Source organism: Dendropsophus ebraccatus, chromosome 1, assembly GCF_027789765.1.
Source record: "Dendropsophus ebraccatus isolate aDenEbr1 chromosome 1, aDenEbr1.pat, whole genome shotgun sequence".
NCBI classification, from domain to species: domain Eukaryota; kingdom Metazoa; phylum Chordata; class Amphibia; order Anura; family Hylidae; genus Dendropsophus; species Dendropsophus ebraccatus.
This window is the reverse complement of record NC_091454.1, coordinates 23,384,563-23,528,741: the sequence shown is the minus strand read 5'-3', so window position 1 is coordinate 23,528,741 and position 144,179 is coordinate 23,384,563.

Genomic DNA, 144,179 nt, shown 5'->3' with positions numbered 1-144,179 from the left:
GGTGGTCCTTCCGCTTTATCCACCCTCTCGATGGAGGTGGAAGACAGTGGGAATCATTGCCGAGAGTCAGGGTTCGTACAAACCCGAACATCGGCAGGTTCGGACCATCCCTAGTTTGGACCCATTACCCACCTACCAAACTCAGCAACTGAATCTATGTACCCTGTAGGATTTGACACTGGACTTAGCTGTTACAGAATAAGGTTATGTTCACACTACGTATATTTTCGTAAAACTATGGCTGTTGTTGCCGATTGCAACTATGGCCGTGATTTATATGAAAATATGCGCTACATTGCAGTCTATGGAATCCCGGTCGGAGTGTATACACATGATATACACTCCGGCCGGGATCCCTAGCGGTGCCGTGAAAAACTGACATATCAGCTTTCTGCAGACGCTATTCAATGAATAGAAGCCGCAGAAAACCCTGTCAGTTCACACAATGGAGTGTGCGGCTCCGTCCGCTCATTCCATTGTGTGCAGTGGGGAGTTCTGATGCGGGAGCACACGGATGTGCCCGCATCAGAACTCAGCAGCGCAAAATATTGGTACTGCAGTACCGGCCAGGATGATCTTTTCTGAGACCGGCCGTTCCGTGACCCGGTCGTGTCACGGAAAGGCTGGTCTCTTATGAGGTCTGAACATGGCCTAACCGGTCACTTCTCAGAGTGGCTCAATGTACCAATAACCATCAGAACGTGACTCTCAAGGCTCAGGCAGAGCAAGACAAGATCCAAGCAGCTATAACAGTGGCATAGTTAGGTACAGGCAAGAGAGTTAAGGCGGACAGAACAGGTAAAGGGTCTGCAATCTGGATATGATAAAGTGCACCAGTTCAGAGTCTCAGAACACCCTGTCTATGGTAAACTAACATGTTGTCCAGACATAATAGGTAGCACAAGACCAGGACAAGTGGAGAACAGAAAAGGAATGCATTTGCTGGCCCAAATTGCAAAGATACCATGCATATCCTATGGGCCAGACCAATAACCACAGCAGAAAGATAGGCAACATATCAGGGACCTGGGCAAAAGAGTGGGGCATGGAGTAAAATGTGGTAGTAATGACTATAGCCTCAGAATTACACCAATTGTGGTACCACTGTGGAAACAAGATAGTAGGAAATGCCAGCAAATAAAATAAAGTTTAATCTCGGTAAGAGCAGTGTTTATCTGAAACTCTAAGCCTTAAAGGGAAGCTGTCAGTATCTGAACCCTACCCCAAGTACTGACAGTGTGCTGTATACGGCAGTTCCCCAGTGAGTGTGTTACTTTTTGGTAATTTGTCTTTGGAATGATTTATGCCCAATCTCAGGTCTCGTATTGTAATAAAGAGTCAAAGAGGAGTAGTGGCTCATTGTTTGTGCCTCCTTCCTCCTGCCTCATCTTCATGAATTATCAATGATGCCTGGCTTCCTGCTTGTTAAACTGTCAGCCAGTGTCTCTAAATGCAGATCATTCTTCTTTAGGATACATTAACACAACGTCAAAAAAAGAGAAAAGGCGTTCGCTTTTTCTATTTAAAAAGATGTCCCTTATTGCAGTGATTTAACTGACTGCAATGCACTGAAATCAATGAGATGACGGACGTCCAACAGCCAATGGCCGTCGTTTTGAACTCAAAATGATGGACATAATTTTAAAAAATTATAAATGGACAAGAAAAAACATTGTGTGAACAAATAGTTTTATTTTGTTTTAGTTTTTTTTCTCATCATTGTATTAAAAGAACTAAACTAATTTGGACCTGATTGGTAATACTTTTCACTTTTAAAAATGATACAACAATGAAATAAATAAATATCAGGGGATTCAAACCAAAGAAAGACCTGCTGGTGGTCTCTAGACAGGTAATTTATCCCTTGACCACAGCTTCAACACAGGTTAGGATATTCGACTATATCTGATTGCAGATCAGTCCTCTGTTGGTAGATACTGACTGACAGCAAAGTGATCAGGAGGCCAGACAGCATTGATTGTTCTGAAGGAGACGGAGGAGGAAGAAATGGTGAGGCATGCCAGAGTGCAGCACAAACACTGAGGCGCAACTCCTTTTTGACTCTTCATTACAGTAGGAGACCTGAGATTGTGCATTATCCTCTTTACTGACAAATTACCAAAAGGTAACATGCTCACCAGGGGACTACCAACTAAAGCTCACTGTAGATTGCTGACAGATTCCCTTTAAATCTGATCCTGTTACATATTGGTTTTCATTTTTCCTTTGCTTTCTTGTAAAAGACTTTATTGTAATGGGAATTTTCATATTCAAAGGTAATCGACATTCAGTCGGCATCTTTTTCCTCTGTTTATATTAGTATAGACAATATGTATACAGTAAGTGGGTGTTGTGATATACTCCACCACTCTGTATTGTTAATGTAATTGTAAGATGTGCTTAATGTACATCAGGTTAGCTGAATAGCAGTGTTTCAGTCCATCATAACAATTTCAAAGAACTGAAAAATACTTCTTTCATCTGTATAGAGCTAATTGTACAAGAGGACACATTGACTGTGGAATCAAGTGGTGCCCTTGTAGTTGCATTAACATATTAATAGTTATATACATCTGTTTCTGGATCCACCAGGTTTCTTTTAATTAGTTATCTTGTGCCTATCCATTCCTACGTCTGACACCAAATGTTACAGAGAAGACAAATGTTATATTTCTTCCATATATTTAACATATATTGCCTTTGATGATCTTCTACTATACTAATACTAGGTACTAACTTTATCTGACGTTTCATTGTCAAAGGATTACATTTTAAGCTAAAAGTTTAAAGTGTAACTGTCATTTACATGTCATTTTTCTGAAATCAGTAAATATCAATTGTACAAGCGATTTTAAGAAACTCTGTAAGAGGTTTTATTAAGCAAAAGAGTTTCACTTCTGAAGAAGCAGGATTTCTGTGTCCATTATGCTCTATGGAGAGGGGAGGGGTCGAGGGGGGTGAGTGAGCACAGAGAGGAGAAAAGCAGGGCTGTACAAAACATCATCCTGCAATCTTCTCTCACCAAGCTTCCAGATAAGCACTGAACTATCAGACCTCTGAATCCATCGTTTTATGTGCCCAGACAGTTGCAAACTGTACAGCTGTTTGTCTCCTCTTCCTGCTCCCTCATTCCCCTCGACCCCTCCCCCCTCCATAGGTTATAATTGACTCAGCAAATCCGTCTTTACTTTATTCCTCTGTAATGAAGACAGCTCTGCCTGATAATTCACAGATAAGAAGTGAGCGGGGTAGGACTGGGAAAAAGCTTTTTGAGTACAGAAAGAGGAATTTTTTCCTAATAAAACCCTTTTAAAGAAGTTTCTTAAAATCGTTTGTTCTGTTGATTTCTGCAATAAAACTTTAAAAGACAGTTACACTTGAAGGTAAAGAAATCTTAGGGAAAAAATTCCCAAGTTAGGCATGTGTGTAGACTTTAATTTAATTAATTAATGCTGTGAGATTATAGCTCTGAAACAAGAATTGTGATTTCAGCTTTTGAGGATAGAAGCCTATAATGTACAGTATACAGTACGAAGACCAATATATCTTCATTGAAGTATCTCCACCATTTCAATGTAGATATCTCTATACTGTTATACTGTATATACTGTAACATGGTGAACCTACACTTTTTTTCTCTTTTCCTTTTTTTTTTTTTGTGCTTCTCCAATACTTTGAATTAAAGGGAAAAATAATTTACTGTAACTTTTGTTTTTCTTGTGTCAAAAAATGATCAACAGTCGGAAGCAATCTAACCTTGCTTCACAGTGAATTAATCCAACTGTCTCAGTGAATAGAGAATCAGTCGGGCACTTTCTAATTCCATGTGAAGACTCCAATCCTTCTCCAGAAAGCAGAACACCAATACTGATGAGTAAAATGGCACCCTACCGGAGAATCATTTTGCAAAACGATATGGTTTCCCATCCAATTTGCTGCAAGATCACAAAACATAATAAAAATACAAAGTAACGTCATATTTTTTATGGTACAGTTTGGAGCTTACAGGACATAAAGCAATCTGCTCTCCTAACCTTTTCCTGCATTTTTCTTATGTCTCAATCAACTACATAGAAGTCTGTTTTTTTTTTATGTGATTTGCCCCCGTGGTGGAAAATACCAATTTTTGCTGGCATACAGAACTGTGATACAATTTTCTAAGTATTACTGAAACTTTATCTGGACTGGGTTAAGGGGCAGGCAGATAAGTTTTCCACCAAGATTGCTACTAAAGGTGCAGTTCTCAGTAGATTTATTTGTGAATTGGATGCTCCGGTCAATACTGTTGATGCAGGGCATGATAAAAGCTGATCTACAAATAGTCCCTTCCACTGAGGTCTCATCTACAGGTGGTTCTTTCCATTGAGCTCTTACTGTATATACAGATGCTCCCTTCCAATGTGCTCTCAGCCACAGATGTTTCCTTTCATTTAGCTCTTCGAGCGACCGAGAGGCAGCAACCCAGGGTGGTTAGGTGTTACGTGTGTAGCAGGGGGCAGCTGGAGGAGTACCACTGAGGCATTTGTCATGGTGGCCAGGAAAGGGACCAGCTATAGCCACTGCTAGACACACTGGCTTGGTGCAACCAGACTACTAGGAGTTATATTTGTGAGGAGTTGTGTGAGTTGTATGCTATTGAAGACAGACTTCATACATTTAGACAGTTAAATGTTCTGCTGGAGAACTTTTGCAGAAACGATATGTTGATCCACAGTTTAGGGAATCCCAACAAACAATAGACTTTTATGCGTTCAACAGACACAGTTGATACACTGGAAACAGAAATGGATAAGTTGCGATACTCCACAAAGCTTAGCAGGTCGACACACAGTGTGGGAGGACTGGTACAGTCTCTGAAGACAATAAGCTTTTATAGTGTAGACCTTGGTAAGAGCAACTTGTAGTCGCCTTTATAGTGTGATTTTAAAAGTTTTGTAGCTACACTGAGTTTGGATGACTTAGGCCTGAACCCCAGGGAACTGTGGGGTGATATGTGGGATCCTATCCAGGCATCTATGGCGCTCAGTTGGGGTTGTTAGAGAGACGTTACCTACACCCACGGGTATGAACTACCACCTAATGCTGTCTATGGGCACAGAGTGCCACAGATCCAGTGATGTATTCACCATCAGGGGTACCCCCTTAGGAATCCTAGCGTGTTTGCAGAAGAGACTGGGCTCATGCATTTAGTTTAACTACTGACTCATACATTACCTCAGTTACTTTTGCTTTGCATTCAGAGGTAAAGAAGAAGGTAAAGAAGAAGACAGCCCAGCATGGATTGGATTTAGTCCCAGTGTTCCACAACCCCTTCCTTTTGGTACTCTAGCCAGACATAGCTAGGAAATCAGGAGATATAAAGAAACAGAGAATGGTACCATACATGGGCCCTGGCTACCTGTCCAGGCCCAGGAAGAGTCTCTCAGTAGGCTGTCTGTAGTATTGCTTCTCATACACGGACTCACTCCATTACTGACTAGAACTCACTTCAACCAGTCCCAACTATATATAAGGCCTTCAAGGGGGAATGTGATTGGGCATAAGACAAAATAACCCTCTGTGATAGGATTGTTTGTGACCTCAGGGTAGCTTGCTCAGGAATTAGTTAGACATAAATAAGAACACAGTGGAAGAGTCACTAAATCAATACAAGATACAGTTAACTCTTTTCAGAGTTCTCCTTCAGAACTGTGCCATATAAAGTGCAAGACACAGTGACACCTGGTGGTTCGAGTTAGATAGCTGTAGTATACATCTCATGCATATGTGCATAGACATATACAGGATACCGAGCTATTCCTGCTAGAAAAGGAGCAGTGGACACCTGCTCTGAGACACTGCAGTCTATTATACAGATATTTCCTTCCATTAAGTTCTCGTCTACAAATTTTCTCTTCCATTGAGCGGTCATCTACATACAGTATGTTCCCTTCCATTGAGCTATTTTCCACAGATATCTTCATCTACTGAGCTGGATGCTTCATGTTCTTTATTGTTGAAGGTATGTGTGTGTGTGTGGGGGGGGGGGGGGGGCTTTGCTGTCAGACACTGCTGGAAACGGCTCATTATCTTATAAAAATTATACAAGACTATTATTGGCCGTTATGACCGATAATCGTCCGGTGGAATAGAAGGCAACGATCAGCCGACATGAACGATGTTGGCTGATTGTTACTGTCGTTCGTCTTTCAACATGTTGACAGACAAACGGCTGTGATAGCAGCAATCTGTTGTAGGAGCTACGGCAGCAAACCACCGTTATCCTCTATGGGCTGCCCAGACAATCTAGTGACCCCTTCCCCCTGCTCTTACCCGCTCGCTACCGGCACATGTAATGGCGCCGGCAGCGAGCAGGGAATGAGGAGCAAACAAGCGCTGACAGCGTTCGCTCCTTTATGTAATAAGGGCTTTAGAGTTCAACTTCTGGCATCACTTGATGATCAGTTGTTTTGAAGGGGCTGTGGTGCTGCTACTAGTACAACTATTGTAGGTAAAAATTGAAGTGGCTGAGGTGTTCATGAGCAGTGAGCGGTGGGGTCTTCAAACAAACTGCTGATTCAATATGAATGTCCTATTTGGAGGATTGGTCATCAATTTTTTAAACTTTGGAGGGCACTATTATTAAAATAATAAAATAAAAAAGGGGGGGGGCTAAAACTTTTGACATGTCCCTTTTGGGACATTGAGGCCCCCACCAATCAGCATGCAGAAGCACATTTCACTCATTGGCTTGCACCAGTCTCTATTAAGGTGGTTTAATTTCAAATGTATTGGACCACTAGACAGAGATTACTGACCGCCGGGAGGTACATTATAGTGCATTTCCCTGCAAATTCTCCTGATCCATGGGGGTCCAAACCGATCAAAACTTTTGATTTATGCCTGCGACATCAAGCCAGATGCATCTGCTATAAAGTAAAAAATCCTTAAGAGTTTATTGTGCAAAACAAGTACATAAAGTTTCGACCCCATCAGGTCAAGTGAAAACCGTTTTGAATCCATCAAATATCACATTTTAAGTTAGGCAGCCCACAGAGCCCAAGGACATTCTGTTTCTAGATGTAAATCCTATCATTAGGTTCACCTCATGCAACCCGTTTTTACACTACTGTAGGTTTAAATGTGGCAGTGATGGGCATTGGATGGACGTGAATGTGAATAAAAGCAAAAAATCTAAAGAAATTGCTTCCAAGTCAGATAAAAATTACATTTTTCATTTTGCCTGAAAATCTCAATTAGGAACAATACAAAATACAAAAAAGACATCACAGTGGGATTCGTCATCAGCAAAATAGCAGCATGCCGGAGAGACTCCGCAGCAATTACAGGATACAAGAGGTCTTCTGTTAGTTTACTGTTTCTTGATTGCTTTCCATAAACAGTAAACTAACTTAGTTTCACATTTAACACTGTAAATTTATTGCTTCCACACTTTTTTACCTTAAGCTAGTGATACATATATTGGCTGAATGCACCAATTTCAGAATCTGCAATTGACCCTCTTTTGTATATGAGGCCGCCCAACTTGGGGCAGTTGTGTTTCAATGTTCTCAGTCTTCTTTTTTCAGAGTCTGGTTGACCGCTACAGTGGGGGGAAAAAAGTATTTAGTCAGTCACCAATAGTGCAAGTTCTCCCACTTAAAAAGATGAGGCGTCTGTACTTTACATCATAGGTAGACCTCAACTATGAGAGACAAAATGAGAAAACAAATCCCGAAAATCACATTGTCTGATTTTGTAAGAATTTATTTGCAAATTATGGTGGAAAATAAGTATTTGGTCACCTACAAACAATCAAGATGTCTGGCTCTCACAGACCTGTAACTTCTTTAAGAGTCCCCTCTTTCCTCCATTACCTGTAGTAATGGCACCTGTTTAAACTTGTTATCAGTATAAAAGACACCTGAGCGCACCCTCAAACAGTAAGACTCCAAACTCCACTATGGTGAAGACCAAAGAGCTGTCAAAGGACACCAGAAACAAAATTTTAGCCCTGCACCAGGCTGGGAAAACTGAATCTGCAATAGGCAACCAGCTTGGAGTGAGGAAATCAACTGTGGGAGCAATAATTAGAAAATGGAAGACATACAAGACCACTGATAATCTCCATCAATCTGGGGCTCCACGCAAAATCTCACCCCGTGGGGTCAAAATGATCACAAGAACGGTGAGCAAAAATCTCAGAACCACGCGGGGGGACCTAGTGAATGAACTGCAGAGAGCTGGGACCAATGTAACAAAGCCTACCATCAGTAACACACTACGCCGCCAGGGATTCAGATCCTGCAGTGCCAGACGTGTCCCATTGCTTAAGCCAGTACATGTCTGCTTTGCTAGAGAGCATTTGGATGATCCAGAAGAGTATTGGGAGAATGTCCTATGGTCTGATGAAACCAAAGTGGAACTGTTTGGTAGAAACACAACTTATCGTGTTTGGAGGAAAAAGAATGCTGAGTTGCATCCATCAAACACCATACCTACTGTAAAGCATGGGTGTGGAAACATCATGCTTTGGGGCTGTTTCTCTGCAAAGGGGCCAGGACGACTGATCCGGGTACATGAAAGAATGAATGGGACCATGTATCGTGAGATTTTGAGAGCAAACCTCCTTCCATCAGCAAGGGCATTGAAGATGAAACGTGGCTGGGTCTTTCAACATGACAATGATCCAAAGCACACCGCTAGGGCAACGAAGGAGTGTCTTCATAAGAAGCATTTCAAGGTCCTGGAGTGGCCTAGCCAGTCTCCAGATCTCTACCCTATAGAAAACCTTTGAAGGAAGTTGAAAGTCCGTGTTGCCAGGCGACAGCACCAAAACATCACTGCTCTAGAGGAGATCTGCATGCAGGAATGGGCCAACATACCAACAGTGTGTGCCAACCTTGTGAAAACTTACAGAAAACGTTTGACCTCTTGTCATTGCCAACAAAGGATATATAACAAAGTATTGAGATGAAATTTTATTACTAACCAACTACTTATTTTCCACCATAATTTGCAAATAAATTCTTACAAAATCAGACAATGTGATTTTCTGGATTTGTTTTCTCATTTTGTCTCCCATAGTTGAGGTCTACATATGGTGTCAATTACAGACCTCTCTCATCTTTTTAAGTGGTGGAACTTGCACTATTGGTGACTGACTAAATACTTTTTTCCCCACTGTATGTAATGTGTATGACTAGCCTAAAGCATAGCGTAATAGAGTAATAATTTTTTTTTTTTTTTAAGGCAGAGGCACGGGGGAAAGTAACAATGAGTATTTACTCACCTCTTCCCATGCCTCTTTTGACCCTCAAATGCAAATAAGTTGCTTATTGTTTATACTATAAACCCCCCTTGACACCCTTTCTTAAAGGGGTATTATGAGATAAAATATGTTCTCTTCTATCTACAGGATAGGGGATAAGTTTAAGATCGTGGGGAGTCTGACCGCTGGTACCCCCCAAGCTCTCCAGAATAGGGCCCTAGGGGTTTATTATATATGCAGGCTACCTATCTCTTCATTCTCTATGGAGCTTCTAAAGCTAACCAAGTGCTATAGCCACTGATCTGACCCTTATCCCTTACACTTAGAATATCTCTTTAATTAACAGTTTAAAAAAATCTTACGTTAAAAGCACAAGCTCCTTGGACAGATCCTGATATGCTCATTTCTGACCCATCTTTTTTCTCTCTGTGAAGCTCTCCCCCGGTTACTTTTTTAGCTCCATTCACTGATGACCTCTCTCCCACACTAATGGTATAAATGACGGGTCAGGGGAAAGAAGACTAATGACGGGCATTGGGCACAGCTGAAATCTATAAGACTCCTGTCACACTGGCTTCCTCTGCATTTTATGACTGATTTAACATGTGGACAGGTACTTAACCCCCATTTGTCAGGTCATTCTCCAGTTGTCAATATAATGGGGGAAACATGGCCATATATGAGTGTCACGTTTACAATGTATGTCATCCATTAAAGGATTCTTACTAAACGTAAAATATAATACTAATGTGTACATCTCATATACAGACTAAAGTGTTGTATTGTGTCATCGAAAGATCGCACATTCTATAACACAAAAACGAGATCAGAAGAATGGATAGAGTATGTGACATTCCAATTCCTGACTACTATAAATAAATAAATTAACAATAAAACATTTAATGGTTTAAAAAAATCTTCAAAAACCATGTAAATTTTGAGTTAATTAAGAGGAACAATGATGTGTTCAAAAAATGTTTTCTTTCTTGTTCTACAAGACCCGGCATACTCATGCTTTACCTATTTTTATTTCATTTTATTAAATATAACTTTATTTACAATCAGCTGTGAAATACAATCACATAATTAGAAATACATGGCTTAAAAAAAATATGGCTTATTGTCCCCAAGACTGTCCCTGCCACCTTGACAGCCCGACTATAAGCGGTCGGGGCCAACTGGATGACACTCCCTACGCTGGGTAAGTGAATGTCAGAATGAGACAAGACAGACAAACACAATAAAGAATCTTTAGGCAGATACAGGTTAAGGCTATGTTTACACGTCGTATTAGATCGGCCGTTCCGTGACCTAGCCGGGTCATGGAACGGCCGGTCTCTGCCTGGATCATCCTGGCCGGTACCTAAGTACTGGCCGGATGATCTTTCCGGCCGCAGTGTTCTGATGCGGGCGCATCAGCACGCGCCTGCATCAGAACCTTCCACAGCACACAATGAAGCAAGAGGCCAGAGCCGTTCGCTTCATTGTGTGAACTAACAGGGTTTCCACGCGGGATCCCGGCCGGAGCGTATACTATGTGTATACGCTCCAGCCAGGATCCCATAGAGGAATAGGCAATGTTCAACACTGCATAAAGTACGGCCGTTGTTGCCGATGGCCTAAATCAGAGATAGCAGAACAGTACAAAAAAAAGCAGCAAAAACAGGCAAAGAGGTCAGAACACCCAAGCAATGCAATACAATAAAAAATGCCAGCTCAAGCTACAAGAGACTATAACACAGCACAAGTGGACTTTTTGTGTGATGCCAGAGTCCTGGTCTAGGACATGATTGGACTGGCCCTCTGACATCAAGACCACACAGAACACAGACTGGCTGGGAAGGGAGATGAGCATAGGAGGCAACTTTCCAACACTACGCAGTCTAAGCCATCTGCAGCAGGGCTAAAGCTAACAGAAGAACCCAGACAGGTGTGGTGTAACCTGTCAATCACCACACAGGAAGTGCTGAAATAAGACAGCGTAGAAAATTGGTAGAAAACATGACTGGTAGATGGTAGCAAACATGCATGGAAGATGTGCGGCAGACTAACAATGATTTAAATGGCCCACAAAAGATCGGATCAGCTGACGAACTAAAGTTTTGTTGGCTGATTACTGGCTAAAGACAATCGGCCTGCGCAAAAAAAGATATTTACCCCAAGAAGAGAGATAATGGCCATCTGAATCTTTTCTCGCATTGGGCATTACTTGGCCTAAAACACTCCAAATGCCAGTTGGCCCCCTCCACAAGGGTACACATTACTCCTTCAGACCCACATCAAAGGCCCCTCATCCAGGAGGCCAGCACTCTATTCTGTACTGATGAGGAGTAAGGACTAGAGATGAGCAAAGTTCACTTCAGCAAGTTTGCCGAACTTTGAAGCAAAGTTCGGGTTTGTCTGAACCAAACCTTAGGCCCCGTTCCCACTGAGCAAAAGTAGCGGAATTCCGCGGCGGAATTGTCCGCCGGGGAAGGCCGTTAGCCTCCCGCTCATAATGGGAGTCTATGGGAGGCGCGCGCTCCTGCCCTGTCCGCGCTGAAGAATGAACATGTTCATTCTTCAGCGCGGACAGGGCAGGAGCGCGCGCCTCCCATAGACTCCCATTATGAGCGGGAGGCTAACTGCATTCCGCGCAGCGGAATTCCGCTACTTTTGCTCAGTGGGAACGGGGCCTTAAACGTACTGAACTAAAACAGTTAAACAATTGCAGGTTTAGCTTTTTTAGTGCAGTTCAGCAAGTTCTCTCATCACTACTTACCTGTGCACGTTCCCCCAGTCTCCTTCACTGATCACAACCACCTCCACTTCCGGACTGAGAAGAGAGACAACCAGATCAGCCAATCACTGACCCCCTGTCCCATCTTAGTCAGTCAGTGATTGGCTAAGCGGCTGTTGCTCTCGTCTCGTCAGAAAGTGGAGGCGGCTATGATCAGCAGTTACCCATAGGAGGACACCAGGGGGAGCAAGGACAGGAAAGCATAAGCATATGTAGCAAAATATATTAAATTTGCAAAAAGTTCAATTCTGCAATGAACTAAACTTTTTGCAAAGTTCGTAACATATCTCATTTTATGAGGTTCGGCTCTCTCTCCTCAAGCAAGAACCAAATAACTTTCTATAAACAGGTTCTCTCCCTTTTGGTACAAGTTATGATTGGCTAATAATCCTCTTATAGGGTCTTTTAAGACCTAGACATTGATGTAAAGGGCAGCTACCTATTATAGTTGATAATCCCTAGTCCTTTTTCAAGACCCTTTTAGGGGGTGCAAATTCATGTATAGGGCAGCTACCCAATAGGGTTCATAATCCCTACTCATGTTTCAAGATTCTTTTAAGGCATGGATATTGATTTATAGGTCAACTACCTCTAAGGTGAGCTATGTAACAAGCCTCCACCTACCATTTGACGTTTATAATGTTGATTCATTCTTATGCAACATAAAAATTTTAAGCCCTACTTCTTTTATCCGGGAGCGCCCACTCCAAACTGCCTGAAAAAAAAAAACAATTTTATGCAAATTACTGTATTTTTCAGGACAAACATACGGTATCTTACATTTACTTAATATGAATATTCACATCTGGTCCAGTAAGCAGCATTTGCCAGACAACAGCCCCTCAAGGAACAAGAGGATTTGATTATGGTACTTTTTCTTTACAGGCTATAGGCTCCATGTTCCGGAATTAATATGAATTCAAGATACGGTATGAAACATTAAGTATATTGCCATCAATGCATCATAGTGTCATTTACTTTTCCATTAATTGTAGTATACCAAGACAAGTGAGACTTTTCCCCACTGGGAAGCAGCATATAATCTGACAGCCAAGCATGCTAATCTTAATAGCTCATTTTCTTGATGCGTGCAGGCTCGTAACGGTCTGCCCAACAGCATTAACCACAAGCCTAAGCTGATGTGGCTGTGAATTATTTTTGATAATATTGCTAACTTACCCTCCATTCCCTCTCTCTCTCTTTTTCAGTCTGAAGGGATAAGACTTAGGCTGACAGATGCTAAAGCTGTTGGAGGGAATTAGAGGATGGAATGTAAAATTTCCATGGTCAGATTATGGCACTTTCCTGTTCTGCTGTGATACGATCTCCAAGTTCACCATTATTTTTTAACTGATATCATTCTGATGAGTTTATTTATGTTGCCAAAACAAGTTTATATAGATTAATCCATTTATCATCTGTACAATCAGTCATTAATCTAACCAATCAGTCATCTATCCAACCGATCACTTATCCATCCAACAAACCAATCAGTTATCCAACCAACCAATCCAGTGATCCATCCAACCAGTCATCAAGCCAACCAATCAGTCATCGATCCATCTAACCAACCTATCAATCAGTCATCCACCCAACCAATCAGTTATCCATCCAACCAACCAACCAACCAACCAACCAATGAGTCATCCATCCAACCAATTTACCATCCAACCAATCAGTCATCCAGTCATCCATCCAACCAACCAATCAGTCACCCAGTCAAATAATCAGTCATCCATCCAACCAGTCATCTACCCAACAAATCAGTTATCCATCAAGCCAACTAATCAGTAATCCATCCAACCAGTCATGCACCCAACCAGTTATCTATCCATTTAACCAATCAGTTATCCATCCATCCAACCAATTAGTTATCCATCCATCCATCTATCCATCCAACCAACCAACCAACCAACCAGTCATCCATCCAAACCAATCAGTTATCTATCCATCCAACCAATAAATCATCCAGTCAAACAATTAGTCAGCCATCCATCCATCCATCCGGCCAGCCAACCAATCAGGTGTGACCTTGATCAGTGGATTCTATGAGAATAAATAACTCCACACACGATAGCTAAGCAAATATTTGCTACTAAATACAAAACAAAAAGTGCAATAAGATACATAGAAGTAAACAGAAATAAGGCACCAAGGTTTACTGTACTTAGCTATAAAGACATAAGAGTCTTTTTTTTCTGACAGATTTTTGAAGTTAAAAGCCAGGAACAAACTATAAACAGAGAACAGGTCATACTGTGATACTGTTGAAACTACAGTATATAGTGGTATTATTTAAAGTATTTTAAGTTTAAATTATGTTTAAAGTATATTATTTGAGTACTCTATGGTGGTATTATGTGGGCAGTATATGGCAGGATTGTGTCTGCACTATACATTGCAGTATGGTAATATTATTAAGTGTCTAGAATAGTAAGCGTTGGCCCTTCATATTTCATGCCCAGGACCCCCTTTCCTATAAAAATTTACATTACAACTTGAAGTTTGATAGTTATCTGGAGGCAAGGTATTATGGGAGTGCTTGATATCTGCCTCTCTGACATGCAGACCAGCCAGGTAGGTATACGCTATATCTATAGCCCGGAGATTTGAGTGTTTCTTACTCATTTCAGATTTTTCATAAACTTACGAAATGTCAGCGGCTTTAAAAGAATGAATTACAGGCGCTAAGTTGGTGATTGTTGAGATGACAGAAAGATAATTGAGTCTGCTTTTATTTTTATGAACTTCAGAATGTCACAGCCAACAAATACACGTGATGTTTTTTTTTTATCATAAGCGAACAAGAAGAAAGAAAACGCGCTCGCTTTATTAACTTTGGTTAATAGATTAGTTTGTCACATTTGAATTTTATAAAAAGGATTTTCAGAATTAGAAAAAATATGTTGAAATAAAGAATGCTGAACTGTAATACCAGACACAGCCTTTGCGTAGGAACGGCACTGCTTCTAGGGAAAAAACATAACCTTTTTTTTTTTTTTTTTTTTTTAAGTATGAGCTATAGCTCCATACAATGGATGGGTGGAAATGGCACAATATGGGCAATAAGCCAAAGGGGAGTCTTTTATTCCCAGCATTAGGAGATCCAAGAGGTGGTTAACAAGGGGTTGTACATATGTGATAAGAGGGATTTCACTCTGAATGAAAGAGAGCAACTGACACTTGATGTGAAAATATAGAAGATGAACTGAGCACATTTTGCAATAAAGACTAGACTAGACTGGAGATAAGCCGGGTTTGGTTGAATCCATTGACAAATTGAAATTGGATTTGCTTGCTGAGGTGGATTTGTACAGGAGCAGGGACTTCTGTCAAAAGAGAGGAGTCCCTGCCCCTGTACACTGAGCGTTGAGGTATACGGTACATTAAATTCCTTGCCTTGTTCACATTCACTGAGTTGGATTCAGAGCATCCAACCAGATAACTCTGGCATTAGAGATGAGCGCTTGGATTTGTCTCATCCTTACGGTTGGCATTTGATTACCAGTGGCTGATGAAGTTGGATGCAGCCCTTTTATCTATGTTTTTCAGGACTCCCAGGTAGAGATGAATGCAAGTCGAGCATGGTCAAGTCCAATCATGTATCATTTGAATGCTGGTGGCTGAAGAAGTTGGATGCAGCTCTAGAGAAACACAAATATAGTCTCCAGCCAGACATGAGCATGCTCGACTTGTGCTCATCTCTACTTCCTAAGGCTAAATCCAAATTCTTCAGCCAACAGTGATCAAATACAGAGAGTTCATCCAGGATTATCCTGGGTTAAAAGAAAGCAAGTTATTTTCTTGCAAAAAGAGCGCCACCCCTCTCCTCAGGTTGTGTGTAATATTACAATTAACCTTCATTCACTCCAACGGAACCTCGGAAATAAACTTGTGTTTTATCAATAGCATTTCTATCGATCAAATAAAACTATTTAAACTTGTGTTTTATCGATAGCATTTCTCCCATCAATCACTATGCTTTTCTTTCTATCAAATAAAACAATTACTAGAATAAAGCAAAGGAAACATAGTCACAAGTAAGCTAGTTTGGGTCTTTTAATGCCTATGGTTTGCCATCGACACAGTGTATTGTACCTTTGAATACCTTTTTGATGGTATTCCAACATATCCCCGAAGCAGAGAGCCGTAGACGTGAGATGAATGGGCCGTACATGTTGCAGGTTTTGATTTCAAAAGAATGACTGTCAATAAATTAGCTTTTCATCACTGATAATGAAGATGGATTATATTGCTTTTTGTCAACCATATTTGGTCTGCTTCCCTGTTCAATCCCTCTAGTTAAGATCAATTTTGCCTTGTTCTAGCGAATTGGCTTTTCGAGATATTGTATAGACATCTGAGTAAGCTTAAGAAATATCAAACTATTTGTCTTCATTTTTTGTAATAACTTTTTAATAAAATATGACTATCTCTTTAACCTTTAGAGGACCCGGTCAATTTCAATTTTTGCGTTTTCGTTTTCCCCTCCTTTTGCTTAAAAGGCCATAGCACTTGCATTTTTTCACCTAGAAACACACATGAGCCCTTATTTTTTGCGCCACTAATTGTACTTTGCAATAACAGGCTGAATTTTTTCATAAAGTACACTGCGAAACCAGAAAAAAATGTAATGTGTGGTGAAATAAAAAAAAAACAAACAAACGCATTTCTTTTATTAGTTTTTTTTTTTTTCCAGTTTTTTACGCCATTCTCCCTGGGGTAAAACTGACTTGTTATGCATGTTCCTCAAGTTGTTACGATTACAATGATATGTAACATGTATAACTTCTATTGTATCTGATTGCCTGTAAAAAATTCAAACCATTTTTAACAAAAATATGTTCCTTAAAACCGCTCCATTCCGAGGCTTATAGCACTTTTATCCTTTGGTCTATGGGGCTGTGTGAGATGTCATTTCATGATGTGTTCTTCCTATCAGTACCTTGAATGCGCATATGCGACTTTTTGATCGCTTTTTATTACAATTTTTCTGGATTTGATGCGACCAAAAATGAGTTTAGATGCTAAGTTGTTGCACTGCTATGAATGCCACAGAAGTGAAGCCTGTTTATAGGAAATACTATTTATTCAATTGGTGTCTTATGTAGTACAGTGAATTTTTGATCCCTTCATACATGGTGCACCTAAAAACTTTCAAAAATAAGACCTACCTCAAAAATAAGACCTACCTCAAAAATAAGACCTAGCTTCATTTTGAAAGCTTTTAGGAGTAGGCTTGAAATATAAGCCCCACTCCATATATAAAGCCCTAGTTACAGTCAGCTGACCAGATCCCTGATACTGGTTGGATCGGAGAGGTAAGAAAATGCACAATTGGGGACACTGAATACGGGGTACAGAGGGTATGTGGGCAAACTATGCGGGGGGGGGGGGTTGGATAGGTATACAGTATGGGGATTATGTGTAGAGGGAGATGTACAGTATGGGGACTACCTGCAGAGGGGGATGTATATAGTATGGGGGGACGACTACAGAAGGGAGAGGGAGGTATACAGTATTAAGGCCCAACAAAAATGGGACACACAGTTTGGCAGTTTACTTCCGTATAGAGTGCGGCTACAGTGGCATACCATGTTTCTCCAAAAATAAAAAAAAACACCCCCTAAAATAAGCCCTAGACCTTTTTTCAGAAAATAAAAAATAAAGAAAATCCTGCCTAATTTTCTGAGAAATGTTTTAGTATCTTGTCCCTGGTGTTGATGCTTTTGGTGGTCAGTGCTTGGTAAGGTACTGTAGGGTCTTAAATCTCTATAAAAAAAAAATTACTAAAAAATTCTTGTTAAGTCACTACGTGGCAATGGGATTTGGTCGAACTTAATTCTGCACATCCAGCCGCCGATTTCCTTATACTGAATTAATTTATACATGTGCAAACATTGGTCATCCTCCACCTCTTATAACATGTCTTTTCAGAACTGTTTACCCATTCATTCATCCTTTTATATAATGTACCTTGACTAAACGTGAGATTTTGCTCTTGAAAAATTTCCAAGACACTACCAAGATTTCCTGTTATCTGCAACCTACTCCAGATTACAGGCTGTCAGGTCCCTGCCATCTGTGTAAAGTTAGCTTTGAAATGGAAAAGTTTATAATTTACAAATTTATCTTCATCATTAAAAATTAACATCACAGAACATTCATGTATACACCGGTCTAACACAAGCTTGTCTTGACACATTTGTGTTTTGGGCTTTGTTAGTATTGTTTATTAAAATATCTTCAAATTTGCCTATAATTTTATAGAATATTTATGTTCAAAGTTGGTTTCAAACCCAACTCTTTTACAATTCTAGTAGTCTGGTCCATGGTTCTCTTCAGTCCAGATGGTTTATACCCCAGTTACCTTTGGTTTGTTGGTCCTTTTATCCTGTGTTCATTTGTTTATTCTTCATGTTTAGTGTTTTAGTTGTCCAGTCATTGGTTTTTACCGAACACATTCTCCATTTTTCAAGGTTTTGTGATTTATTGCCTCAGTCCCAGTGATTTAACACCTTAGCCCCTGATGTTTAGTAGTTTGGTTACTTTCTGGTCTTATACCTCTTGATTAAAGGAACATTCAAGGTGGTCAAAACCCCAGGACGGCAAATGTGCCTATACATCCTAGACTAAAGTCTACGACCTTTGGCGACTTTCTAAGGTGTATGGCCACCTAACTCCCTAACAGATAATGTATAGTGGAGGAAAGAAGGGTCAGGTGTGTTGGATTTATATCATTGCAGCTTTGTCAAAAGTAAAGGTTTTTTTCAAATCTTAGGCTATGTTCACACATTGTATGAGACCGGCTGTTCCGTGACCACGGCCGGGTCACGGAACGGCCAGTCTCTGGCCGGAAAATCTCAGCCGGTATTTAAGTACCGGCCGGGTGATCTTTCCGGCCTCTGAGCTCTGATGCTTCACATAGCGCACATGCTTCCCATAGCGCACAGTGAAGCCAGCAGCCGGAGCCGCTTGCTTTACTGACAGGGCTTTCTGCAGCCGGAATTCACTGAATTCCGGCCGCAGAAAACTGACCTGTCAGTTTTGTTCCGACGACGTATAGGCTCCGGGCCGGACCGTGTACGATGTGTGTACGCTCCGTCAGGGATCCCATTGCACATAAGGAATTGCTCCACAATGCAAAACTATGGCCATAGTTCTGCGGCGAGAACTACGGCCGTAGTTTCACGTTGTGTGAACATAGCCTTAAAGAGTATATCTAGTGATGAAGGAAAAAAAAAATGTGGCTGGCGTGGGCTAAAAATTTTACATTAACCCAAACATACTGTACCTACCTCGATCTCCTGAGCACCAGATCACTGGTCCTTTGATCTACTGTACATCTGGGTTGTCGATGGTGGTCCTTTGATCTATATCCTGATTGCCGATGGTGTCCCATCCTCAAAGGAATTGCCTCACTGCAAACCTCAAACTGAGCAGATCACTAGCTGGATATAACTAGGATATAACTGAAAGGATCAGGGACCTGGGTTGTTGTGGGGCATCAGGGCAGGTGAGTATAGTTTTTCTTTTTTTGTCTTTTTGTTATTTCTACCCAACTTTCAAAAACATTTACATGTTTTAAATCCTTGGGAAACCTTTTTTAATTTATTTTGATCCTTGGGACAGGCCATTGATGTAGGATAATTGGAAGTCTGATTTCCAGCACCCCCTCCCCCAGTCATCTAGACTGACTGATTGCTTTTATTATTTGTGAGGTGCAGCTCAACATATTTGGTAGTGGCTTTGCCAGGTACCCTCAGTATGTAAGTAATGAAAGAACTAGGAGTTTGCTAGAGCTTCAGTCACCTGATGTACAGCTGTCAGACCCTATAGACTAGACCATCCATATTGTAGTCCTGGAAAAGTTCCTTGATGCAGAAGAAACTTTTAAGACTCCCCCCCCCCCCCCCGACTTCCCTGACTTATTGCCTGACTTCCATCTAGTACATATTTACCGCTCTCTAAGTATCTGTTGTGATTTTTGTGATAGCTACAATTATACCCTTCGGTGTCATTCTCAATCCTCTTGTTGCTGTCCCTGGCGTAGAAGCTTTTATATTTACCTGGATGTGTCATCAGCTCATCTTTTTTTATCTGCGCTAGACACCAAAATCCTTTTGCTTTTGATAGAGCCTGTTATTAAATTTACATTTTTCCTCTATTGTAAAAACAGGTGTGAGTCATAAGAGCGCGGAATCCTTATGGCAGCGTATAATTAATCAGCCCCAGTAATAAAAGGCAGGTCAGCTCCTCGCACCTGATTGCCACAATTACGTGTAAACAAACATACACTTAAGTGAGGAAGAAGATTTATCTTTATAAACAGTGCTGTCTGTATTTCCAATATCATTACTGATGTAGCGAAATCTCAACATAGACACAATAATGGTGATAGTGACGGTTGTAGTGCAGAAGGTGTGGGAGGAGTGTGCCTGATGCCCATCTGAAAGTGTACCTGTTACGTTAAAAAAAAAAAACTGCTATGTCATAGAACCCAGTCTCCTGAACCCAGATTTGTTCCGAACCTTGCAAAAAGTTAAGAACCAAACTTTTTGCTTAGTTCAGAACAAGTTCGGGAAGATGGCAGCCTCTGTAACGCCTGGAGTAGTGGATTCACTGGACCGTCACTAGCGATGACACTAACCTCACCAGGGAGCGGAGTCTAAGGGGCTGCTGGTTTTCACCAGAGCCCGCCGCAAGGCGGGATGGACTTGCTGCGGCAGGCGACCCCCAGGTCGCTACCCCTGGCTTGGTTGCTAGTGACGGCAGGCGAGGCGTGGCAGGAGCAGTAGGCAGCAGATGGTGCTGGCAGAGGTCTGTAGGCGTAACCGCAGGTGACATGCTGAAGACAGGAGCGATAGTGTAACAGAGGAGCAGGAACAAGGACTAGGGACCAGGTAGCGGACAGGAATCAGGAACAAGGACTAGGGACCAGGTAGCGGACAGGAATCAGGAACAACAGGGAGCTGGGCCAAACGCTATGGGAAGCATGTAGAGGCTCCAACACCTGTAGTGGGGCAGGGTTGGAATTTATAGGAAGTGATTAGTGCAACTTCCAATTAGGGGCGGACTGGCCCTTTAAATCTGAGACAGCCGGTGCGTGCCCTAGGAGGCGGGGACGCGCGCGCCGGCCGGCACAGCCGGTGACAGGAGCGGGGCGAGGTAAGGCGCACCTGGACCCCGGCAGCTGCATGGAGAGGTCGCGGCGGCCCGGAGCACTGGATGCCGCCGCAGCCATGACAGTACCCCCCCCTTTGGCCTCCCCCTCTTTCTTGCCTGCAGATGGAGGCAAATCAGTGATTAAGTCCATCCCTATGTGGCGAGGGGATGTGGATTTGCGGATGAAACCTTTCGGTAAGTTCTCCCGGATGTAAGAGGACATGGCCTCGGTCTCGGGTACGGAGAGAGGGTACACCCGACCTTGTGGAGGAGAAGTTCCAGGAGGAAAGTCTATGGGACAATTGTACGCCCGATGAGGTGGTAGAGAGTCCGCCTCCGTGGCAGAGAAGGCATCAGGCAAGTCTTGGTATTCCGCCAATAGGCCGGATAGAGGCTTGGCGGGGTCGGGTGACAACATAGAGTACTTGGGCTGTGTTGACCTCAGACACTGGTTGGAACAGTCCTGACCCCAACTAAGAATCTTCCCGGTTCTCCAGTCAGGCTTAGGGGCATGTAATCGCAGCCAAGGGAGTCCCAGGAGGATGGTGGAAGAAGAATGGGGCAGGACGTAGAAGGAGATCTTTTCCTGATGTGAAGTGCCCACCTGGAGGACTAGAGGTGCGGTCTGGTAGTGCACATGGTTGGTAAGAATCTCGCCCGTGACCGAGGAGATAGTCAGGGGTCTGGCTAGTTGGGTCACGGGTAGCCGCCATCTTTGGACCAATGTAGCTGTATTAAAACTGCCTGCTGACCCAGAATCGAGAAAGGCAGAAGTCTGGTGAGTTTGTCCTGAGGGCGTCTGGATGGAGACTAGCACAGACAACCTTGGAGAGGTGGCATTCACACTTAGGGAGACCTCTCCCACCGGACCTAGGTGCTGGCGTTTCCCGGACGCTTGAGGACGTTGGGGACATGTCAGCCGAAAGTGATCTGAACCACCGCAGTAGAGGCAGAGATTAAGCTCCAAACGACGAATTCTTTCATCAGGCGTCAGGTGAGCCCGTTCCACCTGCATAGGAATCTCAGGAGTCGACTGGGACACCAGAACATCAGAATTCTGGAAGACCGGCACCAGCTGGTGATGGCGACGGGACAGGACAGGCTTAGTCGCCGTTCATGCCAGACCTCCTCTCTCTCAGAAAAACGAGTATCGACCCTGGTGGCCAGTAGGATGAGTTCGTTCAGGGAGGTAGGTAGGTCTTGGGCGGAAAGCACGTCTCTCACCAGACTGGACAGGGCCTTCTTGAAGGTGGCTATTAGAGCGGCCTCATTCCAGTCTAATTCTGCTACCAGGGTGCGGAACTGGATGGCGTAGTCACCAACAGAGGAGCTCCCTTGAGAGAGGTTGAGGAGAGCAGTCTCAGCTGAAGAGGCACCGGCAGGTTCCTCAAAGACGGAGCGAAACTCGGCCAGGAAGGTTCGGAGATTGGCAGCAGCAAGGTCATCTCGGTCCCACAGCGGTGTGGCCCAGGCCAGAGCTCTACCCTCCAATAGGCTGATGATGAAAGCCACTTTAGAGCGCTCGGTGGAAAACTAACTACTTAAGAGTTCAATATGCATGGTGCATTTAGTCAGGAATCCTCTGCACAACTTGGAGTCACCAGTGTATTTGCTTGGGAGAGCCAGTCGAAGTGTTGAAAAAGCAGCAGGAGGTGGTGTGCGCTGGGCTGTAGTATGCTGCTGTAAGGCGGCAGTGAGTTGCTGGATCTGCTGCGACTGTTGCTGGATTTGTTGAGCCTTTTGGGCGACCACTCGGGCTATGTCGCGGATATTAGGCACCTCGCCGGGATCCATGGTTGGAGCCTACTGTAACGCCTGGAGTAGTGAATCCACTGGACCGTCACTAGCGATGACACTAACCTCACCAGGAAGCGGAGTCTAAGGGGCCGCTGGTTTTCACCAGAGCCCGCCGCAAGGCGGGATCGACTTGCTGCGGCAGGCGACCCCCAGGTCGCTACCCCTGGCTTGGTTGCTAGTGATGGCAGGCGAGGCGTGGCAGGAGCAGTAGGCAGGAGATGGTGCTGGCAGAGGTCTGTAGGCGTAACCGCAGGTGACAGGCTGAACACAGGAGCGATAGTGTAACAGAGGAGCAGGAACCAGGAACAAGGACTAGGGACCAGGTAGCGGACAGGAATCAGGAACAACAGGGAGCTGGGCCAAACGCTATGGGAAGCATGTAGAGGCTCCAACACCTGTAGTGGGGCAGGGCTGGAATTTATAGGAAGTGATTAGTCCAACTTCCAATTAGGGGCGGACTGGCCCTTTAAATTTGAGACAGCCGGCGCGCGCGCCCTAGGAGGCGGGGACGCGCGCGCCGGCCGGCACAGCGGGTGACAGGAGCGGGGCGAGGTGAGGCGCCCTTGGGGCCGAACTCGTAGCAGCGCCGGGTCCCTGCACCTGGACCCCGGCAGCTGCATGGAGAGGTCGCGGCGGCGGCCCGGAGCACAGGACGCCGCCGCGGCCGTGACAGCCTCACATCTAGAAAGCGAAACAAAAATATATTCTTACCTGTCCATGCTCCCCCGTTGTCCTCTGGTGGCTCTCCGGAGTCTTAAACCACCTGTAGAGTGATGGCCCGCTCAGTCAATCACTGGCCATGGTTCTGTCTCGTCCCAGTCAGCTTGTGATGAATGGCTGAGTGGGCTGTCACCGGAGAAGATGGGACGGGACAAGGAAAGAAGGGCACCGGGGAAGCACAGACAGGTAAGTATGATTAGCAACCTTTTGGAAATGCAGCAAAACATTTAAATGCCTGCAATAGTTTAGCTGTTTTAGTGCGGCATGTTAAAGCAATCTATGAGGAATGGAAAGTGGGATCTGATTGGTTGCAAGGGCAACTAAGCCAGTTCTTCTTTACACCAGTTTGATAAAATTTCCCCTATAGTGTTTCTGTCAGTCTTTTTTCAACCAAAACCAGGAGTGGAGCTGACAGGACAAAATTATAATAGATAGATTTGCATAATTCCTGTGTTTTTAACCTACTCCTGATTTTGGTTGAAAAAACACTGACTAAAAGACTGACAGAAATACTATGTGTGAACATAACCTCAAAGAAGAAAAAGCAGATACCTAAAGTGGATAAAGGCACATTCTTACAGACAACAATCAGATGAAACTACTGGACACTGTAAATTACTTTCTATGTAGATGACCTGATTATTTTCAGGGTCTTGTACAGATCACATGGGGTCCCAGAAAAATAAAATAAAGCCGTCCTCACCTGGTGCTTAAGGAGCAGCTCATCCTGGCACAGGTAAAGAGCAGCACAGAACATGTAGTATCGTACTGTACTATAGAGAGGAGATACTTGACAGCCAATCACTGCATGCACTTCACTAAGGCTATGTTCACACTATGTAAAAGTACAGCCGTTGTTGCCGACCGGCCGGGGTCATGGAACGTAGTGTGAACATAGCCTAATAGTGGTGTTTTACCAGTAAAATGGCCACCTTTTATTGTTCGATCATTAAGCTATTTGTAGTGTCCTACTATGTGTTTTTCTTTCTTCTCTTACACCTTGGTAAAAGTGTCTCACTCTAGTGTCACAAATTAGGACAGGTGGCCGCTGTACCTTACTCCAACCATTAGGTGTCATTTTTCTTCCTAGTGCAGCTAACACTAGGTTCAGCTACACACCTCTCCCTCTCTAGTAACAACTTCCTTAGTTAGTTACAGGCCAGACAGGATGTGTACATAGTTGTTCCAGACCAGTTAGTTAGCCAAGCATCATGGGTTGCTAGACCAGACCTACAGAGAAGCTGGAGACAAGGGAGTTTCACCCATTGCCTACCCAGTGGATTCAACTAGAAACACAGGATTATCAAGACTGGACCTGCAGTAGAGCACAGTGCCAGAAAGCCGCTCTCTACTGACTGATGCTCAGCTTAGTAGGAAGGACACTACAAGCCAGCTCCACCCAGAGCAGAGACCTGGGACTCATACTACTCATACTAGTTTGGATGGAAACCAGACACTGTGTGGCAGATGGCGGTTAGGTGAGATAACTGAGACTCATCCATAAGTAAGTGCGAGGATTTCTTCAAACACTATAGACACTTCTCCACATCCCTGTAGAGTACTTACTAAATTAGGCAAGGGACCCTCCTATCCGGTCCCTTACACCTGCTACTGTATTTCTACTATCAATTCACCTATTTGTCTGTATGATTACTGCTGTTATTTTTTATTTGAGCACTGTTTAAAGTTTGGACATTTCCTAAAGTGGGACTCTGTCATCTCTGTCGCCGCACCTGCACTTACACCCTGCACCTCACCTTAGTCCTTACCAAGGTCCAGTTGTCGTGTGTCCAGGGGTGGGTGTTACCAGTCCTGTCCATTGTGACAGATTCTAACTGTCTATAGCATTGTATGTTAAGTCTGGTTTCAAGCTCAAGTTACAATGGGTCAGAAAGGACCATTGTATGTGGAAAATATTGCAACCTAAGACCATTATTAGTTGAGGGACCACTGTATTCCTCAGCCACACAACAACATTATATATTGATGGAATGGAGAGACAACAGGCAACCTCAATTGCAAACCCATGATACTCAGGACCCTTGTTTTTATCATGGGTGGGGGTCCTATTCATAAACAATATTTATCACCTATTCTTTGGATAGGGGATGAATATAATTCACTGGCCAACCCCTTAAACCTTACTGAAAACATTTCTATCACTGTACTTCGGTAACGTGCTAGAATGACACATAATTAAAATGCGCTTGTTGTTCTGTTCTATTTGCTTCTTTTACAAATGTATTCAAGATGTGTTATCATTTTTGACTCTCCCGGGTCCCCAAGAGAAACCAATGTAAATTCTATTAAGAAATTATTTGCCTGTGGAGAATTTCCACCGGATTACACTTTTAAACTTTAATGTTGGTTAAAAAAATATCAATCAATGATGAATCCAACTGTACAATGAGTCGAAAAAAATAAAAATTCTGAATGTATAATAAAGATGAGAATTGGAATGATTGGGGAAATTGTATTCCAGAGGCGCAGCCCAGAGAGTCAGTAAAATTAGATTATCGTTTCCAGGCTCCAAATGAAATACTGTCTGCCACCTGTGTGAGAGTCAGCATGCGGATAATATATTTGTTGCATGACTGGGTAGCTTGCTATGCATCTGTGTCAATGTCTGAAACAATGGGAGGCCCGCAAACCTGTGATCTGGCATAGGGAACAGAATTACATATGAATCTTCCCACCGCTGATGGTGTTTTGGTTTACCTGGGCGTTTGAAAATGTCTCCCTGCGTCATCATTGAATAACATGAGAAAGGAAAGCAATGCAGAATATTCTCCAGAGATATAGCGCCCGTGCAGGAACGCTATTGACAGGCAGTATGTTGTATTCACTGCCTGATAGGCTTGGAAGAAGATAAGCTACAGATTTCTTGCTTCTATAACAGAAAATTATCCAATGTAAAGTCCTAAAAAGGTGTCATGAGCGTGAATACGAGCGTGAACATATACAAGCACACAAAAAAAAAAATCACTGAGCTCAGGGAGATCAGTGAAAAAAAGTCCAATGAAGTACTCACTCAAGAGTCTCCACTGATACATTGGCAAATATAAATTTAAATATGCAAAAAAGAGGTCTATGGAGCCTCAGTCACGAGTATCAAAACACGGAAATAGACAGATTTTCCTCCAGAAAAGGAAAGCCTGTTGCCAAGGGGTCCCTTCAGATGGGGAGTTCACCAAACCACCCTGATACGTAGCCCCTAAAGTCCCTCTTGGTTGTGAGTATTGGAACATAAATAGGAAATTACCTGGGTGGCCCCTCTTGTGTCAAAGTGTAACACTGGAGGGATATTTGGCTATTCCAATGTTTTGAGACTTGCAAAGAACATTTGTATTACCTTACATTTTTCAATACATACATATACACACTGTAACACACACATACACACAATGACACATGACAGTCACACACACACACACACACACAAACAGAGTGTGATACATGCATACAGTCAGACACATATATACACTGTGACACTCACATTTGTTCTCTCTTACACCAATTTGTTCCTTCCACCAATAGGGAACTAGCCCAATCTCTAGTTATAAAAGTTGCTGGAGTCAGTTATGGCTAGTCTAGTCTAGTTTGAAATTGTTGTTCCTGATTAGTTACAATACCAAGAGAACCCCTACAAGAGGCAAGTCTTCCAAGGGACAGGTGCCTGTGCTCTTGAAAGACTGTATCGTGACTCTACAAGTTCATGTTAACTAAACTATGGCCTGCTAAGCACCAACAGGGGCAACTATCATTAGAGAGGACACTCAACCTGTCTAGCTCTGAGGGAATTGTTCTAAAGTCTACAAAAGTCCTTTCAGCTAACCAAGAACTATCCTACAGCGGATGGAGAAGTTGCTGCCGATTTGCCCTGCTGTCCAATCTACCTGGGTAATCTCAAGGAATTAGCTCCTCCCGGACATACAATCCCTAGGCCTGTATTGCTGAACCTGGCACACATGATCTCTTCCAGCATTAAGTGGTTTCTTATTGTCACGAGCATGGATGATGATCTTCTTTTTACAAGCAACTTATCCAAAGTTTACAGAGTCACCCTGACGGAGTTCTGTACTACTAAATAGGCCCTCTTCTTGTAGCTCCTAGCCTTACTTTACAAGTATTAGTATAGACTTTTCCAGACATTACCTCCCAAGAGACAAAACTGCTAAAAGCACCAATGCAATCTTGTCCACCATGTGCCATACTGTACTTCTACTACTACTACTACTATTACCCCTACACAGCAGCACATCTCCTTCCTTGTCCTGCCATCATGTGCCATACTGTACTACTACTGGGAACCCTACTCTGCACACGATAAATATAAAATACCTGAAATCTAGAAGATCTCAGACCAACTTAATACTGGCAACCAATCCTAACTAATCAAGCCCAAGGTGAATTTTAGGAAATTTGCTCATCTCTAAGAATATATATACTCCTTTGACTACAGGGACCAGTAGAGAAAGTAATCCTTAAAGAAGCACTATCAGCAGGTTCAGCCCAATACCCGGCTCATACGCCACAGAAGATATTTACCTGATGAAAGCAGAGCTGGCACTGCATCTTTTTTTCTCCCCCGAATTTTTAGGATAGCCCCTAATTGCCCCTTTGCTACCCTAAGCGCTGAGCACCAGCTTGGCCCACCCAGTCTGCCCCCTCCCGTTACGCTCATTATGCATATATGAATATGCATAGTTGGAGGCCCGGAGCAACCTCTTGACCCACCCTGAGCAACCCCCCCCCCCCCCCCCCCCCCGTGCTGACTAGCCCACCCCCTTTTGTGCCATTCACTAAGTGGCACAGGAGATGGTGGGCCAAGGAGTTTCTCGGGGCCGCCCACTATGCATATTCATATATGAATAGTGAGCGGCACGGGAGGGGGCAGACTGGGCGGGCCAAGCTGGTGCTCAGCGCTTAGGGTGATGCCTCAAATGCTCCTAAGCCCCTCATTAGCATAGGGGCAATGAGGGGCTATTCTACGAATGCAGGGAAGAAGAGAAGATTCAGTACCAGCCCTACTCTCATCAGGTAAAGATCTTCTGAGGCATATCAGCAGGTTCGTTGGGCTTAACCTGCTGATAGGGCCACTTTAAGAACTTAATAAGCAGATAATTTATCTGTCATAACCCAATCATGGAGTGCTAAAGCATAACGTGATCAAATAAGGTGTAATATATATATATATATATATATATATATATATATATATATATATATATATATAATGTTAAAGTTTTGCTGCTGTAAGGAAAGTACCTGTAAAAAAATATTTCTATATAATTGCTCAATGGGAAAGTGACAAGGCGACTATCACTCCTCTCCAATGTTATGCTTCCCAGCTATAAGAGTAGCACATTCATTTATTCTCATTCTTTCTGTATCACTAACAATGTCCCACAGAGTGACAGACATGACGGGCTATATATTACTTCCCTCCTTCGTCTTCTGAGAATGTCACTGTGTCATATTGTAATGTCAGGATTGATCGGTTCTGTTTTGCTTTGGTTCACATTGTTTTATAGGAATGTTTAAGTTTTTGTTTTCCGCTCCCATCTCTTTTGTTAGACAAGTTGACCAGATAACCCATTAGTCTAGAAAGACAGAGGACCCATGGACGTAGACTCATTCTTCATATCAAGTGTAGATGCTTGGAAGCTAATACGTTACGTGACAACATCCTTTTGTGTCGAGGAAGACGGATTTTATGTAAAGGTCCTCTTCTTCTGTTGAGGTCCCTTTTCAAAGATAAACACAAGTGATACATGAAGGGGCTTCATATTTCACTGTATTACTGGGTCGAAAGTGGACAAGAAAATTGACTACATATTTTTTCGGCTTCATGTGTTTTCTGCGTCACTAGGAAAGGGGCATGGGGGTGCAGAAACGATACAGTATATACAATTATACAGATGTATATACAACTATACAGAGAAGAATAGCTGTGATCTACAAAGCAAGACATAATGGCCTTCAACTTCATATTTTCGGATGAACATCAAATGCTTTGTGGGTGTGTTATATATATATGTGTGTGTGTGTGTGTGTGTGTTATCTATATAGATGAGTAAACTGAACATCACAAACCAAGATTAGTTATAAACTTTATGAACTGTATGGAAATGTAATACACATAACAAATAAGAAAAGTCCATACTTATTTTCTGTACTACCCGGTGTCCTCCTAAGTGTCTATGGGGTCCCCACCAGTTTGTTTTGTGTACATTTACTTATCACACAAGTTTTTGTTCTAATGTTGGAAAAAAAGTCAACAACATTGGAATGAAAACCTGTTGTGATAAGTAAATATACATGAAAAAAGCTGGCGGGGTAGAAAGCAATAGACACAATCCCTGTGTATGTTGACTGCTTTTATCCATGCCAGCTTGTTTTGCGTATATATTTACTTACAACAGTATGTTTTCGTTCCAGTTTTGTTGTTTTTCATCACCCATAGCAACATTGGAAGGAAAACATGATGTCATAAGTAAATATACACAAAACAAGCTGGCAGGGTAACAAGCAATACACAGGGATCGTGTCTATGCAAAGCTGAAATATATAAACTAACAACTAACTGTATGCAATTGCTTAATCCATAGAAAAAATATGAATGATATTATTTAGGGAATTAAGAACAGTTTGGGGTTCCTCCGAGCTAAACTCAAACTTCGCTTCAAAGTTCGCTGAACTTTTAAAAAGTTTGCTCATCTCTAGTTATCTACATTAAAAGCTGAACAATATTAAAAATTGATATTGTACTGGTGCTGATCTTGTTGTTGTGTGCTATTTTTATTAGGGCAATAGAGAAATCTTTCTGCCCCATACATACCTCCACAGCCACACTTGGCACAGGTTACTCAGGTTACGAGAAGCTGAAGGGCTCTGAGGCTTTTTAACCTTTGTACAGGGATCGGGTCTTTGGCAGCATTAGCAACAGCCTGCGGACATGGGGACGTTAGTAGGCTGCACATATAAGTAGGCTGCAGAAACAAAATCTTCTTGCATTCCCTACTGGTACAGTGTCTACAAATAGATTTCTCTATACTTTCAGGACACTTTTAGAAACAGGATATATTAGTTGAAACTCCATTTTTATAGAACAGTGATGTCTAACTACCGTAGATGAATTCCATTGGGGAATGTTGCTGGTAAATACATATAATAATAGCAAACTTCATACTTTTTTTTTCTCTCTGACCAAGAATGGTTTAGATCAGGGGTGGGGAACCTCCGGCCCGTGGGCCGCATCCGGCCCCTGACACCTCCGGATGCGGCCCGCGGCACCCCTGTGACATGCGCTGCTCTGGAGGAGAAGGAGCTGGCATTCACAGCTTCCTCCTGTGTCTGTGACAGTTACCAGACACAGGAGGACGCTGTGTATGCCGGCTCCTTCTCCTCCAGAGCGGCACACGTCTTCTGCAGTTTGCGGCTCTCCTGTCATGTGCGCCGCGGTGGTGAGGCAGGAGCCGGCATACACAGCATCTTCCTGTGTCTGTGCCGGCTCCTTCCCCAGCAGAGCGGCGCACGTCTTGTGACTCCTGCGGGCCGCGCGCGATGACGTCATTTCACCGCGCGCCGCCTGCAGGAGAAGACCGGCACAGAAGAGAGGAGGGAGAAGAGGACCTGGATAGCGTGGGAGCGGAGGAAAGGTGAGTGGGATGTTTATTTTTTTTTTTTATTTGGGGCAGGCACTGGGGATCAACTAGGCCACCAGGGACATGACTGGAGGGGATGGGGGGTTAAGAAGGCCACCAGGGACCTGACTGGGGGGTTAAAAAGGCCACCGGGGACCTGAGTGGGGGGTTAAGAAGGCCATCAGGGACCTGACTGGGAGGTTAAGAAGGCCACCAGGGACCTGATTGGGGGGTTAACTAGGCCACCAGGGACATGACTGAGGGGGTTAAGAAGGCCACCAGGGACATGACTGAGGGGGTTAAGAAGGCCACCAGGGACATGACTGGGGGGTTAACTAGGCCACCAGGGACATGACTGAGGGGTTAACTAGGCCACCAGGGACATGACTGAGGGGGTTAAGAAGGCCACCAGGGACATGACTGAGGGGCTTAACTAGGCTACCAGGAACATGACTGGGGGGTTATCTAGGCTACCAGGGACATGACTGGGGGGTTAACTATGCTACCAGGGACATGACTGGGGGGTTATCTAGGCTACCAGGGACATGACTGAGGGGCTTAACTAGGCTACCAGGAACATGACTGGGGGGTTATCTAGGCTACCAGGGACATGACTGGGGGGTTAACTATGCTACCAGGGACATGACTGGGGGGTTATCTAGGCTACCAGGGACATGACTGAGGGGCTAAACTAGGCTACCACGGACATCACAGAGGGGCTTAACTAGGCTACCAGGGACATGACTGGGGGTATTAACTAGGCTAGCAGGGACATAACTGGGGGGATTAACTAGGCTAGCAGGGACATGACTGGGGGGATTAACTAGGCCTACCAGAGGCATCATTGGGTGTGTGTGTGGGGGGGTTAATTAGGCTACCAGGGACATGACTGGGGGGTTAACTCAGGCTACAGGGTATCACTAAGGATTCACATCAGGTACAAGGGGCATCACAGAGGGTTAACTACAATAGCAGGGGCATTAGGGAAACAATACTTTGCCTTGCCCCGGGTGCTGCAAACCCACGCTACCCTGATGCGCACGGTATGCGGCCCTCGAATGATTTTATAAATGCCCGACCGGCCCTCGACATGGAAAAGGTTCCCCACCCCTGGTTTAGATGGTCAAAGTTGTATTGGCAGATGTTCAGGACTAGAGATGAGGAAAGCTAATATGGTGAATCAAGATTCACTGCGAATCCCACTGTAAATTTGTTTAATTCTGCAAAGCAAAATTCCTGCCGATTAGTTAAGGAAATTCTCCAAATAACAAAATGGCGGCCGCACATGCTGTCTGGAGCATCACTGGGTGGGAGAAGAGGATTAACCATAATCCCGAGTGGCCGTCCAATCAGCTGCAGGCCCCTCTGTGATGTCAGCATCTCCGCCTCTATATAAGGCGGAGGCGGCCAGTCGGCTGTGTGTGGAGGAGAGGGCAGGATGGCAGCAGGCAGTTAGAGCAGAGCAGGAAGAGACTAACAGTTGATATAGAGACAGAGAGGAGAGGAATGGCGGAAATTGGATGATTGATTGGCTGATTTACCTTTTTTTAAAGTCTGATTTTCCGATTTTCAGTTTTTTTGACATTTTACAACAAAATGCTTTAACAAATTTGCCCTTCTGTTATAGTCCCAGTACTGTAGCTACTATAGTTTTGGCTGTTTTAATGAAATCCCTAAAGTTTTGTTTTGCGAATCTTAACGAGTTTGACCAAATATTCACGAAGCTCGCAAAACTTTCCTGCTGCTTCGCTCATCTCTATTCCAGACTACTAAAAAAAATTTCATTTTTGTATATAGATTTGATGCTTCATTTTGGAGTCCCACCTCTGCACCATGTAACTATGATTACACGTTAATAACAATACAGATAAATACCCACATATGTTCCCCTTTTTTTGTATTTTTCAAGACCAGTACTAAATAAACAAGTGATAAAACGCTCAATCACGTGTATAATACATATGCACCACATCTATGCGACTGAATTGAAGGAGCTCAGTTTGAATTTTAGTTATGTGTTTATTTAATTTCATGTTTTTAATGCAGAGAATGGTACTGTATACATGTACATATAATATGCAGTAATCAGTACAACACACATTAATATACATTATGCACAAGTAACATCCGTCGAAAAGAAGAAAAAAAGCAGGGAGGAATTGGCATGCCACCCAAATCCATTTTTTATACATTCATCAAAATGATCTAACCACAGTATAATGCCAACATAGCTCATACAATTCCTAACAAGGTAAGGCTGGCATGAATCTCCATCCAACATTGCCATTTTTGCTTACAGCAATGCTATGTAATGTAACAAGCTCATTTCATACTGAGATTGCACTAAGACTGTAGCTACTAATTCTGATCAATTCAACGTAGATTTACAATTCTTTGCCGAACACTGTCTAACTGCAATAAGAATAGGCAACACAAGAACCTCATAGGAATTAAACAAGCTTCAAAATCTAATAATGCTCTGGGTCTGAAGGTAAAAGGTTATCCCAAAACTCAAAGATATCCCTTCTTTACAGGGTAGGGGATAGTCAGATGATTGCTGGGGGTTCAAACACTTGGATCACTTGATTTTGAGAAAATATAATATGTCTCCTATACCCTAAACACACATAAGAAGGAATCCACCTTTCCTATATCTTTATAGAGTCTCCCCACAAACAGTAGCAAAATAAAAGCCATTATAGAGCAGTACTGAGCAGTGTAAACAGTGTATCAAGTTCTAGGATGAGATTTAATACTGTACATTTCCGTGCAGCCTCTTTTTATGCCTCTGGCTCTTTCCAGCCACTTACCCCCCCCCCCCCCACACACACACACACATACAAAAAACATGTGCACTCTTGTCTCTCCAAAGACTGCAATGAGCAGCATTTAACTTGATCGCTCAGTAATCTGTTTTTTTCCCCCCTCCAAAATGTTTTTTTTTTTTTCAGCGTGAATGATGAATTTAGGATGGGTAATGTTTCTGGAAGAAAGATACCATGTTATCCTAAGCCCCAACCCTTTCAACTAAATTATCCTTGCTTTACAGCACAAATTATCTTATTATGCTTTATGGCACAGAATAAAATAAGAGCGGTCACTCCTACCCTGTGAATGTGACTTAACTGTCCAGATCTTTGGAAAAGTAAGGGAGGATATATGTGTATCTATATATTAAGATGTTACATAAAGTCTTCTGAGTAGGAGACATATTTAGCCGCACTAGTGGCCTAGAGTGTAAGTGCCCTATTCCACGGGGCAATTATTGTTCAAAAAATTGTTCGATTGTACGGATTTGAACGATCATTTCGTGTAATAGCAGGCAACGATTAAACAAACAATGAGAACCGCAAGAACGATCATAAATAACGATCATCGTTCAATGTAATAGGGTGAACGATTTCGGGTCGTTTGCCATAGCGGTCGTTCAAGATCGCTTATCGTTAATTGATAGTCGTCAAAAAATTGCTTGGTATAATAATACGCTAAGCGTTTATAGACTTTCATCCCCGTTTTAGGACACGACAATCGTCCAGACAATAAATCCCATCAAGTCAATAAGAAAGTTTCGGGGTTCAGTGCAACTTTTCAACATTTCTCCTTATATACAGTAGCTATAAGATTAAGGATCTTGGGTTATTATTCCCTCTCGTTCCGGTTTTATCTAACTCTTCGCAGCTATATTGAAGCTTTACAGCACGTTGCATTTGTCTCCTTCTTTTCATATTAATATTACGAATTAAACATAGCAATTTGTCTTGTAAAGGAAGCCGCCAGCAGACACAGCTGCTCTAATTATTCCTATTGTGTTGTGCGGCTCACGGCTCGATGTCACCGCGCTGCGAGGGAAAAATAAAGCTGGAATTCTGCGCTTCAGCTTATACGGACTATGTTCTGAATGTTTTTCTTTTTATTTATTTTTTTCCTGTCAGGACAATGGGTAGGCAGAATAATGCATTCAATACCTGCTATTAGAACGTATGACAGTAATATTATTATCAGTGCTTGCGGTAGAGATGAATTAATAATTTGTTTAATCTATCTTTTTTTTTTTTTGTGGGTATAATATAGTTTCAGGTAAACAGTGCACCAGACAGAATTGTAAGATTTGTTTTCTAGAAGTGAATAACCACAGTAATATACAGTAGCTAGTCTGTTAACTAAACTCAATGTTGTAGGGACTTACTCCATATGTTTCCTCATAGAAAGAAAAGAAAATGTAAGGCTAGGTGCACATCAGGATCATACCTTTGATGGCATGGATACATTGGCATTATGTCAAAATGGGTTACTCTGACAGGCATAAGCCTTATGTCAGGAACATGCAGTAGCCTGGTGTGAACTGGGCCTCTTTTTACTCTTGTGTGACACACTGCTTGCTTCTCAGCTTTCAGCAATGCAGGAGTTACACTGAGCTCTGCTAGCCTTGATTGCTGCAGCTGAGCAAGTCTTTAGATTGACATATTCCACTGCCTGTCCGGAACCTTGAAGATCAGAGCACTGGTCCAATGGGGATGCAGACCAGGCTCTTGATCCTCATAAAAGAAAGCTGAGCCAGTCCTTCTCTGCTGGCTCTTAAGGTTCATACCCTAATCCCAGCTTCCCCTGTCAATTCCTGTCATTTCTGCTACTAATTCCTCTGCTTGCTTGACTTGTTATCTGACCTTCCACCTGACCTTTGACTATCCGATTGTTTCCTGATTTTGTACTGTGTTGCCCGTTTGGTTCGGACTTGGCTTGTTGACTTCCCTTTACTGTGTTTGTCCATCTGTCTTGTTCTGTGTTACACTTATACAGTATAGGGAACGTCTTTGTGGTTGTCCGCAGCTGCCTAGGGTCGATTGAGGCAAGTAGGTACAGTGGGTGGTTTTAGACTAAGGGCCCACTGTATCGTCTTGTCCCTACTTCCCCTTTCCTGACACCTTATTAATCGATACATGAGGCACATGGTATCCTGGCTGATAATGTTTTGTAGTTCCTTCAATATTAGTCAGCTATAGTTTAGGTCAAAACACCAAGACTAGGTAACTTTACTGAACAAAGTAACTTTATCCACAAAATAGAGGTACAAAGGAGCTTAGGTTGCTGGCAGTGAAGAGTTAAGCTGAGTAGAGTCTAATGCTACCCTCCAGTCCTATTCTACTCTAAAGGATGATCACTCATCACAGTTGTAGCTGCAGTTTCCTATGGTAGGATGCAGGTCTGAATGGAGACATGATGTGATAGAAACAAAGCTCTGTTCGCCCCCCTTGGGTAACTTTACTGAACAAAGTAATTTCATTCACAAAATGGGGTTACAAACCTTACTGCTGGTTGCTGGCGGTGAAGACATAAGATGTGCAATTTGTAGAGTCTAATGCTACCCTCCAGTCCTATTCTGCTCTGAATGGTAATCACTCTTAACAGTTGTAGCTGCAGTTTCCTATGGTAGGATGCAGGTCTGAATGGAGAGTGGTGATCGCCACAAAGCTCTAGTCCCCCCGCACACTGATATAATTGTAGTTGTGAAGTAGATTCAGATAGGGGGAAGGTGGTTGCTAGGACTTTTCTTTGCAGTTCATAGAACAGCTTGTGAACTTGTAGCCAATAGCAGTCCTCTTTAGTTATAGATCTGGATGACACTAATGTCAAGCAGCAGCCTCAAAAGTAGGATTTCAAGATTTATCTATAGCTCTATATATGAGATAAATCAAGTTTAACAAATATACTTATACATACCTTCACTACTTGCACAGATGCAGTTATCTACTCACTCAGCACTTGCAGAAATGGACTTATTTACTCACTCACCACTTACACAGATGCACTAATAAACACATCATGCCCCCCTGGTGTGTGCCACAAAAAAGGGACAGATTCCGCCTTGTTTTTTTAGGTGTATGCCAGCCGTATACCTTGTTTGCTGGATGGGAGGGCAGGGGGCGTCACAAGGTGGGAAGGAGGCGTGGCCTTCTCCTATGCCTGATTTATTAAGGTTTACGCCTGGAGAGCAGGCGTAAACAGGCAAAAATCTACACCTGCTTCAGAGCATGTTTAGATTTTTTGCACAATGCCTGCATTGGCGCAGGGCCAGCTGGCTGTACTAAAAGGCGTGCGCCTGACTTTTGGAGCAAGATAGGATGCATAGCATCATAGTTACATTGTTAATAAGGTAGACAAAGGACAAGCGTCCATCAATCCAGAGGAAATAATACAAAAAAACTTATAAGAAAGATGCCAACTGCGTCATATATAGGGGAATATTCATTTCCGACTCCAAATCCCTGGATCAACATTCAGTCACCTGAAATCTATCAACCATTGAGTGCTTCCTTGGTTTAAGAACAAGTCTAGAGATGAGCAAACTTTTGAAAAGTCTGGTTCTGCAGGTTTGCCGAACCCAGAAGGAGATTTGGGTGTGTCCGAACAGCGTTTGGCTATGTTCACACGTTTTTTTTTTAATATATTTAAAGATTTTTATTTGCCAAAAATATATAAAACAATACGAAAGGTTTTCGACAAATCCGGAATAGAATAAGTATCCCGTCATGTACATATACAATACTCATTTCATTTCAATACATTATTCCAATATCTCCTACCCCCTCCCACCCCTGGACCGAAGAGAGAGACAAAAAAAAAAAAAAAAAAAGAGTTATGGGCGATAAGAATGAATGAGATGGACCCCTATGTTAATAGCATGCTATTTAGGGGTTTAGGGGTGTGTATATAATATATATATATATGTGTGTTATTAATTTACACAGCGTTCTTTTTAAGTAAAGAACGGGCGCTGATTGCAATTGCCTTAGCGGCCGTTCTGTACTGCAGGGGTGGCATTGCATTGAAGTCAATGCAATTCCGCCCGCTGTGTTCTCACATCGTTATTCTAACGCCCGATCTTGTCAATTACTTCCAGGCACTGTTGACTATCACTCACAAAATGAGATAGGCAGCCTGCTCAGCCAATCACTGACTGTGGCGCTGTTCTGTCTCAGTCACTCAGTGATTGGCTGAGGGGGGCTGTCAATCTCATCTCTGGAGTGACAGCACGCTTAGCCAATCGCTGATTGAGACAGCACCACAACCAGTGGTTGGCTGTGCAGGCTGTCTCAGGAGTGACAAGCCCACTCAGCCAATCACTGGCCACAGTGCTATCATGTCTCAGTCAGTAATTGGCAGAGTGGGCTTGAGACCAGGGCTGTGGAGTCAGAGTCGTGGAGTTTGAGTCTGAGCTAGCTTTGGCTGGAGTCTGAGTCGGAGTTGGAGTCGGGAAAAAAATGTACCGACTACGACTCCAGCTTTAAAAAAAATCTTTAAAAAAATGTAGAATTGAATTTTGATATGAATTTTACAAGTTTTGCTCATGAATATATATTATGAGCAACATTCTAATAGGACACTGACCCTATTACATAAGGGTGGTCGGGGAATATATCAGTAATAGGACACTGGCCCTATTACATAAGGGTGGTCATGGAAAAGTTGTCAGTCACTATTTGGCAGTTTGTTTCAGAGCTGGAAGAGTCCATTGTGTGGGGGGAGATCTGTGCTGTTCTCTTCCTGGATGCTGGATGACTGTATATGAGCAGCAGTGTAATATGAAGATATCCTGTGTAATATAGAGGAGGAGGAGGAGAAGAAGAAGACATATGTAGTGTAGCAGTAACCTCTGTCCTCAGTGTGGTGTTTTCTCTCTGGGAGAAGATTGTGAGTTTTTCTTCAGTGTTCTATGGCTGCAGCTGTGTGTGTGTGTGTGTGTGTGTGTGTGCGCGCGCGCGCGCTATGGCTGCAGTAGGCTGTGTGTGCTATGACTACAGCAGGCTGTGTGTATGTGTGCTATGGCTGCAGTAGGCTGTGTGTGTGTGTGTGTGTGTGCTATGGCTGCAGCAGGCTTTGTTTGTGTGTGTGTGTGTGTGCGTGCTATTGCGTGCCCCCACAGTGACCTTTTATATCACTGTGTGACCTCTTTATCACTATGTGGGACCCCCTGTATATCACATTGATCTGGCATTGTTAGCAGTGTTTCTTTAAGTATGATGAATATTTAGTTAGAAACATAGAAGACTGTCAGCAGGAAAAGACCACCTGCTCCATCTAGTCTAGTTCTGAGTTGTTCAGGACATGGAGGCTGGAGACTGGCTGCATCCACTGCACACACAGGAGAAGCTGCTTTATATGTTTCCTTATTCCCTTAGAAGTCGCCCCAGGATCATGTAGGACATTAGGGAGAAGCTGCTGAGCCAGTGTGATAAAAACCTCCCCTGGTATATGACTGGCCATTTATGAAAGAGCAGGAGTCGGAGTCAGTCCTGATTAAATTCAGGAGTCGGAGTTGGAGTCGGTCCAGGTAAAATTCAGGAGTCGGAGTTGGAGTCAGAGCTGCGGCTTACCGACTCCACAGCCCTGCTGGAGACACTGCAGATCCGTAGGAGGACACCGGGGTAGTGCGGACAGGTGAGCATACCCTTTTTTTTTTTTTTTTTTTTTTTGTATTAAATTCTTCTGTAGCCATCTTTACAACTCTTTACAAACTCTGCAAAAAGTTCAGTTCGGTGCCAAACCAAACTTTATTGCAAAGTTCAGAACAAATTTTATTTCATAAGATTTGTTTTGCTTATCTGTAAAGATATCCTTCAGTCTGAGGAAGTTGTTTAATGGACTACAATATAATTTGTTTTTTTCCCGATAAAAATTCACCCCATCTTTGCCTTTATGAGGTGGCTGTGGATGAGCAAATTTACAGAAGGAACAAAGTGAAGTGTTTCGTTCCTACCTGCATTCTGCTCATCAGTCTGCATGCCCCTCCTCCCCGGGTGCTGGGAAAAGATGGATCCTGTCCAGGGAGGAGCGGCAGGGAGCCCCGCAGACTGATGAGCAGAATACAGATAGGAATGAATTGATTTGTAAATTCGCTCATCCCTACTAATTATCTTTGATGCTAGACAGGCAGTGATAGTAGACGATAAAAAAAGTAGCATATAACCAAGGCCATAACTGACTTCTTTATCTGAACAATACTATTGTTGTCTCTCGGCCCTTATTATCAGAAATAACATATTGATTATTCACAGATAACTTATTGCTTTGAGCAGCGAACTGCAGAAAGTATAGGAAAGCAAACTCAATGAACTTGTCGCTCAAAAATTTGCCCCTTGTAAACCCAAGCAAGAAACCAGGCAATATATCAACACAAGCTGAGACAGATAAGGTGGAAATCAGTTGAGGAATCTCCTTAATGCACTGAAAACTCTTGAAATATGCCAATGTCAACGCTATGCCCACAGAGAGAGGGGATCCAAATTAACCTCAATTCTGATAGGGGGAAAAAAGAAAAAAATTATTTATTCACACCATAAACAGAGTTAGACTAAACATTCTAAGGCTATGTTCACACAGCGTAAGAGACCAGCCTTTCCGTGACCCATCTGGGTCCCATAACCCGGTCTCAGAAAAGATCATCCTGGCCGGTACTGCAGTACCAGCTGGATGATCTTTAGCGGCGCAGAGTTCTAATGGGGGAGCATCCGTGTGCGCCCGCATCAGAACTCCCCACTGCACACTATGGAGTGTGCGGCCAGAGCCGCTTTCTCCACAGTGTGCACTGACAGGGTTTTCTGCGGCCGCTATTCAATAAATAGCGGCCTCAGAAAACTGACATGTCAGTTTCTCGCGGCGCCGCTAGGGATCCCAGTCAGAGTGTATACTATGTGTATACACTCCGGCAGGGATTCCATAGGTGGCAATGTTTTGTATATTTTCATAATGATCATGGCCGTTGTTGCAATCGGCAACAACGGCTATAGTTTTACAAAATATACATAGTGTGAACATAGCCTACATTGTATGTGTCTTACCTTCCTCCACAATGCAGGGCCTGCACTGTTAGTCGGTGTAATCTTCAGGCGGGAGCACTGTTAGGAACATTGCCCCGCCCCCACAGCGTTATCTGGCCTGCCCCTTAGTGATGAGCGAATAGTGAAATATTCGAATATTCAATATTCGTACAAATATCTCCCGAATATTCGATCGAATATTCGATCCCATTAAAATCTATGGGAACAAGTATTCGATTATTGAAAAACATCTATTCAACCACTTGGAAGTAAAAACCGGAAGCTGGGGGATTTGAACGCTTCTATATTCGGCGAACTATTCGATAATATTCAATAGATAATACCTTACTATTCGATCGAATATCTATTTGATCGAACAGTATTCGCTCATCACTAATAAGTGCTTCTAACAGTGCTCCCGGCCATAGATTACACCAACTAAGACCGGCATTGAGGAGGAAGGTAAGATACATACCTTCTTCCTTGGTGCCCCAGGTGCTAAAGTGGGCACCAAAGTTCCCCTTTAACATCTTCATACCCTATTCTTGCTCTGTGACCTTTACAAAGGCCGTTCTACAGGGGAGGGGAAGGCTGAGCTTCTTTTTTCCTATCCGTATAGTGATCTTGGCTTTCACTGTATTTCTGTTAAGGTGGCACTGTCACCCCCTTTTTGCCTTATGACCTTTCTACACAGGTGTAATGGGTAAATTTTGCAGTTTTCATAGCTTATTTTATATCATACGTCATGGTGCTTGGTGCAGTAAAAAAAGTGATCTTTTATAATCTTCGGATTGTGCTAACTGAGCGGGGCTTCAGTGCTACCTTTTGTGCTACCTGAGCGGGAGCCACTGCTCCGCCTACATCACCACCATAGGACCGCCTCTCAGTGACGTCATCAACGCTATTGCAGCGGGCCAGCCTAAAGGTCTAGCCTCACCCCCTCTATGTCAGCCCATACCGATGGCTGCTGAAGGGGGCACAGATGACAACACCATGGTGGGGCTGCGCCCGTGAAGCCCCACCCAGGGAGCACAATCCGCAGATGATAAAAGATTACTGGAATAAGCACCATGACGTATGATATAAAATAAGGTATGAAAACTACAAAATTTACCCTTTACACCTGTGTAGAGAAGTCATAATGCAAAAAGGGGTCGACTGTGTCACTTTAAAATCACTTTACAGCAGCCGCTTTCTAATCATCACAGACAGAACAGTAAATTTCAGCTTAGTTTTAGATTTCTGGTGAGAATGAAAATTGCTAAATTTCAAAATAATTTTAAATATAGGCAGTAAAATGAATAATTACAAAAAATCCCCAAACATCTTAATATTTTATGTAAACAGGTGAAAAAATTCCTTTTTTAACCCTTTTATCCCATATAAAACTTCAGAGTGCAATCTGTTCTAGCTAAAAAATTATATCAGTTTTCCAGTAAACTCTGTTGGTGGGTAGACCACACCCACTTGGTATAAGCCCTACCCACTTTAAAAAAAGTGCCATAGCTGCAGTAAAATTTTAAAAAGTGAGGGTTTGCTTAAAATAATTAGACAGAAGGGTTTAAAAAATACTTCCATTTGCTAAGCAAAACCTTCTGCGGCGGGGGCTCATACTAGTGTTACTACGGTATTTTCTTTCCTGAGAATTGAATAGGGCAGATAGTGTACATTACTGAAGTACAAGACTGGGTCAGTGTGTTCTTTTCTTCAGACTTGTATTTCTTAGGAATAAAAATGCACTCGCAAACAGTATGTGTAAAAACCAGGAAAAGCTCCGAGATACATCCGTGAATTATTGACTTTCCCTTTTGTGTCATGTAGAGAAGACGCATCATCCTTCTCTAACAACCTGGATATATTGAGCATAAACAAGAGTACACACATATAATATCAAACAAGGTAAGAGTCTGTGGATTCCTCCGAGATTAGGCTTCTCGCTTACTTAATAATTTGGAATGCAATACATTTAGACTGTACATGATTTCACATTGTAGGTTATAGAAAAAAGCTAAGCATGCATATACTAGATACTGTGAAGCATAGAGATCATATTGGAAATAGCCAAAAGCCTTTTCTAGGCCATGCGGGAAGGTTTTAAAGGGGTTATCCAGAATTAGAATAGTTGCTTTCTTTCTTCCAGAAACAGCACCACCTCAGGTTGTGTGTGGCATTACAACTCAACTCCATTAGTTAGATGGAACTGAGTTGCAATCACTCACACCACTAGAGGACAGAAATGGTGCTGTTTCTAAAAGAAACCAGCTATAATTTTTAATCATAAGTTTATAATAACGACCCATGCAACTTCTTGAAAAAGACAATATTTTGATTTGTTATAGCCAAAGCAGTTATAGAAGGTTGCACTCCATTTCCACAGTGACTCAGGGCAATGAGGAGGCGGGTATGTTCTAACCTGCTCTTGACCTCTTTCCAAGCAGTGGACCTTCCAATGAAAGGTCTGTAAAATGCAGAAAAAGGAGAAAACAGGAGACATACAATATATTGTATGTTATGGTGTGACCGTGGAAAGTCCATTGAGGAATTCCAAATGGTACCTACAGCAATGCTATTGTATATCTTAGTCTTTGGCACCACTATAATAGCTGGAGCTTTTTCTGATCAAAAAAGCTCAGGCCAGACCTATGTAACACATGCTGGAAAATGTAGGTGGACAGATAGTCAGTCAGCAAACAGGTGACAAGTTGTAGATGGAATCAACTCTTTACTTGAGAATTCTAGAGAACTATGCAGAATAACAGAAAGATTACGAACTCATACAGTGAATTTAATTCAATAGTTTCTAAAGGTTCTATTACATGAGGCGATTATCGGCTGTACTTGCCCAATTATCGGCCATTACGGCTGATAACCGCTTTGCGTAATAAAAGGCAATGATCAGCCGACATGCAAAATATTGGCTGATCGTTGTCTTTCAATGTCTCTCAACATGTTGAGAGACAAACAACAACGATAGCAACAATCTCTGTGTAATAGAAATGGGCTGCCCAAACAATCTAACAATCGCTTGGACAGCCCCTCCCCCCCACACACAAACAGTGAAGAGCAAGTGGGCGCCGACCTCGCTTGCTGTGAAGATCCTTCACATACAGCAACAGTCTTGGTAATTCATGTGAACTCTCTCAGACTTTTGGAGCTTCAGTTGAATGGTTTTGCTAGATTCTCCAGAAGGAATCACACACTAGAAAAGAAGAGGTAGGCTGGTCCCCTGGGCTGGTTTTACTTGGGATTGATGTCTCAGGAGAACAAAGTTGAACTGGACTTGGCACTCATCTAATATCTCTCACTGGCTCACTGAAAAGGTGTGTTGGCTCTCTGGTGGTATCTCCACTACGCCTTGACCTGGGCTACAGGTATGCAGGCTCTGATGTTGTCAATGGCTGCTACTGCGCCTTACTCTGGTGGAGTCAACTTATAGAGACTCTGTTTCTCTTTCTAAGTACTCCTCTTTGACACTTATCTATTCTTGAGCCAACACTTTACTTCCATTTCCTTGGAACCGAAACCCAATTCACCCTCTTTTCTTCCGAGAGGCAGATTAACGTTACCATATTCCCCAGTCTGCTCACCCCACCAGGGGCGGATTAACTTTACCATAGGCCCCGGGCTGTTCACCAAGCCTGGGCCCCCGCACCCCACTGTAACTATGGCAGCACTAGCCTGGCGTTCATAGTACAGGACAGATAATGTCATGATGTCCTGATTTGTGCAAAATTGCCATTAAAAAAAACTGTGATTTTTTGCAAATCATGGTGGAAGTGTAGCCAGGAGACAGTACACCACTGAAAGTATAAGTCTTTTTGGGTGGTCATGAGCCCCCTACTAGGAGCTCAGGGCCCCGGGTTGCCGCCCGAAACACCCCTATTATGGTCCACTACTGCACCCCACCCCACTGTAACTATGGCAGTACTAGCATGGTGTTCATAGGACAGGATAGATAAAATCATGATGCCCTGATTTGTGCAAAGTTGCGTTAAAAAAGCATAACATTTTTGCAAATAATGATAGAACAGTAGCCAGGAGACAGTACACCACTGAAAGTATAAGTCTTTTTGGGTGGGCATGGGCCCCCCAGGGGCCGAAACGGACCCATTATAATCCGCTACTGCTTCTTCCAGCTTCTCACTACCCATCTTCTCTCTGGCCCTCCTAAAGCAGCCAACACTTTCCCTGATCATATAGTGGTGCAGATTTATGCCTGGTGGTTGCTACATGTGTATGCACTAAGGAATGTTCACACTATGGAATCGGTGCCGAGATTCTGTTTGGAAACTTTAAAATCCTGCCTTTAACGTGTTTGAATGGGAAGGCTTTCGCGCCTCCGCTCTCTGCACCTCTACGCTTAAAGAATTGACGTCAATTCTTTGAACAGAGAGGCGCGGAGAGGGGTCAGCGCAAAGTGTTTCTCGCCGATGATTCCATAGTGTGAACAGGGCCTAATAAAGGATTTGCCAGCAAAAGTTTGTCTGGTGTACTGCTATACGTGCTTTGTGCCGGCCGTGGTTTGCTGATATGATGATCATATATTAGGAATAGTTCACATGCTTTATTAAACAAACATAGAAGTTAAGCACCACCAAATTAGTACTGACTCTTCTTCCAAAGCTCCAGCCATAGCTATGGTTTTAACAAAAGCCCATAAGAAAATAAGATAACAATTCTGGACAATAGAACAAGCAAGTTCTACAATTTTTGACCCATCTGTTACATACTGTTTGAACGGAAGATCCATCCCCTCTAACCAACATTGATCTCAACTGCAACTAAAACTGAGTTTCGGCTCAAAGTATTAACTGCCAGACCTTCTTCTTTGATCAAAGGAGCATTATAATGCGAAAGATCCAATATGATTCCTCTTAGGAGAAAAGTCTTGGTGATTTGACTGGTTTTTACTTCCCAGCGAATAGATTTTTTTCGCATTGACTGTAAAGATTATGTAAAGATTACCACATGCTGAGAACTTGAGTCCTTCAAGGGTCAATTCTTCTAGATCCATGATCGACCCAGAACTCAAAACAAAACTCCTTACTGAGTCCTGCATTTTACTTCTTTACGTTGTTAATGTTTTTCCACAAGCCAAGCTGAAGCTCAAGTTAGAAAATATAATCTAGATTAAAAAAAAAGTTGCCTGCTTAAAGGAGAAGTCCAAGCAAAGCTTTAAAAAAAAAAAAAAAAAAAGTGCTGGGGAGGATAAAACAAAATAACTTGCTCTCACATCCCTTGCTCCAGCACTGGTGGCCGTGTACCACTTCTCCGGTCCAATTGAAAATTTTATACAAGGTTTTCGCTGTCCATTTCTTGTTTTACCATATTTACTAACGCCGTGCACAATAAAAATCAGAAAATCATCACATCAGCCCATTTTGTGCTTTGAGATTAAGTTAACACAGGGTATTTTTTAATTAAACAATGTCCATTGTTGCAGGTTTTCACATTACTTAGTCACATCGGCCAGCCAATCTCTTTAATTACTATAGAATCTTTTATTAAGTCAGACGCCTTAATAAATCTCTATTTGAATAACTAAAACTCTTGAGGTGTAGAGTTTTTGAAAAGCAAACAATCTTTAAGTGTCACTTCAGAAAAAGATTTTTCCGGGTTTAAGTGGTCATACCTATACTGATCAGGAGAGAGAGAAGACGCTCTGCAGTCCCCTGATTAGTCGGACTGATCAGTCGGACTCCATAGAGCTCCATTGTAAGTCCGACGTATAACTTGACTCAGAGGCAGCGCATCTTCTCACGGCTCTACCTCCCGATCGGTACAGATCTGAACACTCATACCCGAACAGATCAAAACTTTTGATATGTCTCTATGACAAATCAAAAGTTTTCTGAAGTGACAGTGACACTTGAAGGTCTCCATACACCTTAGTCTTTTGTCAGCCATACCCTCTATGGGTGGGTTCTGCCGCCGGTATAAGGTTTATGTGATTCTCCCAAATGACCCCCTACAGATGATTTTGGTGGTGATAGGGTTTGGGCATGATGGAAAATCCCTTCATTACCCTTGTTCTCTGGGAGAGATAAGCCACAGTCAGAGCTTAAAGGGGTTATCCAGTGCTACAAAAACGTAGCCACTTTCACAACTCTTGTCTCCAGTTCAGGTGCGGTTTGCAATTAAGCTCCATTCACTTCAATGGAACTGGGCAGCAAAGCCCCGCCCAAGCCGCCCTCTCTGGAAGAAAGTGGCCATGTTTTTGTAGTGCTGGATGATCCCTTTGAAGGGGTTATTTAGCTCTACAAAAACATGGCCACTTTTCCCCCTACTGTTGTCTCCAGTTCAGGTGCGGTTTCCAATTAAGCTCCATTTACTTTAATGGAACTGAGTTTCAAAACCCCACCCAATCTGGAGACAACAGTAGGGGGGAAATGGCCATGTTTTTGTAGCGCTGGATAACCCCTTTAACCTTTCCCTCCCTTTAGAGAATACAGGAACACTTGGCTGTGCCAAATGATCCTGTGTATATGAAGGATAGGCGGTGACCTGAAGAGATAACTGACAGTCAAACAATCGTTCAGTGATCATGTATTAAAGGTGTATGCCCACTTTTAATAAATGAGGGTCTAATAATTATATTTGGGGTCACTTTTATAAATCATAGAAGGTATCTGGTTCCTCTTTAGAGATGGTGTGTGGGGGGAGGGGCAATCCTCTTTCATCTTTTGTTACCGAAAGAAACACTTGCCCAAATTTTTGATGAAAAATGACTTACGCTTTTTGGCTTGTTTTTCTGAATAAGGGTTATATTAGGTTAAAGGAGTCATTTAAGTTTCCCATCAACCCTCCCTCCTTACTGTACATCCCTGTATGAGGCCCCTTAAAATTTTGATACTGCATTGAAATATGCAGTAATCCTTAAATTCAAGAAACGTTGAGACACCATAATCTCGGGTTACCATAGTAACTCTGCCATTAAAGCTCTCAAGTCAATATTTTTGGAGTTCTTTCCATTTCACCCACTAAGACTCGAATAATTCAGATAGGGATTTGTAAAGGGTAAACTGTGTAAATGTACTTGTCGCTTTACTCAGAGAAATAGACAAAATTATTCCTTCTTGTCTCCTCTCGCCGTTTCTGCAGATGTGACTTTTATCATTGTTATGACTTTTTCTTACTATAATGATAGAACTAATGAAGTTAAAAATAGTCAACGACATGTTAACTCCTAAATGGCCTGAATGCCTTACTAAATTCTTCTATAATTCTTACTATAATTTTTTTTTTTTTTAATTCATTGACGTGACTGTACGGTATGAGGTTTTTGCGTTTTGTAGTTTGGGGTTACATATAAATATGTGTGTATTTTATATAATTTTTTAGTGGCATGAAAATAAAATAATAATTTTTTTAACTGTTCATGTTTTATACCAGCGCTTCTCAAAGTGCGGGTCACAGGTTGGTGAGGCATGAGACTGTAGCCAAACAGCAGGCTGTGAGCAGTGGGGCAGTGGCATACTTGCAAGCTCTGACTGATGCCCGCCCGGCTCTGTCAGAGTCCGCATCACTGTTCCTCCGTGCATATTCATGTAGGCACACTCTCAGGCTAGCGGCTGCACTTCCTGACCGGCCTGAGTGTGCACACATGAATATGCATGGAGGAATGGTGGCTTGTCAGCTGGGAGCTTCCCTGAGCAGAGGGGAGGGGGGATTTGTTAAGTTAGCCTGAACCTCGGCCAGCAGTAAAAGTTAATCTTCCTGGTGGCCGGGGCTCAGGCTGTCTGTTCCACCTTAAAGGACAACTCCGGCGGGACCCCCCCCCCAAAAAAAAAAAAAAAAAAACACAGACACACACAGACACCATACTCAACATCCCTCCGGTGACGATCGCCACTCCATTCGTCCGCCTCACCGTCACCGCCGTCCGCCGTCCAGCGATGTCTCTGACTTCCGGTTCCTGGGGATGGAAAAGGCTGCCAGTGTGCTTGCGCACCGGCAGCCTTTTCATTGGCTGAAGCGCATCACATGGCTTCCAGCAACCTCAGCCAATCAGGGCTGAGCAAGCTGGAAGCCATGTGATGCGCTCTAGCCAATGAAAAGGCTGCTGGTGCGCATGTGCACCAGCAGCCTTTTCCGTCCCATTAACTCTCCATGAAGACGCCGAGGAGGAAGAAGACCCAGACCGCCTCCCGGCTCTGACGTCTTCGTCACCAGATGCCGCCCGGGAGAAGAGGACCGTGACGACTGTAATAGGTAATGTATACATTCTTTAACTTCCGGGCGGGGGGGTCGGGGGTCCGAAAGTGGGGGAAGGGGGCCAGACCGGGTATTTAACCACATTACAAAGTTATATAACTTTGTAATGTGTGTTAAATAAGCTAAAAAAAAAAAAATTGCTGGAGTTGCCCTTTAAGGGTAGCTTCACACGTACCGTATGGCTGCATTAATAACGTTGCGAGTCGGCTAGGTCCTGGCAGATCACTTTCACTACATACACGCAGCGGTCTCAACGACCGCTGTGTGTATGTAATTCTGCCGGCCGCTTAACCCCTTCAGCTCGCGCACAGGGTCCCGGCGTACTGCTCTCCCGTCTGGCCAATCAGTGTTGCCCTGCCGCAGCCACAGCGATACGGTACGTGTGAAGCTACCCTAAATAAGCTCTCAACAAATTCCCCCCTCCCCTCAGCTCTGACAAGCCTCAAGCTTCTCAGGTCCGATGGTGAGAGCAGGGGATGTGTGCAGACACACAGACCTCACACATCCCTGCCTCTTGCTGTCTGCTTTCACATCCCTGCCCCGTGCCCTCTGCCCACATTCCTGCCCTCTGCCCACATCTCTGGCCTCTGCTCCCTGTGCCCATATCTCTGCCCTCTGCTCCCTGTGCCAACATCTCTGCCCTCTGCTCCCTGTGCCCACATCTCTGCCCTCTGCTCTCATATCTCTGCCCTCTGCTCCCTGTGCCCACATCTCTTCCCTCTGCCCCCTGTGCCCAAATCTCTGCCCTCTGCTCCCAAACTGCTCAATCAGCCTAAGGATATAACAAAACAAAGTTTATGGAAATGGTGAAGAGGATGAAGGTAAGAAACTTATCTTCATCTTCAGCACCCTGTGCACTAAAGGGACTTATCAACAGGTTACAGTCGTCTGCTGATTTTAAAAGGCTTTGCCAATCAGGTCAATGGGAAGCGGTGTGAGAAAAATCAAAGATATTGTGTGGGAAGTAACAAAAAAAAAAAAAAACTCTCTCTCTCTCCGCTCTGAGCGGCGCTGATCCCGGCTGATATGTACAGCCGGGCAGTGCCTCTATTTGCCGTCGCGGGTCCCGTTGCCGCGCCGGCTAATTAAGCCTCTAAATGCAGCTGTCAGCTGCATTTAGAGGCTTTACGCCGCAAGTCCCTGGTGTCTAGTGTGACAGATCCCCCCCGTGATGCGATCGTGGGGGGGAGATCCGTTCTTCTGCCCGTGCCGGGCCTCAGCGTCGCAATGATGCTGATCCCGGCTCAGCAATAGATTGCTATGGCCTGCAGCAGGCCAAAGCAATCTACGACCGATGTAATCGATCTTTGCTGTGTATATACACAGCATTGATCTCTGAGAGATCAGTGCTGTGTATATACAAGTCCCCCAGGGGGACTTCTAGTTACAGTAAAAAAAAAAAAGTAAAAATGTTTTTTTATTAATAAAAAATCCCCTCCCCTAAAGGTCAAAAGGTCCATAACAGTTGCGGGGGAAAGGTACAAGTATAGTTTTTTTTTTTTTATTTAGTCCATATAAAAAAAATATTCCTATAAGCAATGGCTATAGGGAACTGCAAAACCCCACTACAGCTGAGGTGCCAAAAGGCGTTCCTGTAATATAAGGGTCTGAGCCGCTCTCACTTCAAAGACAGTGGCCTGCTGTTAAGAGGTTGATGAACAATAAAAAAAACAAAAACATAATACTATAGTTTAACCTAAAGGTACGAGGCCCTATAATATTCTTTGTCTTCATGTCCAGGAACTTCAAGTTAAATACTTAACTATATAAAAATAAATGCACTTTTGCAATTGACAAGACGTGGGTTGAGTATGAAGAATAGTGACATGCTGTTAAGTTATTTTCTTCTAAATTAATTTTTCATGATTGTTTGTGGACATTACAAGGAAAATATTTGGAATGTGACTAAATAACAGAGTAAAAGGATGGACACAATACAATCCCCATATGCTGCCAGATACAATGGGTTAAACACCACGTGACGGCTAAGCCTTCCGTCTTGTGAGTCCACTTGTTCCGCGCGTCTCTGATTGCCATGCTTCTAATGTGGCACACAAGGATTTGATGTGCCTGCTTTCCATCAATGAAACTCTTTTGTTGTCATGGTAACCAGGCTCAATTTTTCGTTCGTTCTGGCAAATGTGTTTTTATCGTTTCCTGCTGAGAAGGAGATAAAGCGGACTCGTCTCTCACTGATGCTCCCAAAAGTTTGGCCCCTGTAGATCTAAAGAAAAATTTATCACGCACTTTTTTCTCTGTCACAAAAGACGAAATGCCAAGTGTCCGCCACTGATAAATTCTCAATTGTAAAAATCTCACTTTTTTATATAAGAGAAGACGACTAAAAGTTATACTAGAAAATTCTATCTAGAATTGTCAACTATAGGGCTAGTCTAGGAAACCTGCATAGGGCGCAGTCAGGAGGGAAACTGGCCCACCAAAGTAGTAGACTCCTTAGGTGGGCAAAGGTTCTGGTATAACTATGGGCACAAACAGAAACCAAAGGTAGAGTTCAGCCAGGCATGGGAAAGGGGAGACAATGAACCCTGAACTTGCCCTGTCCGCTGCTCTTGCCTACTTGCCTTGCACAGTCATAAGACAACCACAGAGACTGTCCCTTACCTGCGACAAAGTGAAACACGGAACAGAGACAAGACTAACAACCACAAGGATGGTCAAACAGACTGGGGTCAAAACCAAAAATGCAACAAAGTACAAAATCAAAATATAACTGAACTGTCAGGTAGCATAGCTGAGGTCAGGAAAAGTTGGGAATGGTAGTGGAGCAATTCATGGCTACCATGTGATGTTACATATGCCCTGCAATGGCTGCAGCTGGGGAAATGAATGGAAATGTATGGAATTCTTAATACAGCCCAAGATAGGAGACATTTGTTCTAATCTATGAAACATGGAAGAACTACAGCATAAAAATTCCTTGATGTGTTGAAGCTATGCACTGAGCCTCTACAGAAAGTTTCAATGCCAGCTCCTCTGTGCCATGGTAGAATCCTTAATAAGTAAAAAGTCGTTGTCTGGAATGTCCTCTAAGTTCCATCTCTAACCTCCTTCCGAAGTCTTTCAGATCTTACGAATTCTGCTGCACATGAAGACTGGGATTCTCATGATCTCACCTTCTTCCATCTCTGGCAAGTTTCTAAGTTTATTAACTCTCATTTCCCGCCAGTGTCCGATAGGGGTATCTGGGGCCCACCAGAGGAAATGATCCTTGGGGCCCACCAATGAAGAACCAGTGAAAAATAACATGTCAGTCAGTGTTTGTGCAGGTTCTAAAGCTGGGGGCCCTCCGGAGTAGCCTCCGGTCCTCTGGTGGGCCAGTCCAACACTGTTTCCCAGTCTCTATTCAAAACTTTCTCTCTTTTACTATCAAAAAGTCTCATCAGTACCTTCCTGCTTCTGTCCTGATCTTAATGCTGAATATAAACCCCAGATTAGGCAGTGCCCCCTTCCCCTACATGCAATACCTCCTGACGGCAGCAACCAATTCAAACTCAATTTCTTCCATGGTGCCAGTGATCTAAGAGTAAAGGCCCTATGACACAGGGCAATTACCGGCAGAATTGGGCCGATATCACCCCCTGTAATAAAGACAATGATCAGCCATAGAGCCGATCATTAGCTGATCGTTGTCTTTCAGTAAGTTTGAAATTCATTAGCTGCTGACTGCGCGTCATTGCGTGTAATAGGGATGCGGAGTTAATGGCTGATGCGAGGGTGAAGAAAATAAAAAAGACGTATACTTACCTCTCCACATTCCCTCTGTGTCCTCCTGGCTTGTTTCTGGGATTCCCCACTAAATGCAGCTACCTTCAGCACTTCCGAACCAGTCTCTGAAATGACAGGCTGATCAGCCAATCACTGGCAACAGCACTTTCCCAAGTCGCCAGTGATTGACCGAGCGGCCTGTCACTTCAGAGGATAAGAAGCGGCAAATGCGTTGAGCGGAAAATCCTGCAGACAAGGCTGGAGGACACCTTGGGAGTGTAGGCAGGAAAGTACAGTACATTTCTTTATTATTTTACACCTTTAGGCTGTTAACACAACGCAAATGGCTCACGGGGCCCAGTGTATTGCAGGACTGGGCCCCTGACGCGGCAGGCCCCGTAGCAGCCGCTATGACTGCTATGGTGGTAGTTATGCCCCTGATACGGCCCTTACTTCCAGCATAATCCAAACCTTCCAGTCTCATCTTTTCTCATGCTACATTAGTTCCCTGGAAGAAGCTATCCTCGTAAAACAGAGCTAATACTACACTATCGATCTATTCGCTGACACATCCAAAAATGCAGCATATACTAGTTTTATCCATCTTGCCGAGAAAAACCATCTATGCACAGGGTTCACTATACTGATGCATCGAGATGTAATATAAATTGCATCAGTAAGTCATCAATACCGAATCCATATTGCAGCCATTTTTCAGACTGGCTGTCTCCTGTAGTTCAATTTCCCCCCTTGAAGATGAGGATTGCTAGTCTGTAATACCCATGATATATTGATGCAATATCATCTGTAATACATTCGTATGGCAGAATTTTATTATGGACATTAACCAATACGCTCATTTGAAATTGCAGTGATAGGCCTGCAATAGTGCCATTACATCTCGCTGCATGCACATGGACCATAAGGACGGGAGAGCTCGGTTAGAATAGAATAGGATAAGTCTGGTGTTTCAGATGGAAAACTTTGGCAGATGCATCGAAGGAGCCATAAATCCTGCATATTGTCAGACTGCTGGAACAGCATTGCTTGTGTTATAGCAACCTGCACGTTCCCAGGTTGTATCAAACACCATAATATAGTCCATTATTGATGAGATCGTCTATCATTATAGAGCAAGGTCTGACTCAGCCACTTCCATTGTTGACACCTGAAGAGGCAACATGGCAGTCACAATGAGCAAGTATCTGCATCTATCTATCTATCTATCTATCTATCTATCTCTTCTATTAATTGTGTATGAATTAAATTTCATACTAATTGTTATTGATTACTATCTGCTCTTTTGCAGAATCCATTCAACAGCACTAAGGGCCCTATTACAAGGAGCGATAATCTGCCCAATCAGGTCGATTCGCTCTGTGTAATAAATACAACGCTCAGCTAATAACAATCTTCTGCCGATCGTGTCTTTTGGTCTTGATTAAAAATCATCAGCTGCTGGCTTTGCATTGCTACATATAATAGTGATGTGCAGTTGATAGATGATAAATATGCAAAGATAATAAAGTTTATACTTACCTGTCTAGGCTCCCCGGTGCTTCTGCCTGCTCCCTGGTATCTTCTTGGCTTCCTCCAGTTGCCCACAGCCACTGCTGGAACTTTAGAGCTGCTCAGCACAGCCTATCACTGGCCGAAACAACAACCTTAGGACAGGTATGGTCCAGTTTTTAGAAGTAGGCAGCTACTTTTGTCCTTTATTTTATTCTTTTAATTTTGGTTATGCCCACATGAGATAACTTTCACCTGACGTTCCTATACAAATACATACATAACTTGACTGAATGCATGTGATTTGGGAAGAGGGGGAAAAGTTGCTGGCAGATACAGTACATCCAGCAGTGGCTCATCTGAAATTAGTTTAAATCCAAGTGCCCGATCCCTGTCTCCATGATATGTGTCCTTGGGGGCATGTTGAGTGGCCACTATATACATTACATGGATAGATAATCTCACTGACACATACACATAGCTTATCTGTATGGCCAGCTTAAAGAGACTCTAGTGACAATCTGACACACCTCACTACTCCCACCTCCTCCCTCTTTTTCATGAATAATAAATGCTGCCCGGCCTCCTGCTCGCTCAGCTGTCAGCTAGTGTCTCTGATTGCAGATCAGTCCTCTGTAGTCAGTTTATGTCTGAAAGAAACATTCAGATATTGTTGAATCTCTCACTCTATGTGTGTAGGGGCTGTGGTCTAGGGGTAACTCATTTGTCTAGTTCCTTGCCAGCAGTTTGGTCTCTGGTTGGAATCCCCTGCTGGACATGAAATAGAGGTCCTTCTCTCTCTCTTTTTTTTTTTTTTCTCATTATTGTATCATTGTTAAGGCTATGTTCACATGCAGTATTTTTGCTCTGTATTTTTGTCAGTATTTTGCAAACAAAACCAGGAGTGGATTGAAAACACAGAGGCTATGTTCAAACAGTGCAGAAATGAGTGATGGTTCCGGCACTCCAAGAAGGTTAAAATCCAATACATTTTTTGCCATTCTAATCCCTTCTCCTCTGCCATACGTTGGTACGGTCGTTACATCGACGACGTGCTGATTGTGTGGCAGGGGAGAAGAGAAGATGTTACTAATTTTTTGCGGTACATTAATGACAATGATAATAATTTGCAGTTTACTCACCAAACTCACCTTGAGTATATTTCCTTTTTGGATATTATGTTGACAGCTAATTCCATTTCACACTCAGTGGACACTTCATTATTCAGGAAACCATCTGTTGGTAACACGCTGTTACATGCCACTAGCAATCACCCAGCTCATACTGTTAGATCAGTGCCGGTTGGGGAGCTCACCCGGGTCAAACGGGTTTGCTCCTCCCCCGACACTTACAGCACACAAAGTGCTGAAACATGTAAACGCATGATTGACCGTGGCTACAAACATAGTCATATCAACAGAGCCCTAAAATTGGTCTCTCGCAGACCTAGAGTGACACTGTTACAAGAGAAAAATAATAGGGACAATACTACGGCACACCGCAAAACTCCTCCACACACACCAGTAACTTTCTCTACTCGCTATTCCACTGAGTATCCGCAAATTATTAAGATTCTAAACAAAAATCTAAATATACTTAGACAAGACTCAGTTCTCAGCGACATCATTGATGGAGGAGTACGCAGTGTGGCACGAAGAGGCCACATATTGGGTGATCAACTCTCGCCCAGTATTTTATCTCCACTCCACACCCATTCATCACACAACAGCTTGGGCTGCCACAGATGTGGACTCCCGAGATGTAATATGTGTAGATACATGTTTCCCACTAGCACGTATACCGACAGTGGCAATACCCAAACCTATAAAATCCAGGACAACATTAGTTGCGAAAGTGATCATGTTGTGTACATAATCGAGTGTAGATCTTGTCACTTAAAATACGTGGGCTGTACCATACGCAAATTAAAAAGAAGAATCAGTGAACATGTAACAGACATTAGAAAGGGTCATACCACAAGCTCCTCTATTGCAGTAAAACATTTTCTTGAGCAACATCGTGGTAATATGTCCTCGTTCACATTCTACGGCATTAGGATAGTCCAAGCTGCTGTGAGAGGGGGGAACCGACAGCGAGCATTATTACACAAGGAAGCTGAGTACATTTTTAAACTCAATACCCGTTTTCCAAATGGATTAAATTTCAAAAATGATTTATTGTACCACTATACTTACTGAGCTTTTATATTATTGATATGATCTATTTGCAAGAGTATGTGATATTCCTACTATCATTTTACTGTTATTCATACACACATGTGTTTTTCATAGAACATGCTCAGTTCTATTTATTCATGCTTTCATACTCATATTTGTACTTACCTTATGAGGGATTCTTACCTCCACTCTTCTCTTTTTTTTTTTTTTTTCTCCTTTTATATTATATACATATATTTCCTGCTTCTTGTTTCCTGTTTTCTTTTGTCTTTTCTTTTCTTTTGTCCTTTTATCCAACTTTGCATTCTTGGTTTCATCCCTATTCAGACTTTTCTTTTCTCATCATGCGGCATTCACCACATATTATGTTCGGTTCCCCTTGCCTGCATCTCTCCCACGGCCACATTGGTCTCACATTACAATAATGCTAAGTTGCTCTCACACCTGTATCCCAGGTTGAATTACTTTGTTACGATAGGCTGCTTTGCTTTTAAACATGTGTTACACGTAGCATGCATCATACCAAGACTAAGCGCGCATGCGCGCGAAACGCGTCGGTGTTATCTTGCAGCACAATTTTATGGCTTCTATGAAATAAAGTATTGGATTTTAACCTTCTTGGAGTGCCGGAACCATCACTCATTTCTGCACTTTCCATGTATTCTGCGACTGGCTATCGCTGGAACCATGCACCCTCCTGCAATAGACTGTGACCGACATGCAATTACTGAGGTGAGCTGACTGCCCTTCACTTTCTCTTATGTTCAAACAGTGTTGAAATTAAACGAATGGCAGCTACATAATGGCAAATAATTACTATTTTAAAACAATGGCCGATATTTGCCATTATATGACGGCCAACCACCCAATTTCAACACTGTTTCTATAGCCTTTCCATGTTTTCAATCCAATCCTGGTTTTTGTTGTAAAATACTGACCAAAATACTAAGCAAAAATACTGTGTGTGACCATAGCCCTAACAATGATACAATAATGGGAAAAAAAATAAACATCTCTATTTCATTTCCATCAGGGGATTTGAACCAGAGAATGAACTGCAGGCAGGTTTCTAGAGCGGTGAATTACCCCTAGACCACAGCTCCAACACATTTGGGGTGAGAGATGCAACTATACCAAAAGTATTTCTTTCAGACATAAACTGACTACAGAGGACTGATCTGCAATCAGAGACACTGGCTGACGGCTGAGCGAGCAGGAGGCCGGGCAGCAATGATTATTCATGAGGGAGGAAGGAGTGGGGAGTTGTGCAAGAGTGCGGCACAAACAACCCCTCTTTGCCTTTTCAGTACAGTAGGAGACCTGAGATTATGCATCATCCTTTGCGCGGACAAATTACCAAAAGGCACCATGCTCACTAGGGGACTGCCTTCTACAGCACACTGTCAGCACCTTAGGTAGGGCTCGGGATTCCCTTTAAGGCAGCATAAACCTTTAAACAGAGAGACCAGTATGACCATGCAATAGAGCATGTGGACAACTAATTAATTTCAGTGGCAACTATGTAATACCTCTTTTTGTCCTGTGGAGGAGCTATAGAGATATCAAACACTCCACATTTGCTGGAGGATGTTTCAAGCATCTACTTCTCTTTCAGTAAAATAATATATATATATATATTTTTTTTTTTCTATTGCTTCAAATCCTCTCCCTGACCTGATCACTTTGCTCCTGTACTTTTCCATTTTCTTACAATGCAGTGTTCGCCATATGTGAAGTATGTGAAGTTTTGAAAATGGTTTTTCTTGCTATTTCTGGGTCGTCTTGGAATTCTGTATATCAACAGTCTCTCAATAGTTTACCGAGCCAATCAATATATTGATCCGTATTATTTTTCAGTAAATCTAAATTCTGCAGGCAGCCAATAAGGATGTCTCTAGTGGTCACGTAGCATCGGCTGCCTGCCTACCGCGTGTACTTGTCAGCAGAGGCTAAGCGAGTGGGTAATTAAAGACAGAGAGAGAGATGGTAAAAAAAAAAAAAAAATATATATATATATATATATATATATATATATATATATATATATATATATATATATATTTATTCATATATATATATATATATATATATATATATATATATATATATATATATATAGAGAAATTAGGCGTGTAGGGAAAAAAACTAATAGAGCTTTCATTATTATAGGTAGAAATCTAAATTGTGCCCACACGTCTCATACAGATTTGTACAGTTTGTTCCAGCCTTTCAAATATCACGCCGTGAAAGCACTTTACTTATAAAAGGATTTGAGAATTGGCTTGAAAAAAGGGCAAATCAAGTATTTATAATACTTAAATGTATTAACCTTAAAATGTATTTTTTTTAACCATAAAGCTAGGGAAATATACTGGGGTTACTAATATAAGATGCATCGGGAAGGTGATAAGACGTGCTGATGTGGGGGGAGGGGGGTCGAGTATTGGATCAGATTTGGTGAGCATATCAAAAAAGATGCAGAGGAAATGAATAGCTGGGTTTGGTTATGAGATAGATGGTGCGACTTGCAAGAAAACTCCTACATGCATACATCTGTAGTCTGGCTGGACTGTTGTTAAAGGACACCTGCAGCGAATGTAGCAGTGTGGAATTTGTCATGTGTCTTTTTGTAGATGCGTGTTTGCAAACTTCAAGGAATATTCTAATTAAAAAAATATACATTGTAGAAAATGAAAAATAAAAAACAACAAGCATACTACACATTGTTACAGAAATCAATTCAAGCATTGCGTCTCTACTAGAGATGAGCGAACCGGGTTCGGGTTCGAGTCGATCCAAACCCGAACGTTCGGCATTTGATTAGCGGGGGCTGCTGAACTTGGATAAAGCTCTAAGGTTGTCTGGAAAACATGGATACAGCCAATGACTATATCCATGTTTTCCACATAGCCTTAGGGCTTTATCCAACTTCAGCAGCCCCCGCTAATCAAATGCCGAAAGTTTGGGTTCGCTTGAGGTTCGCTCATCTCTAGTCTCTACATAAATCTGGGGAACATTAACACTGCATAAGAAGAGTCCAGGAATACGGACCCCAAGAATGTACAACCAGGTAGTACTAATTAATCGAGATTACCCAAGAAGATCGAGCAGGAGTCGGCAGGGCACATTGGCAGAACAAGCAACTCCTCCAACCACTGTAGATAGTCCTTGGTCAGCAGAAATGACTTTTTAAGGAAAGTAGAACAGAACAGTCTCCATCGACGTAGACAGGTGGAGTTCAGATGGGAGTCCAGGGGGATGGAAGAAGGGCTCACTGCTATGCTGACACAAGATCTTGCCACTTGCACAGCCAGTCAGCCACAGAGACACTATAAGTGACTAGATTTAAATGGGGCCACCACTAGCCCAAGGTTCCACTGGAGAATTCCCCTGCTGTGGGTCAGTCTAAGCCTCAACAGAGACAAATCTAAAGGATGGGGGTCCTTAGAGCAAAGATAAGAATTAAGCAAATCTCCAGGACAGTTTTATACTGCCACACTTCAATATCCTTATGCTAAATTTTCCATTGATATGTTCATTATGTCCATATGGGCCTCCTTTCTAAAAATGGCCTTTATGATATGTGTGCCCTTGCTTTACTACATCTATATTGACTTTTTTTTTTGCAATGCGTGACACAATATATTGTCCTTTTTACCATTTCAGGATAGTGATATAGTGTTGCGTACAAGCATTTTCTACAGGATAACTCATCAGTCACTGTCCGGTGGAGTGCCAACACCCACGCTGGTCAGCTGTTTGGTTCCTGCACTACCCAGTGATGGGTATGGATACCGGGTGTTGGCCCTCCTCCGATTAATGGCTGATGTGTTCTTCTCTGGATGGCTCATCAGTTCATTTTGCCCTGAAACCCCCTTTAAAGGAATGGCTGTGGAAATCTGGAAGTCTCAAAAATGTCTGCCCTTCCATGATGAGGATGGCTAACTTCCAGAAATGTCTTCATGGATATTTCTAAATCAGATTCTATTAAAATTCCTACAGACAGGGATCAGCTCTGGAGAGGACAGGACAGAGGAAGTCAGGCAAAGGATCACAGATTTATAGTTTTCTGAGACCAGACAAGGATCCAGTCTAGCATGGTGGTGGGTAACCAGAAGCCACGAGGAACTAAATGACATAAAATAAGAACCATGACTCATGTTATACAGTATATGCTATCACTCCTATGCCATTAACAGTAGTTACCAATACACTTTACCTTGCTGCAATGATAAAGTAACCATATACCCATGTGAGTGCTACAACAAATCAGTGGCCTGAGTGGTTCTGTGCCATACACCATCTTATCTTGGGAAACATATTTAAAGCAAATCTAGCACTACTTTGGTCATACAAAATTTCTAGTATGTACAGATCGGCTCTTCCCCGTTGAATCCAGCAGTGTGCTGCTTTTGAAAATCTGAGGTTCGGTTCCCGAGATACTCCAATTAGAATTTTGAGTATATCTCATATTTTCAAAGGTCCTTTGACAATAAGATAATCGTAAAGTGCCCTCAGTAATCTGTAAGGAAACATGGTAACTAGAGAGGAGTGAACCTCAGGTTCGTCACTTTCAAAACAACGGCCGTTATTCACCGTTAAATGACAGCCATCCACTCAATTTCAACAGTGTGTCAATATAGCCATTGTGTGTTTTCAATCCACTCCTGGTTTTGGTTGCAAGATAATGTCCAAAACACTGAGCAAAAATATTGAGTTAACGTAGCCTTAGAGAGTCCTGGAAAGCATGGATACTCCTATAGCTGTATCCATGTTTTTCCGGCAGCCTTAGGACTGCATGCAGCTTTTTCGGCCACCAGTAATCAAATTCTGCACACTCAGGTTCACACAAACCCGAGCTTGCTTGAGGTTTGCTTAATTTAGAAGAAAGTACTACACAGCTCCCATTCAAATTGATGGGTTATCAAGAACAACAGGTGATCTTTGTAACCAGTAACAGTCAGGAGCCGGCACGGACACTGGTAGCATCCCTAGTTTCTCTCACTGCCCCAATTGGGTGGCTCAGGTGCTGGGGATTATTATTGCACTGACTGGCGGACTGAACCACCAGTCAGCTTTGTATTGTAGCTGGGGAATTGAGTCTCTGCCCCAATCATGTCCTGGGGCATTCTGTTTAACATCCCTGGTTTTCTGATTCTTGGCTTTGACTCCCGGCTTGTGGAATTTGTATTTATTGTGTTTTGTATTGTTTTCTGTGTATCCAGTGTAGGGTTCAGTCTTCAGGTTTGGGCTGACCTGCTAAGGAGCCAACAACTCCAAAAGACGGACAGTTTGGCGGTTTTTAGAGACAGGGTTTCACTGAATCCTTTCCTAACAGTAAGGCTCCTGAACAGAGGAACCCCTCTATTAACTCAGAATTTCCTAATATACTCTATCAAAATGGGTTTTCTAAACTGGAGAACCCCTAAAGTTCCCTCCATACTTGTTGCTGCTACCCCTTCCACGTAACCTCAGAGCAGGTCACGTTGACTGTGGAGCAACCACAAGGACATCCTTGTTAGAATTCTTGAGCGGTAAGCCAGAACTATTATCTCTCCCTGTTATCTACTAATTTACTTCTGTCTTGAGTAGATGACGGCAACCTAACCACATGACTAATGGCTGCCCATCGTGGGGACACATTTAAGTAATTCTTTTTATCTCCTTCTCGGTGGATTCTTGAATTCATCGATCCTTCTTTTCCTATTAACCTATTAAGGATAGAGAAATGAGAATTAGACTTTCAATCTAGCTTACGCATCCATGGCTATTAAAAAGATGGAATCACTTCCTCCAGTGAGTCATGTATATACATTAATGTATGAGGGTAATGGCTGGTGATAATGAGTCAATACTGTATACCATATGAGTGTTGCTTACATTGTCAGTCGATTCCATTTAGAGAACATTATCTGTGCTCTAAAACATATTATTAGAAATGTCAAGTCATGTTAGAAGGTGTTGTCCAAAAAGAAAGATTGGCTTTGTTTTGTTACCAGGAACAGTATCCATTCTATGCGGAGACTGCAACTCATTCCTGTACACCGTAACTGAGATTGTGTACAATTGCAATACTAAATACAGCTACTGTATGTCATCTTCTTTTTTTTACATACTGGAAAATTCCTTTAAAGGAGAAGTCTGGCGGAAGTGGGTGGTTAAAAATTGATATTGGGCAGGGGCTCGGGGGGGGGGGGGGGGGGGGAGATTATAATGAAGAACATATGCTTACTGGACCTTGAGCCTACGCTGCGCCAAATCACCCGGTGTACTCCACCACCACTCCTGTACTCCACCAGCTGTGAGGTATGTCACAACCTGGCTGCCACGTTGGAGCGGGACTGGCTGAGGGGGGCATCCCACAGCCGGGTCAGGACCTTGGAGACGTGTGGGCTGATGGTGGGGTTCAGGAGCGGGATCTGCACTGAGCAGGCTTGGGATCAGGTAAATAAAGCTTTAATTATTGTGTCCCCCCAATTATTTTTTGCACCCCCCCCCCCCCCCCCACACGCGACTTTTCCTTTAATTATAAAGTTTAAACAAAAGTAAACTGTCATGAGCTCCTTTATTTTGCCTTTAAAAAAATAAAAATAATTTAACATTTTTAAAGTTCTTCACGAGCATGCCTATATTTATAATAAGAATAAGGCTGTTGAACAAAACATTCAACAAAAAAACTAAAAAATTAAAGAAAATAAAAATATTAAGAGAAACAATTAAATTGTATTCATTTGGGAAACTGACATTTAGAATTTAGGAATCCCCAACTGGCTGCATGTGTTATTAGAAAATGAACTATTGTTTATATCAAGTTTCTATGTGAAATATTTTGTGAGATTTCTTATGTTTTTGCATCATTACATGGTTTATCCTTTTTTCTTGCAGTTTTTCCAATGGCCACTAAAGGCCCTATTATACCATAAGATGTCTGACAGATTATTTTACAGATTTTTTCCAGCCAAAGCCAGGAATGGATTTGAGAAGAAAAGAAATCTCAGTCTTATCTTTACGTACTGTTCTCTGTTTATAGTCCGTTCCTGACTTTGGCTGAAAAAATCTGTCAGACATCTTTTGGTGTAATAAGGCCCTAAGCCTAATAGTAAGCCAACACTTCCTGTTCTGTAAAGATCACTTTCAACATGTTCCTCTTTTAACACACCCACAAACACACATCCACACCAGTATGTAGACACACACCTCTGCTAAATCACCATACACAAACAGCTCTGCTACATATGCTACATAAACAAATTCATATACACAAAATGCTACATCACCATGCACAAACAGCTCTGCTACATAAACATACTCACAGACAAACACAGTGATACTAAACAAACACACACACACACACACACACACTCTCTCACTCTCTCTCTCTCTCTCTCTCTCTCTCTCTCTCTCTCTCTCTCTCCTACATACAGACACAGGAATCTTGGACAGTGACTTCCACACAGATTCCAATGGTCAATGTGGCAGCTGTAAAGCATCTCTCTCTAAATGCTGTGAATGGCAGCTCAGATAAAATAGCTGCAGTAAAATATAGATGGTGAGGAGTTTCTAATGGGAGGATTTAGTTTGAGATTTAAATTCAAAACGAAATACAAATTAGACAACACCCCCTGTAATATATATGTCACCCCCTCCTTTCCAGAGGAGGAATTCCCTAATGAAGTATCAGACAACCTCAGTAATGAACCAGCACTTGGCACTTGGCAAGTCTACAATAAGATCTAATTAACACTAATTGATCTCTTGATTTTATACTTCTATAGAACCAGTGGTGTAACTTGGAGCTCATAGACCACAGTGCGAATATTATAACAGGACCCCCAACTACTATAGGCCATTAGTAAATCATGTGAGTGTCCCCACAATAGCTGCATCTCAGCGTAGAAGCGATTAGAGGTGGTGCTAATAGGTTAAAATGGTTTGTTTCAAATTTGTATATTTTAATTTAAACCAAGGAATATGAAGAATTATGATGACTTTTCACTTTCACCATTTATGTTGCATTCAGCATTTGGCTTTTAAGGCCAAGCACATCCATTCTCTGATTTCCCCAAAGAAGAGAGAGAGAGGCTAAGTCAACAACTTGGTACTTAAAAGACACGCTCTACTTGTAACCCGAAAACCCTGGAGTTCCTCAGTTTCTACATACTCTAATTTATAGGTTTTACGTGTTTTTTTTTTTTTTTTTTCTTAGAGATGGGAGTTGTCGGAGGCCGTGGGAATACTTTCTTATTATAAGGACAAATGGGACAATTAGCCGGTCTCTCTGTTATTTAGCTAATGATGTTGTTCAGCTTCGATAAATGAGGAGGTAATATAAAATCTTTGTGTCGGCTGATATTTCTGTAGAATAACCAAATCCACTTCATATCTATACATACACAGATTGTGGCTGGTGATTGACTTGTGCACTACCCTATAAAACAGGGATGGGGAATGTCCGGCCATTCAGCTGGTGCAAACTATGATTCACATCATGCCTTGACGGCCTAAGCTTTAGCTTTTATTTATTTATTTTTTCATATCATGTGGACATCCAATGCACACAATGTATTGAATAACGGATAGTGGGGGGATGGCCTCACCCGAGACGCGATTTCGGAGTAGTGGTCCCTCCATCTTGTCCAGCCGGGGGTCTGCGCCGCAATGGTGCTGATCCCGGCTTGGCAATCTATTATTCTCGGCTGCAGCAGCCAAGAGCAATAGAACACTGATCTCATTGATCTATGCAGTAATTATGTACTGCATCGATCTCAATGAGAGATCAATGTAGTTATACTAGAAGTCCCCAGAGGGAATAACCCTAACCCCAGGGGGGAATAACCCCAGGGGGACTTCTAGTTAGTGTGTAAAAATAAATATAAATATATATTCCTTCCCCTTAAAGTCTGAATCAACCCCCCCCTTTTTCCATTTTATAAATAAAAATAAATAAATAGACATATTTGGTATCGCCGCGTGCATAATCGCACAAACTATTAAATTATTACATTCCTGATCTCGCATGATAAAACGGCGTGCACGCAACAAAAAAATTCCGCATTTTTGGTCGCATCAAATTCAGAAGAACATCGTAAACACACGCACAAATTAAAAAAGTTGTGTTTTTGTGTTTTATTTTCAATTTCACCACACATATAATTTTTCTCTGGTTTTGCAGTGTACTCTATGCAAAAATTAAGCCTTTCATTACAAAGTTCAATTAGTGGCGCCAAAAATAAGGGCTCATTTGGGTCTCTAGGTGAAAAAATGCAAGCCCTATGGCCTATTAAGCACAAGGAGGAAAAAAACGAAAGCACAAAAATAAAAATTGGCCTGATACTTAAAGCGTTAATGTAAAATACACCAAGTAATGTACCTGGTGATACATCCGACTAAAATTCTGCCCTTTGAGGGTAGGTGTTCCACTACACTCATAGAATTACATCCTCCCCCTATACAGTGCTGTAGTATGTCTTACCCACCCAGCTTAACAATGATTTAGTTTGAAGAATAATGCTAAATATACTTTTCTTTCTTTTTTTCTTTTTACCAGTAAATCACATCAAAATAATAAGATTTTCCAGAAAATAACCTTTTTTTTTTTTTTTTTTTTAAAAAAGGTCACAATGCTTATTGTTGGATGGGAATAGCATATTACCAATCGACAGGAAAAGAAAAAAATTGATTGTCCTTTTAAATTTATTAATTCATTAATCACAGAGAGGGGCGGAGGGATTGTCAACCCTTGATTTATATATTTTTTAATGAGCATAGGAATTGCAAGAGACCGACTTAGTTCTGCCCGCAAAAGACAAAAAAAAAAAATTAATATAATAAACTCTTCCTTTCTATACACTGATAGGAGCCCAGGACTAAATTTAGCAATTGGGGAAATAGCCCTTTCAACAAAATAAAAGAGAACAATAACCTACTAAGCATTTACATAGACTTTCCTAGAGTCCATGGAGAGGCCAGCAGCAGGGACCACTAAAGCCTGCAAAGACTAAGGGCCCTATAACACGGAGCAATAATCGGGCGAATCAGATGATTATCGCTCTATGTAATAGAAAGAAGGGTCAGCTGATGAAACAATCGTATTACGTTTCCGGGCTTATCGAGCTTTCCCCAGTGTCCTCGGGGGCCTTCCCTGGTCTCTGCAGCTCTGCCTTCTGTTTCCTTCTGTTCCGGTCTCTGCAGTGACAGACCGCGGATGCTCAGCCAATCAGTGGACGAGACAGGCCACAGCCAGTGATTGGCTGATCGGCCAGCGGTCTGTCAGTGTAGAGACAGGAACGGGAGGCAGAGCTGCAGAGACCAGGGAACGTGGTAAGGTAAGTTGATACTTTATTATTTTACACTAAAGGCAAGGGCTGCACGGACATTGCTAACGATGTCCATGCATCCCTTACTGCTCGAAAGTTGGCCTGTGTAATTGCTCAGTAAACAAGCGCCAATCTACCAGGACGAGGTGAGTAATAAATTTTCTCTTACACCAATGTGATTTTCTGTGTATTACTGCTACTTGTACATGCTGAATAATAAATATTTTTGATGATTCCTTCACAATATCTCAATTCAGACCTTTCTTTGCTCAGTCTCCACAGTAAAAAAAAATAAAAATAAAAAATAAAAATGATTAGCCGGGCTCAAGACACAGAAGTAATCAGACTCATTTGTAGAAATGGAGAATCAATAGAAAGAAGAATTTTCATCAATAGAAGCTTATACGGACTTTTACCACTATTTACTCTTCTAGAGAAAGTAATTACATCAATGGTCAATTTTTTATTTTTTTTTTATGTGATCTTTTAATCTATTTTTCCCCTTTAAATTACATTCTGTTTTAGCTTATACTTTCCCTGGGATTTTTAATGTTGAAGGGGTTTTCCAGGATAAAACAATCAATATCCCGTCCACAGGGTAGGCTATCAATAGGTGATCGCTGGGGTGCCAATACCCGACTTTTCCACCGAATACCTGTTTGTTGCTCACACTAGTCACAAGTCACTGTTGTTATAGCTAATATTTTTTAAATCTGCCTTCCTTTAGTTTAGGGTTAGCCATTGTGAACGTGCCCTTTAAAGTGTCACCGTCGATTAGAAAAAAAATCAACATGGCCTGTAGACGTGATCTCCACCGTTTATTAGAAGGAACAGGGAGCAGTACTAATCTAAATGCTTAACTCCCTAGCTCGCCTCAGTCTCTTGCCGCATGAGACAGGTACTATAGACGTACAGTGGTGACCATATACTGCAGTGAAACGGAGAAGGTAGCAAGACAGAGTGAAGCACTCATCTGAGAGTCTGAACACCCAGACCCCAACCAATTAAGACTTTTGACATGTTTCTTCTGAGACATGCTAAAACTTGTTCAAAGTGACAATGTTCATTCAAGGCTCTGTTCATATTCATGTTGGATTCAATTGCAGATTCTATCATATTTAGAGGGAAAACACAGTGTTAATTTTCCTCTTGAAAACGATGGACTCCTTGACATAAACCAACAGACCCATTATTTGATGAGATGAGTGCACTTCTTAAAAGTTTGGTTTGGCAGGTTCACCGAACTTGGGGGGCAAGTTGAAGTTGCAAGACGAATCTTATATGATCCACACTAGAACAGCTAAATGATTGCAGGCATTTAGCTGTTTTAGATTGTTTTGAGATGAGAGCGACAACCCGCTCAGCCAATCACTAACTGGCTGAGACGGGACAGCACCACGGCCAGTAATCCGCTGATCGAGCTGTCACTCCTGAGACGAGAGTGATAGCCCGCTCATCCAATCACTGGCCAGAGTGCTGTCCTGTCTCAGTCAGTGATTGGCTGAGCAGGCTGGAGGCAACTAGAGACACTGGAGACTAGGAGGACACCAAGGAAAGGGCATACAGGTAAGTATACTCTTTTTTTGTGTGTGTGTTTTTATTGTGTGGCTGCCATCTTTACAAACTCGTTCTGAACTTTGCAAAAAGTTTGATTCGGTAGCAAACCAAACTTTTTGCAAAGTTCAAAACAAATAAGATACAGTTTGCTTATGTCTAATTATAGGTTAATGGGGTCCATTGTGGTTATATTAAATCTATAGACAGAGCCTTACTCATGTTTTATATGTGTTTATAAAAAAATTTCTGTTTGAATATTCAGGCATTAACATATTCACCTAACCCATATTCAGAATAAAACTTAGAAAAATGATAGGTCATCTGCTTGCTGATTGTTTCCAGCTGCCTAGAATTTTGCTTACTTTTATAAACAATAACAAGCCAAACTTAGGCACTAGAGATGAGCAAAGCGAATCTGACTGATTCCGATTGGCAGCAAATCGGGCATTAAATTAGCTTTGTAGCGATTCGCGAATTCACCAGATTCGCTTTGCAAATTCACTAAACATGTTAACTTGGAGTACTGTCTTTCGGCGGGGGAAGGCATTATCCATACTCCCTAGCGCCCGTCCAATCAGTTACAAACCCCACTGTGATTGGCTTCCTGAAGGCGGCCAATCAGCAGTGTATGGTTGAGAGCAGGTTGCAGCAGGAAGTTAGTACAGGGAGAGAAATACAGAGAGATGGGGACAGAGAGGAGGGTGGATTGTGGGTGGTTTTCTGTGGGAGCAGTGAATCCATTGTCCAGTATACCAATAACTGGTTGACTGTTTTTTATTATACCACTGGGTACTGGATGTGCATTATAGGAAGTCCCAGTGAACACAGTGTGCATCTTAATAACTCACTCATTTACCAATTTTCACTGCGGTCCTGGGAGAAAATTGATATTACGCCACTGATCGACCAACGTCCACTACTGTCCATGGCGGAAATTGAATGATTGACAGGCTGGTTAACATTTTTTTTTAAAAAATTGACATTTTCCAATTTGACACAGTCAGCAACAGCTGCAGAAAAAAAATTGCAACGCAGTTATAGTCCTTCTATTGTAGCTACTATAGTCTGCCTGTCTTACAAAAAATTTGTTTGTATGCGATTCGCAAATTTGCATGAATATTTCGCGAACTTCACAAAATGAATTTCCAAGTGAGTCGTTCATCTCTATTAGCACCAACTTTTACCAGACAACAATAATCCTACCTAATTCCTTTCAATGTATATAGAATTATTTAAAACATTTTTTAAAAGGAATTGTTTTCTTGGAGCTGTTAGACAATAGCCTTCTAAAACATGGAGAATCTGGGCCACACAAAAGAATGGGAAAAGTTCCTGAAAATGCACAATGACATCTGAAAATCCATCTCGTCTGTGATAGTTTTGATGGCTGCTTTTTCTTATTAAGGAATTGATAGCTGATCCCATTGCATGGTAATCTATGTTACTGTATGCCTGTCACCTCCCTAATGCACAGTGGCATGCAGAACTCAACTCCAAGCGCACAGATATATGGCAAGTGACATGCATATAGTACCCTGTGGAGAAGCGTTCAGAGAGTCTACTACATGATTAGTTAGCCATGTTGTCTGCACAATAGAAAACCGGGCTCGGCATCTGCTGCACATAAAATGTGACTGATTGAAATATGTGACATATAAAGGACAAATAACTCGGAACCATGGAAGAATTGATGGCTGAAATAAAGACAACCAGGTTCATTGAGTCTCCCTTATAATATTACAGTTGCATAAAATAAATTGTATTCTTATATAAATACAAGTTAGTGATTTTCCTAATATACCTTCTGTATACTGTATCAAGATCTCTGCTTGGTGTAATTCAATAGGATCAATGCCTGTCCTGGTCAGAATCCCTTAGGAACATAGCTTGTTATTAGAGATGAGCGAATCACTCGGAAATTATTTTTGCGAAGTTCACGAATATTCTGGACAATGGCTTTACTGCTCCCACAAAAAAACACCCACAATCCACCCTCCTCTCCTCTCTGTCCCTATCTCTCTCTATTTCTCTTCCTGCTGTAACTGTCTGCTGCAACCTACTCTCCACTATACACAGCCGACTGGCCGCTTCCAGGAAGCCAGTCACCTTAAATAGAGGGGAAGGGGTGATGACATCACAGTGGGGATTGCAGCTGATTGGACAAGCGCTTAGAATTATGGATAATCCCTTGCTCCCACCAAAAACTAACGTGTGGTCGCCTTCTTTAGTGGATTTGCAAATCTGGCGAATGCGCAAATCGATACGAAGCTAATTTAATTCCTGATTTGCTGTGAATTGAAATTTGTCAGATTTGCTTTGCTCATCTCTACTTTTTATAGTGAGGGTGACAAAAATAAAATTCTGCCATGGGCATAGCCAAAGTACCAAGAAGAAGCTGTTGGCCACAAAATCCAGATTTTGCATTGGATTGCATTGTGCATTTACCACTGATTTCACCCTTTGTTGAAAGGGTTAATCTTTGGAAAATTTGGGGGATAGTTTGCTTAAAGTTTTTAAATTTCTATGAACATTTTTTTTTTTTTTTTTTTGCTGTGTTTGGATAGGGTTTTCCAAAACTGCATGGTAATGGGAAGGGATGAAAACTTGCTCATAAATCACTTACACAGGTGGATAGTCTGGATAAGAGATGAGTGAAGAAGCCGGAAATTCATTTTGCGAGAGTCGCAAATTTTCGGTCAAACATGTCATAAATTGGAAACTAAATTAAACTCAATTTAAAAAAAATGTCAATCCATCAGCCAGTCACCAATTTCCACCATTCTTCACCTCTTTGTCCCTATATCGCTCTGTTAGTCTCTCCCTGCTCTGCTCTTACTGCCTGCTGTCATCCTGCTCTCTCCTCCACACACAGCCGACTGGCCACCTCCATTAACAAATCGCCTTATATAGAGGGTGAGGGGGAGTTGCTGACATTACAGAGAGGCCTGCAGCTGATCATATGGGCACTAGGGATTAATCCTTTTCTCCCACCCAGTGATGCTCTAGACAGCATGTGTGGCCGCCATTTTGTGTTTTTTTTTTTGTAAATTTTCTTAGTGACTCTGTACCCACAATCTGACCCTCCCAAACCGCTTGTACCTTCAGATAGCTGATTTTAATCCAAGATCTGTCCTGCGGTTCGTTTGGCAGGTGATGCCGTTATTGTCCTAAAAACAACTTTTAAATTTGCAGCCCTGTGCCCTACGGGAGTGGCCTAGATTGTGTATGCATTAGGCTGGCACAACCTCTCTGTCCCACCTCCCCGCCCTCCTCATCATTAGGAATCTAATGCAATCTGCTCCAGGCAGATTGCTTCCTATTCGTCAGCTGTGAGAGGACGGCACATGGGCTGGATCGTTCAGACACCTGTGCAATGTTCAGCATGGAGAAAATGTTCCAGTGGCATTCCTAATGATTAGGAGGGTGGGGAGGAGGGACGGAGGGGTGGTGCAAAGTTAGGGTACAGATATTCCCGTAGGGCACGGGCTGCCAGTTTAAAAGTTGTTTTTTAGCACAACAGCTGCATCACCTGCCAAACTGACCCCAGGACAGATCTTGGACTAAAAGCAGCTATCCGAAGTGGTTTGGGGGGGGGGGGGGGGGTCAGATTGTAGGTACAGAGTTGCTTTAACGGATCGGTTGGAATTTGATTTGTAGAACGAACCGAATTGACAGCGCGATTTGCAGCAAATCTTCATTCGCTTCACTCATCTCTAGTCTGGATAGCAAAGTCTAAGGGGCTCCCATGTTTTTCCTACTTAACATTTGTGCAGAAACCTGGACGTCTCTGCTAGAGCACCAAAGTTGCATCCGCTGAGTAGACTGGTAGAGCAAACTGAAAGAATAGCCTGGATAAGAACAGCATGACATGCAATCGGATCGGGCCGCCATCATCACTCCATCTTCAGTTTTTCAGCACAGTCTGCCTAAATATTCATGCAACTAGTATACCCTGTTGATAAAGGTCTTGTTTTGACCGACACATCCAGCAGTGATATTGAATTCTAAAAACATGCTTTGAACAATAAGTCATCCATGTTGACAACTGTTAAATGTGAAATACAAAAATAAAAGAAAAAAAAATGGTGGCAATTTAATACATTGTGTGCAGTTGATATCCTTTTACTCCGTTAACTGTGTAGTGTGGGTACCGATCAGCTGATCATCTGGGTATCGACATCCCACCAATAAGTCCATTTTCCCTGGAATACGCCTTTAAGCTCTGTTCAGTAGAACTATGGAGATCCGGATGCAGTTTTATTATGCTCATGTGAAAATAGCTGAACAAATGTTAAGATCAAATTATGTCTACCAAATTTACTTAACTTTTTTTTTTTTACTTATTTTAGAAGATTTGGAGTCAGGTCATGTCCTTGCCACATCTATACAGCGCTGGATTTGTTCCTTTATATGTATTTTCATATGTATTTACCAGTACATCTAGCATTATATGTGGTTATATATCTCTGACGATCGTGCTGTAGATGTATAAATAATGACACAATGAACTAGACAAGCGCACAGATATAGAAAGCCGCTTCATTGTGAATTGGATTTGTGCAGAGAATTGTTTTACTAATGGAATTTGTGGGGTTGATCGCAGAAATAGGTCAAGCCAAGTTGAGTTCAGTGTCAGTGGGATCTGGGACTCCAATGGACTGTAACAAAGTAAAAAAGTTAATCATGTGCAAAGAGGATAAGCACAAAAACAACTAATGCAAAAACAGATAAACGCTGCTCTTCTATAAACAATCGGTCTGAAGAATAAGAGCTACTTAAAAGGCACATGTGTCACAATGTGTCAGGCCAGGGAACGTGTTACACAACCTCTTAATCTCTGGGGTATTATTGTCATTAAAGAATATTTCCATTATAAAGAGAATGTTGTGTATTTCATTTAGGTAAATATGAATATGCAAAAGAAGAGCCCGTGGAGCCACATCAAAGAATCTCGAAACACAGGACTAGCCAGATATCCCTCCGGGAAGGACCTAGCCAAGGGGTGTCTCCTGTAGGGAAACCAAAACCACCATATTAAGTGGCCTTATAAGTCAATGTAATGACAAGGGAAAAAAACAAGGCCAGGTAACCATCCACATACAGCTGTTTCGGGGTGTTGCCCCTCATCAGTGTGGAGCAGGATTCTGGCTAGGTGGGAGCAATGCCTAGTAGAGCCATAAGAGAAACAGATCGCTAATCTCAGGGAGACCAGCCAAACAACAACACTGCCGGCTGCTAGTGAAAGCGCTCAATGCAGTGAAGTCCTAGGTGCATTGTACCCTGGGAAACATGAATATGCAAAATAAGAGCCTTTGGAGCCTCATCAAAGAGTCTCGAAACACAGGACTAGCCAGATATCCCTCCGAGAAGGACCCAGCCAAGGGGTGGCTCCTGTAAGGAAACCACCAAAACCACCATATAAAGTGGCCCTATTTAGGTATTTTAGGTAAATAGGCATTTGTTTTTTGATTTTTAAAATGTTCTAAGGTTTTATTGTTTATTCATAAAAATAAATAACTCAATAAACAAACAAACTTAGTATAGCCATATTGGAGACTCAGACTTCCTTTCTGAATGTTATGGATAAACTGCTTTGCAATGTATAGGTGCTCTATGACAGCTACAATGAATGAGAAATATTTGGTCAAAGGGGTTTTCCAATAGGGGACAAGTAATAGATAACAGGGCTCCGACCTCCTTTCCCCCTGGTGATCTCCACATTGGGCCCTGGCTCCTTTGTTTTGAATATAGCCACCATGTGCCGATTCTCAGCATTATTCCTTTTCTATGGAGCTGCAAGAAAGAGCTGAGAGCTGGAGTGCTGTACTTTGCTCTCTCTGGTGGCTCTATAGAGATTGAATAGAGCCGTATGTCATGTTTCGACCTTCTGCTCTATTCAAAACAAAGGTGTCTGATAACTATTTTAATAGATTAAAAAAATCTATACAAATACGGACAAAGTCGGATGAATATGATGATTTTGGCAAGATAGGCGGTGTCAGTAGCCGGGCCGCATGCCCGGCTCCCGCCTCTGCCGGAGTGCGCGGCGGACTGATGGAAACTACGACGGTGTCAATGGCCAACAGTGTCCATAGCAGCCGGCCTGCTACTATAGCATTGTGGCGCTTTCCTCTAATGTAGCTGCGGCTGGGGTTTCACCACCCCCAGCCGATCAGCATAAGGTGTATTTAATTAAAGTTTATGTGACTGACAGCTGACATTCCAGTCAGCTGTCAGCAAGTGGACAGGACCCGGAGTCTCCAAGCAGGACCTGGAGCCCCTGTCACTATCTTCCCTTGTTTAATGTTCCTTGCCTGCGGTAGTGCCTAGTTTACTAGTTTCCTGCACCCTTTGTACCCCTTGGACATGATTTTGTACTCCACTGCTAATTTGGTTTTTGACTTGGATTTCTGACTCTGCCTTTATTGTGTTGTGTATTGTCTTGTTTTGTTCTGTGTTACACTTTGGTAAGATCAGGGACTGCCATCCAGTTGTCTGTTGCCATTTAGGGCTTCTGATGCAAGTAGGTAGGGACAAAGGGGTGGGTGCCAGTGTCAGGGCTTACCTGTCCTTGTGTCTTCCTGTCCCTATCCTAACAGGCAGACTTATCTATCTGTTATCAATAAAGATGAGTAAACCAGATGAAAATTCGTTTTGTGTGGTTTGCAAATATTGAGTCGGATTCAATAAAATTTGAGAATTGAATACAAACAAATTTCATTAAAACAACCAAATTATAGTAGCTACAATAGTGGGACTATTACAGAGTAGCGATTTGTTCAATAGATGTTGCTGTAACAGTGTCAAAAATTGAAAAAAAAAATGTCAATTTCTGCCATGGAAAGCAGTGGACCTTGGAGGATCATCGGTGTAATATCAATTTTCTACCAGGATAGCAGTGGAAATTTGTGCATCAGTGGCAGAAAATCAGAAATCTAATAAAACATTTCACATGTTCCAATCCCCCTTCAAGTACCCTTTCACCTCCCTATGTGTGGCAAACTTTGTGTCCCAAGTTAGTTTACGTGTCAATTTTATTTCAATTTCAATTATTTCATTATAATTTATTTTATTTTTATTTTAATTCAATTTTAATTTTAATACAATTTTCATTTGATCTAAGTTAATTATTATTATTTTTTTTTATTTATTTTAAAAGTCCACTGCATTGGTAAATAAGCAACATAAAATGACACTTTCTCCCAGGACAGCAGTGGACATTGGTGGACCAGGGGCATAATATCAATTTTCTCCCAGGACAACAGTGGATATCGGTAAATGATCCAGTGGATATTTGTGAATGATTACACTAAGGGTCCATTTACACAGAAAGATTATCTGACAGATTATCTGCCAAAGATTTGAAGCCAAAGCCAGGAATGGATTTGAAAAGAGGAGAAATCTCAGGTTTTCCTTTATGACCCGATCTCTGTTTATAGTCTGTTTCTCGTTTTGGCTTCAAATCTTTGACAGATAATCTGTCAGATAAATCTCTGGGGGACATTTATTAAGTCCGGCGTTTTCTGCACCGGCTTAAAAATTTCCCCGCAGCTCAGAAAGTACTGTGATTTATGCCCGTGCGCATCAGTGTGTGCGCCGAGGAAACCTACGCCACCTCAGAGCTGGCATAGGTTTTCTGATGGTTTTTCTGTAAGAAAAATGATAAATTAAGCGGACCTAAGTCCTCGCCCCCATTCTACCCCCTCCACACCCCTTCCCCGCCCCCCCCCCAGGTGTACCGGGTTGAAAATGGCCAGATGCAAAAAAATTTTCACAATTTATTCACATCCAGCCATTTTCCGCCAAAAAAATACACCTTTTTGGCTTGATAAATGAGTGCGGCCATTAAGCTTGTGAGGTGGATGCTCAAATCAATGATGTACTGTAAACAAATTGGTATAACACACTATGGGAGATTTATCAAACTGGTGTAAAGTAGAATAGGCCCAGTTGCCCCTAGCAACCAATCAGATTCCACCTTTCATTTTTAAAAGAATCTGTGAGGAATGAAAAGTGGAATCTGATTGGTTGCTAGGGGATACTAAGACAATTCTACTTTACACCAGTTTAGTAAATTTTCCCCTATAAGTTTACAGCAGCGCCCAGTGAGTCAATAATATGGACTTTGTTTTTACTGGCCTCATTGACTTCGTATAATGCAGAACAGGCACTCAGTTACTTGGTCAACTGGATACTGGCTTGACAGCTCCCACAGAAAATCACAGACAATCTACTCACAATCCACCCTCCTCTCCTCTGCATTCTGTTCCTATCTCTATGTCATTCTCTCCCTGCTCTGCTCTAACTGTCTGCTCCGATCCTGCTCTTCAAAGGGTGTGTGTACTGGAGGAGGGGGTGTTGGGGAGTTTGCTGACATCACAGTGGGGTTTCCAGGTGATTGAAGGGGTGCAAGGGTTTATGGATAATCTCTTCCCGGCAAAGACAGTACTATAAGCTCACATGTGCGACCTCCATTGCAGCCGCCATGTTTAGCGAATTTGGTTAACAAATCAATGTAAATTTGCTTTGCTAAACAAAGCAAATTGATAGCGTGATTTGCAGCGAATCTGATTTTGCCAAATTTGCTTTGCTCATCTCTAGTTATCGACCAAAACAAAATCCAACGTCTAGTGCACCGCGGTAGAACTAACAGTTGCACGCTGTAACAGACCATAATCGCCAATTCGGAAAGAATGTATAAATACAAGACCTATTATTATAAAAACATAAGAGATGAGCAAGCAGACTCTATTAAGTATAGTACAAGCCCGAGTATCGAGCTCACTCGAAACTACTCGATACCTGAGTGAGTACTGCATGCTGCTCCGGTGTTCATGTACATAAAGCCTGTTGAAAGGCTACTGACAATCCAATCTGATTGTGCCAGGTACACTTTAAACAACCTGGCGGGGGGAGTTGGGAAAGATAAGGAATGGTTGTTATTATTTCAGAGTTTCCTTCGAGAAACCATACGTCGTCATCGATAACTCTTCTTTCTGTGCTTCATGAGATTCTTACACTACAATTCATGTGCCACCTCTCCACATTGTTACATAATTACATACACTGTGTCCTTGTTATCAATCCCATTTATTTGGTTTCACGGTAATTTTAAGATCGTGAAAAGGTCGTGAGCAAAATGATCATCTGCATCTGAATATCTCAGAGAGAATAATGGCAGAGCAATTTCATATATAATAACACCTCACGTAGGAGACACGGGAAGAGCTTAAAGTTATATCAACTGCAACGTAACTTTCTTTGTAAAGAGGAGACATGTGGCAATATTCATCTATATACGCTGAATATATGGAGAACAGATGGAGCAGAGCTAAGCCTGTCATCTGTGATAGATTGAGATGTTATCAATACGACTGCAGATAAGTCGACTGTATTATCTCAGAAAGACTGCAGAAAAGAATAAAGCTAGCCATACATATCAGATAGCTGTTGTATGGATGTTCATTCTTACCTAAGACCTGTGTACTAGAGACTAGCACAAATCAACCATGCTCAAGTCCGTCTGAACCTTGATGTCTCATTATTTGAATACCTGTGGCTGAAGAAATTGGATGCAGCCATAGGGAGTCTTGGAAAACATGAAAACAACATATGGTTTATGACTGTATCCTCATTTTCCAGGAAGCCTTAGGGCTGCTTCCAATTTCTTTAGCCAATGGTAATAAAATGCCAAGACTTCCTTGTTTGGATGGACTTGAGCATGCTGGAGTTGCGCTCATCTCTAGAGATAATCAAACAGGGCCGAGGTTCAGGTTCCTACGAACCCGAACCATCGGCATTTGACTCCCACTGCCTTCCCGTTCTGTGGGGAAGGTCGAGAACCTGAACCTCGGCCCTGTTTGATCATCTCTACTCATCTCTACTGTATACTCATACACCCTGGACTTTGTTTTTAAGGGGGATGTAGTAGAAACCTCTGGCTGCCACTTCTCTTCCTGAGAACAAAATTATTGGGCATGTTGAAATCCAACTTTCTAGAATATCTCCCCACACCCTTATCTGCAATGGGGAGAAAAATGGGAGGCCACCATATACATTGGATGGTTGGCCAATCTTGCCAAAATCGTTAGGTTAGGCGAACATTGGTCTAACCCACAAAAATCACCATTTGGTAGCGGGAGATGCAGCATAAGATGGTGGGTCTGGTAACACCCAAATCCTCTCAACTCCAAACTGTTCCAGACAGAGTACACGTCTATTTGGATAAGGCCCTTCAGGCACCCTCTCTCCTCTACTCTTTTTTTCTACAAAACTTTCTTCTCAAAAGCACCTTATCTCTACCTCAACTGCAAGCACCTAAGTAACCTCCAGAATTGTTTCCTTGTATTGTACTGAACTGTATTTTTGCCAAAGTACTACTGTATTGCACTAAGTTACTGCAAGTACACTGTTCTATTTTTGTTCTAAGTGTTGGACTCTGGCCTATTCTTGCGCACCTATACACATTTACAGATGGGTTAAACCTTTTTTGTGCCGGCGAGCACCAAACTGTTCCGGGTGGGTCCTAAACCACTCCAGGCTACAGTAACAACTGCTCAAGTGCCCATTATACTAGCCGACCCGTCAGTGAAACCCACACCATCGGTTGCCCGATCGCTGCATAAGGACATGACCCTTACAGAGCAGAACAATAACTGCAGTCATGGAGAAGAAAGAAGAAAAGAAGAAGCCCAACCAGCTGGTGGGCAAATAGAGAAATTATTGCGGCTTTGAGCTAGTGGGTGGCAGGACAAGCCATGGGATATTGGGTTCCATATGTGTTACAAACATTTAACACCTATTTGGTAATTGCTACTACATATATTGTCGTATACCAACAATATGGACAAGCCCTTTTTCAATCTTTCTTCCTATAGGCACCCCTTATTACAGGCTTCTGTAGGCGCTGGTACAAATAGACAGTGAAAAATAGAAAAATACTGCATGATTCTTTACGCTTTTGATGTCTATATTATTTTTTAATAAGCTTAACAGGGGTTTTTCCAAAAGAAATACATGTAAAGAACGCGGCAGAATAGTAGCTTATCTCCCATGGCAGGAAGTTTATTTTTTATCAGTAGCGTAAAGATGGAGAAGCCTCAGGGGTCACATTCTTTGCTTGCGATGGCAGACATTTCTATTGTCCATCACAAGTCAAGCTTACAATGAATGGAAGGAAAATACCAGAGTCAGTAACATCTTTAATTTATCATGAAATTATTGCCTTTTGAATGGTGCGAGTAATAAGTGACTTTCTGCTGATTCTTTATCTTCTTCATCTCGGTTAGCGGGATGATTTAAACTGTAATCTGCAGGGTTAGCCTTCTCTGAGTGATAAATGGCTTTCTAATTGTAGGGCTGTAACTTCTCAGCAACCAACTTTCTATGAGGAAGGATGGAGAGCAAGCAGAATCCGCTATTATAGAGGAGCCACAGTACAGAGGAAAATTCGGAGCTGTGAAATGTGTATTTGTGCTAAGGCAAAATGATAAGAACGTTTGCTTTTAGTTGACAATGTGAAGACATTAAAGGGTTTGTGCACTTTTGGAACCATTTTATTATTGTTTGAATGCATCCATTTATTTATGAATTTATTTAGAAAACTCCTATGTTTGTATCTACAACTCCTATGTGTCTCCATGGTGACAGACTACAAATGGTTTGTGTAGTCTGCTCTTGGGCATACTCTCTTTCTTCTGTCTCTTGTTTCTAAGGATGTATTCAGACTGTGTTTCTAGAACCAGGTAGGTTGGCATGTACGTTAGCATTAATTTTGACATTCTGCAAATATACAGCAGAAGACAGTAGGATCAGACTACCAAGGCTTTTTAGCCTGTTACCATAGAGACCATTTAGCAGGAGCTATAGCTACGCAGGACTTAAAGTTATATTGTCACCTGCTTCTCATATCAGGAGTTCTCAGCACCGTTCTTAAGCTTATATTCTGGACATTTCATATCTTACCATATCATGGATTTCTTGGTGGTCTCTCCCCTCACTGTTGGTGAATAGTGCATTAGGAGTGGGCTAGGCCTAGAGGCTTGGGCCCTGCCCCCCTAGGTCAGCCCTTTCCAGTGGCGACAGAGGGGCCTAGATGATCATGCCACAGAGGGGGCGGAGCACACAGCACCAATTTGGGCAGAGGTATGGGGCACCATGGCCGTTAAGAACTGCCCCTATTGCACTGTCCACTACAATAACGTGCATTTTTGAGGGGAGAGACCACCAAAAAATCCTTAATAGGATAAGACATGAAATGTCTAGAATATAAGCTTAAGAACGGTGCTGAGAACTCCTTATATGGAAAGGGGGTGACAATATCACTTTAAAAATGATCTTTTATAGTGAGGCAACAGCTTGAAAGTGTTAAAGTGACTTTACCTCCATGATCAGCCACTGATCTTAAAGAGGATGTATTACCAGGTACATCCTCTTTAATCTGACACAGGGATAGAACTGCGCCTTCACTGGCAAGCAGATGCCGCGGCCCAGTTTCCGTGTACAGCTCTGTTTTATCCACGGGTGCCGGGCCGGTGCTCAAGCACTGGAGGTGGACTGGCCCGCCCCCAGTGGGAGGGAATTCCCTCCCCTGTATGACGCGGCTCCGTTATAATCATTGGAGCCGCGTCGTACTGGGGGAGGGAATTCCCTCCCTCTGGTGGCAGGCCAGCCCGCCTCCAGTGCTTGAGCACCGGACCGGGACCCATGGATAAAACAGTGTCGTACACGGGAACCGGGGAGCGGATCGAAAAACGGACCGCGGCACTGGCTTGCCCATGCCCGATACCTATGTCAGATTAAAGAGGATGTACCTGGTGGTACATCCTCTTTAAGAACAGGACTTCTAAAAAGTAAGATCCACCCCCCCTCTACCCTCTGCAATGAACTGGCACTTATTCCCTATTTTCTGGACTGGTATGGTAATGGTAATGACTTGACAATATCTATCCTACATGGTGGGTGCATGCTCATGAGCTGAACTTGTTCCATACACTGTGGGTGCTGGCTGTTATTTGGGGCCAATGCTTTGTCCCAGGACTAGAGATGATTGAACATCGGAAAATTTTAGGTTCTATAGAACTTGAAGCTTGTCGAACTTTCCGCATTTGATTCCCGATGCCTTCCTGTTCCGTGGGGAAGGAGGAGACAGCCCAGGTGCCGCCTGGAATTCCAGGATTCACCCTAGGTAATAGGCTTAATCCCGGAATTCCAGGCAGTACCTGGGCTGTCTCCTTCTTTGCCACGGACCGGGAAGGCATTGGAAATCAAATGGGGAAAGTTCGACAAGGTTCAAGTTCTATAGAACCTAAGATTTTCCGTTGTTCGATCATCTCTACCCAGGACGCCATCAGTGATTATACTAATACCATGAGTTTACCCCCTAATTTCTGTCATAAATATCAATTGTATCAGTTTGGGGGTTATATGGAAAAAAATGAAATGACATTTACGCCAATAAATTCCAACTAATAGCATTAAATAAATATGTTTTTTTATTATGTCCATACCTAGTTAGCCACAACATCATTAAGGAACAACAAGGTGGCACTTCACCAATGTAATGCCATACCAGTGTTTTAGTAACCCCCAACTAAGAATTCACATGACAAGTATATGGTTAGACGCCAATTCTTTAGTTGTTGAACACTACTGCATAGAGTCTAGCATTTCTTTATTGCTTTTTGAGTATTTATTCTATTTAAACAATTTCTATTTCTGTAGCTTAAATGAGGTTTTACCCTGTTGGTAAATATGTGATGGATTTAAGCCATGTACATGATGGTCTAAGAAGTCAATGGTTTCTTTTGGCTCCTTTAGCTCTTACTCACTTACTTCCAAAAGGTTACTCTATCATATTAGTTAAAAAGGTTTTCTGGAACTATAATATCGATGGCCTAGCCCTACAGAATCATCAATATCGGATGAGTGAGGGCCCCAGAATCCCCATCGATCAGCTACTTGAAGAAGAAACCTTAAGTGCCTTTTTTTTAAGAAATCAACAGGGATTGTGATCACAAGCAGTTTTGCCATATAATCTCTCTCTATTTTTTTATTATTATTTTTCATTAGTTTTCTACGTTTAAATAAACTTTATATGTATGGTCCCTCCATGCCAATATTTGGTCTTTTTTCGGTTAAAAAAAATAAAGAGACCAAACACAGAAAGCTGAAGTCCTTTTCAACTAACACAAGGAAAGACACCTGTTCATCATGCAGATTGTATATCAGCTGAGGGAAATTAACTTCGGATAATCATATTATTAACTTTTTTGTTAATATTATCAGTTCTGCAGTTTACCAGGAGACAATGTTCTTTGTTATGTAACAACTTAGTATAATGTCACTGTGTGGTTACTAAAGGTTGAGGTTGTAAAATACGACATAGAGAGAAAGGAGCGGCTGCACATCCCACCTACGGCTGATACTAATGTCGCTAGGCCTATTTTAAAAACCAACACCAGGATGTTGGTATATAATTTGATCAAACCATATTGCCCTGTGTACCACGTGCAGGTCCCCTGGTTCACACGGGTCCCTACGCTAACTCCACACTGTGTGAGTCAGCGACTGCCAACCCCGCAAAGCATACAGGGAAGGGAGGCCATGGAATGGCCCTGCAACCCCAATGTCACATGACTAAACTCAAAATCCCCCCCCCCCCAAAAAAAAAAAAACCCAGACGGCACCACCGGCGGGGAAGGCTGCCCCCAAAACAACACAAGTATGAATAAGGCATTGCACTCACCACCACCGCTCCATCTTGACTCTCTGCCCATCTCGGGTGGATTCAGTCATCCGCTCAAAGAATTGACATGTGACTTCTTTGGGTGGACAATGGAATCCACCTGACCATAAAATGGAGCCTATAGACGGAACTTTAAGCAGGAGTGCGGGGGGGAGGGAGGGGGGGGGGAGTTGTCGGCGAGAGACGAAATCCGTGGCAGATTATCCATCTGATTTTTGTAGTGTGCAAGGGCCCTAAAGCTTGTAGTGGGTGTTTCTGGTTCTTTTGCTAAATGCAAGGAAGAGGAATGGTCACATGTATCATGTGATCACATGATAAATTAGGTAGAACCCCTAGATACATGTATTTAAGCTGACAATGAATAGGGAATAGGAAACAGATACGAGAAGTTAGCAAAAGTAGTAAACAACTCTAGGTAGGTAAGAAAGATACAATATTAGAATACCAGTACACATTATTTACTGATATGGACTGAAGTGAATAGTGGCAAAACTATAGGAATACTATAGAGAAAAATGAGAAAAACAAGACTATACTGTGTATATAAACATACCAAAGGATGAAAAAGAAGGTTTGTAGAGAAAACACAGTTGGAGAACTTCTTCATACACGAAAACACTGCACTAACTTTGCAGACGGCACCGGCGCATATAATTATGCAACAGGCAAAAAAAGATTCACGTCGTGAAGAAAAATCCAGAGGGAACTGCCAGAGATATAATGTGTAACGCATGAATATTTTAGCTAAATAAATAAATAACAAATCATCACCTTGATGTATTATTTGATTATCAGCCTCTCTCGATGGGCACGTCTCTCTTTGGCAGTTCCCAAAAAGATAAGAGGTTGTGCTGAAGCTGCTCGAATACTGAACAGGAGCTAAAGAGAGTTTGTATACAACAGAGGAGGCTGCTGCATGATAGGACTGTGTAAGAGGTATGTAGAACGAGAGGATCAGGCCAAGAACAGGACCAAATAGCATATGTCCAAGAAATCTTCTTCTTATCGTTGAGTATTCACGATATATCTCATTCCTAATACAACATGTTGAAGTAGCAGGAATCCATTCAGCCTCTTAGGTTTTGTTCAGCTATGGGAGTCTGTAGACAACGACTGTATGATACCTTAAACTTCACCTATCAAGTAAGCCACACCTTAAAGGGGAACACCAGCGATCTCATAAAAAAAAAAAAAAAAAATATATATATATATATATATATATATATATATACAAAAAGCATAAAGATGTATTCACTGTTCCCTACCTTTCCTGCTTGTCTATGCTGCTTCTGGCTCCGGATTAAAAGTTTTACAAATTATTCATAATGGCACACGGCCAGAAACTACATCACCCAGCATGCAATGCACCTCAGAACCATCTGCTGGGTACCCACCTCAGTATCTATCAGTACCCAGTATCTATCTATCTAACAGGGTTAAATCTTTCTCATCCAAAGTTCCTCTTTAAAAAGGGTGAGCACTTTAGATTTATTTAATTTATTTTTTTTAACCCCTAGGCGACCCTGGACGTACATGTACGTCCAGGGCCGCCTCCATGTGTTCAGAGTGGGGCCGTGGTCCCGGGTGCCGATCGTAGCCCGGGACCGCGGCTATTAGCGGTCACGGTCCGATCGATTACTAATAAAGTAATCGGATGCAGTTGTCAAAGTTGACAGCTGCATCCGATTACTTGATGCAGACGATTCCTGGTGTCTAGTGGGGTGGATCGCTTCTCCGGCCCGTAATGGCGATCCCGACTCGGCACTCGATTGCTTCCGGCTGCAGCAGCCGGAAGCAATCATTGTGCCTATCTTATCGATCTATGCTGCATATCTATACAGCATAGATCTCAATGAGAGATCAGTGTACTTATACTAGAAGTCCCCCAGGGGGAATAACCCTAACCCCAGGGGGGAATAACCCTAACCCCAGGGGGGCTTCTAGTATAAGTGTAAAAGTTTTTTTTTTAAGTGTTGTTATTAATAAAAAGCCCCCTCCCCTAATAAAAGTCAAAATCACTCCCCTTTTCCCATGTTATAAATAAAAATAAATAAACATGTTTGCTATCGCCGCGTGCAGAATCGCCCACACTATGAATTAATCACATTCCTGATCTCGCACGGTAAGTGGCGTAAGCACAAAAATCTAAAATTGCGCATTTTTGGTCGCATCAAATCCATAAAAATTGTAATAAAAAGCGATCAAAAAGTTGCATATGCGCAAACAAGGTTTCGATAGAAAGAACACAACATGGCGCAAATAATGAAACCTCACACAGCCCCATAGACCCAAGGATAAAAGTGCTTTAAGCATGGGAATGGAGCGATTTTAAGGAACATATATTTGTTAACAATGGTTTGAATTTTTTACAGGCCATCAGATACAATAAAAGTTATACATGTTACATATTGTTGTAATCGTATATCATATATAACGAGTCAGTTTTACCCCAGGGCGAATGGCGTAAAAATGAAAAAAATAAAAAATAAAAGAAATTTTTCTATTTTTCAATTTCACCACACATTAAATTTTTTCCTGCTTTTGCAGTGTTTTTTATGAAAAAATTCAGCCTGTCATTGCGAGGTACAATTAGTGGCGCAAAAAAATGTTAAGCCAATCTCAATAATTCCCATTGGGGGGGCAAGGTACAAAAACTGAATACAAGAGAATAGTCAGGTAACAGAACCAAGACCAGGAAACAAGAAATAGCAGAGAGAGAGAGAACCCGAGATAGGCTAGCACGCTTCACAAATAAGACTAATAGCTGGCAAAGGATTAACAGACTGAGGAACTATATAGAGAAGGTCAGGGGTCCGGTCTAGAACATGAATGAAACCACGGTCCAGAATCGCACAAGAGTGAGAGGAAAAGTTGTCAAACACTTAGGGAAAACAGAGGTTAACTGTAATGTTGCCAGACGAAACTCAGCAGAAGAGAGGCGGGGGTGGCAGAGGAATCAATCACCAGAGCAGAAGGAGTAGGAGAGTGTTCAGACAGAGCTCAGACAAATGTAAAAACATATAAAAAGAAACATGACTACAGGCATGGTCTCAGCCACATATCTAGAGTACATGTCCTATTACTTCCTATTAATGTAATAGCTGGTGGTCCTTCAAAAAACAGGAATTTATTGGGACCAGTTATTATTGAAACAATATTGATAAATCGTTGGACAGAACCAAGCTTTATCTTGAGCAGTCACCTTTCCTGGATCCCAACAATGGCTTCCAGTACTCAGACAACCCCAGGACTTATGGTAAGTCAGAACAGGAGTATCAATCAGAAGTTGCGCAAGAAAATTCATATAAGCTTGTATAAAATGTGAGCAGCAAAAAAAAAAACCTCATCATTAGATGTCAGTGGGTGTAATAGTCACAGGAAATAGTCATGTGGGGTGACTCAAATAAAGTGAAAACAACAAATACACAACAGGACAATACAGACTGAAGGAGTTATCTGACAACCCTTAAATAAACTAAGACATTGCCTAAAACTAGGCACAACAGAATCTGGCATAGACTATTCTCTAAAGATTATAAGATGTCATGACCAGTCCCGCTTTTTATAACAATTTCATGGTCATCCATTGTTTTGCTAAGTCATACTTTTTCCACCCATCAACCATCAACTAACTTTAGATGAGTTACCTAGTTGGTCAAGTGCTATGGAGCAGATTGCTTCTTTTCCCAATTGCTATAGAACTTCTTATAAGGAATTCCCATACTAGGTCTACTCCAGTTAACCCCATACCCACCATATTTACTGATCTTTAATTGTACCTTTTTTAGGCAGGTTCAGGCAGCACAATTCAAGTCAATCTCTTTTATTCAGAGCTCTTACTGTATTCTCCTGCACTGTCATCCATTTTTCGGCTCACACTATCTATTCTAAATACTTACTAATTACCATTGTGTTGCCGATCCCCTACATTCCCCTGTCCCTATCAATGACAGATGAAACCATCTCATCTCTCTTATCTAGGTTCGGCTCCTTATCCTCCCATCTGGAACAGCTGCGCTAATGAATTCATGACTTTTGTCTTTACACAGTCGTCTTAACAATGTATTCAGATGTGTAGAGCTGAGTGTCCCGTCTCCCTCGTCCTTGCACGCCATCGCTAAGAAAGAGTACAAAAAGGACACATATGCCAAGTGCCTGTACTGACTGAAAAATTAATAGGATTTACTCTTTTACGGTTGATCACTTTTTATTGGCCTCAATATGTGAAGGGCTGAGTAAGATCATAAATACTCCGCCACTGATTCCGTACATCGTAAATATAAATGGGGGGAGGGGGTTATCTATCAAACTGATGCAAAAGTGGAGAAGGTGCTCATAACTCATAGCAACCAAACTGAGAAGCAAACTCATTCAATCACAAATTTTTCTGTTGATTTTTTTTTTTTGTAAAAGAAATGAATATAGCATTATAGTGTACCTGTACAGTTATATGAAAAATGATTAGAGTGCAGTACTATGCACAATAATAATTTTTCTAAATTACTTTAGTTTTCAAATTGTCTGCATTCTTGGGTCCTTAAAACTGTGCATTAGGAGATGGAGTCTCCTTCACTGTCTCCATAAAACCCATAGCTATAGTAAGTCCAAAAGTCATATTATTCTATGGTGCTGGGTCTTGTACTGACTGCAGGCGCTATTGAGGCAAAGCCTCCTGATACATCTTCTAGTGCCCAGTTATAAGTGGCCATGAGAGCGCACAGTGGCTGCTTCATACAAGTATTTAGACGCTGATTTGATAATTTAAACAATTTAGAAAAATACTTATTGTGCACAGTGAAGCACTATAATCATTTTTTCACATAACTTTACAGGTACACTTATAGTAACTGGTATTGTGGGTATAAATACCCCTGTGAACATTTTTCCATTTTCCTTTTTGAACATATACTGTAGTAACAGAGAGTAAAGGGGGAAACCTGGGATTGGCCATTTTCCTTCATACTTTATTACAAATATATAAGAAAGTTTTTAATGAACTATTCTACGGATGAGTCCAAGGCTAGCATGCTTAAGCTCGATCGTTCAGTATTTGAATACTGGTAACTGAAGAAGTTAGAGTCTAGGAAAACATGAATACAGCCATAGACTATACTGTAGGACTGTAGGTGGCATCAAACTTCTTCAGCCACTGATATTCAATTACCGGACCGATCGGGTTCGAGCATGCGAGCTTTTGCGCTCATCTCATCTTTAGTAAAGTGCAACTTGGTGACAATTCCCTTTGCTTTTATGTTAGTCAGGACAATTGGGCTTTTATTAACACTGAATAGGGATGTGCAAGTCTTTCAAAGGGGTTTCTGGGAAAACAGACTGATGAGCGATTTACAGGAGACCTCATAAGTCAATAATCGTCAGGGCACCAACCCCTGGCACCCCCACCCAGCTGTTATGCACCTGCACTACACTATGAATGGAGTTGGAAGTAGATGGCTCCGTTCATTGTGAAGTGGTGGCGATGTGTAACTGCAGCTCAACCCCTGATGAGGGACTAGAACCGGTCACTACACAATAAATAGAGCAAACTACTTGATGGGGGGTGCTGGGTGTCTGCACCTATCAGTGATTTATGACCTATCCTGTGGATTTTTAGTGTTTTTTTGCTTGGAAACCTCTTTAATAGCTCTAAGGTAAATTTGATATCTAGGGGAGAAAATACAGTAGATCTTTTAAAGAAAACAAAGCTGCTTATAGTTGAGCAATTCCGGTAGTATGGCACGTGGAATCTTCCTGTCCTTGTATTACCCCTTGTACTATTTATTCTTACTTCAGCTATAATGTAATAATAACACAAAGCAGTTGACATTTTGCATTCTTGTAGGGTCTATGCGTGTTGTTCTAATAACCACATTAACATTTTCTGATACATAATTAGAGCTGGAAATATTAACTTAAAACAAAGGAATTTGAAAGGAATATGGGATTTTTTTTCCTAATAATAATGTCTGTAGAAAAGGGGGTAGTCGACAATGTATTATTAAAGGGGAACTGCAGGAAAAAAAATAAAATACTTGAGAACTCCTCTGTAGGAAACATTGATACATCTAACAGATGAGACTATTTAAAAAAAAAAAAAAATTGTTCTGCAATGCAGACTGTCAAATATGGGCTCTGTACCCACTCAGGATAAATTTAACCACCAACTCCTCTGTACGAAACATCGATACACCTAAAAGATGTTGAGATTGATTTTTCCAAAAATTATTCAGCAATATAAACTGACCAAAATGGATCCTGATCAGTCGATCACTGGTGGCTGTCTGTAGAAAAGGGGGTAGTCGACAATGTATTATTAAAGGAGAACTGCAGCAAAAAAAAAATTATTCAAATCAACTAGTGGGGGTATCAACTGGGGGTGGTATCAACTGGGGGTGTATCAACACGACTTTGTTGCTTTGTTTCCAGCAAACACCGCAGCTAGCTCTTTGCTCAAATCCAACAGTGAAATAGAAAACACAGTATAAACAATGCTTACTGTATTTTTATGTGGAATTTTTATTTATGTAAATTTTTTCAGGCATTTTTTCAGGCATGTGATAGAAAAAAAAAAGAAGAAGCAATGTTTTAAAAGCTGTCCAGGCATCTCTCTTTAGAATTGCCTTAAAGGGAAACTCTGGAGAAAAGAAAAAAATGAAGTCTTCCAGTACAAAAAAATAAATAAAAAATCTCTCCTGCTCTGGACAGTTCCTGACATGGCAGCAGAAAGCACTGTGTCATCCCCTCCATGGTTGAACTTGATGGACATGTGTCTTTTTTCAACTCTATTTATATAACTATGTAAGAATGGAAAGAATACACCACTTCCTGCAGGACATGCAGTAGCTCATAAGTACTGGAAGAGATTTTTAAATTGAAGTAATTTACACAAAAAAAAAATTGGCACCAGTTGATTTTTTTTTCTTTTTTTCTTTTTAACCTTCAGAGTATCATTTTTAAATGTTTTTTTTTTGTAAAATAGCAATCATTGATCAGCATCAGGCAAAATAAATACCTATCCAGCCTGAGACTGAGAGTGGACATCTAAAAGATATGAGAAACAAAGCAAAGACTTTATTTGGAAAACTAAAATTTATTTTAATGAAACTCCGTTGATATTTCACATTTGGAATTCAGTATAGGGAATTTTGTATTTCTCAATGATCCCATTTTTCTTCCTCCTGAGAGGCAAAGTTTGGTGAGCATCAGGTTCATTTAGAAAGAAAAAGCTGAATTCCTGCTCTAATTTCATAAAATCTTAGGCTATGTTCACACTACGTAAGCTCCACAGAAATCACGGCTGTTGTTGCAATGCCCGTGATTCCTGTAGTGCTTACATATTGCTGCAGGCTGAGGGAATCCCGGACGGAGTGTATACACATAGGGGGAGATTTATCAAACATGGTGTAAAGTGAAACTGGCTCAGCCGCCCCTAGCAACCAATCAGATTCCACTTTTCATTCCTCACAGACTCTTTGGAAAATGAATGGTGGAATCTGATTGGTTGCTAGGGGCAACTGAGCCAGTTTCACTTTACACCATGTTTGATAAATCTCAACCAAGGAGTTTTATTTCCAACAAGATGGAGCACCCCATACTACCATTTGTGACATAAGGGGCCATCTTGACCAGCATATGCCAGATGGATTGGACCAAAAGCCTTAGTAGAATGTCATTTATGTTAAATAGACTTCATATTGTTTGAATTTTTAATATATATATATATATATATATATATATATATATATATTGGAGTGTTTAATACCACCATACAACAATTGATAATTCAATTATGTTGTCTGGACACATGCAGAGCCATGATGAAGGACAGTAGGAAACATGTTGACGGATTTTATTGGGTGGCTAATACAATTTAAGGCCATGTACTGCAGTACCGGCCGGATGATCTTTAGCGCCGCTGATTTCTGATGCAGGCGCAACCGTGCGTGCCCCCATCAGAACTCCCTACAGCACACTATGGAGCGTGCGACCAAAGCCGCTCGCTCCATTGTGTGAACTGAGAGGTTTTCTGCAGCCGCTATTTACTGAATAGCGGCCGCAGAAAACTGACATGTCAGTTTCTCGCAGCGCTGCTAGGGATCCTGGTGCAAGCGTATACTATGGGGGAGATTTATCAAACATGGTGTAAAGTGAAACAGGCGCCGCTGATTTCTGATGCAGGCGCATCCGTGCGTGCCCCCATCAGAACTCCCTACAGCACACTATGGAGCGTGCGACCAAAGCCGCTCGCTCCATTGTGTGAACTGACAGGGTTTTCTGCAGCCGCTATTTACTGAATAGCGGCCGCAGAAAACTGACATATCAGTTTCTCGCAGCGCTGCTAGGGATCCTGGTGCAAGCGTATACAATGGGGGAGATTTATCAAACATGGTGTAAAGTGAAACTGGCTCAGTTGCCCCTAGCAACCAATCAGATTCCACTTATCATTTTCCAAAGAGTCTGTGAGGTGAGGAATGAAAGGTGGAATCTGATTCTGTGGAATCCAGTTCTACTTTACATCATTTTGATGCATCTTCCCACTTATCCTTGAAGTTCTCTTCAATATATGGCATAATAGTTTGCTATAGTAAGTTCAAGTAAATGGCACCAATTACAGTACCATCAACAATATTTTTTTTAGTTTTGATAAGCCAACGCGATCAACTCATAATTTTGAAATCACTAAAGTCAGACTAAATGAATGAATGAATGGATGTGTTATTTTTTTATCCCTTTAACTTTTTTTTTTCAGCAATGTAATATACAGCAATAACAACTGTGACCATCTGTTCATCTTGAAGGTGAAAATCATATGGGTCACCATCTCAGCAATTGTCATGTCTGAAAGCTTTCACAGACCTCTAACGTTTTCAGGTGTTAATAGGTAACATAAGGATTTCCATAGAGTTTCTCTCCATGATCATCTGGTCTTTCCTCATAAATCATTCGCGATGATCGACGAGAACAGTGCCTCATCTTATGTACAAAGGCTATATTGGTAATATTTGGGTCAAATTAAACTTTTGAAGAATTAAGGACTGAATACATTGCTACTTTATTTTAGTAGCTTTTATGCTACTTGATCAAAAAAAATCAAAAACAACAAAAACAAATGGCTGTATCCATGTTTTCTTATTCCCACATTTTGCAAAACACAAAAGCTACAGACGGGGTAAGCCCGTAGTGGATACTATCCCCGCCCGGCATCATGTATCAATATGATGGTGGGAGCCAGGAAAGTATTTAAATCTTTGCAGCACTGTAATAAAACCGCTGCACGGCTGTGTCATGAACAAGAAGAGCCCGTGGAGCCTCGAACACAGGACTAGCCAGATATCCCTCCGGGAAGGACCCAGCCAAGGGGTGGCTGCTGTACGGAAACCACCAAAACCACCATATTAAGTGTCCCTATGAGTCAATGTAATGACAAGGGAAAAGCAAAGGCCAGGTATCCACCCACATAAAGCTGTTTCGGGGTGTTGCCCCTCATCAGTGTGGAGCAGGATTCTGGCTAGGTGGGAGCAATACCTAGTAGAGCTATTAGAGAACCAGATCCCTGTAATGTGTCATTACAGGGCCGCGAAGATTCAAACACTTTCCCCGCTCCCGGCATCATATTCCTACATGTTCCAACATTCCATGTCTCATCTAAGGGCTTCATCCAACTTCTTCAGCCAACGGTAATCAAATTTAGAGGGTTCGGGTTCGAACAAACCTGGAAGTGCTTGAGATTCACTCATCTCTTATAAGGAATTATTTGTCTACACCAGGAGGAGAGTGAAGGAGATCTCAAGGACTTTTCTTCTAATCTTAGTTCTTTGAATCCGGCAACTTTTCCTTTAGTTGCATACAATGCCATTAAAACATGGTTTTTGCTTTTTGTGTTGAAGCCCGATTGTTCCAGAATTGAAGATTGTATCTCCTATACAATTCTTTTGAGTCTTTCAGTAGAAGAAAATTTTGCAATCTTCATCACATTTACAGCTATTTTGTAAAATCATCTTTTGCGGAAAACTTTAATTCTTCCTTTTGTGGCTATAGAACATAATTACCGTAATAGATTCATCACAATTAAAGCGGAGGGTTACTGGAATCGCAAATTTCCACTTTGTATCTGTTCGACTTTCGTTCCGCTATAAAGAGACTGTTGGCACTTGTACAGAGAAAGCATTGATGTTATCATATTAATCAATATTTATTCTAATATAGCTAAAATCATGATGTGGTTGCAGCCAGGAATGTGCAGGTGTTATTCTGGGGGCCAGTTGGGACTTGGGTAGTTTCCCAAGTCAGCAATATTGGTGTCATTACAGCTGGAGTTGGATTTCTGGCCCGAAGACACTATCCTGGTATAAAGAGCTATGAGGCGAGGGGGGTTGCACAGATGGTACCATCCTCCAACCTCCAGGGCACACCTAGTGGATCATGGTTGACGAATTGTAATAGGGTGCTCATGGTGTTTAGTGTAAAATGCAGCCAGACACCAACTGTAATGTAACTAAGGAACAATGGACAACTTCACAGTAGATTCTCAAAGACAAAGTCTTAAGGTGAACATAAAAGTTGGCGTCCAGCTCCAATGTACAATAAAATCTAGGGCCATTCCAAACATTCCTGTGTCTAAGGAGGATGGGCGGCAGGTGGGAGAGATAACTGACGGCCAGACGAACGTTCATCCATCAGTTATTGAAGGTGTATGGCTTACACCTTAATATATACAATACATATAATGCCTGGCTGACTCTCGGTAAATAACGTGAAAGGAGAGTAAAAGATAGCCACCAGATCCAACATAGAATAAAATTAAAATTGATTGTATCCATGGAGACCCAAACTTTCAGATCAGAGGTGGATTTCACGGCTAATCTGGAAGCCCGACTGGTGACAGACACACTAGCAAGTTCTGCAGGGATGGCGCCCCATGTCCCCCTGGCACACCCGTAAGCACTTCCTCGACACCCCACACAGACAGGGTCAGCATAGCTGTTTGACTGCAGGATCACCGTCACCATTACTTATACAGAAGAGAAAGGGGCTTGTGTAGCCAGTTCAGCTACAGCGGGGCCCAGGGCAGTGCAAGAGTCCAAGCCTGGCAGCCCCTCCGTTGCCCTGGGCCCCCGTGCAGCCAGCTGAACAAGCGATATTTCCACCACTGGCATGGTCGCAAGGCTGCATTCACATGTCCTGTAAAATTGTCTGTGGTTGCGGATCCATGACCACGGACAATTTTAGGAACCATTCAAATGAATGCAGCCATTTACACGATCCGTGCCGCGACTCCCACCGTGAAAAAATAAGACATGTCCTAGTGCGGATCGCAGCACGGATCCCGCCCGGCAGCAGAGGTGACAAGAGCGCAGAAGACGACTACTTTACTACTTCCCTTGTGCCGGTAAACATGTCGGCGAGCAGGCTAGTAGTTCTCTTCTACGTTCCTGTCTTCTGCGCTCCTGTCATCTCTGCTGCCAAGCAGCAGAGGGGCTCCATTTCTATTGGGGGATCCGTGCCACGATCCTCCACCGGTCATCGTGGGGTGGATCGTGGCACGGATCATGTGAATGAGGCCTTAGATTGATTGCTGAATCTAAAATTGTGCCCCCATTTTTAATAGTTGGCGCATAACTTGCTTCTCTAAAACTGGCCCAGTACGTAAGTTGTCCCTGATGTAGGAAGTTTCTTGAGATGGCCTGGTATGCAAGTTTTTTGACCACCATCTTAGTGTTAGAAAAAAACTTGGCTAAGGGGGCAAGATGATTAACAGAATAAGAATTACCCACCGGTCACCCCGGCACCACCCTGATGGTTTTTATTTACTTGGCTGTAGGGATGCCTAGAGATGAGCTAACCGGGCTGAGGTTCCGATTTGTACGATCCCGAACCATCGGCATTTGACTTCCGCTGTCTTTCCGTTCTATAGAGAAGGTGGTGACAGCCCGAGTCGCATCTGGAAAACAAGGATACATCCTATTACCTAGGCTGTATTCCTGTTTTCCAGGCGGGACTCGGGCTGCCACCACCTTCTCCACGGAACGGGAAGAAAGCAGGATTCAAATCCCGATGGTTCTAGTTCCTACGAACCCGCACCTTGGCCTGGTTTGCACATCTCTAGAGATGACCATTGTGTCTGTTGCAACCAATTTACTGCCCCCAGTGGTCTTGCATTTTACACTGCTGGGACCAATGATCGGCTTCAGGGATCAAGTAGATTTTAGGACCCTGTTGCGACTGCTGTCTCAGTAGCCCCTCCAATGCCAAAGCCAGTCATTATCCTACTCCACTTATGGTCATTCTGGTAATGCATTAACGAATACGTACAGTATACAGCAGATGGGCAAATTTACACTTATAATAGTCGCTTGATATTAATCTATTATTTCTTTAGCTCACAAAAACTTGCATGAAAGAGATAGAGGATAATTAATAGGACCTAACAGGACAGGTTCCTCTGCTGTGGGGATAATACAAAAAGTCAAACAGAACAAGAAAGACATTGTATGACAAATACCACGAACAGGATCATAATTATTTGAATAAGTGAATAGAGAAATGAATGGATGATTGGAAAAAGACCCGTGTTTAAATAGAGAACTACAAAGTGAATCACCGTGATCATTCATTATAAGAGATATAATTATCATTAGACCAGCAGAGTTAAGATAAATGGTTGTCACAAGGATTGGATGGGAGATAAAGTAACACCTCCTGTGCCAGTAGGAATTTTGTAGCTTGATCTCCCAGGATGGTGTTCGGAGGTTACATAACACTAATTATTAATACAGTCTCTGCATTCTACAGTCATTTCTTAATGGTAACGTGTTACGTAATTTTTTTCTCTAGAAGGTACCGACTTCCGTCTCTTCAATAACGGCCATAGGCGGAAACTCTGTAGGTCAATTTCCAATCTTTTCTGACCCCTTGGTTTATGATATCACTCTTCAGTAGACCTTATTATATTGTTATGACATTCTTAAAGGGGTTATCCAGCAAAAATCTTATTCTGTCGAATTAACGGGTCTTAGAAAGTCATTTACATTTGTCATTTATTTTTATGTAAAAATCTCATGACTTCCCATACATATCAACTGCTGTATGTCCTGCAGGAAATGTTGTTTACTTTTTAGTCTGACACAGTGCTCTCTGCTGCCACCTCTATCCAGGGCAGGAGAAGTTTTCTATGGGGATTTGTTGCTGCTCTGGACAGTTCCTGTCTCGGACAGAGGTGGCAGCAGAGAGCAGTGTGTCAGACTGAAAAGAAACAACATTTAATGCAGGACATATAGCAACTGATAAGTATTGGAAGACTTGAGATTTCGAAATAGAAGTAAATTACGAATCTATATAACTTTCTGGCACCAGTTGATTTGAAAGAAAAAGATTTAATGTTTTTAACTAATTTAATAGAATAGGACTCTAGTCAAAACTATTAACAGATGGGCGTTTCCAGGTTGTTTTCAGGAAGTTTTAAAGGGGGTTTTCTCAAGAAGGTAACATGACTGATTGTTGGGGGTCCTACAGATTACACCCACATCAGTCTTGAGAACTGGGGTCTTGAGTGTTGATATTTGAATGGAGTGATGGCCAAGTGCATTTCCCTTCTTTCCAAATTTATAGGACTAGTGAAGGTAAGCTAGAGCTGGACAAGGTTATTTTTGGCAGTCACCCCATTAAAATATTGGGACCCCCTTTTTATGATAAGTATTCAGACCTATAAGACACTTATCGTCTCCTGAGTGACAAGTAAAAAAAACCCTTTAAAGAGAATGTGTCATCAGAAAATGACTGATTGTTTAAATAATGTTTTTATGGTAAATATTTTTTAAAGAATTTTTGGTGGGTTTTTTTACCTTCATTTTCGATTTTTCTATCTATATTATAAATTAGTCCTGAAATCTTGCAGTTTTCATTCTCACCACTGGGGCTAAAACTAAACCGAGACTTCCTGTTATGTCTGTTGTAATAAGAGGAGGCTGCTCTACCCCAGTAGATAGAGAAGACAATATCAGCTCCTTGTGGATTGACCTCTTAAAAGGTCACAGAGTAATGTTTGGTTTTCTTTCTTTTTAATAATTCTTTTATATATGTGATTCAATAAATTTTTGCCAAATAAATCCTTTTTTTTTCTCCTTTGGTTTTTGTTTAGTATTGGTGCTGTAGTAGCATAACAAACTTCATGCTTATAAGGAGACACTGATCATCATTATTTATTTATATATTTCTTTGCACGTGGACAAATTTTGAGTAAACCAGTAGATAGAGAAGACAATAGCAGCTCCATGTGGAATGACCTCTTTAAAGGTCACAGAGTGCACTCAGTAATGTTTTACATTAATCTCCCTCTATTGGCGTCTATGTCCATGAGTCTTGCTGTAAAGCATGCCACTAAATGCTGTGAAAAAAAGGGTAGCTCCCATAACAAGGTACAAAAAGCAAAATTAAAAAAATTACAATAATAAAATAGTTACAGATCAGACTCTGTCTTTAAAAAGGATAAGTGCTTCTTAAGACACATTAATACTCATGCAAAGAGAGCACAATAGCTGTCGTCAATAATAGCTATCCATGTAAGAAAATGTATCTGTCCATATCCTCTCCGCTCTTTTCCTACTTAAAAAAACTGGCCTCAGTTCAATGTTTCATTTATAGAAGGAGTGTCTGCCCTCTTGACAGCATATGCACATCTCTGGACTGTCAATGGGGTGGGACTGACTGTAATTGACTGGATGTGACCACCCGGTTGACAGTGTATGCCCTAATTAGCATATCTGGGTAGAATATGTTTAGTAGAGGGCCCACTTGGACTATGATGTGTGACATCTTTCGAAGAGACTACAGGAGTTAAAGGATAATATTCTCTATTCAAACAGCTAGACCTTCAAGTACAGGGCTGGGGAACTTGCAGCCCTCCAGTTGTTGTAAAGATATAGGGGGAGATTGATCAAACTGGTGTAAAGTGAAACTGGCTCAGTTGCCCCGAGCAACCAATCAGATCCCACCTTTCATTTTCCAAAGAGTCTGTGAGGAATGAAAAGTGGAATCTGATTGGTTGCTAGGGGCAACTGAGCCAGTTTTACTTTACACCATGTTTCATAATGGTCCGTTTACACAAAGCTATAATTCGTCCTATCGATCGTTTAAAGATTTTGAAGCAACGATTTGGTTTTTGTAACAATCGATGTTCAGACGAATTAATCCTTAGAAAAATCTTTAGAAAATTTGTCATGAAAATTGTTATTGCGATCGTTTTTAAGATCGCTTAAGCCCATCTCACACATAGGGCGAATCGTTGAAAGACTGTTTACACGAAGAGATCTGCGAATTTTTAGCAAACGACGTTTTGAGAACATGTTGAAAGATCATAACGAACGATTTCTAGCTCATCGATTGATCGCTCGCTGGGTTTACTCGAGCTGATTATCGCTTACATGAGGTCGTTATCGCAAAAATTTTAACGATAATCGCTCTGTGTAAAAGCACCATTAATCTACCTCATTACTCCTATCATCCCTGGACGGCTAAAGCTTTGGCTGTCCAGGCATGATAGGAATTGTACTTTTGCAACAGCTGGAGGCCCGCTGGTTCCTGTTTCCCGATCTAGTGTCATATACCAAATTTGTATGTCTTTGAGCTTCTATGGGATACATAAAAAAAGCTCAATTTCAAGTTTCCTATTTCCCTCCAGTACTTCCACGGACAAAAATAAGTATTATACAGTGCCCGTTCAATTGGGTCCTCCAGAGAGAGAGAGAGAGAGAGAGAGAGAGAGAGAGAGAGAGAGGGAGAGAGAGATGTTCTCTATTCTGATGAAAAGGTGAAGATTAGAGATGAGTGAACCGGGTTCGGGTTCGAGTCCATCCGAACCCGATCGTTCGGCATTTGATTAACCGGGGCTGCTGAACTTGGATAAAGCTCTAAGGTTGTCTGGAAGACATGGATACAGCCAATGACTATATCCATGTTTTCCACATAGCCTTAGGGCTTTATCCAAGTTCAGCAGCCACCGCTAATCAAATGCCGAAAGTTCAGGTTCGGATGGACTTGAGCATGCTCCAGGTTCGCTCATCTCTAGTGAAGATCCTAATTTGCATAGAAGGGTATGTGAAATGTTTTAATCTTTTTATCTTTTTTTTTTTTTTTCCTGAAAGAGAACTTTCTTCCACTGTCAAAAACTACTTTTTTTCCTGTTCACCAAAAAACTCATTGCAAAAATATATCGACTTTATGACTCGAAGGTAAATTACTCTTCATGGAAACCTACATGAATGCATTTCAGACATTATAGAATTCTTCATTCAATTGATTTAAACAATGGCTGCAGAGCGGCTCAGATTCGGCATTCGGCTGTCAGAGCGGTATCATTATCTCGGTACTTTTTCAGCAGAGCTTTTCACGTCATCCAGAACACATTGTTTTCCTGTCTTTCCAGGAGTGCTCTGAGCTTTTACTGCTTACCTTGATTGTGTATGAAAATGAATACTTAATCCCATCCTCCATAACAATTGCAACGCTCAATGATACTCCTATACTGTCACCGCGCTCGTGTATCATACAAATAACGGCTTGTGTCCTCTACCGAGAAACAATGACTAATAGTTTCTCCATTCATTGTTATCAAAGCTTTTTGTTATTTTGCTTATTTTTAATTTTTTACAAATACACCTAAAACTTTTGTTTTATTCGGTGCAATTTTTTAAGCCTTGTCACTTTTAACAGGTAATTTCAAAGTGTTTTGATGCATCATCTTAAAAGGGAAACTATCAGCAGGTTGGACCAATCTAACCTGCTGATAGATTTCTACTGCACATGGAGCGCTGAGGATGAAGGTATGTTCTTACCTTCATCCTAGGTGCTGCTCCTGTCCAGTTTGTAGTATAAGTCTGCATCTGATATGGTCATCAGGCACACTGGGGATGGGGCAACCATCCCCAGAGCGCTAATCAAGCCCAGGCTGGCCTGTTCCTTCCAAAAATTCTTAATGGAGTGGGCTGGTTGGGACATGGCCATATCGTACTCTAGGCGCAGTTGAGCCGCCCCAAATGCTCCAATTATAAAAGTTCATTCTCGGCACTCACCATCATGTTTCACAATTATTATTTTTTTATTGTAGAAAAAAGTCCATCACAAAAATATATAACGGAAACAGGAGACGTCCTTTTGCCGCCATATATATTTGTGATGGACTTTTTTCTACAATAATTTTTTTTTTTTGTGAAGCATGATGGTGAGTGCCGAGAATGAACTTTTATAATACTGCTGGATTTTTTTCTTACTACGAGCACCACCCTAGACACAGAAGTGCCGTCTAAAACCCTTTTTTTCCAAATGCTCCAATTAGCCTTAAGGGTAAATTCACACGGGTGTCTTGCATAAAAAAACCGCAGCTAATCCGCAGCTAATCAGCAGCTAATCCGCAATACACATATTATTCTTATTATTATTAATACATGTATTGCGGATTAGCTGTGGATTAGCTGCGGATTTCTTATGCGAGACGCCCGTGTGAATTTACCCTAAAGGGGTTGGCCACTTTATAGTAAAATAGTTTTGTGTGTAGTATAAGTAAGTGTATTCACATTACTTACTGACAGCAGCTCCCTGTATACCTCATAGAGCTAAAAACAGACTCCACTCCTCCAGGTTGTGCTGCCCTTCTTTCTGGTGAGTCTGTCCAAAAGATGGCCGACATGGAGGAGCATGTGACCATGCCCCGCCTTCAGTTTCCTCCATAGGCCTATATAGGCTCAGTGGTAGACACTGGGGCGGGGTATGGTCACATGCTCCTCCTTGTCAGACATTTTATGGCTCACCACAGAGCAGGACAGCACAGTCTGGAGGAGGGGAGTCTGATATTAGCTCTATGAGGTACACAGGAAGCTGCTGCCAGTATATACAGTGAGTACACAGGAAGCTGCTGCCAGTATATACAGTGAGTACACTTACTAATACTGGACACAGAACTATTTTACTATAAAGTAGCCAACCCCTTTAAAAGACTCAGGAGTGCAGTACAAACTGAATGGAAACAACACCAATGATGAATGTAAGGGACTTATCTTCATCCTCAGTGCCCCGTGCACAGTAGGGAGGTATCAGCAGCTTAAATTCGTCTAACCTGCTAATAGTTCCCCTTTAATAAAAACTGACAAAAACTTCTCCTTGAGAAATAATCTAGTTCTCAAGGAATTTTTTTCCAACTTGAGATTTTGCTGGATATAAACAGCACTTGTGAAATGGTATATCCTTCACACTTTATCTGTGCATTAACTATATGTTAATGAACAAGTGAACAATTAGGTCAGTGAACAGGAAAGTAGCTCAAGTATTTATGAGTGTTCATTTTGAATGCAAATGTCACACACATTCATTTATTTATTTTATACATTCTTTTTTTAAAAAAAAAAACTCAACTCCTTTTTAACATTTTTTGTGTATTTTTTTAATTGTTTAAATTTAGGGTCTGCCCAATGCAGAATTTTTTTTTTATAAAGAAAAAAAAGGGGGTGGGGGAGAATCACTCCCCTCAACAATCTCTATTTTAAAGGAGAAGTCTGTTGAAAATTTTTATTAAAGTATTGTATTGCCCAACAGTTATACAAATCCCCAATATGCACTTATTATGGGAAATACTTATAAAGTGTTTTTTTCCCTGAACTTACTACTGCATCAAGGCTTTACTTCCTGCATAAAATGGTGATGTTACTTCCTGGATAGAATGGTGATGTCACTTCCTGGATAACATGGTGATGTCACTTCCTGGATAAAATGGTGATGTCACTTCCTGGATAACATGGTGATGTCACCACCCGACTCCCAGAGCTGTGCGGTCTGTGGCTGCTGGGGAGGATGATGGCAGGGGGATGCTCAGTGTCTCTCCAGTGCCCTGTATCCCTCAGTGTCCCCCTCCCATCATCCTCTCCAGCAGCCACAGCCCACACAGCTCTCGGAGTCGGGTCGTGACATCACCATTTTATTCAGGAAGTGACATCACAATTTTATTCAGGAAGTGAAGCCTTGATGCAGTAGTAAGTGCAGGGAAGCACTTTATAAGCATTTCCCATAATAAGTGTATATTGGTGATTGACACAATATATGGCATTGACACAAAGCATAATGGCCCAGATTTACTAATATAGTCTAACTCTTAGTGCATGCACTTTCAATAGCTGTCAGCTAAGTGTTCATTTGGTCAACAGGTATATCTCCTGATTTCCAGTGGTGAGTTCCCATGCCATTGGTATAAAGGTGTTTGGGTACCTTTATACTGGACAATTTAAAATTGCACTAGATTTAACACGATGGCTCGGGCTGTTTGATATTTCTCAGGTTACCAACACTGATAAACTTCACCCATTATTCCAACTTTAACTTCACAGGCTCTTCACATCTTCTGTCCGCTATTATAACTATAAAATAATGGGGGGGAGGGGGATGACATACCCTGATATTTCAATATGTGTCTTTCTCTTTAATTGTTTAATTTAAATTTTCTGCCATAAAAAATACAAGAAAAGATAAATTTAAATATGCAAATCAGGAGAGAATAATTACCATTCCATTAATAAATTATAATATAAACACGATTCACACAATTGCACCGCTAGTCTTTGCAACTGACTGTAAAATAACGCTGTCAATGAAATCCTGAAGAGATTTTAGTTGGACCTAATGACATCGCTGCTCATGAAAAATGCATAAACCCTGTCTAAGAGGAACCAAGTCAACAAAACGCAACTTAAAGGGATTCTCTACTGTGTAACGTCATAATGGATATAGATCTCATAAATTATGTTGGTTAAATTAATAACATATTTTATATAGCTCAATTTTTTTCTGTTATATAATGTTGAGACAATATTCAATGCTCCGGAGATGACTTCCAGAGATCCAGAAGCCATATATAATAACTTCATGTGAACCCCTGAGACCTCCAGACCTTACACTCATAACTAGAGATGAGCAAACGCTCAAGTTCGTCCAAGCCCGAATGCTCTGCATTTGATTACTGATGGCTGAAGAAGTTGGATGCATCCCTAAGGCTGCCTGGAAGGCATGGATAAAGTCATAGGCTGTATCCCTGTTTTCCAGGACTCCCTGCATCCAACTCCTGGACTCCAGAACTCCCTGCATCCAACCTCTTTAGCCACCGGTAATCAAATGCAGAGTTTTCGGTCTTGGGCGAACCTGGGCGTGCTTAAGGTTCACTCATGTCTACTTACAACCAATGGCTCTACATACAGCCTATGGCTCTATCCATGTTTTTCCGCCAACCTTAGGGCTGCATCCAGCTTCTTCAGCCACGGGTATTCAAATGATGAAGATTGCAAGATTGCACTCATCTCTAATTCTTAATATTATCAAGAGAGACTAACCATGAAGTTGAGATTTATCAGGACCAGAATCTCTTCCCCCGCCAGTGCAGGCTTCTACATAAATCCAGGTGCATCGAAGTTGCCTATACGTTCTTGGCATATATCGGCATAGTAACGCCAATGTATACGACAATATATGAGTCAGCAGGTCCATTGAGTTTAAAGTGTCTCTGTCATTATAACTTTCAAAATCTAAACCAACAGTAGATGTGATATAAAACAAGTTTGCAATATACATTCATTATTTTTGTTGTTGTTATCATGCTGTTGAACAAAGTTGAATTTACCAGAAATCCAGGTCCAGTCTCCTTCAGGCAGATTTCCTGACTTGTGCTGGTTGTAAAAAAAACAGACTAAATACAAGAATTCCGGCCAGTACAGAGAGTCACGGCTCAATATGTCTGTTTATCACATGACTGCCTTCTCTGTGAGCGCTCAGATGGCCTGGGATACACAGGACTTCCTGTTTTCTGACTGTTTCCTGTTTCTTTGAGGAAAAAAAAGTCAGAAAACAGGAAGTGCCATGTTCTCCATGATAACTTAAAAAAAGTTATGAATGTAAATTGCAAACTTGCTTTATATCACATCTACTGCTGATTTAGATTTAGAAAGTTCTAACAACAGGGACACTTTAAGACATAAGAACATAGCCAACTAGTCATCTACTGCTCTTTTGTAACGACTGAAGTTGTGGATCCGCTGTAACGCTTCTAGCGATGGCGTAAGCTGTACCTAGGAGTGGAGTCTAAAGGGCCGCTGGTCTTCACCTGTGCCCACTGCAACATGGGTTAAACTTGCTGTGGCAGGCAACCCCAGATCGCTACCCCAGGCTTGGCTTGGCTTGGCAGCGGGCGAGGTGCAGCTGGAGACTTGGTAGGCAGGCAGGAACACAGCAGCGATAACCGGGATAGCAGACAATAGACAGGAATCTCAGATAGCTGGAACCAGGAATGGCAGAAATCATGGGCGAGCTGGGACCACACGCTTATAGTAAGCATGCAGAGGCTCCAACAAGGAATGTCAGGACAGGTGCTTTATTTATAGGGCAGTGATTGGTGCACTAACCAATTAGGATTGTACTGTACCTCTAAATCTGTGACAGCCGGCGCGTGCGTCTTAGGAGGTGGGGATGCGCGCCACCCAGGATAGTGGAGAGCAGGAACATGGAGCGGTAAGGCACCCTAGGGGGCCGAAGAGCAAGCAGCACCGGGCCTGACCACATGGGCACCGGAGCAAGAAGAGGACAGGGGGAGTGGGCACAGCGGCAGCCCGGAACACTTGGCGCTGACGCTGCCCTGTTCTGAAGTCCAGAGGACAGAACATAGTCGGTAGTTGACTACGGGAGAAAATACGTTTCACTTTTCAGCCATGCAGCAACATTTATCGCGTCTTATCTCCCTTTTCTATACATTTCATGCTTCTCTGATATAGAGGAACAGATTGTGATTTGATTAAACCATAGCATGCATTTTATATATGCGCATGTATATCAAAAGGGAGAATTACCCTTGAAAAAAAAAATTAATTACCCTAAAAAATATGTAGAACTTCCTGTCACCGGTCTTTTTGATGTTCACAGTTGCAGGTTTTTAATATTTATTAACAATATTATAGAGCTGGCGGCAACGAGAAGGTATCGGCTTTGACTGTAGGATTGTCACGGTAATTTGTAGAATGTTTATTCAGTAGAATGGTTGATGGATTTTATGTTCCTGTTTATAAAACATTCGGCAAATGAGATAAACTTCATATAATGTAATATGTATATCAAATGTTGATGTATTTACGAATTCAACGGTTTATTGGTAGAAACATTTATTAGGAGACGTCTGTCAGGAAACTGCTGCTCCTTGGAGACGTTAATTATTATAGAAGATTCTGCTGCACGCATCATGAACTCCTGGGCGTCCAGGCGTGAGAAAACTCTCTCCTTTAAGGAGGTACTCCAGAGAGAGGGGAAAAAAAATAATTAAATCAATGGTGTCAGGAAGGTATACAGATTTGTAAATCACTTCTATTGAAAAATTCTATATATATGCCATATATATATATATATATATATATATATATATATATATATATATATATATTTTTTTTTTTATATATATATATATATATATATATATATACACTACCGTTCAAAAGTTTGGGGTCACATTGAAAAGTCCTTATTTTTGAAGGAAAAGCACTGTACTTTTCAATGAAGATAACTTTAAACTAGTCCTAACAAATACACTCTCTACATTGCTAATGTGGTAAATGACTATTCTAGCTGCAAATGTCTGGTTTTTGGTACAATATCTACATAGGTGTATAGAGGCCCATTTCCGGCAACTATCACTCCAGTGTTCTAATGGTACAATGTGTTTGCTCATTGGCTCTGAATTGGCTAATTGATGATTAGAAAACCCTTGTGCAATCATGTTCACACATCTAAAAACAGTCTAGCTTGTTACAGAAGCTACAATACTGACCTTCCTTTGAGCAGATTGTGTTTCTGGAGCATCACATTTGTGGGGTCAATTAAACGCTAAAATGGCCAGAAAAAGAGAACTTTCATTTGAAACTCGACAGTCTATTCTTGTTCTTAGAAATGAAGGCTATTCCATGCGAGAAATTGCTAAGAAATTGAAGATTTCCTACAATGGTGTGTACTACTCCCTTCAGAGGACAGCACAAACAGGCTCTAACCAGAGTAGAAAAAGAAGTGGGAGGCCGTGTTGCACAACTTAGGAAGAAGATAAGCACATTAGAGTCTCTAGTTTGAGAAACAGACGCCTCACAGGTCCCCAACTGGCATCTTCATTAAATAGTACCCGCAAAACACCAGTGTCAACATCTACAGTGAAGAGGCGGCTGCTGGATTTTGGGCTTCAGGGCAGAGTGGCAAGGAAAAAGCCATATCTGAGACTGGCCAATAAAAGAAAAAGATTAAGATGGGCAAAAGAACACAGACATTGGACAGAGGAAGACTGGAAAAAAGTGTTGTGGACGGATGAATCCAAGTTTGAGGTGTTCTTTGACGAAAGCAAAGTTTGATGTAAAAACAACAACGTATGGTGGGGAATAAGTGTGACTTTTCATGGAAAACACAAAATTGTTTGGAACTTTTGAACGGTAGTGTGTATATATATATATATATATATATATATATATATATATATATATATATATATATGCCATAGAACCTATACAGAGAGCAGGGACTTCTAGCCTACTGTCATTTTGACAGGAATCCCTGCTCCTCAATAGTAAGAAGGGATGTGCTATGCATTCCTGCTTGCAATTAGCAACCTTAGTGCCTTATATACACTGGTCTGGGAATTACCAAACAGAAGACATAGAGATTATGCCAGCGGATGCCATAATAGTGAATTAGAGAGTGAGACTCCTGTCATTTTGACAGGAGTCCCTGTTTCTCTAAATTAAACAGCAGTGTAATATCCATTGCTATTTATTGTATGGCCCTACACTTTGACAATGCTATGCATTGTCAGAGTGTAGGGCTGGATGCTAATTATATGAAAATCCAAAACAAATTTAATGGCCTGATTCATGCAAAACTTCCTAAAATAAATCTCTAGAGGTCTAAGGTGCCTATACACCTTCAACAACTGTCAGCTGGATGATTGTTCGGTCAACAGTTATCTCTCCTGTCTCTCCATACACATAAAAGTTTGGCATGGCCAAACGTTCCAGTGTTCTCTATTTCTCTATGGCTAGCAGAAAGTGGACACCAGACTACTCTGGAGGGGGCTTATCTCACCGAGAACAAAGGGGTCAGGCATTTTTTTTTTTTTTCATCACACCAGACCACTGTCTTCACTGACATCATCTGTCGGTGGAGTCCCGAGAGATCCCTATACTGTATGCCTTATACTGATGGCTGAAACCACCATAAGCTATTATTATAGTTTTATAACTTCTAGTAAAATAAGTGATTTCAACAGGGGCATATCTACTAAGATATTACCACCACTATAGCAGCATTTTTTTTTTCTTTTTGCCCGCAGGGTTGGGGGTAGTTGGGATATTATATTGGGATAAAGATAATACTCTGGGAAGAACATAAAACAGTTTGATCCAATGTACTGAATGTAAATCACTACATGTAGGTAACAGATGGATAAACTCAATCTCAATTGCGGCAGCCTCGCAAATGCATCAGTTCCCATTTGTGGTATATATGCGCATTACTGACGTCTTCCCTACAAGCATCTATATCCAGTAAGAAAAGAGAACAGGAAACTACAGACCAGCTGTTATCAATTTAAAAAAATTATTATGTTTACGTACAAATAAAAAGAGGTAGTACAAAACACATATGGCAGGAGTGGTCTGACACATACCAGAAGTAGCAATTACCATAATGCAATTGCAAGGCTGTTGATATTGAGATCTACCCTGCCGAGCGTGTCCACCTCTTACCTTGAGATGGTGAAGCATCTATCCTCCAGAAGGAAAGGAGCTGGCACTCTAGTAGTACTTTTCAGCAATAGCTTTACTGTAAATCAATGCTCAACCCCTTAAAGAACAATCTACCAAGGTTTCTACTCCAGTGTCCACTAAGAAGCCAGAAATCAAGGATGACCTCTCCAGACAGGGGGTCGGGGTTTCAGGGGAATGCAGAAATTTATGGTCAAATTCACTTTCCCTAGAACTCCTGGATGGACTTCCCAAATGGCCACCGGATCCTAGTGAAGAAAAAACATGGACCGTAAACACGCATGACAAATAATAACTAATAATATAGTATAATGACATAATATATTTGATATCATGAGTTAAAAGCAACCGGCACTCACCATCTAGGAGGCAAGGTCAGCTACTTAGCTCGCTTCATGGTACTGTAATAAAAGCATGTCATACATTTACAGAATGTTTTGCAAAAGGGTTAAAGTATATTGGACCTACAATTGAATACATTAATTTCCATCTGGACAAAAAGGTTCCTGCAAGGGTAGGGAATCAAAGCCAAAGCCGTCCCTTCTCTGAAGCTATGATAGATCCCAACATGCTCCTCGCTTCTAATTGGACTTTTACTCCAGTGTCTGCCAAAGATCTACTAGAACCCCATGGTGTTGACTACAGGGAGCCATTGGGATGATCTGCATATATCCAAAACAACACTTTCCAGTGCACATGTATCCATATCAATAGCCTAGTACTCCGTCTCCAAATCAGACATAATAAATAGGGTTGATTAGTAACATAGTTTTATAGTTAATAGGGTTGAAAAAAGACAAGAGTCCATCAAGTTCAACCAAAACAGAAGATCAATAAGTTCTTAAAGTTCAATAGAAATCCTAGTGTTGATCCTTATGATGCAGATGCTAATCGCCCCATTTCATGATGATGCCAGGAGCTCCGAAACTGTTTAAGGGTACAATACAGTAAAAAAAAATAAAATAAAGCAGCCATACTTACCTGTTCATGCTTCTTCCTATGCCCATGGGCTCCGGTATCCGCTCATTGACCCCCTTTTCAGCAAATCACTGTCTGTAGCGGGGACAGAGCAGTAATAGGCTGAGGGGGTTGTCAGTGAGCAGGGAACCGGAGCTCATGGCATTGGGAGGAGCACCGACAGGTAAGTATGGTTGCTTTATTGCTTTTTACTATAGCAGCTGCACAGAATCTTAGGGTTTTACAAAGATGCTGTTGAAGACAAATGTTTCTGCAAAAAATATTAAAACTCTGGTGGGATTGCAGCTCTCTTAGTCGTTTGTATTTCAACCAGATGAAAGACATCGACAGACAACGACCAATCGACATCGCTCATGTCGGCGGATCAATCTCTTCTATTACACAAGATGATTATCGGACGTTTCCCAGACTTTGAATCCTGCACTGTTATCGGAGCAGCAATGATACCTAAAGTACCTTAGCAAGTTTGATTAATTTCCGTAAACTAGAGATGAGCGAACCTGGAGCATGCTCAAGTCGATCGGATTAGCGGTGGCTGCTGAACTTGGATAAAGCCCTAAGGCTATGTGGAAAACATGGATATAGTCATTGACTGTATCCATGTTTTCCAGACAACCTTAGAGCTTTATCCAAGTTCAGCTGCCCCCGCTAATCAAATGCCGAAAGTTCGGGTTTAGATCGACTCGAACCCGAACCCGGTTTGCTCATCTCTAATCTTAACATAACTTTTTATGTCCCCGGACAACCCATTTAATTCCAAATAATTTTCCATTTCTCTATGTTATTTCTATGTTCACTGTAGAAAGTGAACAGCATTAAAAATCTTAATATAGCATGATACCGAGTACATCAATCACAGTGTGTCTACATTACACAATGTACATTTCCTCCTATAATAATGACAGGGAAAAGTACAATTTATCTAATCACTTTGACAGCAAAGAAGCAGCTTCAATGAATTTAGCATTTAAAGTGTAATTCCTGTTAAAAAACAATTCCCAGTTTTAATCTACAGTGCATTAAAGGCAAGTAACTTTTTATACACCTGGATTTAACAATTTTAGGCAAATTCTAGCTGTTTCTTACTTTCAGATCCATAGGTTTTGGAAATTATGCTAGTTGCCCTTGGAGACAGTCGACAGTATCATCAACTCAGCTGTCAGACAAGTAGAAACAAAGAGGATCAGCTGATCCATCTAGTCTGCTCTTATGCTATAGCTTTAATACTTTAACATAGTTAAAAGTTTCAGTCATGCCTCTCCTTTCTCTTTTTCCCCTCTTTCCCTCCATGCCAGGGCCGGCGTCAGCACAAGGCTTACCTGGGCAAGTGCCGGGGCCCACAGTGCCTCTAGGGGCCCAGAGAGGAACAGGGGCCTGCTGTTCTAATGTTCAGTCTGCTCACTGTAGTGAGTGCTAAACCTCAGAAGACACAGGAGGAGGACCTGTACTGAGAGAAAAAAAGGGTGAAGGACCTGATCACATGACCAGAAGGTCCTCAACCTTACAGTGTGAAGAGCAGCTGGACAGCGAGGAAGGGGGAAAAGACTGAGCTTTAAGTGCTGTGTGTCAGTGTCGGAGTTTATCAGAGTCAGTGTTTGTCAGTCAGTGCCAGTCAGTCTGTCAGTGTCACTCAGTGTCAGTCAGTCAGTGTCTGTGTCAATAATGTGTGTTTGTTTGTGTATGTTAGTGGTGTCTCAAGTGATTGTGCAGTGAGTGGATGATGGGTGCATAGTAGATAGATGAGAGGCCCGCCAAAGGGCCCCCAAAAACCTGGAGCCGGCCCTGCTCCATGCTATACAACTTTTCCGGGCAAAAAATACTGATATCCACAGGACAGCTCTGATCAGCAGGGTAGACACCCAGCATTCCCATTGATCAGCTGCTCAGCGCCTGCATTAAACAATGAATGGGATCAGAAGCAGTTGGCTCTGTTTACTGTGTAGTGGTGGCAACGCATAACTGCAGCTCAGCATCTGTTCAAGTGAATGGCAGCTGAGCTCAGTAACCAGGTTTGGACACTACAAAGTGCTAGTACCAGTGCTGAACAGCTGATCGGTGGGGGGGTCGGAACTCTGCTGATCAGTGACTGTTGAGGATAGATTATTAGTATGCCTAGAATACCCCTTTAAAGGGGTGCTCCGGAGGGAGGGGGGGCAAGGTTTAAATCAATCGGTATCAGAAAGTTTTACAGATTTGTTATTTATTTCTATTTCAAAATCTCAAGTCATCCAGTATTTATCGGCTGCTCTATGTCCTGCATAAAGTGATGTATTCTTTCTCGTCTGACACAGTGCTCTCTGCTGCCACCTCTGTCCATGAGAGGAACTACCAGAAATAGAAGAAACCAGCAGCACGAGGTAAATAAGTGCAATGAATGCACGTCCTATCGGATTCGACCCCAAATCCTCCACATTCCAGCTTGAGAGAGCTGATGTAAAAGATTTTTAAAAAATTGCATTGGGGTGCAAATTAAGTGGTCACCTTGTTCATGGAAGTGCTGTCTCAATTCAAATTTTTGTATTGTGACAGGAACTGTACAAAGCAGTAGAAAATCCCCATAGGAAACCTTTACTGCCCTGGTCAGTTCCAGGTGGCAGCAGAGAGCACTGTCACACTAGAAAGAATACACCACTTCCTGTAGGACACACAGCAGCTGATAAGTACTGGAAGAGTTGAGATTTTTAAAAAGACGTAGTTTACAAATCTGTATAAACTTCTGACACTAGAAAAAATAATTCTCTCAAGCACCCCTAGAAGGTGATACTGTCAACCCCCTTTGGGTAGGTGTTGATTTTGACACCATCAGCCCCGGTGTCTTCTGCACATTCCCAAAAATAGGTGTCTTGGTCTTATAGGTGGAAAATCATTGGTCGACAGTGTCATCGAAGCTGGGCTTCTTGGCTGTAGACTTCCCTTTCCCTGCCTGGGATCCTAACTGTGACTCTTAGGACTCAGGGTTTGCAGTCACAAGAAAAATATCCAAAGTACACATCAAAGAACAAGAATAGCAAGTCGCAAACACATGACTGGAACCAGACATAAGGGAACGGATGATTGCACAAATGAGTGAAAGAAGCACAACAGGAGAAAAAAACTTGTACCTGTGCAGCACTCCATACAAGATATGCCTTAATGCTAAGCTGTGTACTGTATGCACACCACAGGAGCAGGGACTTCTCTCTTTGATAGGAGTCCCTGCTCCTGTTTTCATAGTACCCTACATACAGCAAGTGCCTGTTTGTAAAGACACTATCAGTGTGGGAAGCTGAGGGACAGTTGTAGTGTTCCAACATTGTAAATGACAGTAGCTACATCTGTACATGTCCTGTAGACACCAATATTGCAGTATCACACATGACCCATGGACAAGGGTGGCGCTGTTCTTGATATAAAAATTTATATATATATATATAGATAGATAGATAGATAGATAGATATGTATTTATATATTTCTACCAGTCCAGCACAGCCCTTTAATTATAACAATCTATCACGTTTCACTTTTTTTTTTTGCAAGCTTCACAGTCCGTCCGTAAACATGGCTCTTCAATCTTCATAACTTGCTGAGTCCAGGTTTTCTTAATCAAACCTAATTTGTCCCAGCTGGACACTTCATTATCATGGAATGATAAAAGTGCACACCAGAGGTGTTATGTTCCATACATTGAGACAGATTACGTTAATTACACCTGCCCTTAGTCAGGAGTCTTCACACGTACTAATAATCCGACCGGATTTTATTATTTCTTAAATACGAGCTTATTGTCATCGTCATTACAGTACTGTACCGTCATGCTGAAGTGGTTCTTTTTATTGTTTATTGCTATTGGTTTGTAATGTGCGCAGGAAAATGAATCATCAAGGTTCCTTTCAAAAGGGAAGAAGACACCATTGAAGAGCTAACACCGTGGCGGTGCAAGGTTATGGGTACAGGTTATAGAGGATAGAGAGAGAGAGATCAGATGGTGTATGATAGATAGATTGCTAGATGATAGATAGATAGATAGATAGATAGATAGATAGATAGATAGATAGATAGATAAATAGATAGTGGAACAGCAACCTACAGGTGCAAGTGCTTACCGAACATACACCCACACATTAAAAACCTGCTCTGTCGTGTACCATGTCACCAAGTTAAGGTGTCCTCAGAGACATGGTCCTACTCTAGCATTCTCATACTAGCAATGGCCTCTCATGGGCTAACAACAAGCGTACAACTGGGCAGATAGGATCCAACTAATCTCTATTTATAGCACCCACAAGACATGGGTGGACTGCAAACCAACAGGAGATAGCCACAAACCACTATACACCATAAAAAAAAAATTAATTGGCAGTACCTCTATGCCTCTGTTCACACAGCAGGTTGCACACTCCATGTGGCTACAATAAAGACAAAAAAGAAAAAGTGCAACAGCAACCTACAGGTGCAAGTGCATACTGTACATACTCCCCCCGAAGTACACACAATAAAAACCTCTATAGATGTCTAATGTCTTCAAAGCATTTTTATTGTGTTTTTTTTTATGGCATTTAAAGTGGTATTTAAATGGTTAATCAGCAGATGCGCCCGATCAGGAGGTCTCCAACTGCTGATAGCAGCCAGGAGAAGCAAGGGGGACGTCATAGGAGTTAACAGGATGTGTAAACGAAATAGACAAAAATTAGAATGGAAAAATGCCATAGGTTTCTGCTAGACACATTAGATATCTGGCATATATGATATATGACAATTGCAGACATACTGCCAGCATTCTAATGTGTCTTGCAGAAACCTATTGCATATCCACCATATCGTTGGCTGTCTAGGAATGATAAGAATTGTAGTTTTGCAACAGCTTGAAGGCCGAAGGTTTGCCATCATTGCCCTAGGACAAGCCTATGTGACACTATTATGGGCTCAATGTTTCTAGGAAAACAGAGACACATGTATACTAGTATGACAGGAATACTTTTATTATATAATATTATACTGCTACGTATGGTTTGGGGTTGTGTGACATATTCCCTCTAAGGCCCTCATCCACATTTGCAAAACATCACCAAGACTCCGTTCACACTACGGAATCGTTGCCCCCCACGTGGACTCAGCGCTAAATGCTGCCTTCAATCTTTTTGAACGGGAGGGCTCGCACGCCTCCGCTCTCCACTCAAAGAATTGACATGTCCATTTTTTAAGCAGAGAGTTGCAAAGAGGGGACGCAAGCGAGCGATCCTATTCAAACACATTGAAGGCAGGATTTGGTGCCGAGTCCACGCAGGGGTGTCCGCATTGAATCTCGCGCCAATTCCATAGTGTGAACGGGGCCTATCTATCTATCTATCTATCTATCTATCTATCTATCTCCTATCTATCTATCTATCTATCTATCTATCTCCTATCTATCTATCTATCTATCTATCTATCTATCTATCTATCTATCTCCTATCTATCTATCTATCTATCTATCTATCTATCTATCTATCTATCTATCTATCTCCTATCTATCATCTATTTATCTATCATCTATCTGTCTATCTATCTATTTATCTCCTATCTATCTATCTATCTATCTATCTATCTATCTATCTATCTATATAGTAAGAAGGTGAGCAGCACAGCAATGTAGATATGGGTGCCAGCGGTCTGGGTCCTGACTTCAGACCGTTCAAACATATAAATAGAAAATCCGCAGCACACCGAGGTCGTGAAGATTCGTGGTTTATTAATTCATAAGTGCAGCAATCCAACAGACGCAACGTTTCGGTGATCACATATCACCATTTTCAAGCGTGAAAATGGTGATATGTGATCACCGAAACGTTGCGTCTGTTGGATTGCTGCACTTATGAATTAATAAACCACGAATCTTCACGACCTCGGTGTGCTGCGGATTTTCTATTTATATCTATCTATCTATCTATCTATCTATCTATCTATCTATCTATCTATCTATCTCCTATCTATCTGTCTATCTATATATTATCTATCTATCTATCTATCTATCTATCATCTAACTTCTATCTATATATTATCTATCTAGCTATCTATCTATCTATCTATCTATCTATCTATCTATCTATCTATCTATCCATCCATCCATCTTTCTTTTTATTTATCGTCTATGTCTCTATTTATTTCCTCTGTATCTATTTCTTTTATTACCTCATACCATCCCGTCTATGCACTTCAGGGTCGAGTCAATTTGTATTTCAATATAAATTTCTATTACAAAGAAATCTTCTCCTAGAGGTGTCTCACTAGCCCCACAGGGCAATGTACCCCCCCCCCCCCCCCGCCCTCCCTGGAATGGCAGTGTCAGTCATTCGGCACATCCGATGCAGACGTTTGTTGGCCTCCTACGATTGCTGACACGGGCAAATTTGCTTCCGTTCGTGTTCTTTGTAGCTCTAACGGAGCTGTCTAAATTCCCTTTGTTCTACAGAATAATAATCAGCTTCTTCATTCTGACATGAATATTAAAGGGAACATTTTGTATAGCTTTTCATCCTGGTTTTTAGCCGAGTGGCACAGCTGTGTAAAGTCATGCCATTAACCCCTGCCTCCCCACTGAAAAACACAGAGTGTGCCAGATATCGGAGAAAGAAAAACCCACTAGCGACGGCGCTTATGTCACCGGTTAATTTCCTTTATCCCTCATCGCAGAATGGTAGGCATTGCACGGTCCACAGTCAATTAACCCATCAGGGCCAATAATGGTCCAGATATTCTATAGACATTTAGATAAACGCTGGTTACAGAGCTGCATTTCCAGAAAGCTCGCTGGGGGGATCTGCTGTGACTTTGCAGAATCTCAGAATATATTCACATCTCAAGCAGCAAGCTCTTAGTTCTTTATGTATTACATTAAGGTTAAAGTTCTTCATACAAAGGGTATACTATAGGGATAAAATTGGTAGAATTTAAAGGGGGCTTCAATGTTAAGTGAACACTTAAATGCTCAAGTGCTAAATTTTTCTGTAGAAAACCCTAATGAAATGAATGGGAGACTCGAGCATTTAAGCAGGGGCCCTAAAGGGTGCCTGGTTCCCCTTTAAGGGATGTGTAAACCGAATGTACAAAAATTAGAATGAAAATACAATGGGTTATTTCAAGACACATTAGAACTCTGGTGGTATGCTGTCAATTGTAGGCATACCTCCAGAGATCTAATGTGTTTTGCCGTAACTCAAGCACCACTGAGCCTTGTTTATGGCAAACTTTAAAACCCAATAAAGGAGTTTTCTGAATGAGACAATATTCAGGTTACCTACCTCACCCACCTATAGCTCCCCTACCATGTTTTCTGACCCTCCTTTTTTGTGACTCTTCTTCCTGCACTTCTTCTCTGATTGAGAATGGAATCAGTGATTGGCTTGCGGGAGGGCACCACTGCCAATATGAGTCTCTCTCTAGGAACCAGAAAATGTCATAGGGGGAGTTAGGGAACTGACGTAGGTGCGTAGATATAAATATTTTTTTTGTTTTATTTCATACCACACCTAGCAACATATGCATTTTTTGTCATATTATCATGGATGTCATGGCCTTTTTTATTAGCCTTCACAGAGGACACTTATTCATCCCGTCCTTGCTCTACATGATGGGCCATTCAGATATAATGCCGCACTTCACCTATGGTTGTGCCTGTAATTTAAGAATTCGACAACGGATCCCCAAGAATCATTTAATCCCCAAATTTACCCTCAGTGCTACCTGTTGTCACCTTAACCACTTCAGAGATTAATATTACTAGGCTATTTATACCCTGGGGGGGGGGATGTGTCTCCTTGGGGAGACCGCCAAAGCTAGAGTAGTGAAAGATTAGCCAATGCTTCCAGGGGAAAAATATGGAAGTTGTCCTCCAGAATAAAAAGAGCTTGCTCTCTTATGAAATCTATTCGAGGTACCGTATTTCCCTAAAAAAAAGACAGTGCCTTATATTAAATTTTGCTCCCAAAGAGGCACTAGGTCTTATTTTCAGGGGATGTCTTATTTCTCTGCCCCCCCCCCCACCCCCTCGGAACACTTACCAACGTCCTCAGAGTGACCAGCAGTGGGACCAGGAGCATGCACCGGGGCATACATCAGGTGACCTCCGGCCTGCATCTGGACGTGCAACGGGACCTGCATCGGGTGACCTCCGGCGTGCATCTGAATGTGCAGCAGGACATGGGGGCCATGGACCAGTATGCTTACGTCACCAGCTGTGAAAGTCCACAAGGAGATTAAGTTAACATGGTAGCTGCCCTGTAAGTCAATATTCTGATCATTCAGCAATTAATAACTGGTGGCTGAATAAGTTTGATGGAGATCTAAGGAGTCCGGCAAAATGTGCATATAGCCATAGGCCATGTTCACACAATGTATATTTCCATAAAAGTACGGCCATTGCCGATTGCAACAACGGGCATGATTAATACGAAAATATACATTGCGTTGCCATCTATGGAATCCCGGCCATAGTGTATACTATGTGTATCCCTAACGGCGCAGCGATAAACTGACATGCCAGTTTTTTGCGGTCGCGATTCATAGAATAGCGGCCGCAGAAAACCCTTTCAGTGCACACAGTGGAGCGAGCGGCTCCGGCCACACGCTTCATTGAGTGCAGTGGGAAGTTCTAATGCGGGCGCGCACAGATGCGCCCGCATCAGAACTCAGCGGCGCTAAAGATCATCCGGCTGGTACTGCAGGATGATCTTTCCTGAGACCGGCCGTTCCGTGACCCGGCCAGGTCACGGAATGGCCGGTCTCAAACAGCGTCTGAACATAGCCATAGGCTGGACTCACAACTCCCTAGGGCTGCATACAACTTCTTCAGCCACCAATATTCACATGCCAAACGATCATATTCGAGCATGCTCAAGTTGTGCTCACATCTAAAACTAGGCATGGTCAGCCAAATCTGACTCTCCTCCAAAAAGGAAGATAACCCCCCTGAACGAGGCAGAACCTGAAGCTTCTGCTCCCCTCTAACTCAGGTGCCAGGTCATCTCCAGCATCAAGGACGGCTGATTGCACCCCCACGACTAGCCTAAAGTCGCTCTTCAGCAGTTCTGCATGGATCACTAACCACAGGCATGAAATGCGATGATTGACAATGCTCTACCTGCAAATGTGAAACGAGGAATAACTATAAGGTTTGTAATGGAAGTGATGAAAAGCAAAAAAAAAACCTTCCATTTAGAGATAGTAAATCAATTTTCCAAATTCAAGACCTGCAACGAATCAGAATAAATTGCATTTTTTTTTTTTTCGGAGGATAAAATCTTTAGAAATCTGATGATACTTGTAGCCACCTTACAAGAACCCCGGTCAAAGGATAATGATAGCGCCTTGTCCGTATACCACGAGGTGTGACCCTATACTAATGACTTGAGTTTTGCCAATGTGTTCACCCATAAAATGAAGGAATATTCCTATTAAAGGCCAATTCTCTGCCGGTGAGTTCCCTTCCTATTACAGCATTACCATGGAAACAGAAATTCTTATAGCAGCTGCAAGGGGGAAAAAAAAATAAAATAAAAAAGTCTTGAACCTGTACTATTTGGAAAGAAAAAGGGAACGCTACCTCCACCCTGCCTGGGTCTCAGCCTCCTTCCTCATAGGCACAGTGTGAGCTCTGTATTCGTTGCACTTCGCCTCCTCCACTTCACATAGACTTTTGTTTTAGGGGAGGAAAGTGAGAAGAAGCCGTACAAAGACTTATTGCCTTGTGGGTGAATGCCGAGACGCTTGCAGCCCGGTGACATCATTTCTTTCCAGTGCTCTGATAACAACATTATAGCAAAAGAAAAAGAAATGAGGAGAAAACGGAAAGTGATGGTAAGAGATACATGGAGGCAGCACGGAGGAGAGGCAGAGACGGAAGGGACCGGGAGGCATGCATAGCTAAGCAACATATGTCTCGCTAGAAAATAAAGTAAATCAATACATGAGCGAAAAAAGCAATAGAGGTCAGAGCCCCCAGCGTAGCATTAATACGTGTCGTGATACTTTTATTAGAAAATCGAGCATATGATTGGATAAGACCACCTAGGCTGGTGAAATCCATAGAATTCTAATCAGCGATGATCATACACTGTATCTGTCTAGTGAGGGTTCTTAAAGGGGTATTCAGGAATTTAAAAAAAAAAATCTAAATGACTTCCAGTACTTATCAGCTGCTGTATGTCCTACAGGAAGGGGTGTATTCTTACCAGTGTGACACAGTGCTCTCTGCTGCCACCACTGTCCATGTCAGGAACTGTCCAGAGCAGGGAAGGTTTTCTATGGGTGCTATCGCTCTGGACAGTTCTTGGCTTGTGATGAGCGAACATGTTCGTAAATGTTTGTGTTCGTACGAACCTGACACTAATTGTTCATGTTTGCTGATGAAGAACAACTATTTGTTCAATGATCGGAATAGTTATAACAATAATTTTTGAACATATTCAAACTTGCCAACCTATGCCACTGCGTAACTTACTCTTTGCGCCTGATAATCTGTATGCATATGCGTAGACCGAAATGTACGCTTTTACAGTATGTTGGTTTTTTGTTCGTGAATGTTTGACAAACACGAACCGATCACTATCATTTCACTATCAAACCGAACATCCGGATATTCGCTCATCACTATTCCTGACATGGAAAGAGGTAGCAGCAGAGAGCACGGTGTCAGACTGGAAATAATACACCACTTCTTGCAGGGCATACAGCAGCTGATAAGTACTAGAAGACGTTAGATTTTTAAATAGAAGTAATTTACACATCTGTATAACTTTTTGCCACCAGTTTATTTGAAATTTTTTTTTCTGGAGTACCCCTTTAAGCCAATACAGTGTCCTCCAGCTGTGAAAAAACAACAGTTCATTTTATTTCATGACAGGTGAACTTCTGCAACAGTTACTGTATAAGGCCACAGGTTGGGTAACAGCAATCTAAAGTATATACCCTTAGGTCATAATTTTTAAGATTCAGTGTTACTTTGAATGAATGCCCTACATTTGCTGGACCAGGTGCCTGACTTAGGAAGTGTAAGCAGTTAAGTGGCAATGCACAGCCTCCTCACTTAACAGCATGGGTCATACAATAAGCAGCAATGCATAGCACACTGCTGACTACTGTTCCAGAGCTGCGAATCCTGCTTTCTACCAAATTTCCATGGTGACGAAGTAGATGGCAACTTACCTCCCTACAGCAATGCAGGACAGGAGTCCCTGCTCCTCTGTTTTTAGGAATGTGTTATATTACTTACCTGTTCCCTCCTCTGCCTGTGGCCTGACCCAGATCTGGGCTTTCCTTTTCCACACTCTAGTGACCACTAAGTAGCCCCTACAGCACCGTAAAGGAGAATGATGGTCCAGGTCTGGCCATAGACAGGAGCAGGGGGCAGGTGAGTATTATATCACATATGAGTTAAGTGGCCAGACTTACAGTAGATAAAGTACAGGAGCAGAGACTCCTGTTTTTGACATTAGTCTCTGCCCCTATAATAAAGATTCGGCTGAAGAAATCACCAAACATTTTTATTCAAACTTTTTAAAATTTTTTTTTTTTTTAAACAAATTAAGTCAATTATTCCAAATCAATTCACTCGCCACTATATATGAATATACTTTTAACTAGATGTGATTTAGTCACACCTCCCTGACAAGACACTATAGAACATGTAGCTATTAGAGGTGAGCACAACTCAAGCAGGCTCAAGACTGGCCAAACCCAGAAGTTTTGGTATTTGAAGAAGTTGGATGTAGCCCTGAAATATGCATATACCCTATGGCTGTATAAAAAGTTAGTAACCTCCATATAACTGAACTGTTAGGTAAGTTGTCCAATCTTGCACTTTCCCATCTCAAATTTGGGTTTGGGTAGGACTGCCTTCACTCTTCTTTTCAATCGGTAATGGAGTTATAAACACTACTGGCACTTTTTACCACTTTTTGACCAGCACATGGACTGTCGCTTTCTACATGGCTCATGTGAACTGTCATCAACAAGCAACACTATTGGGGACATTTATCAAACATGGTGTAAAGTAGAATTGGCCAAGTTGCCCCTAGCAACTAATCAGATTCCACCTGAATGAAAGGTGGAATCTGATTGGTTGCTAGGGGCAACCAGTTTCACTTTACACCATGAGGGAGATTTATCAAACATGGTGTAAAGTGAAACTGGCTCGGTTGCCCCTAGCAACCAATCAGATTCCACCTTTCATTCCTCACAGACTCTTTGGAAAATAAAAGGTGGAATCTGATTGGTTGCTAGGGGCAACTGAGCCAGCTTCACTTTATACCATGTTTGATAAATCTCCCCCATGTTTGATCAATCTCCCCCTATATGTTGTAATGTTAGGGACCATAATACTGTCGCATAATACTGTTTCCCTGCAGCACCCCCAGAGGTAAAGCAAAGCATTACACAGTTCTGACTTCAATGAGTTTGTTGTCTTTACAAAAAAACAAGCATGCTAAGTACTCAACAAAGAGAGCAATTTTCCCCTTGATCTATGAGGGTCATGAATGGGGAAGCACCTCCCTATATAAGAATAGATTTCAAACCCAGACAATCCCTTTAATTAGGGATGGTCCGAACCTGCCTAGGTTCAGGTTCGTACGAACCTGAACTCTCGGCAATGATTCCCGCTGTCTTCCACCTCCGTGGAGAGGGTGGATACAGCTGGAGGACCGCCTGGAAAACTGGGATACAGCTATAGCCATAGGTTCGGACCTCCCCTACCTTTAATTATACATCATTAAGATCACATCAGAAACATGAATAAAATATAACAATCTGGAGAAATAATAAAACCAATCAATATGATCATTTCCTATATGTAATCAATATTCCCATTACAACGTACTTCTATAGTATATTATTGGATACAGGGATGACCAGCATTGAGTAGTATTTAATCATAACACATTGACTATGCAAGGGTCAATTCAATCTCCGTTCCGTTGCCAGCAGTGAAAGGGTTTAAGGAATCTGAGTGGGTTATAGCTGTCAACCTGACTCGCTCGGGAGAAAATTACAGCAATTTTCTGCAACAAAGCAACCATGCTCTGTACCTAAGTCCTGCGTTGGGCTAATCTTTTATGTTCTCAGATCACAGAGAAACACTGTGCCAAAGGTGTCTGTCGTTCTTTTTCTCTCACGTATTTTGGAGATCAAAATGAATGGGTTGCTTTAGATTCCAAATGTCTTGAGGTTTGAAGAAAGAAAAATAAATAAATAAATAAATAAATGGAAAGCTGAAAATGCATGCAATGTATAATTATACAAATACCTTGACATCCTCCACGACTCTCCCGATGATGGTCTATGTAAGATCATTGAAGAAGATGGCAACATTTATTAAAGTGTCCTTAGCTACCCTGTGTAGACATGTATACTCAATGGGTGGCGAAATCTAGATACTCTAGCTCTAGATATTACCCCGATTGACGTTCACTTTAATGGTGCAGTCTTTATTATAGCCGTACTATAGTGCTTGTGTGGTGGTCTCCACCCTGTGTCTCTCCAGCTGTTGTAAAGTTGCAACTCTCAGCAGGTCCTAACAAACTCCATTACAAACTGGATACAGTTCCAGTAGACATTTGCCGTATGCCATGTAATGAAATAGAAAACATGAACCAAAGATGTACAGAACATTGCTGGTAGTTGTTATAAGATCCAACCACTGGGTTTCACAGTCTAAGCCTTGGTTTGCATTTAAACCCAAGACCCCATGGGACTAAGCATTGAGCCACCATGTCAACCACTCTTACTGTTCTCATTAGAGATGCGCGAACCTCGACCACTTCCAGGTTTGTCTAAACCAAAACTATCTGCACCCGAGCACAACTGGCCATTCCTGATGCCAGTGATGACCTGGCACCTGAGTTATAGGGGAGCAGAAGCTTCAGGTTATGTTTATTTTAGAGGGGTACTCTTCTTTTTTTTGAAGGAGAGTCGGATTTTGCTTATTATGCCCAGTCATTAGAGTTGAGCACAACTTGAGCATGCTTGAGTCTGATCATTCGGCATTTAAATAACAGTTGGATGCAACCCCTAAGGAGACCTGCACGCGGTACATGAGGCAATATGGTTTGATCAAACTATATACCAACATCCTGGCATTGGTTTTTAAATGTAGCCGAGAAACATTATTGTGAGCCAAAGGTGTGAGGTCCTTCTCTCCATTTCCTAATGCAACCCTAAGTTTGCCTGAAAAAATCGATATAGCCATAGGCTACAGGCTGTATCCATATTTTCTACAACTACTTAGGGCTGCATCCAACTTCTGCAGCCACTGGTAATCAAATGCTGATTGTTCGGGTTCAGACGAACCCAAGCGTGCTCGAGGTTTACCCATCTCTATTCCTCTTACTTGATGATGGGTTTTTCATTGAAGGGTTTCCCCTCTTCCCAAATAAAGAGAAGCAAATAGTTCCAGAATGCCTATAAAATTGTAGCGTTCAAGACATGGCATTAAGTTTGTCCTGTGACTAGAAAAAAAAAACTTTTATAGCGTCCCAGAGACATGACAAAAGTTTGCCACCCACTGATCCAAGAAACAAGAAAGGAGAAGCACACGGTTAGGCACTGTACTCCCTGCCTTTTCTGTCTTTTTACACATGACAAACTCCGTAAACTTAGGCCTCATGCACATGCATCCTTTTTTTTACTGTCAGGAAAACCAGATCAGTAGTGTTCAGGAAGGCTTCAGTATTTTCTGACAGTAGTCAGTAATTTTGGTCTAGAAACCATCATTTGTGCATTCAAAATAATCAGAAAAAAAAAATAAAAAAGAGCCACCAAATTTCCAAGCATCTTCTGGCAACACATCTAAAATTGGCGTGATTCCAGAAAAAAAAAATAGGACCTGTTGTATTTTTACCTGCTCTATACCCTTCAAAAAAACTACTAAAGGGTTGTCCGTGGCCAATAGACTTCAACAAGCCAAGAACTTTATCAGGATTTTCTTTTATGCCATTACCATAGAATAAAAAAGCAATAAATTAAAGAGGCTGTATGATATCGGATATAAGCGCCAATCCAATGCAGCCTAACTGGTTGCACGGGCCTACTGTGTTGTATACATGGTCTTTCGTTTGCACCCTTTACTTATTCTATGGGAATTTGACGTCCCTGCAGGTGACAACTAAGTAGTTGCTCTAGGAGGGTAAGTAGCAGCTGGTCTGGCGGGCTAAAAGACACCAATGTAAAGTGTGAAGTGGTCAAGCAAGAGAGGAGTCTGGGTGTACCGTGTAGGCCAAAGTCTAGGCTGGCAAAGTTAACTTGTAGTCAGTGGTTAGACAGGTCAGGGTGAGCAGACCAGGTTCAGTAGTCAGGGGAAGCCAAGATGATATTAGAGATGATAACTAGAGCTGAGCGAACCGGATTCGGGTTCGAGTCGATCCGAACCTGAATGTTTGGTATTTGACTAGTTGGGGCTGTTGAACTTGGATAAAGCTCTAAGGTTGTCTGGAAAACATGGATACAGCCAATGACTATATCCATGATTTCCACATAGCCTTAGGGCTTTATCCAAGTTCAGCAGCCACCGCTAATCAAATGCCGAAAGTTCGGGTTCGGATCGACTCGAGCATGCTCCAGGTTCTCTCGTCTCTAATGGTAACATTACTCAGAAATGTTTTTGCCAAGTTTGCTAATATTCTCGAACCACATACAAACAAATTTTTATTAAACCAGGCAAACTATAGTAACTACAATAATGAGACTATTACAGAGCAGCGATTTTGTCAACAGCTGTTGCTGAGTTAGTGTCAAAATTGGAAATGTCAATTTTTTATCAATCAGCCTGGCAATCATTCAGTTTCTGCCATGGACAGTAGTGGACGTTGGTGGATCAGCGGCGTAATATCAATGTTCTCCCAGGACAGTAGTGGACATTGGTGAATGAGCACCTAGTAAGATATTAAGATGGACACTGTGTTCACTGTGACTTCCTATAATGCACACCCAGCACCCTGTGACTTCCTATAATGCACACACAGTGACTTGGTATAATAAACAACAGTCACCCAGTGGCTTGGTATACTGGACAATGGCTTAACTGCTCCCACAGAAAAGCACCCACAATCCGTACTCCTCTCCTCTCCTGTCTGTCCCTATCTCTCTGTATTTCTCTCCCTGTTCTAACTGCCTGCTGCAACCTGGTGGTGGTGGTATCCAGCAGGTGGGCTGGGGGCACTTGTCACGGTGGCCATGTATGACTCACCCCGAATACACGGGCACAGGCCCGCTTCTGCCATGAGGCGGAATGAGCCTTCCGCCTCAGGTGGCAGAATTTGCGGTCCGGCAGGGGGCGGCATTATGTCCCCCCGCTGTCATTTTTGTTAAGTATCACTTAACAAAAATGACAGCGGCCGCTCACCTGTCCCGTCGCCCGCGCTCTCCACATCCCGTCAGGTCCCGCGATGTCACCCTGCAGCTGTCACGGACCTCCAGGCTGTGGTGAGTGCCCGGGGTCGGTGGGGGACGCGCTGGGGTGATCACCCCACTCACTCACCACAGCCTGGAGGTCCGTGACAGCTGCAGGGTGACATCGCGGGACCTGACGGGATGTGGAGACAGCAGAGATCGCGGGCCGGCTGCGGTGCGGGACAGGTGAGTAGATGGCTGCTGCTGCTGCTGCGGCAGCGGCGGCGGCGGGGGGGGGGGGGGGGGGGGGGCTTTTCCGGGGGGATGCCGGCTATCACTCGGGGCGGCCGCCTGAGGTTTGCCTCAGGCGGCAGAAACCCTTGAATCGGCCCTGCACGGGCACTGCACCTAAAAAAGGGTTAGCCCAAGTGGAAGATGTAGGTGCAGATGCAGCAACACTAAAATAGATAAGAGTCCAGCACTTAAATAATAGCAGCTTTTAATTAGAACCTTCATTGCAATAAGAAACAGGTGAACACTTGAAAAGTGCAGGTGAATGTAGCATAGGAAGTAAAAAGTTGGCTTAGTAGAAGAACAATCTCTCTCTGTATCTTAGTCCCACCACACCTCGACCTCCCACCAGGAACCATCTACTCTTTTATAAGGGTGACCGGGACTAACTCCTATTGGTGGGACAGTGTAAGTGGCTAGAGTAGTGTGAAGCACCTGCACCTGTGATTGAACAACCAGTAAGTAAAACAAGTTAACCCATTCCCTTCAGTTATGCTTATATACAGAGTTATAGAAAAGAGTGAGACATCTAGTGGGGAAAACATAAACAACACCTTCATCCTCTTTCTGCAATACCTGACAGAGATACTGGTATAAAACTTAGTGGACCACCCATACCGGGAAAATACACTAGTATTAATATCAGGTACAACCAATAGGCAAGAGGGTCGCTGTTTTTCCGATTCTCTTTCTCTCTCTCTCTCTTTTTTTTTTTTTGCTATGAAACCAAACAGGGATAGATGATGTGATGGAAGTGGATACCGTGTAGAATGGCGGCTAAACCCATGCTATATCCCTTTATAGCTGCATTTGTTTAGTCAGGAAGAGAATGATTGACATCTGTATAGGCACGCTTAGTACATCTCAATAGTTAAGCAAATAATTAGCTATACAAATAGACTAGGCAAACAGTGGGAGCAAGTGACTGCACAATCAATAGGACACCATAAAATGGACTGGACTATTCAACAAGAAATTATGGTGAGCCTTGAAATAGAGAAGGATATATAGCGAGCTATTATCACAGTAATAATAATTAGGAGGTCTATCAGAAAAACTGTTACAGTATGATTCCCGGGATATACAATAGCCAATTATCGGACAAGAACGGCTATTAAGGGACATGTTGCATTGTTTTTCTAAATTGATCTCGTATTTTATGGCCTCACAATTCATTTCGAGGATATTTATTTTAACTAGGTGGATGCAGATCAATACTGCTCGTCCATTAAATGCGGCCCCGTAATAAGACAACCGCATCATTTTTAGTAGCATTATTAAAGGGTAATTACAAAATGGTTTCATATATATATAGAGAGTGACGGAGAGAGGAGGAATGAGCAAAAGAAAGAAAGATTTAGTTTAGGACTTGTTGGTATTAAAAATGTAAAAGTGAGAAAAAAAAGACATCTTAAAGGAAAGACTAAGGGTACTATTAGACGGGCTGAGAGGGGCCCGATAATAAATGTAAATGAGCCGATCGGCGCTCGTTTACAGGGCCTATTACACGGCCCGATAATCATTTAACAAGGGCTGAAGGGACATTGTTACCGATGTCCTTGCAGCCCTTGCTAAACTGGTATACATTACCTATGCTGGGTCCAGGGCTCCTCCTGCTCCTCTTCTCCCCGGGTCCTGCGCGCTGCAGCTTCAGAGCGGTCTGTCTTAGCTGACAGGTCACTCAGCCAATCACTGGCCGCCGCGGTCCCGGCCTGTGATTGGCTGAGCGTCCTGTCAGCTAAGACAGGCCGCTGTGAATCTGCCCCGGATCCGGGAGAAGAGGAGCAGGAGGAGCCCTGGACCATGGATAGGTAATGTATTTCTTTTGCAAATCGTTAGCCACCAGCCGCACATCGCTATTACACGTAGCGAAGTGCGGTCGGTGGCCGACAATTATAGGTCTGAACCTATATCAACGATCAGCCGATGACAAAGATCATCGGCTGATCGTTGTGTTTATTACACTGAACGATAATCAGACGGATAGGCCCGATTTGGCCTATTATTGTTCCGTGTAATAGTACCCTAACAGTAGGTTAGACAACTCTAACCTGCTGATAGCCCCCAATAGCGCCCAGGATGCTGAGGAGGATGGTATGTCTCTTACCTTCCTCCTCAGCGCTATTCCTGTGCTGTTAGTCGGCGTAATCTTCGGCCGGGAGCACTGTAAGGAGCACTGTCACACCCCCACAATGTTGGGGCAGAACAGTTCTCCCGGTCAAAGATTATTCTGACTAAAAGTACGGGACCGGTGCCGAGGAGGAAGGTAAGACACATACCTTCCTCCTCAGCGTCCCTGGCGCTATAGGGTGATATGAGCAGGCTTGATTGGTCCCAACCGATTATTGTCATTATGGATTTATTTTATTTTGGATTAAGAAAAAAAAAATTATGTAGAATGACTTTCTAACATTACAGGGGTTATGCCAAGATTATAAGTTATCTCCTATTCACTGGATAGGGTATAGATTGCTGATGAGTGGGGGATCCATTCCCATTGAACACAAGAGAGGCAAGTTGTCCTTCAAGTGAATAGAATGGAAGACTTTGGAAAACGCACAGCTCTCAGCAATGTTTCCCAGCCATTTGCTATATATTGGCACAACACAATATTATACAAGGAAGAAGATACTGCCCACTGCCCTCCAGTTTAGAGGGGTTATTTTGTTTTGAAAAAAAGACGTCTTAGGGTTGATCCGATCACAATGTACTAAATATATGAATGGACAGTACAGGGGTCTTTCTAGTGATCTTTTTACTCCTAGGTCTGTAACCATGACAAGGGGGCATCCTCTACGTCTAGAGGAAAGAAGGTTTCACCATCAGCACAGACACGGATTCTTTACTGTAAGAGCATTGAGACTGATGGGTGTTTTGGTTTCGCAACAGCTGGAGGGCCGCAGTTTGGAGACCCATGGCTGTAAACCATCCCACCACAATAAGGTGGCCCCATGCTCAGGGCGGACCCTACACACTACTATGGCCTCTCCATGGCATATAATAAGCCTATGCTTTGGGCATGCAAGATCCAACTAATACTGGCAAAAATAATAACCACCTGGGTGGGATGGATGGAGTGCACGACCAAGTAGAGACTACAACTGTGTGCAAGAGCCTCATTATTTTTATGGAGTTTTTTTAACAGTTGGGGGGGCTGCTTTTGCAGTGAGCTGTTGCATTTATTTGTGTTTTTTGTGTGTTTGCAATTTCAGCGATAGCAACGTGCTCCTGCCTGGTGTGAATGGTGTTGTAGGAGAAGTGACCAAATTTGTCTTTTTGCCTGTATTCCAGATGTAGGGAGAGGCTGCCTCTGCTTAGTCGTGCACTCCATCCATCCCACCAAGATGGTTATTTTTGCCAGTATTAGTTGGATGCTGCATGCCCAGAGCATAGGCTTATTATATGCCATGGAGAGGCCATAGTACAGTGTAGGGTCCATCCCGAGCATGAGGCCACCTTATCGTGGTATGATGATTTACACTGTTTGCAAATTGTAACCAAAAGCCTCATTATTTTTATCAAGATTTTTTTTTTTTAGCAGTTGGGGGGCTGCTTTTAGCGATTTATATATCTGTAGTGAGTCTGCATCTTCCCATAAGTGGTAAAATGTTTTTTTTTTTTTATGTTTTCGGATGTTTTTCACAACATGTAAATATGACCTGCAACCCGTCTACTGTCTGATGTATTATGCCAGGGAATGAAAAGGAAGACACATACATTAAAGTGTAATACATTCTTGTAGACATTTGCCCTTTTATCCTGTTGTGAATCTCTTCAAAGAGCCGAGAGAATTTCAATATAAATAAAAATAAAACTTTGCCTTGAAATTCAAAATGGATCAAACCGGGAGATAATCAGTGAGAGGCGCGGGCATTAATCTCTATGTAATGACACCTTGTGATTATCCAGGGTTGTAAATACATACAGTGACTCTTCCTGGAGATCCTCTCACGCTGATAATACTAATGTATTTCTATGTCCTTTTGCTTCATCCAACAAACTTGGCAATTGCAATAATTTATGATCTGTAGAATTTGCAATCTAGTTTCTAGGTAAAGTAACATATGTCCTATTGGTTTGAAACCTCCCACTGTTTATTCGTGTAAGTAAAAGAACCGCTGTGATATAGCGGAGGATGGAGGAGTCGTACCCTGGAATGTCAGGAAAATTCACCATCACATATGGTTGGCGCCATGGGGAAGACTCTATTGGTAATGATGTACTAGTATCAACCTTTAACGCTTTCAGCAAATTGACAACCTTAACTCTATATATATACTGTACAAACATAGCTGTATAAAATAAAATAAAAATTCTGTATTTTTGGGGATTAAATTTTTTCTATTTTTTGCAGTTTTTTTCATTAATAGTTTAGGCAACGTTCACATGGCGTATAACACCGGCCGTTCTGTAACCTGGTTGGATCACAGAATAACCGGTGTTACTGAAGATCAGTAACTGCAATACCGGCCGGATGATCTTCATTTCTGCGGAATTCACTGCTACAAACAATGGAGCATGCGGCCAGAGCCGCGCACTCCCCTGTGTGAACTGACAGGTTCTCTGCAGCCGCTATTCAATTCGGCAAGATGGAATCCCAGCTGAAGCATATACTATGTGTATACGCTCCGTCCGGGATTCCATTTGTTCACATACAACGTCTATGTTGTATAAATCACGGCCATTGTTGCAAATTGCAACAACGGCCGTGATTTATACAACACATATGTTGTGTGAACAAGGCCTTATATTGTATTCTCCAGTTAAGTATTACACGAAGAGCAAATAAGAATATATATTTTTTCTTTTTATTAAACATTACATTTTATTTATTATTTTATTTTATACAAAAAAAAATGAAAAGACTATCACCCCAAGATGTATAACTTAGTGTTATCTCACTGCACTGGCTGCAGCATGCTTTTGCGTGATTCAAACCTGACAGGAAGATGTGTAGTTCTTTCATCTCCATTGTGGTATTGTCTCCGGCTCCCTGACTCCTCCCTCTTTTTGGAGACAACACACCATCTTCTGAGGTCACAGTAGTTTTGGCTGGATCTTTTCTTTACCTCCAATCACCCTGACAGTCTAAATCCCAGTTCCCTACCTCTCTGTCACATACATGTATGTCTTTAACAGGACTTTTAGGTAAGAATGAGGTGCGTTTACAGCATGCTGCCTTGTGATGATTTTCGCTACAGGCAGAGGAGCACACAGGTAATGAATACAGCAGGTTCCGTAACCTCACTGATAGTCCGCTGTAAATTAGCTCTGCTGCGGCTCTGAGCAGGGAACAAGCAGGAGTGTTGTGGGAGGATAATAGATTGGGTAAGAGGATTATGATCAGAGCAGAGGGAAAGCAATGCATTCTGGGGATCATAGTATAAAGTAACTGCTCGACCAGGAAGTACAGCAATAGGACCCCCAAAACAAATTGTTTTGGCATCTGCAAAATCTTATTAAAACCTTATTAAAGGACAACTACAGTGGAAACTTTTTTTCTGGCAAATAAAATGCATTACAAAGTTAGGCTATGTTCACACTTTGTATGAGACTGGTCGTTCCGTGAAAAAAAGATCAGAAAAGTTCAGAAAAGATCATCCCGGCCGGTACTACAGTGATCTTTAGTGGCGTTGAATTTGGATGCGGGAATTCCTTGCTGCACACAATGGAGCGTGTGGCCGGAGCTGCACCCTCCATTATATGAACTGACAGTGTTTTCTTAAGCCGCTATTCAATGAAAAGCGGCCGCAGAAAACTGACATGTCAGTTTCTCGCGGCGCTGCTAGGGATCCCGGGCGGAGTGAATACTATGTGTATACACTCCGGCCGGGATTCCCTCAGCCTTCACCACAACATAAGTTCCGCACTAATCACGGCCCCCCAGAAGTATTAAAATGTACCTGACCCAGGCTGTCCATGGCCAGCACTTTCTTGTGTCAATGACGTCTTCACAGAGGGAGGCTGCCAGCCCTCCACACACACACACACACACACACTATGATGTCACATGACTCATGGCTTGCTCAGCTCTAATTGGCTGAACAAACTCAGTCATATGATGCTCCTAGCCAAGAAGAAGAAAGGAAGGTGCTGACCAAAGCTGTGGGTGCCAACAAATGGTAGTAATTTCAACCAGAGATGGACCTAGGAATGAGTGTTAGAACAATAACTTTGTTTGGTGTTGTTTTATTTTTTATTTTTTTAACAGATGCCGGAGATGTCCTTTAAATTATTAACTATGTAAGAACTGAGGTGGACAGGTAAGCAATGATATATGCTTCTAGAGTTTTTTAAAATCTGATATTGGATTACCCCTTTAAACCTTTTTTTTTGTTGTTTGTTTTCTGATCCCTCTACTTCACTGATTTTTTTTTTTTCCACGTAAAGCACTGATATCTATTCTGTCAATTGGACATCTCTATACCAAGTCTCTTGGCCCCTGCATCCCATTATGACATTTTGATGGTCATTGATCAGAGGGTAAACAATTCCTCCTTTTTTTACACCCCTATGTAATCTAAGACTATGTTCACACTACGTAATTACCATAGTGATCACGGCCGTTGTCGATCACGGCCGTGATTGCTACGGTACTTAGGTAGTGCTGCAGGCTGAGGGAATGCGCCGCAAGAAACTGACATCAGTTTTCTGCAGCTGCTATTCTGCTGCTCAGTTTACACAATGGAGGGTGCGGCTCCGGCCGCATGCTCCATTGTGTGCAGCCGGGAATTAGGATGTGGGCGCACATGGATACGCCTGTATCCGACTTCAGCGGCGGTAAAGATCATTCGGCCAGGTCACAGAACGGCCAGTGTTATACATAATGGGAACATGGCCTAAGGATGTAATTGGCTGACATGAGCTACAACCCTGGTTACGGCCATTGTACCTAGACCTGTACATTTATATTATTTACTTAGAAATAAAATCTTTTTACAACCTGTTAAAAAAAAGTGGGACGTATGATGGACGGTGCCTGTCAGGGTATGTACCCTAATGAAACTGTGTCTATGTTCTATGCATTACATTGTAAAACATCCCCACCTCAGAATAATGATGAAAAGCCATTTAATGGTATGATGCCCCTTTAAGAACTAGTCCTGGTATCTTCATATATAAAAATGATTTCGGATTAATTCATTTTTTAAAATAACATTTTCGATAAATTACGAATTTAGAATTTGAAATTGTACCTTAGTGAAATATTTGTGGTAGTACAGCCTCCTGTCTTATAATTTGTTGGTTAAAGACAAAATAATAATGATAATAATAATAATAATAATAATAATAATAATAATAATAATAATAATAATATTGTCCAATGACAAATTTAAGGGGTACTTCAGCAAAAAAAAATCTTTCAAATTAACTGGTGCCAGGAAGTGCCAGAAATTTGTAATTTTCTTCTATTAAAGAATGTTGTTTTTCTGTACTAAGCTGCTATATGTCCTGCAGGAAGTGGTATTCTTTCTGGTCTGGAGATCAGGAGAGGTTTTCTATGGGGATTTGCTCCTGCTCTGGGCAGTTCCTGACATGGACAGAGGTGGCAGCAGAGAGCACTGAGTCAGACTGAAGAGAATACACCACTTCTACAGGACATACAGCAGATGATAAGTACTGGAAGAGAGATTTTTTTTTTTTTTAAATAGACGTAAAATACAAATCTCTGGCACTTTCTGACACTAGTTGATTTGAAATATTTTTTTTAATTACTTTTTCTTTCTGGAGTACCCCTTTAATCCACAAAAAAGTAATTTGATTTAGCTGGTTTCCCTGAAAAGTCTTTCACTTGTTCTGTTACTGAGTTTCAAGGAATGGCCTTGTATAGACAGTGCCTTGGAGGTATAATGCAGTTCTCATTTCCTTACAATTGATCCAACAATGCTCACTGGGATATTCAAACAAGTAGAGCTTTCTCTGTTCTTCATACTCGCAGCTTTCCTGTGAGATTTTGAGTAGTCGCACATGAAGTGAACAGAAATTTATATATATATATATATATATATATATATATATATATATATATATACATAATAACAGATTTTACTCCCTACATTAGGAATGCTAAAAAATATGCACGGCAGATCAATTTTAATGCAGAATTATTTCTGTACTGTACATAAAATTAATGATACCCTCACTGTTATAGTCTGACCCATGACCCTCGAAGAGTCCAATGTCATAGAGTGATTGCTGGTGACTGGAACATGTTATTATTACTTTATAATCAGTAGAGGTTGAACCTCTGGTGAAGTGTTAAAGGGATTATCCAGCGCTACAAAACATGGCCACTTTCCCCCTACTGTTGTCTCCAGATTGGGTGGGGTTTTGAAACTCAGTTCCATTGAAGTAAATGGAGCTTAATTGCAAACTGCACCTGAACTGGAGACAACAGTAGGGGGAAAAGTTGCCATGTTTTTGTAGCGCTGGATAACCCCTTGCATTAGTGTTTGACCCTGCTACCAGCCATCTGACTGTGTAGGGAACTGGTGGCCAGGGTTGCTATGCATGGGGAAAACTGTGAAGTGGATGCAGTGCTACACCAGTGTGATGTCCGCACATGCTGTCTGGAGCGTCACTGAGCGGGAGAAAGGGATTAACCATAATCGCTAGAGCCTGTCCAATCAGCTACAGGCCCCTCTATGATGTCAGCACCTCCCCCGGTCCGGTAGCGGAGATGGCCAGTCAGCTGTGTGTGGAGGAGAAAGCAGGACGGCAGCAGGCAGTTAGAGCAGAGCAGGGAGAGACTAACAGAGTGATATAGGGACAGAGAGGAGAGGAATGGTGGAAATTAAATGAATTACTGTCTGATTGACATTTTTTTAAATTGTGATTTTACGATTTTGTTTACACTTACGATAACATTCGCCCTTCTGTAATAATCCCAGTACTGTAGCTACTATAGTTTCGGCTATTTTAGTTAAATTTGTTAACATTTGATCTGTGAAAATTTGCGAAGCTCGCAAAACGAGTTTCCGTCTGCTTCCCTCATCTTTAATTACAACGCTACTCCTCCCAAGTGACGTCCCATTTTGCACATGTACATGTAAAAATCAAAAAAGAACACAATAAAATCATCATAAAGGAAGAAATAAAATCTGCATAAATTCTATTTTTAACAAAACGTTCCCCAACATGCTCTTCCAACTATGTCCTACAATATATCTGCTCACCTGCATGTGCGGTTTACAGTATATTGGTCAAGCAACCCTCAACCTCCGTATGAGGACTAACAAGCAGCGCCGGAACGTAACGTGAGGATGCTGGAAACAAAGCATATCAAGGCATGCCCTAAATGTGCAGAATTGGGATTTTGCTAAGTTTACCATCTGTGCCGTAGATCACGTCCCAGAAAATATTATTATTTGCTTCCAAATCTTAAAAAGGAAAGAAATGCATTGAATTTTTAAATTTAATACTTTAAGCCCCAGGGGTGTAAATGAGGCGTCCAAAATTAATATCTAAATCCATTTTCTGATCTTAACTCTTGATTCTCACGTAAAAGGTCCCGCCATAAAGACGCACACTTGTTTAGATCATTCATCTTTATGCACTCTATGCATGCAACACCTTACATTCGAATACACAGGATAATGCAGTAGGGTAGTACAACGGGCTAGAATAGAGAAGCAGGGCTGCTGTAAGAGGTCTGTGTGGTCACATGACAGCAATGGGGAAGGGGGTGTGTGTTCAGCCTGGCCCAATCAGGAATCACAGAGCTGTGCAGGAGGACAGTGACATAAACATTTCTATACAGCATATAGCTGAGTGTGAGTGCAGGCACATTATAGCAGGAATGGAGAGGAGGGGGAACACAAGGGCTGACAGAGACAGCAGGAAGCATTAAGGAATGAGAAGGGCAGATGTGGGCACATACATGCAGCACTCTCTGTCCAGAGAGAGAGGGTTTAAAGCCATGAAGAGATTACCTCCAAAGTCCTGTCCCCTGATGTAAGCCCCAGCCTGAGGTGGATCTGCTATGATTTTAAAGGTGAGGGAGAATTCCTGGGTCAGAGTACAGAGCTGTAGACCCCACTATGCAGACTATGCCCCTCCTCCATTCGCCCTCCCAACCAATAAAGGAAGCTCTTAAACCAAAGCAATGCATATATATTCTGATTGTTCCACTCTTAGAAGTTGAAAGATAACACTTCAATTACTCAATGTTCTAACATATAATACAAATCTGCTGCCCAGCATATGAAACATGATGCCTCCAGAGACAAGGAAAGAGGAACAGTAGCAGGAAGCGGAGGATATGAGATGACTGACTTTCTATACTATAGGGAAGCATATAGGGAAGAGTAATAGTCTGATTGCGACTTCACTGCCTCCGGAAGACCAGCACAGGTGTTCTCCAGTCAGCTCTTTATGTTGTTGGGAGCTGGAGTCTCAGCCCCAATTATACCCTGAGGCTGGGACTCCAGTCTCTATAAGTATACTCCCCTCAGTATCCTCCTTTCCTGCGATAGAGCCTCATTGTGTGTGACTAAGCCAGTGTTGTATCCTGATTGCTATTCCCTGGTTTTCCTGATTTTGGCTTGACTTTCGACTCTTTCCCCAACTCCTTATTTTGTACCATGACGAGCAGTAGATTCTGACCCGGCTATTTGACCCTGCTTTTATTGTGTTTGTTTTGTCTCTGTTTTGTGCTCCACTTATACCAGTTTGGTACCAGTCTTCAGGTTGGGGACGGCCTGCTAAGGAGCCAATTACTCCAAGACGAAGGGACAGCAGGGCGTGTGCCAGCATTAGGGCTTGACTCATCCTTGGTCCCCATCTCTGAATATATATCTATATATCTATCTATCTATCTATCTATCTATCTATCTATCTATCTATCTATCTATCTATATCTATATATATCTATATCTATATATATATATATATATATATATATATAGTCTGATTGTTCCACTATTATAAGATGTGAAATAGCGCTTCAATTACTCAATGTCTTAACATATAATACAAATCTGCTGCCCAGCATGGGAAACATGATCATAGAGACAGGGAAAGAGGATCAAAAAAAGGAAACTGCATATGTGAGATAGGTGATTGGTGGCTACTTCTTAAACTAAAGGGAAAGTTATAGCATATAGGGAAGAGTAGAACTTCAATTATTTAATGTCCTTACATATATTTCAAATCTGCTGCCAAGCATGTGAAACATGATCCATCCAGAGACAGGGAAAGAAGACAAAGAGCAGGAAGCGGAGAATAGGATATAGGGTAGGGTCACTGCTTCCTATACTATAGGGAAAATGATAGCATATAGGGAAGAGTAGAGCTTCAATTATTCAATTTCCTTACATATATTTCAAATCTGCTGCCCAGCATGTGAAACATGATCAGTCCAGAGACAGGGAAACAAGAGAAAGAGTAGGAAGCGGAGAATATGATATAGGGTAGGGTGACTGACTACCTAAACTACGGGGAAGATTATAGTTTATAGGGAAGAATATCAGATGCCACAAAAGTAGGCGATAAACACCAGTTGTATATGAACGTGGTTTATGGAGACTGTACATTAATCAGTGACTAATCCCGCTGCATGTAAACCACCTGCACATAATTATTAAGGATCGGATAAGCCCTTTACCGTATTGAGGGGAGTTTACAATAGACATAATGAAAGGTAAGATTATTGCACAGTGTGACGAATGAAAACGCCTGCGGGCAACGGCAAGCCGGCCCTGGTGGGAGTTCACATTACTGAGCTAACATAATCCTTTATTTCCTTCTCCCAGATGATATTATTCTCAGCAGAGAGGATAGATGAAAGATCCGTTATTTAAACTTAGCAACACTGAAACGCGACAGCTAAGTAGCATCCTCCATCAAAAACCCAGCACTACACCACCAAAGGCAGTGACAGAAAGCATTACCGAGAAGTAAGGGATGTATAGCAAGGGTGTGATACTAGCTACTTCTCGCCTCAGCCTCTGGGCTTATAAATTCTCATTGCCGGCCCAGTCACTTTATTGTCTGCTGATTTTATTTATGATCTCCTCTGATTATAACAAATTATGACAAATGAGAATTGGGTCATAAATAGCAAAGCAATAAACTGTGAGGTTGCCTAGTAACAAGTCTGGGATTATATAGCGAGCGGAGCGAGAGAAGCGAGCGAGGAGAGATGGAAAAACAAGCAAACTATTATGGTGTCACCGCTCTGTCAGATGCTTTGGAGCTGCTAAAAGCTTTTTAATTTGCTGTAATTTAAAGAACATTTTGAAATTCAGGATTCGCTCATGTTCGGGATTAATTTTTTTTTTTTTTGTGGTTTTATATTTTATATTTTACCTGTGAACCTACTGTCAGGTTTTTGTCCAGAAAATGCATTTAAAGGGAAACATTCATGGGTGTTATTCTGCCCTTGCTGGGGGACAGGTTTTTTAGGAGCCGTCCAGTATCAGGGACATCTCTGAGAAGTTGTGCTTAATCCACCAGAGCCTAATACGTTGTTGCAGCTCCCACCCACTAATGATTGACATGAAGAATAATCCACGTGCAGGTACACTGGATCACATGAGTCCCTACCTTAAATCAACAGTGTGTCGGTCAGAGACTGCCAACCCCCCAAAGTGAGCGCAAGCAAGGAAGGGAGGCCATAGAATGACCCTGCAACCCCAATGTCACAGGACCAAACCCATTGGGCACCCTAAACCCAGCTGCCACCAAGCAACACATGTATGAACATGGTCTTACCACACACCACTGCACCGGAGGTAGAATACGGGAACTAGGAGGTACTCACCATGTGTGCATAGGTGCTTCCTGCTAATTGGGGTCACATGGGTCTTACAAAGAGGAGTGCTAGCCACTGAGAAAGGGGAGAAAAGTAAAATACGGGCATGGAGAGAAAGGAGCTGTTGCACATCACACCTATGGCTGACACTAACGCCTCTCGGCTACATTTAAAATACCAATGCCAGGATGTTGGTATATAATTTGATCAAACCATATTCTCTTTTCGTCTGTATTTTACTTTTCCCATTACCTCGCCGCTGACGGTTTCAACTTTGCATTCCCATAGGATAAGCCTCTCAATAGAGAGTGGTATGTGCCCTCCCAGGGTACGAGACACATGTCTTAAACAGGTGCAACTTTATTTGTAAACATAAACAATAAACAATTTTTGTAATAAGGTGCAAGAATACAGTAATCAAAGTTACTGACTAAGATCCCTTGTAGTGAGCAGGGTGCTTAAAATACTTTTGGATTGAAAACTTTAAAATCACTGCTTAGTGCAATTAGACTGTAGAATACTTGAGTCTTGAGATAAATCACTGCTTAGTGCAGGTATACTGGAGAATAATACTTTAGAGTAGCTTGACACTGTCTCTGATCACTAGGAGATGAGACTTGACTTACTTTATTTGACTTAGGCTTGACTCAGACGACAGTGTTCTACCTGACGAGTGGTCCTATCTAGACACTTAGGTACTCAGCTGTGGGTACTTAAAAGATGTACCTGAATCTGTAGCTATTATCCAGGAACATAGGCCCCACCGAATGGGTAAATCTAATAAGGAAACCAAGCACGTTGCAGCAGAGTTTTCGTCTTTACTTTCTCTCACCTAACTACTGTCTGTTGACCCCTGTCAGGTTGTCAGGAGGTTTAAAAAAAATAATCCATCAACATACATCTGCAGTAGCCTCACTGTGGGTTTCACTAGCCCAACATGGTATGGGTTGAGATTTGAGAATCAAAATTGTCTCTGGATAATTGGTCCTGGCCTCCAGGCCAGGCCCTGGGAAGTACTGCAGCAGGAACACACTCTTTTGTCTCTCTCACTCTAACTAGACTAAACCACTCCCCAATCTGCTCTACATCACACTGATTAGGGGAAAACCACATCAGGAGACACTCACGCCTCTGATAGGCTGGAGAAACAGAGGTGGGAAAACCATGAGGTACCCAGCTCAGGGTTCTCAGTCAGTGGAACAGACAGGGCATACAAAAGTACATGACTCTAGACATACAAAAGTACATCATTCAAGACATATTTACAGTTAACCCTATAATAACCTTTCTTTAGCTGTGCGAAGTAGTACAGAGACTATAGTGAGACATCTGGTGGTGGGAGTGCAGAATGCTACCTTCATCCCAGAGCATACATACAAAATAATACTGACCTACACAAGTAAGTGGCACACTCTGGGACACTGCATATACCTACCATCAACTTATCGTATATGCTACCAGCATTTTATGAGCTTAAAAGCATGTCTATGGGTGATGGATGCTCTTACAGCCTATGGATGCAAGATACTCTTATAAGGCACCTATTTAAAGGGAACAATTGTAGCCAACCAATGACAGACTCTTATTGTCTTATAATAATTTGGTTGTTTTTGATGTTTTTGACAGATATCGAGATAAAGGATCTTTCAGTCAGAAAACAATTTTTTTCCATCCAGGAATGATCTTTTAAGGTGGAATATTCTCAGCACATTCACAGGAAGATTGTTCATCACTCACCCGGTGTCAAAACAATCACCTGTCAGATGAACGTTCACTCAACAGATGTTTAAATCTCAACCTATTTTTATCTGATGTGTATGGCCGCCTTCCTATAAAGAAATCTTTTTTTTGTCCATTGTCACTGATCATTAGATATGAGTGAACGGAACTTCACAAACTGAGATTTATGAACTTTGCAAAAAGTTTGGTTCATTACAGAACCAAAGTTTTTGCAAAGTTCATAACGAGTTTGTAAAGATGGTGGTCACACATTTTATTACACATCATAAAAAAGAGCCTATGCTTACCTGTCCACAATATTCCTGTGCCATCCTTCAGAACTTGCCAGACAAACATCTCAGGCTCTGTATTTTTCCTTTAACTTCCTTCCCTTTTTCCCACCTATAGGATCCCGAGCAGTAGTAATTCTGCTGTTTGGTGTCATGCGCAGTTAAGTGAGTAGGTACTGTATGTGGGTTGCCCCCATATGTAGAATGCCCCATATAGTAATAATATCCCCTTCTATGAACCCCATATAGTAATAATGTCCCCTGCTGTGCCCCCATATAATAATGATGCACCCCCCACCCATAGTAATATTGATCCCCTGTTGTGTGCAGCACCTCCACCCACAGTAATAATCCCCCCTGCTGTATACAGCCCCTCAACCCATAGTAATAATGCCCCCTGCTTTATACAGGGCCCCACACACTGTAATAATGCCCCCTGCTGTATACAGCTCCCCAACCCATAGCAATAATGCCTCCTGCTGTATAAAGCACCCCACCCACAGTAATAATGCCCCCTGCAGTATACAGCCCCCCAACCCATAGAATTAATGTCCCCTGCAGTATACAGCCACCATGCATAATAATAATAATGCCCCCTGTTGTACACAGCTGCCCAACATTGTAAGAATGCCCCCTGTTGTGCTTCAACATAAAAAAAAAACTAAAACATGATACTTACCTACTGCAGGAAAGCATGACCCTCTATCTTCTGGCTCCAATGAGCCGGCTGCTCATATCCCCCCAGCCTGTACTGCTTTTAACGTTATAAAAAAAAACTTTTTTTTATAACTTTGCTGTCAACAACAAAAAAAGCTATCATATCTATAGCTTTGAGCATGTTATAGAGCTGACAGATTCCCTTTACAGTTTTTCATGTAGACACCCAAATTAGGTTTTTTAAGTGTTATAGGGTGAATACTCATCCTGCCTACCTATTTTGCCAGTCATGCAGGTCTGACAATCCGAGTTGGCAACAGGAGAGGCACACGGTATAGACAGAGGGTCAGGCAGAAAGCACAATCCAGAGAACAGGCACAGGTCAGGATATACAGAGAATCAGCAAGATCACAGAAATGAACCTTCACTTAGAATGCTCAAATGCAACAATGCTCAGGCAGAGAGGAGCAGGTGGATGTAGTTTATATAAGTGCAGGTGGCTCTGGATTGACAGAAGGCACCAGCAGGTGGAGACAAGCTGCTTCTATAAGTCCAGAGCCTGTGGCCACATGAACACCTTAATGGCCAGAGGTAGGTGCCAGTAGGTGCAGCAGGGGCAAGAGGAAGGAAGAAGATCCCAGAAGACACAAGAGTGAGGAGGCCCAGGATCAGCATGGAGCACAGCAGAGGAGCTGCCATTAGCGTCACCGACCACCAAGGGTAAGTAACAGATCTCTGCTGGATGGCGCCCAATCGTGTTACACTGCCCAAACTTCTCCACCCTTTAGGAGCTGCTGCTGCAAGCTATGGGCCACCCTCAGAGTGTTGTAAATACATGGTGGTTGTTGCCCCAGACCGCAGCTGATATCAGGACATTTTTTAGATTGTTAGCTCCAAATGGGCAGAAGTGACAACAGGCCAAACCCTGTTCTAGTTTATTTGATCTTTTTCCCCATCTTCTCTTTATCTTCGAAGATAATGTGTTTGGCTTTTATATCATTTGTTTCATATAGAGAAAGTCAGGTCATATATTCTTAACCTGAACATAGCTACATTTCCCAGCTAAGTGGGTGAATGGTGTAAGTCAGTGTTCGTCAGGAATGCTGGAGCAGAGGTGAAATTCATGTTTGGCATCATCCAATTCACACTCATTACAATGTTTACTTGTCCCCGATAAACGGTAAATTCCTCAGCCATAACGGTAAATTCCTCAGCTATAAATACTGTCTGTTAGACATTACACAGACACAAATGTACATCAGTTTATACCCATGCTTGCAAAACGGACAGGATGAATGCAGACATATGATATGTTTAACCTGTTCAATTAAACCGGTGCGGAGCCCATGCTACGGTAAAGGCACGTCTTTTGGTATTTTGGGCAAACATCTGTACTTTTTCCGATGGCCTGGGTTGCTGGAACTTATTTTGTTCCTGCTGGTGGGTTTTGGTGTTTTGGAGGCTACTTGTCACGGTGGGCAGGAGTGGTGACACCCAACTCTGGACACACGGCAACCGGACCTTGGTTTGGACAGATGTGAGGTGCAAGGTGTTGGTACAAGTGCGACGGCAGAGATTAGAGAGAGAGTCCCACTTTAAGCAACTTTCAAACTTTACTGGGAAAAGGTTTCGTAGTGCAAAACCGCAACAAACAGTGCTCAGGTACTCTGTGCAAAAATAATCAGCAATAATACTCCAACAAGTAGATAGGTGAGTTGTTAGAAGAAACAGTAAGGTAACAGGTGTTAGGGATTAGATAGGGAGGCGTTACCTAATGTACTATGTACTCTGCCGGGATGTGGTGAAGTGTCTTTAGAGTGTTTAAAGAAATCGTCATACTCCCGTATGGATGAGTCTCGGTTATCTCACCTAATTGCCTTCTGCCCCACAGTGTTGGGTTTCCATCCTACTGGGGTAGTACGCATCCCAGGTCTCTGCATTGGGTGGAGCTGACTTGTAGTGTCCTTCCTACAAAGCTGAGCGTCTTGTCAGTAGAGAGCGGCTTTCTAGCACTGTGCTCTACTGCAGGTCCAGTCTTGAGTTATCCATCCCTTTTCTCTATGGTGGTTGACTGTCCAGTTTTAGATGTATGTCCTCGGCGTAGGCAAAGGTGTTGAGACTCCCTTGTCTCCGGTTTTCCTAGGGGTTTTGTCTATCAACCCATAGTGGTTGGGTAACTAGTGCAGGAACAACTATATACACGTCCTGCCTAGCCTGTAGCCAGGCACTAACTAAATACTAAAAGGAACTTTTTACTATAAAGGGAAGTGTGTGTAGCTAGACCCAGTGTTAGCTGCATCTGTGCTGTGTGAGTGCGACATCTAGTGGTTGGAGTAAGGAACAGTGGCTTCCTGTCCTAACCTGTGACACTACAGGTTTTACCTAGGAATAAATAAATAAAACAAAAAACATAGTGGGACACTACACTTTTCCATGTCATATGCCGTGGCGCATCTTGATAAATGTTCCCCCTTGTGTCTGCTTCTTTTCTTGATCCCAATGGCAGCCAATTCTGAATCTACCTGTGTCTCTTCGGATTACCTAGGCTAGTGACATTGCATGTTCAGCCAACTCATACATGCCAAGAACATCAGGCCTGGCAGCCTATTTCAAGGGCAGCTCTCTATTGATGTTTTGTCTGCTGTTGTTTTGGTCTTACCCTTGTTTCCTTTACTATCCATTTTGACCAAGATCCTGTTCCTCGATATCTGCCTCACACTTTGGATTGTTTGGCTGTTTTTCTCCATCTTGTTCTTGCCATTAACTCCATTTATTCCAACTCTCCCATCTACTGTAGTCCTCTCCCGTGTTATTTCTGAACACTCTCCATAGGATGACCGTTGTCTCTGTGTCACAAATTCGGCAGCATTATTGTTTCCAGTACTTCCAGTTATTCTGATCTAAGAATCTTATCACAACAAAGTCTATACC